Genomic DNA, 144,179 nt, shown 5'->3' on the forward strand with positions numbered 1-144,179 from the left:
GGCTTACTCAAAAAGGTGCAATATATGCAAACAACCCTCACTTTTGGACATTGGAAGGAGACTTAAAAAACACATAAAAAATGATCATGGGAGGATGAAAACAGACATATGGCATCTCTGAAAGGTGCATAACAATCTTCCAAGATGATTTTTCATGACAATTTATGGGTGCAAAATTACAAGCTCTCAAACTAAGCTACTTGGGCTCATTCAGTAGGGTGCATTCTGAGTGCAAAAACCAAATTTTCAAACTTGGGCCTTCAAAATTTGACAAAATTTTTGAAGTCCCAATAGTGGCTCTTGCTCGGGCATGCATTCCCCTTGCGGGCATGGCAAGATCTCAGATCTCTGGGAGCAAACCGAATGCCTACTCCATTGGGTGCATAGTCAAAAAAGGTCTTCTCTGCTGCAAACTATTGTGGCTTGAACATACAACCACATGTGATGTCCCAAGGCCATCAAAAAGGAAAGACCAATACTTTCCTTTGTCATAAATCTGATTTTCACTTGAGTTCACCGTGGCCAATCTGAAGATGTAGCTAGAAGGTACCTGATCAAGCATGTTATCCTTCTTCATCCAACCACCATACTGGATACCATAAGTGCACTCATCATTGTAAAACCTTTGAAACTCATACACAAACTAAAAATTCAAATCATCATGCGACATATATGTGTTATGCTCATCAAATAGCATACTTTGATGTTGCTCATAACACTCTTTATGATGAAGATCACTGCCACACCTCATGAGAACATTACTCAATTGAAAAAGAAAAAAACTCACTATCGAGAATGCAGCTGACAGCATAGGCATTATTTAACTCAATAGTTTTCTCACCCAAAAGGAAGTTCTTGAAATAACATCCTCAAAATTTTCACATCAAGCAAACCTTTGTCAAGAAAATAAAGAGGATCATTCACAATATTTTCATGTAACTGTAGTCTAGAATGCTGATAAGAATGATCATCTTGAAACAGAGTCCCATTTAATGCTCTTCAAATTAGAAAGTTGTATACATGGTGGATCATCATTATCATCCTCATAAGGTTGCACACAAGCATCCAACTCTAACTGATCATTGAAATCCGACTTTATGTCCACATCTAACCTCTCATCCATATATAGATTTTCAATATAATGCCCCTCATCATCAAAAGATGAATACACATGCAAGTCCACATCTAAAAATCCTACATTGATATTGTTAGGATAATTGGTGAACAACTAAGAGGGGGGGTGAATCAACTGTTAACAAATTATGTGAATTATTCCACTTAAATTTTTTTATCAAAATAATTGATAAAGAATTAAAGAATAATTTTAAACTAGAGAATCAATACCATACAGCCATAGCACATAACACCATGTTTTATACGTGGAAAAACCAATAAAGGGAAAAACACGGTGGGAAACCCTACCCACAATCAAATGATACTTCTATAGAAAGTATATGATTGCAATAGGGGCCTGCACATGTAGGAAGGAACACTGCCTAGAGTGCACTTCTCATCACAATGGAGTCTCACTGACTACAGAAGAGGCCAACCACCTCAAACATGCTAGATTGCAATTCTAGTTAAGCTCAATACCAAAGGTCTAAAACCTCTTACATAAACCCAACTCGATCACCTATTATCGAACAAATCCTCTACATAGATGATTATTACATTATTCGCTCCTTACTCATGATCTACAATGAGATCTTACATATATTTATACCAACTCGGGACCTAACCAATTAGGTCGGCCATACAAATGATAATTCAATAGATCCATTAGATAACCCTGAAATAAAATCATAAAACATGTCGGCCTAAGTCCAAACAAACATCATCCAATCAATAAAGCATCTTAAAAGTGCATCGGAGGATCCACCAACATGTTACATCAAAACCAATCCATAACCTAGATAGCATTGGACCTAAATTAGATCCACACACGCCAAAACAATGACACCAATTAGTCGAGGCATGAACACAATCACCATCAGCATCCTGAATCCCTTCTAGAAGATTAACCAACACCACTTATGCATTACATCAAAGAAATCTCTTCAATAAATCCCTTCAATAAATCTTTGTCGATGAAACCCTTACCGGACCTATAAAGCAAGCTTACTAGAACATGAGATAGTATCCGATCATTAAGTCAATACCAACTGACTAAAACATACTTCAGAAGCATATGAACCATCCATATCATACCAGTGACAATCAATTGATAATCTTCCCAATCCAATCCTTCTACCGAAAGTTGGTAAACAACCATAATAGCTAGTGTTGACATCAATGACAAAACATCAATGCAACACGTAATCAATTCCTTCATATTGCCAACAATCTCCCCCTTTGACATTGATGGTAACACTAGATGTGAAAAACATCAAAGTGCCAAGAAATGCCAAACAAGTCTCCCCCTATGGAAGATAGCCAACAATCTCCCATAAAATGATATAGAAATGAAGCTCTGAACCAAATCTGAATCAAAAGACCAAATACTGCCAAACTCCCCCTAAGGAGTGCAATCAATCTGAAAAATAGATAGAAATGGTTTTTCACATATATTCCTCCCGCTTTGACAACAATGCCAAAGATATGACATAGATATCAAATAGAATATGAAAACTCTAAATCTCAAGGCTGACTACTCCCCCTGAGTAGTAGCATTATTTCATCAATCCAAAACAAAAGATATCTCTGAAAATGCATACCGGACTGATGCACATCTGCATCATTTAAGTCTCTACCCAAGGGGTAGAAACCCCCAATCTGTCTCTCAAATACTCAAATGATTCCTGAGACAAAGGTTTAGTGAAGATGTCTTCTATTTGTTCTTTAGTGTTCATAAACCAATCTGACTTCTTTTGCTTCCACCTTTTCCTTCAAAAATCTATACTTGATTGATATGCGCTTAGTCTTGGAGTCAAATACTAGATTCTTGGATATATCAATAGCTGCAGAGTTATCACAATTAATAACAACTGGATCATTACAACTCACTTGTATATCCTTCAACATCTGCTTCAACCATAGAACTTGAGTGCAATTAGTTGTGGCTGCAACATATTCAACTTCAGCAGTAGATAAAGAAATGCATGTTTGCTTCTTGTTGATCCATGAAACCAACTTCTTCCTAAGAAAGAATGCTTCACCAGATGTGCTCTTTCGGTCATCAACATCACCTACCCAATCTGCATCTGCATATGCACATAAAGTAAAGTCATCATCTTTAGGGTACCATAAACCATATTTAGGTGTTCCTTGCGAATACAAGAATATCCTTTTTATTGCACTTTCATGATTTTCTCTTGGATTACTTTGAAATCTTGATACAATACTGATTACATTCATTATATCTGGTCTAGTCTAAGTTAAATATAACAAACCACCAACCATGGATTTATATCTTGTAGAATTTACTAGAGCAGATACATCCTTAATTGATAATTCTTCACTTGTAACCATAGGAGTACTAACCGGTTTGGAATTTTCCATACCAAATTTCTTCAACAATTCCCTTAGATACTTAGTTTGATAGATAAAGATTCCTTTGTCAGTCTAAGTAATCTGCAAACCTAGAAAAAATCTTATTTCTCTAGTCATAGACATTTCAAATTCCTTCAACATATTATCAGAGAATTCCATGCATAATTTATCTTCACCTCCAAAAATAATATCATCAAAAAATACTTCAATAATCAGAATATCATCATTAGTGATCTTATAATATAGGTTACTGTCAGCTTTACCTTTTATAAAATCAAGTTTCAAAAGACACTTATCCAACCTTGCATACCAAGCTCTAGGAGCCTGTTTTAATTCTTATAGGGCTTTCCTTAATCTACAAACCATATTTTTGTCATCTGTCAGTAAAAGTCCATCAAGGTTCTCAATAAAGACTTTCTCTTTTATCCATTAAAAAGTGCACACTTAACATCCATTTGATAGACCTTGTAGTTTTTATAGGCTGCATAAGCAAGAAATAGTCTAACAGTTTCAATTCTAGCTACCGGTGCAAAATTTTCACCATAATCAATTCCTTCCTTCTAAGAATATCCTTTGCAGACCAATCTAGCCTTGTTTCTTACAACTTGTCTATCCTCATTCAGTTTGTTTCTAAAAACCCATTTAGTTCCAATAACATTCTTATTTTTAGGTTGGGGAACCAAAGTCCAAGGATTTTTCTTTTCAATATGATCTAATTCATCTTCCATAGCTTTCATCCAACATTCATCTCGACAAGATTCAATTACTAATGCCGGTTCAATATGAGAAATGAAACATACCTCTTGATTTTCAAATCTTCTCCTTGTCATAACTCCCTTGTTTTTGTCTCCAATGATATGATTTTTAGAATGATTTAGCATTACATACCTTGGTGTTTTCTGATTTTTATGTTCTCTATGTTGCTCTTCAATTATAGATGAGTTTTCTGATGATGTCGGGGTAACTGGTTCAATATTCTATTCTAGTATAGGCATTACCAGATAAGTTATGGTCATTTCTACTACTGGTTCTTTGTCATAAGATTTAGCTTGGTCTTTATGTTGTTAGACACTTCAAGTAACCGAAAAACAACCGAGAGGGGGGTGAATCAGTTGTCACAGATTATCAAAATATTTAGCAATTAAAAATTTAATACCGGAACCCACAACACTAATACTTGAATGCTTAAACAAAATACTAGAATAGCAGTTAAACCAGTTAAGCATAAAAATTAATCACAAAATAAATACCATCCACATGACAACAAGATTTATACATGGAAAACCTAGTAAAGGGAAAAACCATGGTGGGAAGCCTACCCACAGTCAGATAATACTTTTGTAGTAAGTATGTGAATTACAATTGAGGGGCCTGTACTTGCAGGAAGGCCAACAACCTAGAGCGTACTGCTCATCACAAAGGAGTCTCACTAACTACATAGAAATCCAAACTACAATCCGAAAGAAGGAATGAACTACAAGGATAGCATCTCCTATGCCTGAGTATAGTTCTGGTTAAGCTCAATGCTAGAGGAATAAATCCTCTTACATAAACCCAATTCAATCTCCAATGATCAACCAAATCCTCTACTTGGATGATATTACATTATTCGCACATTACATATCCATATCCCATTCCTTGATCTTATACCTATTATGATCTACAATGAGATCTTGCATCATATATATACAAACCCTCGACCATAAACAATCAGGTCGACCACCAGATAATAAAAAAATTACATAATTACAAAATATGTCAGCCTTAGACCAAACAAATAATATCCAACACATAAGACATCCAGGAAACACATCAAGAGGTCCAATCCACAAGTTACATTAAGCCGGTCCATAACCTAGATAAACCAAGACCCAATATAGGTCCACACGCTAAGGAAATGATCTCCATCCACCAAGTCTCAGACATGATCACTGACAACATCTTGAATCTCCACCAGAAGCTACACCAACACCACTTATGCATATCATCAAAGATCTTCATCAAAAGCTCTCCTGATGAAACTCTCGCTGGAACCACAAGCCAAGCTTCCAAGCAAACAGGATAGCATCTGATCACCAAACCAAAACAAACTTACTAAATATGAACATGAGTATCATGAATAAGCCAATTCCATAACCAAACCATACCGGAGCATACCGAACCATATTGGATCCAAACTAACTAGAAACTAAACAACCTATCGAGACCAGAAGGGTGTCGATAAAGCATCCAAAATAGCTACTGTTGACATCAATGACAAAATATCAATGCAACACATAATCAATTCCTCCAAATTGCCAACAATCTCCCCCTTTGGCATTGATGGCAACACTAGATGTGAAAAACATCTAAGTATTAAGAAATGCCAAATAAGTCTCCCCCAATGGAAGACAACCAACAATTTTCCCACATAAAGATATAGCAATGAAGTTCTAAAACAAATACCAAAATCTCCCTATGAATGATATATTTGTAAAGCTCTGAATTACATATATATATCTCCCCCTAATGTATACAACTCCTTAAGTTTTTCTTTTTCACATCAATATCTCTCCCCCTTCGACATCAATGTCAAAAATCTGACAAAAATATCAAAGCAAAAACAAAACCATTGAATCACAAAGCTAACTACTCCCCTTGAGAAGTAGCATCCCCACATCAGTGCTGAAATCAATAATATCTTTGATAATGCATACCGGACTGATGCCAAAAAGCATCAATCAGTTCTTTGTCGGAGGGGCATAAACCCCTAACCTATCTCTCAAGTACTCAAATGGTTCTTTAGGAAAAGGTTAGTGAAAATATCTACAATCTTCTCATTAGTGTTCACATAAACCAATCTAACTTCATTTTCTAACACCTTCTCCTTCAAAAAGTTATACTTGATAGATATGTGCTTTGTATTAGAGTGAAATATTGGATTCCTTGATATGTCAATAGCAACAGAGTTATCATAGTGAGTAACTACTAGTTCAATGCAATGAAATTTGATATCCTTCAACATTTTCTTCATCCATAAAACCTGTGTACAGTTAGTAGCAGCAACAACATACTCAGCTTCAGTAGTAGATAAAGAAGTGCATGATTGTTTCTTGCTAATCCATAAAACCAACTTCTTTCCAAGAAATAAATCTCCACTGGAAGTACTTTTTCAGTCATCAACATCTCTAACCCAATCAACATTTGTGTATGCACATAAAGTAAAGTCATCATCCTTAGGTTACCACAAACCATATTCTGATGTACCTTGAAAGTATCTAAAAATCCTTTTCACCACACTCTCATGATTTTCTCTAGGGTCACTCTGAAATCTAGATGCAATACAAATAACATTCATTATGTCAGGCCTAGTGTGAGTCAAATAAAGCAGACCACCAATCATAGATTTGTATCTTGTAGGATTTACCGGTGCAGAAACGTCATTTCCTGTCAATTTCTCACTTGTAATCATAAGAGTTCTTGTCGGTTTAGAATCTCCCATACCAAATTTCTTCAACAATTCCCTAGCATACTTAGTTTGACAGATGAAAATAACTTTGTTAGATTGAGTAATCTACAAACCTAAGAAAAATTTCATTTCCCCAATCATAGACATTTCAAATTCTTTCTCCATATTTTTAGAAAATTCCATGCACAACTTATCTTCACCTCCAAAAATAATGTCATCAACAAATACTTCAATAATCAGTATATCATCATCAGTGATCTTATAATATAAATTACTGTCAGCATTACCCTTAGTAAAACCAAACTTCAAAAGATATGTATCCAACCTTGCATACCAAGCTCTAGGTGCCTGTTTCAATCCATATAAAGCTTTCCTTAACCTACAAACCATGTTTGTATCATCTGATAGTGAAAAACCATCTGGTTGCTCAATATAAACTTCCTCATCAAGATCCCCATTCAAAAATGCACACTTAACATCCATTTGATAAACTTTTTAGTTTTTATGGGCAATATACGCAAGAAATAATCTTACAGCTTCAATCCTAGCCACAAGTGCAAAAGTCTCACCTTAATCAATTCCTTCCTTCTGAGAATATCCTTTACAAATCAATCTAGCCTTATTCCTTACAAATTGACCATCCTCATTCAATTTTTCCTAAAAACCCATTTAAAACCAATAACATTCTTATTTTTAGGCCGAGGAACCAAAGTCCATGTGTTATTTTTCTCAATCTGATCTAATTCTTCTTCCATAGATTTCAACCAATATTCATCTTTCCATGCCTCAATTACTGATACCAGTTCAACTTGTGAAATTAAACATACCTCATTAATTGCCAGTCTTCTTCTTGTCATCACTCCTTTGTTCTTATCCCCAATGATCTGATTTTATGAATGATTCAATCTCACATACCTAGGAGTCTTCTGACTCTCTGTTCCTCTTCTTGGTTCTTTAGTTGCTGTAGAATTTTCTGATACTGTCAAAGTAACTGGGTCAACACTTTTTTCTAGTAAAGGTGCTACCGGTTCAGATATAATCATTTCCACCACTGGTTCCTTCTCATAAACTCTTTTTTGACCTCTATTCAGCTCATTCACCTTGAAATTAGCTGATGCCGGAGCATCCAGGAGGGCAAATGAACAAAGGAGGACACCAAGGACTAAGGAGAGTGATATGACATCACTAGAGGTCAATTGGAATGTTTTGAAGCCTATAATGGCCTATTGTAATGTTGAATTCAATAAATTATGTAAAAATCCTAAAGGTCCTGATAAAGGCCTAAGGACCAAAATGCAATGTAATAGGATGATGGAGTCTAGATAGGTTGGATAGGAGTTTATTGTGATTTAATGATCTTATTATGTCAAAATAAGTTGAATGGGATAGGTTTTAGTTGATTAAAAGTATTAGAAATAAAGTTGAAAATTCAAATTTTGAATTTCAACAACTAGTTCCAGTTTTGGTGGGAAATAAGTTTTAGAGTTGTTTTGACATTTTAATCACTTGGATTAGTTGGAGATTTGTTGGAGTTGGTTGGGGAAGGTCTTATAAAGTCTCTAAAGTAATTTTTGTGTGGTTGGATGATGCTGGTACGGACTGTCTCAGAAAATTAATTAAAAAACTCTTTATTTGCTGTCAAATCCTTGTTTTTTCATGCTTTCTTTGCATTGAAAGGCTAAGGGATCATCATTTCTGTACATTGGGGGTTTATTGGTTATTCCTTTGATGTATTGAGTGCATTTTTGAAGTCTTGAAAGTATCATATTTTTATTTATTGCTGACTGTCCCAGAAAAGACAGTGATTTTTTCACTAATTTGTGAATTTCCAAGCATGTAAGGATCCATCCTATGAATGTACAGGTCTGATTCTCATAGGATGGATGCCAAATAACATGTACAATAGTTTACTAACCCATGATTGACAGGAAGGAGTGAAGAGTGCAGGTGTACACCATGAAAGTTGCATGAAAGTTGAAGAAAAGTGACTGGAAATGAGTGAAAATGAAGGCTAGAGTGTAGCAGCAGAGAATCTAATTGAACAAGGGGGGTATTTTATGCATTGAAGTGTCTATACACACCATTTTAAATGTGTTTGAACTTTGGTTGAGCCTTGGAAGTGATTGGAAGTGATATTTCTAGAAAGCCATAGGAAAAAGGGTGATTTAGTGAGGTTTTTGGTGTTTGGGTATCTAGGAGTGCAACAAAGACCTAAGACCTGAAAAATCCTTGGTTTGGGAACATAATAAGAGACTGTACAAAAGGGTTTAATCTGGTGTTAAGTTTTGTTGGTACTTCCTTTGTAAAGTGGGTGGTTTTTAAGGCTAAAAAGGGGCACATTTGAGGACAGCAAAGGGTCCGTCCGAAACAACCTATATTGGTTTTCTGATATGTTGTGTAACATCCAAATGGGTGTCTAAATATGTAATTTTTTTGTCAAGTGTTTTGGGATGATTTGGAGAAAAGTTGAAAATACCCGATTTGGAGGCTACAAGGAATAGAGCCTAGAAGAGCACGTTTGGTTTATGAGTTTGAGTTTGAGTTTGGGGGTGTGTAGAACCTTGTATTATGGTGTTTGGGATGTGTTAAGACCAATAGAGGTGTTGGAACAAACCATTTTGATGTTATCCTTGGTTGGGTGTGTTGAGTTGAGTTTGGTTTTGAATCACCTAGCATGTAGAGGATCCTTTGATGTGTCTCCTTGAGTTGATTTAATCCTTAGGGAGAGTTCCAGAGTTGATCTCTTTGCATCATTAGCACTCTTCACAATTCTCTGCAATCTCTTGTTATAACATCTATATGCCTTTCTTTCATTATAATAACCAAGAAATATGCCTTCATCACATCTAGGATCAAATTTTCCAATGATATCATCTCTCTTGATATAACATTTACTACCAAATATTCTGAAATATGTAATTGTAGGTGTATTACCAAACCATAATTTATAAGGTGTCTTGCTGATTTCTCCTTTGATATGTACTTTGTTGAATGTATAAACCATTGTGCTCACTGCTTCTCTCTAGTAGATATGAGGTAGACTAGCTTCCATCATCATTGTTCTAGAAACATCCAAGATAGTTATGTTCTTCCTTTCCACAACTCCATTTTGTTGAGGTGTCTGGGGAGTACAAAATTATCTTCTTATACCATGCTTCTCACAAAAGTTATTAAACTCACCAGATATGAATTCTCCACCATGATCTGACCTCAAACATTTAATCTTCAATCCTATCTCAGTTTCCACTTTATCTTAAAAGGTCTTAAACTTTTCAAATGCCTCAAATTTCTCCCTTAGAAAAGTAACCCACATCATTCTAGAATAATCATCAATGATTAGCATAAAATATCTATCACCTTGAAAACTTTTAACTCTAGCAGGGCCACACAAATTAGTATGAATAAGATCAAGAACATCATTAGATTTATCTTGTATACTCCTAAAAGAGGTTCTGACCTGTTTTCCCATTTGACATTCTTTACATACCGGATTAAAGGGCTTGACAATCTTAGGTATATCTCTAAATGCCTTAGTTGAAATAATCTTCACAATGCAATCAAAATTCACATGACATGGCCTTTTATTCCATAGCCAACTCTCATCAATTTGTGCAATAAAACATGTATTCTCACCGGAATTCAAATGAAATATATTACCTTTTATCTGTGTACTGGTTGTAATCTCAAAATCAGATCTGTTAATGATTTTGCATTTACCATCCTTGAACTATAATTGAAATCCCTTATCCACCAATTGTCCTACACTCAAAAGATTATTCCTTAAACCTTCAACATAATAAACATTGTCAGTATTGTAATTACCATCCAATGATATAGTTCATTTTCCTTTGATCATATATGATTTTTCATCTCCAAATCTAACCAGACCACCATCAAATTCTTGCAAAGACAGAAACTTCCATTTATCTCCAGTCATATGATGTGAACAACCACTATCAATTACCCATTCATCCTTGTCTTCAATTTTAGCAGCAAGTGCCTTCTCTTCAGGTACATTCTCTTCCAGTGTCAGAACATCTTCCTTGATAGCCTAGAATGCCCATTCCTTCCTATTTCCAGAACCACTAGCAAAATCTTTTGTCAGTTCATCATCAGAATCAGTAATGCCTTCCTCATCTACTATGTAGCATGATTTGTCTCTTTTTTTCTTGTACTTGTTCTTATATACAGGGTTAGGCTTAAATGATCTTCTAACTCTTTCTTCAAATCTTGAATTCCTTTCAAGACATCTAGATGCAAAATGACCAATCTTATTACATGCAAAACATTTAAAAGGTGCTTTTCCTTCGTACTTAATTCATATCAGTCCTTTAGGTACTCTTCTATCAAATAGTGCTTCAAGTTGCTCAAATTCATCATCTTCTCTCTCCATATCATCCAATTCCTTTACATATAAAGCTTTCCAGTATTGCTTACCAGTTGCTGATGCAGATGCATGAAAAGAAGGTTCAATCTTCACTATTGCAAAAGGTCCAAATTCTTCAAGCTCAAAAGAAGACAATTTCACAACCAAGGTATCTATGTTGAAAGATGTATTAGCCATTGTTCTCAACTCATTAATATAAGTAGCCTTCATCTTGTAAGCTAGTGGTAAGGCTATCAGAACTTTAGAAAGAATTTAATCCTCACTCAGAGTTCCACCACAATATTGAATTCCCATAACAATCTCATTTACCCTTTCCATGAATGCATTAATCCTTTCATCTTCTTCCATTTTCAGGTTTTCATTTCTCACCTAGCAACCATCAAGTTTAGCAATCTTCATTGTAGGGTTACCTTCATTAAGAGTCTCCAACTTATCCCATATATCCTTTCCAGATGATTTTTTAGTCAATCCCATTATTTGTTGATCAGAAAGTGCACACAAGAGAGCTTCTCTTTCTCTACAATCATTCTCAAGCTCCTTATCTAGGTTTGTTGGAGGAGGATTGCCAAATGTCAGATTATGATGTGTAACACCATTCGGTGTGATCTCCCAAATCTCCTTGCCAAGACATCTCAGATGAGTCTCCATCCAAATCTTCCATACTATGTAATTTGTTCCATCAAGCCTAGGAATATCTCTCGAAAAGATAGCTCCATATGAACTAGATGAACTTGAACTGTTAGTTGCCATAGGATCTTCCTCAAGCAGTTAAGCTTTCTACAGAGAGGACCAAAGCTTTGATACCAATTGTTAGACAGTTCAAATAACCGAAAGACAACTGAGAGGGGGAAGAATCAATTGTCACAAATTATCAGAACATTTAGCAATTAAAACTTTAATACTGGAACCCAAAACATTAATATCGGAATTCTTAAACCAAATACTGGAATAGAAGTTAAACCAATTAAGCATAAACAATAATCATAGAATAAGTACTATCCACATGACAATAAGATTTATACATGGAAAACCTGGTAAAGGGAAAAACCACGTTGGGAAGCCTACCCACAATAAGATAATATTTTTGCAGTAAGTATGTGAATTACAATTGAGGTCCCTCCACTTGCAGGAAGGCCAACAACCTAGAGCGCACTGCTCATCACAAAAGGAGTCTCACTGACTACATAGAAATCCAAACTACAATTTGGAAGAAGGAATGAACTACAAGGATAACATCTCTTATGCCTAAGTATAGTTCCAGTTAAGCTCAATACCAGAGGACTAAATCCTCTTACATAAACCCAATTTGATCTCCAATGATCAACCAAATCCTCTACCTGAATGATATTACATTATTTGTACATTACATATCCATATCCCATTCCTGACCTTATACCAATGATGATCTACAATGAGATCTTACATCATATATATACAAACCCTCGACCATAAACAATCAGGTTGACCACCAGACAATAAACCAATTAAATAATTACAAAACATGTTGGCCTTAGACCAAACAAATAATATCTAGCACATAGGACATCCTGGAAACACATCAAGAGGTCCAATCCACATGTTACATTAAGTCGATCCATAACCTAGATAAATTGGGACCCAATATAGGTCCACATGCTAAGGCAATGATCTCCATCCACCAAGTCTCGAACATGATCACCAACAACATCCTGAATCTCCACCAAAATTTACACCAACACCACTTATGGATATCATCAAACATATTCATCACAAGCTCTGCAGGTGAAACCCTCACTGAAACTGCAAGCTAAGCTTCCAAGAAAATAAGATAGCATCCGATCACCACACCAAAACCAGCTTACTAAATATAAACATGAGTATCATGAATAAGACAATTCCATAACCAAACAATACCGAAGCATACCAGATCATGTCGGATCCAAACCAACCAAAAACTACTCAACCTACTAGGACTAGAAGGGTTCTGGTAAAGCATCCAAAACAACTAGTGTTGACATCAATGACAGAACATCATGCAACACATAATCAATTCCTCCAAATGGCCAACATGTGTTGCTCATCCACTTTCACATTAGATCTCTCCATAATTATCTGCAATCTTTTGTTATAACATCTATATGCTTTTCTCTTAGTTGAATAACCAATAAATACTCCTTCATCACATCTAGGGTCAAACTCTCCATTAGAATCATCTCTTTTGATATAAAACTTACTTCCAAAGATTTTGAAATACTTAAGAGTAGGGGATTGACCAAACCATAATTCATAAGGTGTCTTATCGGTATCATCATGGTTCTGGCTACATCCAAAATGTTTTTGCTCTTTCTTTCCACAATGCCATTCTGCTGAGGTGTCGGGGGTGCTGATAACTATCTCCTAATGCCATTTTTCTCACAATAGCCATTGAATTCACCACCTTGAGCTGATCTCACACATTTGATTTTCATTCTTGTCTCTGTCTCAACCATAGCTTTAAAGATCTTGAATTTCTCAAACGCTTCAGATTTCTCCCTTAGAAAAGCAACCCACATAATTCTAGAATAGTCAATAATGAAATATCTATCTCCTTGAAAGCTTCTTGTATTAGCAGGACCACATAGGTCTGTATGAATCAAATCAAGAATATCATTATATTTATCAAGTATTCTCTTAAAATAGGTTATGATTTGCTTACCCATTTGACATTCCTTACATACCAGATTATGAGGCTTCACAATCTTAGGTAAATCTCTAACTACCTTAGTTGAACTAATCTTTACAATGCAATCAAAATTTACATGACACAACTTCTAATGCCATAGCCAAATTCCATCAATATGTGTAATCAAACATGTCTTTTCACTAGAGTTCAAATGAAAGATGTTACCTTTTGTTTATGTACTGGTTGCAATCTCCAATCCTGATTTGATAATTATTTTGCACTTTCCATCCTTGAATTGTAATTAAAATCCTCTGTCTACCAACTCTCCTACACTCAAAATATTATGCTTTAGACCTTCAACATAATAGACATTATCAGTGTTATTCTTACCATCCAATGAAATGGTTCCTCTTCCTTTGATCATGCATTCTTTTTTATTACCGAATCTGACTTGACCACCATCAAATTCTTGCAAGGTTAGAAAATTTCTTGTCTCCTGTCATATGATGAGAAAATCCACTTTCTATTACCCATTCAACTTTGTCTTCAACTTTTGTTGCAAGGGCCTTTTCCTCATTTCTGATAACTGGTTTCAGATCATCTTCCTTCATAGCATAAAATACCCAATCTTTTCAATTGCCAGATCCACTAGCTCAAGCTCTTGTCGGTTCTTCACCTAAGTCATCAGTTACCCCTTCCTCATCAACATAGTAGCATGATTTGTTTTTGTTTCTCCTATACTTATGTTTGATCTAATATTCAGGGTTAGGCTTAAAAGATCTTCTTTCTCTTTCTTCCAATTTTGAATTCCTTTTTGGACATCTAGATGCAAAATGACCTATCTTATTACATGCAAAACATTTGAAAGGAGATTTTCCTTCATACTTACTTCCAATCAGACTTTTAGGTATCCTTCTAGCAAATAGGGCTTTAAGTTGCTCAATCTTTTCATCTTCTTTCCTAATATCTTCCAATTCTTTGCATACAAAACTTTCTAATCTTTCTTATCTGTTGATGATGCAGATGCCTTAAATGCAGTATCAATCTTTGTAGCTCTTGGAGGACCAAATTCTTCAAGCTCAAAAGAAGATATCTTCTAAACAAGATTATCTCTATTGACAAAAGAATTAGGCATGGTTCTTAGCTCATTAATTGTAGTTACCTTCATATTATATGCTTGTGGAAAAACACTAAATAATTTTGAAACAATCTGTTCCTTGCTCAGATATCCACCACAACACTTAATTCCTAATACAATTTCATTTACCCTTTCCATGAATGCAGAAATTCTTTCATCTTCCTCCATCTTCAATCTTTCATATCTTACTCGATAACATTCAAGTTTTGCAATTGTAATAGTGGGATCACCTTCATTCAGAGTCTCCAACTTTTCCCATATAGATTTTGCCGATGATTTATCTGATAGTCTCATGATTTACTAATCCGATAAGGCTCTTCAGAGGGATTCTCTAGCTCTGCAGTCATTTTCAATGTTCTTTTCCAAGTCTGTCAATGCAAGATTGTTAGATGTTGGATCACAAGGAGTGTAACCTTTTTGAGTTATTTCCAAAATTTCCTCTCCAATGCATCTTAAATGAGTCTCCATCCAAATTTTCCATACTCCATAGTTTGTTCCATCAAGCCTAGGGTTGTCCTTCCAATAAATAGTAGTTGAACTATTAGTTGCCATAGGATCTTCCTCAAGTGGTTAAGCTTCTGCAAAAAGAGGACCATGCTCTGATACCAATTGCCAGAATAACCGGTGAATAACTAAGAGGGGGGTGAATCATTTGTGTATACACCTAAAAATGGTCTGAAGATAGTTAATTAAATAAACAATTATTTAATTAATCCCCCTCCCCAATTTAATTGAATTCATTAAGCAATTTGGTTAAATTCTTCCTCTCATCTACCTACTAATAAATCTAAGGATTTATTTAATAGGTTCATTTCAATAATCCCCTTTGATTGATTAATTCAAATTAATTAATCACTCCCCATTTAAATTCATTTCTTCTAATCTTCTAATTAATTAAAACAAATCAATTTATGATTTGTTGAAAGTTAATTAGTCTTTTCCTATTATTTGAATTTTTAAATTCAAATTACCCACATGCCTCCTAACTTCTAACCATCTAACCTAACCACTTCTAAACCTAGCCCATTCCATCTAACCCTAGGTTTAATTAAACCTATCTTAGCTTGCACATCCTAACCTCCTATGGTATGGATACTCTCCCCTTGAGACACATGGCATGATGAAGAAGAGCGTTCCTCTAAAGGAATTGTGATGTTACCCATTAGAGTGGAACATTTATAGAAAGACACAGCATGTCAAGTTCTAGACTTGGACTTATCATATAACATACTCTTGGGAAGACCCTAGATACTGTTGGCATATGCACACTCCAATGAGACATTGTAGGTGATTGAAGGTTTTGTCATTGATGGCAACCTTACAATCCTATGGCACCGGCAAGGCATTACACTGGCATCAGTAGATCAGACTCTACACTGACACTCAAGACATCGGCACCTACACAAAGAAAGGATGGTTACCGGCACAGAGGCCGACAGGATTTTGTTAGATTATATTTTGTTTATTATCGTAAAAAAATTTGTAAGCCGACCTAGCATGTTGTAAAATGACTTATATATAAAAGAGATCATTGTAGACATTTGTAAGAATGTAAGTAATGAAGTAAGTGAAGAAAGTGATGTATGCGAAATATTAAGGCAGACCTATTATGTGAATATAGGTTAAGGGTTTATGTAAGAAGCAGAGCAGCAACTGGTACTGAATCAAGCATTATAGATGCTATTGTAAAGCAGTACAAGATATTGGATTTGTATAATCCACATTGTAAATCAGTGAGACTTCCCATTGAGCAGTGAGCTCTAGGAAGTTGGCCTTCCTGCATGTGCAAGCCCCTATTGTAAGTAATATTCTCTTATTGGCCAGTGAGTGAATATTGTGGGTCACAAATCCCACCGAGGTTTTTCCCACACCGGGTTTCCTCATTAAATCCTTGTGTTATGGTGTGCTCTTCATGTGGATGTTCTTAATTCTATTTATTACATTATTTCTTGCATACCGGTACACTGTTATAATGCATGTTTTAAGTTAAGAAATTCTAATTATTGGTTAGATACTGATTCATCCCACCCTCTCACTATTAGTGGGATTCCTAACAATTGTTATCAGAGCCAAGTTCTCTATTTTCAGAAGCCTAACAGCTTGAGGAAGATCTTGACACCGGTAAAGATGGAAAATTTGATGAAGCAACTCGAAGGAGCTCTCTCAGACTATGATGCAAAAAAATTGAAAAATATCAAACTAGAAGATGATTTAAGGGCAGCTCAGGATATCATTCAGGAACTTCAAGAGAATCGTACTGTTGCAAGAAATAAGAGAAGAGAACTTTGTGAAAAGATGCAAAATGAGAATGATGAAAAGGAATCACTTAATGATCAGATAAGCAAGCTGAAACAAGAGAACATGACAACAAAGAATGAGATACAGGATATGACTATGAGATTTTGTGAAGATATTGAGGATAGGAAGAAGAATGAAGAAGAACTGACCAGAAGACTAAATGATGCAGCAAATGAGAACACAAGACTTAGCTATGAAAATGACATGTTGAAGATAGATCTGATGCACACTCAGAATGACTCCAATGAACTAATGAGACAGAAAGAGGTCTTAGAAAGAGAACTAGAAACTGAAAATCAACATAAAGAAAAATTCAAGAAAATCTCAGAGGAACTTGGTACCTTACTGAAGAATCAAAAACCTAAAGGTGACACTTCTGGAATTGGCTTTGAAGTTGTTGAAAACTCCGGTACTGCAAATACTTAGGATCACAGCAAACCGATCAGACAACCTAATGCTTATAAATTCAATGGAAAATGCTTTAACTATAATAAGTATGGTCATAGAGAAAATGAATGTAGATCTAGAAATTATCAGAATATCAACACACCCACTGGTCAATGTTTAAAATGCAACAAATTTGGTCACAACTCTGAAAATTGCAGAATGAATGTGAGATATTATGTTTGTGGAAGATTTGCACATTTATCTAATCAATGCAGAACACAAACCGGCAAAGGTTATGGAAAAGCTATTCAGAAGAATATTGTGACTTGTTATGCATGTAACAAGATTGGGCATATTGCAAAATTTTGTAGAAGTAAAGGATCACCGGTAGACAACAAAAGTTCTAGCTTGAAAAGTAAAGAAAAAGTTGAAGAGGTTAAGCAAGAATTCTCAAAACAATGGATTAGAAAAGCTGATCTAAATATTGGGAATACTCCTCCACCGATAGAACCAATCAATGCTTCACCGGTAGGACAGAGTGATGCTTCACCGATAGGATAGAGCAGTGCTCCACTGGTAGGATGTTCTTCATCGAATTGAAGAAAAATTCCTTGAGGGTTTGCCAATCTAATGACACATGTGCTATTATTCCCTCAGTTAGAGATGAGAAGTTGGAAATTACTTATTACCAGCTGAAAATGTTAAGTGAATACTTAACTGGCAGGCATTTAATGTGGTATATGGTGAAAACACACTACAAATTTGAGGTTTTGGCTCCATTACATTTCACCAATATTTCAAACCTACGAAGAGCACGAAGATTCCGAGCTAAGGCATTTCGAGCAAGAGGCAAGAACACTTCAAGAAATCATCCATCCTAAGGCAGTAAAAGGTATTTCATCTTGGCATCCACCTCTGCAATTGAATATATAGCAAACCCTACTATTGTTGAAGTTATAAAAAGACCTAAGCCCATATTTCAATTAGTTCCCAAGGTAGCAAAGAAAGATGATACTTTAGGTGCTTTTTCTCAAAATCCTAAGGGAGTTGTTTATGCTGAAGACCCCAGAATTTACATTCACTGTAACATTGAGGAACTAGGAGATGAAGAGATTAAAACCATGTTTAAAACTGTCATATGTAATAAATCCGGCAATGTAAAAGATGAACACAAGATCATTGAAACCCTAGGATTTACAGAGATCCTTAGCATTCCTGAATTCCCCAAGGATGTGGTTAGGATAGTCTTAAGCAGGGTACATGGTGAATTTTTCTGGTTATATGCAATTCACAAAATCACCAAGGAAGCAGTGAAAGTTGTCACAGGGTTACCGACCACCAGTAAAAGGCTAGACAAAACTAAGAAAGTATCCAATGACCTAGTTACTCAGTTAACCAGTGCCACATCCGACAAAAGGTCCTTAAGAGTAAATGATGTAACAGATACTAATGTGAGATTTATCAACATGATATTAGGATATAAAGCTACTCATGCAAATAGACTCAATTCAGTTTCAATTTTATGCATTAAGAGTGCTTATGATATGGTTACGGGTAATGCAAAGATTGATGTATGTGACTGGTTGAAGGACAAATTAATTGATAACTTAGGCAAGATTAAGAAGGAAAAGAAAGGAACTTTCAAGTTTGAAAATCTTCTAGTATGTCTGATGGTACATATAACCAAACAGGTTCCTGGCATAGGCTACAAAGAACTTGGATATGATATACCGGTAGGTAAATAGTTAACAAAACTATTCAATAATATGGGAGAAGATAAGGAAAACAATATCTATGATTTCTTTCAAGCACTTAAGGCCAAAATGAAGAAAAGAATCCAACTATCACAAAAGATTGTTGACAAATATAAGGATGAAATATGCTTTGTAATCAAGAAGGATGAGATCTGGATGGAAGTTGTCATCCCTAGGACTATTTGGGTAACAGAGATGGGTTATGAAACAGATGATCATATAATTGAAACATATGCTAAAGCACTTCTGGAAGCCCCTAAAGAACCTAAGGAAGAAATATTTGGTAGTGCAGAAATAATTGAAAGCCAAATAAAATCTAAGAAAAGAGTGAAAAAAGTTGAGGGAGTTGTAAGAAAAGGTTCTAGGCAAGCAAAGGAGATCAAGGATAAAGTTATGGAACAAACCGGTATAACAGAGGATGAGTTAGCAGCTCCACAACCTAAAACTCACCTATCACCGGTAGGTACATCTTCAGAGAATGGCATGCCTACAACTTTCAAGAGAGTTGTAAGGAAAAGAGATCCCTCACCGGCAACCACACCCTCACCTAGGAGGACAAGACAAAAACAAGAAGCAGTGAGATCTTCGGTAAGAAAGGCTACCCCAAAGAAGAAGAAGAGGACAAACAAGGACTTGGCCCCTCTTGATATACTGTTAAATGAAATTACAGAGGAAGGAAAATTGAAGAATATAGAGAAAATATATGACACTCTAACAGTTGATGAAAAAGAATAAGTAGAAAATAGTGTTATATTGCATATGGATATGTATAAGAAATTTTTGATGGAAGTAGTAAATGAAGTTCCAGATGAACTATTTAAGAGACTGGAAGCAAGGAGACAAATAGTAGTAGAACTTGACAAGAAAATAAAGATAGAAAAGCTACTTGTTGTATATCCAATGAATCCACCCAAAGAAATTGATGACTTAATTGCTCAAACCAACCGGTCAGTATTTTCTACTACACACTGGCACATTGCTTTAATGGTTGGAAGAGTTAATGAGGTGACTGAGGAGACAGAAAATGCATGGGACATTTTCCTAGTGGAAAAAGAAAAACAAGAAGAATACATGAGTCACAAACCTATAAAGGTATATCAAAAAGAAAGAGACAAGGGTAAAGGTAAAGTTGGTGGACCACCTAGTATCAAGGTTAAAGACAACTTACCCCCACCTCCTTTGATTACTCCATTGGTAAAAATAATAGCTACAAAAGATCAACCGGTAGTTGAAAATATGGATGTAGAGGATGTTAAATCTAATCCTGAAGTCTTATATACCATGGATGTTGATACTCAAAAGATCAACATTGTGGTAGATAAAGATATAGCTGATAAGACTGACATGGCTAGTGAGAATCCGGTAGCTGAGAAAACTGATAACACATAGAAGAAACCGGCAGATGACAAAGAGAAAAAGGTAGAGACTCAGACTCAGACTGAGACAATGCAACAAACAAAGAAACCAATAGAGAAAAAGGCTCCTGAACAGGAACAACAACTGAAACAGGAATAGGTTCATAAGGAAACAGTGCCACCAGTAACTGGAGAAGTAGAAAAACCATTGCTTAGGGAAATGCAAACACAAACAAACCTACTAGAGGTCAATACAGGCTTGGTTACTTCCACTAGCGGTACTCAGAATGTAGGCTCATCATCAAGCTACAAATCAACTAATGTGACTGAGGTACTATTGTGTAATTTATTAAAAGATTATGAAACTTTGTACAAAGACACCTGTAAGACAAACTTTTTGACTGTAGATATAGATAAGAAGATGAGCAAGGTACAGGATGAAATCAATGAACTTGCTGATAATTTTGTTAACTCACCTAATACATTATTAGTTTTTGAGGAAAAGATAACAAATTTTGAAGAAGAATTACTTAAATTGGAAAGAGAAAAGGAGAGAATAGTGAATAAGGCAAAGCATCTAAGATTAAAACTGAGTCCAAGATTAGACTATCTAGCATCATTACGAAAGGAAATATCAGAGGCACTGAAACAGGGATAGAAAACACCAACAGAACATTTGCAACATCTCACCGATACATTTAAGAGAACAGAGACGACAATAAGAGATAGTAAAAAGTTTATGGAGAGTATAAACTTGATTTTGGTGGATCTATTTCAAATTGTAACTACCCATTTACAAGGTTTAAACTACAAATTCTACTGACATCTTCACAACCTTTGTCATTGATGTCAAAGGGGGAGTAGTGGGATGAGAAAATTCAAATATCACAGGAATCATATGCTCAAGGGGAGCACACATTTTTGGTAACATTTTTGGACTACACATTTTTGGATACACTTTTGAAATTTCTCATGAGTGTTGCCATCAATACCAAAGGGGGAGATTGTTGGCATATGCACACTCCAATGAGACATTGTAGGTGATTGAAGGTTTTGTCATTGATGGCAACCTTACAATCCTATGGCACCGGCAAGGCATTACACCAGCAAGCTAGTGAACCGGCATTAGCAGATCAGACTCTACACCAGCACTCAGGACACCGACACTGGCACAAAGAAAGGAAGGTTACCGACACAGAGGCCGACAAGATTTTGTTATATTATATTTTGTTTATTATTGTAAAAAAATTTGTAAGCCGACTTGGCATGTTGTAAAATGACTCTTATATATAAAAGAGATCATTGTAGACATTTAGTAAGAATGTAAGTAAGGAAGTAAGTGAAGAAAGTGATGTATGCGAAATATTAAGGCAAACCTATTATGTGAAATATAGGTTAAGGGTTTATGTAAGAAGGAGAGCAGAAACCAGTACTGAATCAGGCATTATAGATGCTATTGTAAAGCAATACAAGATATTGGATTTGTATAATCCACATTGTAAGTCAGTGAGACTTCCCATTGAGCAGTGAGCTCTAGGCAGTTGGCCTTCCTGCATGTACAGGCCCCTATTGTAAGTAATATTCTCTTATTGGCCAGTGAGTGAATATTGTGGGTTACAAATCCCACTGAGGTTTTTCCCACATCAGGTTTCCTCATTAAATCCTTGTGTTATGGTGCGCTTTTCATGTGGATGTTCTTAATTTTGTTTATTACATTATTTCTTGCATACCGATACACTGTTATAATATGTTCTGCATGTTTTAAGTTAAGAAACTCTAATTATCGGTTAGATATTGATTCACCCCCCCTCTCAGTATCAGTGGGATTCCTAACAGATACATGACATACAATTTGTTCCATCAACATACCATCAGTGCTTAAAGTTTCCCTACAGTGGGTAGGAAATGACGATCTTAGCAGATTCAAATCCATTTTAGTATTGTAGTAATCTTAAACCAGTTCAAGAAGTCATTGTTCCTCATAATAGGGAGGCATCATCTTCGAACACACAATCCAAGGAATAATCATTTGCCTCTATTTTGTCAAGTATGGAAAAAAAAATGCAGCTAAGAGATCGAGGGAATGGAGAATATTCAGTATCACAAATACCGCTTTCTCCTAAATCCTTTGGAAAACCATCAATCTCTAAACAACAACCAATTGTGAAACATCTTCCGATGTTTGATGCAGAATTTGTTAGTGCTAGGACCTTATCAGAGGAAACAGAAGACAAAGATATACTACAGTGGCTATACAAGGACAAAGAATTTCAACAAAAGATCAACAACGTCCGCATACCTACAAAAAAGTATGGAAAAGGATTTAACATTCCCAGAAAAATGGGATACACTAGAACAAGTCCTATAGGAAAAAGAAAAGAAGGTATCTCAAAACCTATTCAACCTCATATTAAGTAGGCTACTGACAAAACAGGCTTAGGGTATGGACAAGTCACTCTACCAGAAGACACATCTTTTTGCAAACAACAAGAGGAATATGAAAACAGATAAGAAAAATTGATAATTGGAAAAGAAGAAACAAACACAAGCAAACATGAAATGGGAAAAGAAGCAAGCTTCAAATCAATAGGAAGAAAAAACTAAAAGCACCTCCCAAGTAGCCTTAAATCTCAATCAAAACAAAGAAGAAACTAATACTAATCAAGGAGAGCTCATAGCAAGGTTGACAGAACTCAATCTCAGTCCTCAGGAGGTTGAATATGAAAGAAGAAAATGATGCCCTCCTAAATGGCACAAGGTTAGTAAATGATCAACAACACAAAAGGACACAAAACCGTTAGATTGTTAGTGTTAGTCAATCAAAAACTAATCTAAAAAGGCATATCAAGAGAGATACTAAAAACATGCTAATATATCTAACTAAAGAAGCAAAGATAATGAGACATCTCCAAATGCCTCTTAGCATGGTCTTAGTTCCTTTCTCCCTTGTTCCTCTCCTCTCCAAGTTCCAAAATAGTGTAGCTCTCAGTAGTTTTTTGCACTATGGATGCTTATGGAGGATTGAGATTGTAGTATTGAGCTCTAAATGTGAAATAAAAAGCTAATGCTATGCTATTGATGCTAAAATGATATATTTTAACCAAAATAACAAGATATCAGATTGTCTATGCTAAAATGCTCTCTTAAAATGTCTATAGCTTAAATGCATACAAGTTTTTAGGATCTGGATTATGAAGAAATGAGCTCTATTTATAGGGAAAATGGAGCAATGAATGGTTGAGATTGAGCAATCTCAACAAGGGTCAGGATTGAATGATTTCAAATCCATGTGAGGGCTTTCAACCCAATCCCAGGATGACAAGCGTCAATGTGAGATAGGTTGAGAGGAGAGGGAATAAACATTAAATGCCTGATATGACTTTGAGATTTAGAGTCAAGGTTGGTTGAATGAATAAACTCTTTATTCAAAGAATAAAGTTTTTTATCCAATGGATAAACTCTTGTGCAAATGTGAAATGGATGAATATGGTCAAAACAATAAATGTTTGGGGGGACAAGTTTGAAATAACCATAAATGGCTATGTAAGAGCCATAAATGGTCATGTAAGAGCCATTAGTGGTCTTGACAGACTTTGGGGGTTAATTTGTTGAACACACAAAGCATTAAATGCTTTTCAAAGACTTTGGAGTCTTTGAGAAGTGACTCCATTTTGCTTAGGAATGTGACAACAATTAGGAGATGGATTAGGCTAATTAGGAAGGGGTTAGAAGAATCTGGAAGGGGATTAGATTTTTGCAAGTGGCTTTGGTGGGTGAGAGAAAATAGGATTTTATTAAAATAAAAACTCATTTATTTCAATAAATGTGTGCAAGTTACATTTGTAGGAAAATGCAAGTGGGGGGGGATAATGATTTAAATAAATGTTTTATTTAATTTATTTAAAAGAGGAAAAGGGGATTTAATTAAATAAATAGATTTTATTTATTTAATTGATTATGAATTTTGATTTAATGAATTAATTAAAATAAATTGAATAATTTATTTAATTAATAGAAGAATGTTTGGGGATTAATTAATTAAATATTGATTTAATTAATTGGTGGCTAGTGGATTTTTAATCAAATAAATAGCGAATATTTATTTAATTAAGTTGGACAGATTTGTGTGACTACATTTGCCCCTCTTTGAGATGGTGCGGTTTATCGCATCGTTTCAAAGAAAGAAAAATAGGTGTGAAGAAAATGCCCCATAAAATGTTAATTTAATGGGTGGTATGCCCCCTTGAGAGATGGACCGAATTTTTTTGAAAAATCGGGCGATCTCTCGAAAAAGAATGAAAATTGGCAAGGTGGTAGAAGAGAAGAAATTAGCCATACGGGTGAAAAATAGAAGAAAACGGGGGAAACATGGAGAAATGGGGGGCGCGGGAAGTTCACGGGGACCATGGCGATGAGCAGGGGGGAAGTTACGGTGACCACGAAGGGTATAAATGGGGTGAAAGGGGTGAAAACAGGATCATTTGTGACCGCGACCAGTTGAAAATGAGAGCTCTGATAGTGACATTTGGAGGAGCGAGCAAGAGCTACGATGTTGATTTCGATCACCGAGCATAGATTCGAGCGAGTCCGACGGTTCCAGTGCCTAGATGACTACGGACTAGCGGTACGCAAATTCAAAAACTCAAGTTTTGTGCATTTTTGCTAGGTTTTTAGCTGAGTCCAAGTCAAGTCAGAGCAAGAGCACTGGAACTTTGGTTTTGGTGCTTTTACTCCATAAACTAGCGCTATTATGCCGCAATGGCGCTATTATGCCATTGTTTGAGCGCTTTTGGATTGATATAGCGCTATTGGATGCAAGTTTGAGCGCTTTTGCACTGCTAGCACTATTGAGGGCTTAATTGAGCACTATTGTTTTGAAGAGTGCTATTGTGCAGTTGTTTTAGCGCTTTTGTAGTGGTAGCGCTTTTGTATAGTTTATTGAGCGCTGTTGTTAGGGTTGTAGCGCTATTGTTGAAAAACTAGTGCTGTTGTTTTGATACTAGCGCTTTTGTTTTAGGATAAAAAGATGCCCCAGTTTGAATAAAGAAAAATCTCCTGATGCCAATGAGTGATGGATGGCAAGGTGAAGTGGGAGTTGTTTCGAACCATAGCAGCCTGATGAGACTTAGGTCATTTGTTTAGGATAAATGCCTGTTGAATTCTAGGTGGCCATGATTGCTTACCTTTTGAGACTTGAAGATACTTGATCAAAGTATCTGATGATAGTCTAGGTTTAAACTTAAGAAAGTTTGAAAACAAAACAACTGATGGTGATTGATGAATGTCCATGTGTAGGAGGATCTACACGTGTTGCAGTTACGTGAGCGCCATCTTGCGACACAGGGGTTGCGGGACCAATTAACCCAGGCAGAGATTGATTATATTGCAGCGACGGGTCTGTATGAGGTGATGCATATGCCCGTGATTCGTATGAATCACGGATTGATCACAGCACTGGTGGAGCGGTGGCACAGCGAGACGTGCACCTTTCATTTGGCTCAGGGGGAGATGACTGTGACCTTAGAGGATGTGTGGCGCATCCTACAGATTCTGATTTGAGGAGAGCTGGTCACGTACGATAGATCCTGGGGGACTATGGCAGTGTAGAGGATATTTGATGAGGATGTATTTATTGATGATGGCTCCATTGCTTGGGAGGATATAGCGGCACTATATGAGCCTCTTCCAGTAGTTTTGTCAGGGATTGTGGGAGGAATGTTGTGTCCAGACAGGCGGTCACATGGGTTGGTGGTGGGATGGGGACAGGTTATCGAGATGATGATGACTGAGGGGACCTGATTTGCATGGGGGTCGTGCGTGCTGGCGCACATATATCAGGAGCTCCATGAGGTAGTGTACCAAGGGAGAGGTTCCTTAGCAGTGGGCATGACACTACTACACATTTGGGCTTGGGAGCACCTACCAGTGACTCGACTGGTGAGTCTGAGATTCCGTGTGGTGGATCAGCCATACATGTTTATGTACAGTGGTATGATGAGTCAGCCCCACTTGGGGAAGTTAGAGTGGTGGCGGCGAGCATTGGATGATCTAGATGCAGTGATATGGCGGCCATACTTGGAGTGTGAGCCATGGGAGGATGACGCAGAGGCACTACCTTATGTGTTCATGACTCGATTCCTCATTGGGAGGACTGCATATCATGTGGAGAGACAGGTGCCTGGGAGAGTGATGAGGCAATTTGGACGGCAGTAGGGACTACCTAGTGGATCCGGAGAGTATGCACGGGTGATTTAGGAGAGGTATGCATGGGGTCCAGTGCTACGTTATGATCAGGCACTAGCAGAGTTTTAGACACTGCAGGCGAGGCCATGGGACCTACGACCGAGGGTCGGTGATGCAGGGGTTACAGATGATTATACGCAGTACCGAGCAGCGCACCCAATCCTATGGATATCGGATCCTGCAGAGCCGATCCCAGCGTTTGAGGATGAGAGGGGATGGAGATGAAGGAGGGCAGGGGGTTGAGGAGAGGGAGGAGGTGGTGGAGGAGGTGGTGGAGGTGGAGGAGGAGGAGATGGAGGAGGAGATGGAGGAGGTGCAGGAGGATTGGGGATGCGGAGTTAGCGAAGAGGAAGAGGTGGACTGCCTTTACAGATCTCACAGGGACCATTGATTCCAAGAGGAGTGTAGTTGAGTGGGAGGGGGATGGAGAGGGAGATCCCAATGGACAGAGGGGAGGGGACTTCTGGAGAGGGAGGTGTAGGGGAGGCAGCTATGGACACAAGGGAGGGAGCCACTGGAGATCTGCGGGACCATATTATAGTGCGCTTGCAGACGCGGATAGAGGATTTGGAGGTAGAGGTGGCAGCTAGGGATGTGCAGCTATTTGCACGGGAGTCAAAGTTGACGGTGGTGTTGCGGGAGAGAGATACTGCAGTGGAGAGATTGGCGGAGCTGCAGGAGAGAGTCCGGGCTAGAGTAGGAGCACAGGGGCCTACAGGGGAGGTTATGAGGCAGTTTGGGTGAGCACAGGCTGAGATAGAGTACTGGCGAGGTTTGTATGAGCAGGTGGTGCCAGTGAGTCAATGAGCTCTTAGTTATACGCAGATGCAGCAGACTCGATCAGAGCGATCGCAGAGGATGCAGAGCAGTGGGGGTGTGATGGGTCCTTTGAGGCGGGAGAGATCAGGGGATGCAGGAGGGAGTGGTGGTTCAATGAGGCCTCCACGGAGAGATGGATCAGGGGGTGCAGGCACCAGTGGTGGAGCAGGGGGAGGTGTTGGGACAGCATCAGGCCAGAGTGGCATTTGAGAGAGCATTCATGCATATATGTATTTGTATCATTATTTTGTGGACTGTATCTTGGATGGCTCTTGGTAGCCGATTTTTATAGACTTCATTGTACTCTGATATATGAGATGATATATGAGGAGATCCCATATTTTGATGATATGCATTTGATTATGTATGGATGTTTATGCAGGATGATGAGTTTATTGCTTAGATGGATATGTGTATATGTATGCATGTGATGAGATGTTCCTTATATGCAGGTTTATATATGTATGATTTGTTTGATTTTTAATGTAATGCTTTTATGTATGTAATGTCATGATGATGATGTATGCTTATGATGATTTATGAACAAGATTTCTTTTTGGTGTCTCCTATTGCAATATAATGATGAGATGATTTATGTGATGGTGTTAATGCAATGGTTGAATGAATAATGTTATGTATGAATATGCATCTAGATGTTTGTTTTAAATGAATGATTATGGATAAACAAAATGTAAAGTACAAATGTTTATATGATAATGTGTTAAATGAATGCATTTGGAAAATGGATATATAAAACGGTATGGTACTAATGTTTATAGGAATGCAATATGGATAAATAAAATGTAAAGTACAAATGTTTATATGATAATGTGTTAAATGAATGCGTATGTAAAGTGAATATATATATATATATATATATATATATATATATATATATATATATATATATATATATATATATATATATATATATATATATATATATATATATGGTATGAACCAATGTTTAATAAACAAATGGATTTATGATTCTAAATGCTTAAATATGATTTAAGTACAAATGATAATGTGATGATACTATAACTAATGTTTTAATAATTGCACCTTAATGCAATTAAAAAAAGAGGATAAATGAATGCAATGCGAATGAATCCTAAAATGAGCATAATAAGATACTTATTAACGAAGGAATGAATGCACTTTTTAACTATAAATGAATGTGTGCAATAATAAATGATACAAGTTGATAAGATGATAATGGATAATTGACACTAAATGAATGCCTAATAAAATGATCTAAAACAATCAAAGACAATTTGATCCCATGAATGAATCGAATTATTGATGATTGATGTAATGATGCAAATGATTTAATGAAAACTAAATGTCAAGAAAATGAACTATATGGTAAGTTAAAAAAAATGACATGAATTTTTAATGCAAAATGCAACTAAATGTTTAATGCAAGATGCAACTAAATGTGAGGATGATATGATCATGAAGAATGCAAGGTTCGTAAGACTTTGCATGATGCATTGATGATGTATCAGAGTACTCGATCGTGATTGTATCCAAGACCAGCTTAATTTTCATATTTTGCATATAAAGCCTACATATGAATGAGTGAACGGATGGGTGTTATGCAACGGAATGCAATATATAAACAGATGAGATGAAATGACGATCCACAGTGCTCTATTTTCATCATTAAGCTTTAAAATGTTGGAAGAGAATACAAGCATCTTGACATAATGATTCAAGATGACCTGAGTATTCCTTTCATGGATTTTATGTAGCAAGTTAATACAAACGACCTGATATAAGGGTCAAGTCGACCAGAGTATTGCTTGTGGAACAGACAAGGATTATTTCCTTTCATGCATGACTTGGATCGTCCTCCTTGATCTTAGGCTAATCATATCCTGAGACAAGTGCATACCGTACTAAGAGATAAAACCTTTATCCAGTTTGGATGAGGTAGGAGGAACCAAAGGAAGAGCATTGTACCTGCAAACAAATAGTTTATACATAAAGAATAAAGAATATGGATCCTTGGTAATGGTTCATGCCCATATGGTCGAGGTATACGCTATAGTCAGCAAGCCATAATGATCTATGACTGCATTTGGCATAAGATCACATAGCTTAGTGAACTTCCTACGTAGACACCATTAGTACATGCCCCAGAACTTCATCGGAAATAATGCACAAACAAAACAAAACAATGCTGAAAAGATCCCAATACAGATAAATAAATGATTGTACTCACAAATCAACCAAGTATTTTGATAGCTTAACATAATTTTCTTGTCAAAGAAAACGTCATCTTGTCTTTGTTTTGGTAAGGAAGGATGCATCCTTGTTGAAGACAATTTTGAGTGTTGATGTTGATTGTGTGGTCGATTGATAAACGGTCATTTGTGTGAGTATTTTGTCAATGTTTGTCTTGGTATCCGCACAGAGGAGTATGTACAAGGTGTTTCCATGTTTTTGTGTGATTTTTCAATGGTTTTGTCGATGTTTTTGGATTTTGTATTGTTTTGAATGTTTTTGGATTTTGTGTTGTTTTGAATGTTTTTGGATTTTGAATTGTTTTGAATGTTTTTGAATTTTGTTGAGACATTTTCCAATGTTTTTGGTATTTTGATGATTGTTTGAATGAAGAACTTAATGAATCATAAGACAATGTAGAATTCACTTCCATCAATAGGTTAAGGGCATTGCCCCCAGTTTAGACATGACTTATGAAAAAGTGGGACGCAAGATGCATGCAGTACTTTCACAATTGTAGATAAATAACAAGCCATGGTTATGGATGGATGGATGTGTGTATGAATGTGATCACAATAGCCTGAAAGACAATGGAGTTAGAGCCTTTATGAGTGGTACCTATTTGCCAGGTTTTCACCACCGTACTTACCCAAGGTGCCACCAGAGTGGTTGTTCACCGTTTGGATGCATGATTTTTCTTTACTTTTTTTAATGTTTTTGTATTTCTTGAGGACATTTTTCTGAATGTTTTTGGTATTTTCTAGTATGCAGGGGAGCCTGATGCTCTGTACACCTTAGGTATAAAACCGTTTGAGGTGCATACTATTGATTGGATCTGCAAGCGGTTCTCCTTCTGATGTAGCCAACTGATATGCCCCGGACCTGAATACAGCAGTGACAACATATGGACCCAGCCAGTTTGATTCAAACTTGCCCTGATGTTCCCTGTTGGGTTGATTGCGAGGATTCTCTCATAGAACAAGATCACCTACCTCAAATGTACGAGGTCTAACTTGGTGATTGTGGCTTCTGCTCATGCGCTGCTGATAGGCTTTGAGATGGTTGTATGCAGCTTGTCGCTTTTCATCAAGTAACTCTAAGTCCTGAAGACGGGACACTCTATATGCTTCGTCATCTATCAGATTATGCGAGGAAACCTGTAATGATGGTATCTCAACCTCAATAGGTAAGATAGCTTCTACACCATAGACCAATGAATAAGGAGTTGCACCTGTAGGGGTTCGAATGCTAGTTCGATATGCCCATAGCGCTGGATTTAGTTAAACATGCCAATCACGGCTGGCATCATTGACTGTCTTCTTGAGGATTCTTAATATGTTCTTATTTGATGCTTCAGCCTGACCATTGCCTTGTGGGTAATAGGGGGTGGAAAAGTGGTGTTGGATATGAAATTTCTCACAAAGTTCACGGACATCCTGATTTTTGAAAGGAAGACCGTTATCTGTGATGATGGACATGGGTACACCATACCGGCAGATGATGTAGTTGAGGATGAATGAGGCGATCTGCTTGCCGGTGACTTGGGTAAGTGGAACAGCCTCGATCCACTTTGTGAAATATTCAGTGGCGGTAATAATGAATTTATGGCCATTGGATGAAGATGGATGGATTTTACCCACAAGGTCAAGGCCCCATTGACAGAAAGGCCATGGTGTTGTGATTGGTTGCAGTTCCTGAGCTGGTGCATGTATCAGGTCGCCATGAACTTGACATTTCTTGCACTTCCTGACAAAGTAGTAGGAATCTTTTTCCATAGATGGCCAATAGTATCCATTGCGCAGGAGTTTCTTGGCTAGTGACAGACCACTTGAGTGAGTCCCACAAATTCCTTCATGGACCTCTTCCAAAGCCTTTGTTATCTCATCTTGTTCTAGACATCGAAGGAGACTACCATCAAGACCATGTCGGTATAGGGTTTCAGCAATAATGGTATAGCGAGTAGTTTGGCGAATGAAGGTTTTACGTTGGTTATTTGATTGGTTGGGAGGAAGGGTGTGATCACGGAGATAGGTGTAGAACTCACCATACCATGGGGATTCGGAACCGACAAGGCAACATATCATCTCGGTTTCAGGGATATCATAAGCGGGGATCCAAAGCTGTTCTACCAAGAACTCGTAGCGTGTTGAATGTTGTGGAAGATCTAGGAGAGATGCGATGGTAGCCATAGCATCAGCAGCGCAATTCTGATCTCTTGGTATCTGCTCAAAAGTGATAGTAGTAAATAATGTCTTTAGATTGTTCACCATTTTCTTATATGGCATGAGTTTATCATCTTTAGTCTGATATTAATCGGTTGCTTGTCGAATGACCAGTTGTGAGTCGCCATATACTTGCAGTTCTTGTAATTGCCATTGTACAGCTACCCTGAGTCCTATGATCAAGGCCTCATATTCTACTATGTTGTTTGTGCATGGGAATGTGAGCCTGTAAGACTTCAGGATGCTATCACCTTGGGGTGTGATAAACAAAATGCCTGCCCCCGAGCCATGCCTAGTGTATGACCCATCAAAATATAGTTTCCATGGATGTGCTGTTGTGATCATGAATATCTCTTCATCTGGAAAATTGGAAATAAGAGGATGATCACCTGTGAGGGGTGCATTGGCCAACTGATCTGCAATAACTTGACCTTTGATAGCCTTTCGGTCTACATATTCAATGTCAAATTCACTTAGAATCATCACCCATTTGGCCAAGCGACCTGTCAATGCTGCTTTGCTGAGTAAATACTTGAGTGGATCAATCTTTGCAATGAGTTGTACCTTATGTGTCGATAAATAGTGCCTCAATTTAGTAGCTGCTAGGATTACTGCTAGGCAAGCTCGCTCAATAGGTGTGTAATTGAGTTCATAGCCCACCAGTGTGCGAGAGATGTAGTATACAACACACTCTTTGCCTTCTGCATTATGTTGTGCCAGTAGTACACCCAATGCTGTACTTGTTGCTGAGATATAAAGTAACAACGGTCTACTTGGATCTTGGTGGCATTAGCAATGGTGGATTCATGAGATAGTCTTTAAGCATCTGAAATGCTTGCTGGCATCGGGCATCCCACTGAAAGCGGATGTTCTTGTGTAGCAGGTGTGTGAATGGGTGACACTTATCAGCCAACTGTGCAATGAATCTTCGGATGGATTGAAGTCGTCCTTGTAGGGTCCTTAGCTAACTGATATTCTTTGGAGGTGGCATGTCCATGATTGCCTTAACCTTTGCTAGATCGACCTCAATGCCTTTGCTTGAGACAATGTATCCTAGAAGTTTCCCGGAGGTTACTCCAAAGACATATTTCTTTGGGTTGAGTCGAACATGGTATTGTTCCAATCTATCAAAGATTTTATCTAAGATGTGGAGATGTCCTTCTCTGGTGAGTGATTTTGCTAGTAAGTCATCCACATAATCTTCCATCATGGTATGCATCATGTCATGGAAGATGGTAGTCATTGCTCTCTGATAGGTTGCTCCTGCATTCTTGAGACCGAAAGGCATTACATTCCAGCAATATGTGCCCCATGGACAGGTGAAGGCTATCTTATGTTGATCTTCTGGTGCAATCTTTATCTAATTGTATCCTGAAAAGCCATCCATGAGTGAAAGCATGGCATGTCCTGCTATCAGATCCACTATGATGTCGATATTTGGAAGGGGGAAGTCATCCTTAGGACATGCCTTATTCAGATCTCTGAAGTCAGTACAAATGTGGATGCCCCCTTTTAGTTTGCCAATAGGCACAATATTGGAGATCCGCTCCGCGTAATCAATTGGTCTAATGAAACCAACGTCTAGGAGTTTCTTGAGTTTTGTTTTGACTAGCACTGTAATCTGAGGATGCATCTTACGAAGCTTCTACTTGACAGGTTTGGCTCCTTCTACTATGGTGAGGTGATGCATGACTAAATCAGGATCAAGCCCAGGCATGTCTACATATGACCATGCGAAGTTGATCTGACGCTTCTGGAAGAACTCTATAAATTTAGGTTGTTCCTCTCGAGTGAGACGAGATGCCAGATGTATGATATGAGGATTTTCAGGAGTCCCCACATTGTACTCTTTGGTTTCCTTGATGAGAATTGTTGATCGTTCCTATTGTGTACTATCAGGGAGAATGTCAAACCCTTCATCCTCAAGCACCTCAGAGAGGTTTTCACCGTTGGATGCGCTCTTTCTTTTTACTTTTGTCGGATCAAACAGTGCCACAGTGTGGTTTTCACTGGAAGATCCATGTTTTATTGTTATATTTTTGCAGCTGAAAGGTTTGGCATCCGCCCCGAAGTATGCTGCGCTATTAAGTTCAATGGCGAATCCAGCTTTGTGATCCCCACTTGGTAGGTTATCCCTTAATTCCAAAAAGTCAATGATAGCCTCATCATTTTGGAAGAAGTCAAGACATGGGGGATTTGGTTGGTTCCATTCGATGAGTTCAGGGTGGACAATGGGCATTACTTCATCGACTAGGTTAAGTTTGTTAGAGGTATCAGTGAGGTTTAAGACGTTATGGTGAAGGTCATTGATGGTACTCTCCCTGTCAGAATCAGGCATAGGATGAGACGTAGGGTCTGTGGAAGACGTTTCCAGTTTGGGAACCCAAGTGGTCTTTATTTGTGCTTCTCTGTAAACAGGGATGTCTTTGCGTGGTGGAGATGGTGATGTGTCTTCCTCATCTGACGTATTAAGTTGTACCAAATCAAATTCCCATTCATGTGAGTCAATCTTTGAATCACTTTCCAGCATCCGATTGCTATACCATACTGGGATGTCTTTTGAGTTAAATACTGCAGGTGTGATTGGTTGATGTACCTTTGTAATGATTAGTGCTGCAGGGCGGTTGATGGAGATTAAAGAATTTGATACGGGAAGTATTGGTAGTATTGATCTAGTAATTTCTGCTGGAACTGCTGGTGCCATAGATGCTACTGCGGGTTCTTATACAGTTGTTGCTACTAATGGTGCGGCTGATGGGATGATGAGTTCATTTGATGGGATGAGTGGCATTGGAGATAGTTGTGTTGGGGTTGTGAGCCTCAGTGGGGCAGTCGGGATAGTGCTTGATGCCGCTTTGATAATGAAAGGTGGCCTTTTGGCAGTACGCTGACAAAAGGGTTTGTTGGGTTTCCCTTTGAATTTTAATTTAGGGAAGATCTCTTTTTCAAAGCTAAGGCCTGTATTTCCTTTGGGCTTGAATTCCGGCAGCAGAGGTTCATGTCATCCTTGTTTGCAATATCCCAAAGCACTCTGACCATCATACCCCATTCTTTGCATAATGAGGAGGCCTTTGCCATACTGGTCCATAGGAAGTGTAACTCGCAGTATGTCAATGGTGATGGGATCCTTATAGATCCATTCTGCCAGGTCCTCATCTTGTGTTTCTTCCTCTTGACTCTTTCCAAGAATGAAAGGTGTCAAAGCACATGCTGGTATGTTTAGTGGTTGCTGGAGTACCTGCTATGGTTTACCATGCGTTCTAGGAGAAGTGGGCATTTGTCCCACACAAAAGAGTTGACTCAAGTTGTATTCCCCAGGACCTTCCTCTGCGATCTTCATCTTAAGCTTTTCTTGCTTCGGTATAGTGGTGTTTGAACGGGCAAGAGAGGCGGGACTTATATACGATGTGGAAGAAATGACTTCTCTATTATTAGGAACAGTAATCTCTGGTTGATGGTTGATATTATGGCAATATGTACACCATTATGTGGGAACTTGATACATTGATGGTAGGTAGATGGAACGGCTTGCATGGCATGTATCCAAGGTCTTCCTAACAATAGATTGTATGGCAGAGGAAGGTCCAGAACCTAAAAAATGATGTGCTTTACCATGGGGCCCACTCAGATTGGTAGTACCACGGCTCCTTTGGATGAACACTCCGCATTGTCATAGGCTTTGATTGTGATCTTTTGACGAGGATCCACTGATTCTACTGCATATCCCAATGCTGTGACCAACTGCAGTGTACAAATATTTAGGCCTGCTCCATTATCGATCAAGACTCGCTTGATCCTATGCTGGTTAATAAATCCTTCAATGTGGAGTGAGGCGTTATGCGGTTGTTGGAAGGAAGAGTTGTCACTTTCGGAAAAAGTGAGACAAGGTGATGATTTGAGACTTCCAACCATGGCTTGAAATTGGTCTGTATTCAGATTTGCAGGGACTGACGCCTCTTGGAGTGCTTGATCCAAGATAGTTTTATGAGAGGGTGATAGGTGCAAAAGCTCTAGAATGGATATAAGTGCAGGGGTTTTGTCTAATTGCTCCACAAGATTGTACTGCTTTGGGATGGAGGTGGTGCCTTATGGAGCTGCCTTGATGGTAACTTTGTCACGACGCGTAACAACATTGCAATTTGAGTTGGGATTTTTGAAGGTTATGGTTGCAACTTGTTCATTGGCATCATATAGATGATTTACATTGTAATTATACGTAGCCTGCGTATAATCAGTGGTATCAGTGCCTCGCCTGGAAGTGGAAGGATCCCTTTGATCTTGTGAGGGAAGTGGATTTTTGAACATCAAATGATCATTATTGGTTTTTTTAGGGTTATGTCCTTCAATTTCAATTTCTCCTCGATCAATAAGATCCTGAATGAGATCTTTCAATCGATGACAATTACTTGTCTTGTGCCCTCTTCCTTGATGGAATTCATAGTGTTCAGTATCTCTCCACCATGCTGGTTTGACTTGAGGCTCATAGTTTGATAGCTTAGGTAGAGTGACCAAATTTTGAGAGAGGAGTTGTCACAATACTGTTTCAATGGGTTCCCCTAAGGGAGTGTATGTGTGTTTTTGTTTTTGCTAACGAGGTCTCGGTTCATCATGAGATGTGATGCGACCTTGATTGGAAGGAACATTTGTGTTATTCTGAGGTGGAGGATTTTGTCCTACAAACCGAACCACAGGTTTTGCATTTTGGATAGTCCGGGCATCCACAACCCCATCATTGACAATATTCTTGTTTTTATTCTAGAAGTTTGGTTTATCGCTGTTGAAGCGTGGGCGAGGAGCATTTTTTGGTTCATTAAAGATTTTGATGAGTCCTTTCTTAATGAGTTCCCGTTCACATTTTAAACCCTTGGTGATCATATCATTAAAAGAGTTCGTGTCTTTGACATCCAGGTGAAATTCCATTTCTTCATTTAAGTTGGAAATGAATATTTCCACTAGTTCTCATTCAAGTAACTGAAGAGAACGTCTGCTAGACATTTGACGCCATCATTGTAGGAATACTGAGAATTGTTCACCTAGTTTTTGTTTGGTGTTGCACAGATCAGCCATGGTGATGTCGCATTCAATGTTATGAGAGTAATGAGCTAGGAACTTCTGGATGAGTTCCTCAAATGTTCTAATGCCACCTGGTAGTCGAGAAAACCATGATGTGGTTGTTCCTCCCAAGCATTGGGGAAAAAGGCGCATTAGGTATGTGTCTTCATATGCTACTTCGAGACAAGCGGAATGAAATTCTCGGACATGATCGTGTGGATCCCCCTTTCCTCTATATTTTTCAAATTTGGGTGTTTCGAATCCTCGTGGAAATGGTGGCATGTAAAGATTCCTATCAAAAGGATAGGGACAGATGTCATTGAGTGAGAATTGGTTAGTCTTAACACCACTATGAAGCTATTGGGCGAGATTCTTGACTTATTGCCGCAACATCTCAATTTCATTTGGAGGAGGAGGTGGTGGGTTACCTCGAGGAATGTTATATCTGATGGGATCTCTACCTCTTTCCTCTTCATGGCGACTTTGTCTTTCTGATGCTTGTCTTAATTGGGCAAGATCAAAGTTAGAGGGGAGTTTTGCTCCTTCTTGAGCGATTCTTAAGAAGTGAGCATCCACATTACTCCTGAGTATTTCGTCAAACAATCTGTTAAAGAGAGGGTTATGCTGAGCCCTTTCTATCGTTGCAGGAGTGGGAGTACTTGGGTTTTTGTCATCTGCATTTCCTCCAAGTGCTTCTTGAAATTCATTAAGATTTTCCTCTTCTTTTTCTTCTCTTTCTATTTCTCGTTGCCTCGACTGTGATCGGGTCTGAGCCATTTTTGCTTTATGAGTCTTTGTTGAAGTTGTGTGAAAATGATGATGAGTTTGAAATGAGAAATTGATGGTTGGTGAATTGTGTTGCGCATGGATCTCTAGCACTTTTAAGGTGGATGTAACCGAAATTCCTTTTTTTTTTGAATTGCTTGTTTGTTTGAGAAGATTTGATGTGATAAGGTGTAGAGAAATCTGAGATGTGTTACAGATTTAACTACCTAGTAATGAGAGGATTCACTCATGAACTAGTTTTAACCTGCGTAGATGTGTTTCTTAGGATGAGCGTATCCTAGATGTAGAAACAATCTAAAAAGTGATGTGAAGTGTTTGATTTCAAGCAATATCTAAAAAGAGAACTTGGGACAAGAACCTCTTAATGTTTTGAGAGTTGGGACGGATTGATGATGAAGTGATTATGTATGAGTGAGATGATGGATGAAAAATGTTTTCAACTTCAATAAAAACTTTGTGTCACAAATGGGACGAACTCTACCTCTTCTCTTTCAGGTGTTGGAGGTATTTCTCGAGCTGTGTTGTAGGTGATGCAGATGTTGGGGAAAAAGTTGGGATTAATCTTTCCTCCTTGATTTTTGTGATAACTCAGAGCTCTATATTGCATAAAAGCTCTGCGGTTCAATGATTCTGAATCAAATTCGTTTGTTTTACCTTGAAGGTATAGACGCATGCGATGTAGAAAGACTCTATGGGAGACAAAGATTTGTCGATTGATATAGAAGAATTTCCTCTTTTTGATCAAAGCCTTTGAGCTCAATGGTCTTCTTTTCAAGTTGATATTCTGATGACACTTCTTCTTTCGCAAGATGTGAAGAATGGTCATAAAATTTTGACTCTTTGTTGTTTGTACCTTGTTTTTGATGTTTTGGGGTTGTTTTGACAGATGTTTGGTTGGATGAATACTTTGTTTTTGGGATTTTGACTTTCTGATTTTTCTTTGACAAGAAAACAAAGCAAGCACACAAACACAAGAATGTTGCCTAAAAGGCACAAATGAGTATGGGTCTAGATCAACCCAATCCTTGGACTTTTATATGACCCTTCCTTTAGATGTATTTTAAGGTGTATTTTCAAAGCCTGAAGTCGGCTCAATTTGCACTTGGTCTTTAAAATGAACACACTTCAAAGACTTTTTATCCCTAAGGTCAAATGGCCAGTTGTGATAAATTTAGCCCACATCTTGATATTTCTTCGACTTTGGTACTACATACCTTATGAATCCCGCCGTGGCAGGTAAGGATGTGATATACTAAGTCTTGCACGAGCATAACAAATAGATGATCCCTATGATGGGGAAGTCACCACTTTTATCAAGCCACAAGTGACTTTTCAAAAAGCTATGTTTCTACTCAAGGAAATATGTATAGTGAGTATCTTGGGAGCAAAACCATCTATGCTCTTGCACTAAATTATATCGCAAATATTCTCAATCAATAGAATGGGTGGGCTACTACTTAAAGGTGTTTAGTCATGTTCAATATTTTTGGACATAAGTTCATTCTGCAGTGACTCACTTAAGAGCCTTGTAACTGGTGGTGGGGGCCCATTTGTCCTTTCGGCCAGTTACACTGTAGGAACAGCTATACCCAAGGCTACAGCTTTCGCTCTCACCTGATTTCTATAGTGGCTCGAAGGATTTACCACGCAAGGTCGTTCCCAAGAGTGATGTGTCTCTTGACAGGCCTCTCTTAAAAAGATAAAAATTTTGAGCGTTACTAACACTTTTCTCTTGCACCTAGGACCACGAGAGCCAAGGGAAAGGATAGTGTGTGTTAGAGGTAGGACCACTTGACTGACTTTTTGCACAAGCGTGCCAAACACGTAAAACACTTGTTCTTTTTAATCCAGCATTTGCAAATGTGATCTAACTATTTGGAGATGTTGCTCCAATAGCCATGGTGTCCTATTTTTCTTCAAAGGCAATATGTTGTAATCTAGAAATGGGAAGTCCTGGTCAACTTAACAAAAAGTACGTTTTGCTTGAAGTAAATCACTTGCAAGAATTAGAACAAGTGGATTGTAAGTTTTTAATTGCACCAAAATTTGAAGTGTGGCTTGTAAATTCTTTAGTTTGATGTAAGAAAAGAAACTTTGTGTGTTGATTTTAAGCACCAAAATAAAGATGAATCCTAACTAGCAATGGAAGTAAATGTTTGTTTTAAAGTGTTTTAAGAGCACCAAAGGAAAATTTGTGATTTTAGTGATGAGTTTTTAACCTGCACAAACAAAAACATGTTAGTAAAATCATTGTTCAAGGGGGGCTTCTACAAGCCTAATAATTTCCATTTTTGTGGTTACAATGCGATTTGGATGACACTCTGTTGCAATAGCGCTAGTCTGCGTTTTAAACAGAAGCGCTATTTCACATAGAAGCGTTGAAAGAAGGTGTGAGACAAAGAGGCAAAAGTGCTAGAAGTTTTCCAATAGTGCTAGAAGAACTACCAAAGCGCTAAAATAGGTGCAAAAGCACTGAAACTTTTCCAATAGCGCTATTTCATGAGCAATAGCGCTAAAAGAAAAAGTGTCGATAGCGCTAAAACGTGTTCAATAGCGCTAAAGCGCAACCTGTGTGGCACTTTCAACAATCAAACATGTTAGTAAAAAAAAAATGATATGTTTGGTGTTCGATTCACGTCGGGTTCACCAAATGATGCCCTCCTAAATGGCACAAGGTTAGTAAATGATCAACAACACAAAAGGACACAAAACCGTTAGATTGTTAGTGTTAGTCAATCAAAAACTAATCTAAAAAGGCATATCAAGAGAGATACTAAAAACATGCTAATATATCTAACTAAAGAAGTAAAGATAATGAGACATCTCCAAATGCCTCTTAGCATGGTCTTAGTTCCTTTCTCCCTTGTTCCTCTCCTCTCCAAGTTCCAAAATAGTGTAGCTCTCAGCATCTTTTTGCACTATGGATGCTTATGGAGGATTGAGATTGTAGTATTGAGCTCTAAATGTGAAATAAAAAGCTAATGCTATGCTATTGATGCTAAAATGATATATTTTAACCAAAATAACAAGATACCAGATTGTCTATGCTAAAATGCTCTCTTAAAATGTCTATAGCTTAAATGCATACAAGTTTTGAGGATCTAGATTATGAAGAAATGAGCTCTATTTATGGGGAAAATGGAGCAATGAATGGTTGAGATTGAGCAATCTCAACAAGGGTCAGGATTGAATGATTTTAAATCCATGTGAGGGCTTTCAACCCAATCCCAGGATGACAAGTGTCAATGTGAGATAGGTTGAGAGGAGAGGGAATAAACATTAAATGCCTGATATGACTTTGAGATTTAGAGTCAAGGTTGGTTGAATGAATAAACTCTTTATTCAAAGAATAAAGTTTTTTATCCAATGGATAAACTCTTGTGCAAATGTGAAATGGATGAATATGGTCAAAACAATAAATGTTTGGGGGGACAAGTTTGAAATAACCATAAATGGTTATGTAAGAGCCATAAATGGTCATGTAAGAGCCATAAATGGTCATGTAAGAGCCATTAGTGGTCTTGGAAGACTTTGGGGGTTAATTTGTTGAACACACAAAGCATTAAATGCTTTTCAAAGACTTTGGAGTCTTTGAGAAGTGACTCCATTTTGCTTAGGAATGTGACAATAATTAGGGGATGGATTAGGCTAATTAGGAAGGGGTTAGAAGAATCTGGAAGGGGATTAGATTTTTGCAAGTGGCTTTGGTGGGTGAGGGAAAATAGGATTTTATTAAAATAAAAACTCATTTATTTCAATAACTGTGTGCAAGTTGCATTTGTAGGAAAATGCAAGTGGGGGGGGATAATGATTTAAATAAATGTTTTATTTAATTTATTTAAAAGAGGAAAAGGGGATTTAATTAAATAAATAGATTTTATTTATTTAATTGATTGTGAATTTTGATTTAATTAATTAATTAAAATAAATTGAATAATTTATTTAATTAATAGAAGAATGTTTGGAGATTAATTAATTAAATATTGATTTAATTAATTGGTGGCTAGTGGATTTTTAATCAAATAAATAGTGAATATTTATTTAATTAAGCTGGATAGATTTGTGTGACTACAGAAAAGATATAGCAACAAAAGTTGACGAAACAAATCAAATAATATATGAAAAAATTCATAGATTGCAAGTTGTAAGTGATACAGATTCTAATGAATGGGAATGTGATTCCTATCACTCTGAAGAATCAGCTGAAGAAAATTGTTTTGAATAAGATGTAGGAGTCGATGTAGTTCACACGTATGTAGGACAAACGTTAGGAACTAGCCCACTTGAATTAGAATCACATTCGGCTGACTTGGATTTAACCGAGGATGATCAGGAGCTTCTTATGCGAGGTCATTCTGATGAGAGTAGTGTTCTAAACATCGACATATATATTGAAAACTTTGATACATATATCATGACCCTTGAGACCCTCGAAACATCCCAACCTGAAGACCCCTTACCTCTAATCCACCCCAAACTTATTGATTAGGAAAATGAAGGACATGCCACCATTAATACCTTTCCGAATGACCATGCCATATCTGTATATCTTAACGCAACTGAAACTGTAACAACTCTCACCAGGAATTTCAATGATGCATCTTCCAGTCAGGTGGGTGCCAAATCTTCTAGTCGTAAAAGTGAAAATGACAAAAAGAATATCAAGTCTAATGCTGAAAACCATTTCTTGGCAACATTAGATTACTGGAAAAAGTAAAAATAAAGGATGCATCTAATAGTGAAAACTTTCTTGAGGCGCTAGAAGATGGGAGATTTGACACTTTACCTACGCACTATTAAGAAAGGTCATCCATTTTGATCAAACCAATAAAGGCAATTAACATTGGCACAACAGAGAAACCAAAGATTCTTCGTCTAGCAACTTCTCTGCCTGAGCAAGAAATGCAATAATATATGGAATTCTTCAAACAATGACAAATCAATTTTGCCTAGTCATATGCAGACATTCCAAGATTGGATCCAGATCTTATCATGCATCACTTAAATGTTAGTCCAAGAGACAAACCCGTCAAACAGAAATTAAGGAAGATGCATCCACATATTGCTCTCCTGGTCAAAGCATAACTAAATAAATTATTGGATGTTGGATTCATCAAACCTATTTCCTATACTCAATGGGTATCAAACATTGTTCCTATGTCCAAACTAGATAAAAGTATCAAAATATGAATAGACTTCAGAGATCTTAATAACACGTGTCCAAAGGATGATTTTTACTTTGCCTAACATCGATATCATTGTAGATTTAACTGCTGGACACTCCATGTTTTCTTTAATGGATGGTTTCTTCGGATACAATCAGATCAAAATAGCACCTGAAGATCAAGAAAATAAAGCTTTCACATGTCCATGAGGTACTTTCTGTTGGAACATCATGCCTTTTGGATTAAAGAATGCAGGTGCTACATATCAAAGAGCTATGACAACTATATTTCATGACATGATGCATACATTCATGGAAGACTATGTGGATGACATATTGGCTAAATCATACAACAGAGAAGAACATATAGGGATACTGAAAAAGATCTTTGACCAATTAGAACAATACAAGCTACGGCTAAATCCTAAGAAATGTGTCTTTGGTGTCACTTCAAGCAGGCTATTGGGATACATTATTTCAGCTAGAGGTATCAAAGTAGATCCAGATAAGGTCAAAGAAATCATGGAAATGGCATCTCCTCAGAATATCAGTCAACTCAAATCACTCCAAGGAAGACTCCAGTCAATTAGAAGATTTGTTGCTCAACTAGTAGATAAATGTCAACCATTTACTCATCTATTGCATAAAAATGTTCATTTCAAGTGGGACCACCCATGTGAGGATGCATTCAACAAGATCAAGGCCTATATCATGTAACCACCCATCCTAATGTCACCAATTCCAAGAAAACCATTGTTACTTTATGTATCAACTATTGAAGCATCATTAGGAGTTCTACTTGCACAACAGGACAATGAAGGAAAAGAATGAGCTATCTACTACATCAACATAACACTAGTAGGATACGAGATCAACTATTCACCAATAAAAAAAGAATGCTTGGCAGTAGTTTTTGCTTCTCAAAAATTACAATACTATCTACTATCTCACTCCATCAAGTTGATTGCTAAAATTGATCCATTGAAGTATTTTCTCAGCAAGGCAACATTGATAGGACAACTAGCCAAATGGATCATGATTCTAAGCAAGTTTGATATTGAGTATGTTGATAGAAAAGATATAAAAGGGAAAGTCATTGCAGACCAACTAGCAGAGGCACCACTTCAAGATGATGATCATCCTTTATAGATTGATTTTCCTGATGCTGATATCCTAACGGTCACCACAAAAACATGGAAATTATACTTTGATGGTTCATATACACAACATGGATCAAGAGCAAACATTCTATTCATCACACCACAAGGTCATAAAATTCCAAAAGCATACAAATTAAGCTTTCCATGCACCAACAATAAAATAGAGTATGAAGCTTTGGTAACAGGTATCAAAATGGCTATAGAATGGAACATTACACAACTTCAAGTCTTTGGAGACTCTCAGCTCATCATCAATCAAATTAATGATGACTATCAAACAAAGGACGAAAAATTAATGCCTTATAAAAATATGGTTGATGATATCAAGAAATAATCTGTAGAAATAACCTTTTAGCAAATTCCAAGGAATGACAACAAAGCAACAGATGCCATGGCTACACTTGCTTCTCTCCTTCAGACACAGGAAAATCAATAGTGTTATCAATTCTTGGTGGAAGAGTTGTTTTACCCTGCTCATAATTGTCCTGATTCCCAAACTATCTATCAACTTGCTGGACATGATTCCTCCCATTATGGCCAAACTTACATATACCTAAAAAATAACACCTTACCTCCCAACTTATTGAAAAATTAAAAGAGAAACTTTATTCACCAATCCTCCCGTTTTACTCTTGTCGCGGATACCCTATTTAAATGAGGTCTAGACGGTACCCTTTTAAGATGTCTTGAACAAGAAGAATCTAAGAAGGCCTTACATGAAGTCCATAATGGCATTTGTGGCACTCATTCAAGTGGTCTTACCCTTTCGAAAAAACTCATACGCTTGGGCTATTATTGGCCGACTATGGAATGAGATTCTTTTCAGATAGCTAGAACATGCAAACAATGTCAAATCCATGGGAATTTGATTCATGCACCAGCACAAGAACTTCATGCTTTAGCAACATCTTGGCCTTTCTTCCAATGGGGTCTTGATCTAGTAGGAGAGATAAATCCTTCTTCATCTAATGGTCACAAATTCATCCTTGTAGCTATAGAATATTTCACAAAATGGATTGAGGTAGTACCTCTCACAAATATCATAGGAAAACAAATTATTGCATTTATCTTGAATTACATCATCTGTTGCTATGGAATACCAATGACTATTATCACTGATAATGGGAGATCGTTCAAGAATTAGGATGTACAAGAAGGGTGAACTCACAAAGTTGGTTCCCTCTTTTTGGTACGTCCTGAATTTTGCTAAAATCATACATTTTTTAGAAAATATAATTATTTAAGCTTTAAGAGGTCCCATTTGAAGTAATTAATTGAAGAGAGTTAAATCAAAGGCTCTTAGATCAAAATTTCATGGATAGAACCTCTCTACTTCTAAATCATACTTGCAATGGAGTCTCCTTTGCCTCTATCAAATGTTGATAAAAAACCAATTTTACATTAGCTTTGGGGGGGTCAAATTAATTCATTTAAATTTAAATTTTTTCTAAGTATTTAGTCCTTATTATAAGCTTTCCAAATAGTATAACTTTTAATATATTTAATTTCATTAATATATTTTTATTTTATTTATTATGAATGTAGGTTTTTTACTAAACATGAACTTCTTTGTTCAATGCATTAGGAAAAATAGTAAACTAATTCAAAAAAAATTTGAAAAATATCTATGCACTAGGTATTGATGTTTTCTTTCTAACAAAAAAAGGAAAATTGAATTTTGATATATATAGAACAAGTTATGTGTTCAAACGCACATCTATATCTAAATTATAATGAGTCGAACTTCAAAACTTAATAAAATGAAAAATATTAAACATATCACTATAAAACCAAGTGCATGCCCTGGGTATTGATGTTACAAACCAAAATTCAAAAGAATTAAGTGTTTATCATTTATAGAAAAAAAATTATGCGTTTCGGGATACACATCACTCTTAAAAAATGTTGTTTGTTGTAAACAACTACATTTTGAGGGAGATCGAAAAATCAATAAAATTTTATTCAAATAAATTTGAAAAAAATATATTTAGAATCTACAAACAAGATGTTAAAAATCACTAGTTTATATCATCTTCAAATTCTTAACGGTTTAAAAGTTATAGGTGTCGGAAAGTTTTTTTTTTTTTTTAAATATTCATCTAAGTGTCAAAGTTGGTAAAAAAGTGGGAACTAGTATTGTGAGTTCACCCAGAACTATGTGAGAAATTCAAGATCCAACACAGATTCTCCACACCCTACTATCCACAAGGAAATGGGCAAGCAGAAGCATCAAACAAAACTATTTTGAAAATCCTCAAAAAGACAATGAATGATGCTAGAAGAGATTGGCATATTCAATTGAACCCTACTCTATGGACCTACTGTACTAGTATCCACACACCAACAGGTGCCACACCTTTCTCTCTTGTTTATGGATCAGAAGCAATACTGCTGATAGAAGTAGAGATACCTTCTCTATGAGTATCATTAAAAGGTATCATCCCATAAGAAGAACAATGAGTATCTAGACTACAAGAGTTAGAATTGATCCATGAACGAAGACAAAATGCCTTTGATCATTTAAAGGTATATCAACAAATAATGTGTTAGAGTTATAATCACAAGGTCAAACCACAAGTCTTTCAAGTTGGGGAACTAGTACTAAAGGAAAATCCATGCAACTAGGTAGATCGAGAAAAGAAAGGAAAGTTTGAACCAAACTGGTTAGGTCTGTTTTTGGTCACAACAATATTTGGATCAAGAGAATATCAACTATCAACACAGGACAGAGATCATCTCGACGAACCCATCAATAGCATGCATCTTAAGAAATTTTATGTCTGAAAAAGTGAAAAAAAATAAAAAACAGTGAAAAAGCAAAAAAATAAAAAACAGTGAAAAAGCAGAAAAATAAAAAAAGAAGTGAAAAAGCAGAAAAATCAAAAACATTGAAAAAGTAGAAAAATAAAAAAAATAAAAAGTGAAAAAGCTAAAAATCCAAAAAAATAAAAATCAAATATGAGAAAAAGTGCAATAAAAACAGATGGTGATAACCTGGCAAATAGGCGCCATCTGTCTGCTAGTTCATGCATCTTTCTGCTTGCATTCATTTTCCATCAGCGTTGTCCATATCCATCATGAAGCCTTTGTACATACGTAGGCATCCTAGCTAATCTCTCGCCATGGTTTGGATCATTGAGTATATCATAACGACTTTGTTTCTAGGCTTGGGGCTAAATCCTCCACCTAGCTGGGGGCAAAATTCTTGATCATTTTGAGGTTAATCAAACAGGTAGAACAACAGTTAAACAATCCTTATCAAAAGAAAACTGAGACACCTCCAACGTTGAACATGAGATCAATTTATCAACCATCAACCTATCACAAAGTTAGTATAAGCACATTTCCACACTTTTCAATGGATGATATCTTTTGGGTAATGATTTTAGCATGCTTGTTCAACTTTTCTATATTGATTTTTGCTATCATGATTTCTGAGTGACTCCAGGATGTCTTGACTAGAGGAACAAGGAACATGATATTTTTCTTGTCTGTTGTCTATAAATTAATCAATAATATGTGCAAATTCATCTTGAAACATGATCATTAGAGTATCATTCAAGACATTTCCGATTTGTGTATTAAAATGGTTAATATTGCCTGTTTTACGCAAGCAACACTCAGGTCATCTCGGTTCAATTATACCTCGATGCTTGTGCTATCTTGCCATATCAAAATTCAGGAAAATAGTGCTCACGTCATCATGGTTTAATTATACCATCGATGTTTTCACTCACTTCCCACATTTCAAAATCTCAATGATGATAAAATGCACTAATCCAATGACTGGTCCAATCGAAGCTTTGCATTTCATTTGCATTGGCATTTGCATTTAGCTTGTATTTTATTCTTGCATGGGATCCTGCATGCCCATTTTATCCAAGGATAAATCGCAAGAATCATCAAGGTATCATCACAAGTGTATATGCAATCAGAATGATGACTCATATCTCTCTAGATATTGTCGACCCAGCAAAAATATTATGCTACCCTCTCAACAGAACCAACATCAGCATATCCAAATCTTCCGGCAACTTGATATCAACAAAATGTTTGTTCTTTATCTAATCAACCTTATCAATTCGATCAATAAATCAAATTTAATCGATTCTATCATGTCTTATACAGGATGTATCTTTCCTAAAACTAGACGTTCTGATCATGTCTTATATAGGATATACCGGTCCTGAAACCAAACGCTTTGATCATCTTTGTCTTATATAGGAGGTGTCATTCCTAAAACCAGAATGAATCTCGATCTTATCAATCTAACTAATCAAGATTTATCAATAATCAAGAACCACATGACCATAATTGTAGAACTCACATTTGCATACAACACAGTTGCAGAAATCAATCATTTCTAATCAGGATTGTTGTTCACCAAATCTGATTAACCCAAGTTCGCATGCAATCCTTATATGAAATTGCCAATTTCAATCTATAGAACACATCAAGACTTGGACAACATAACATAGGACCCTAATTGATCCTCCTACACTTCAGGTTCTGCTAGACCTAGGGGGGGGGGACACCCTTTTGATGCATTAAATACAACAGTTACAGACATATAGCAGCATCAAACATTAAGCAAATAGATCATTCCACAAACCCAACCAATTAGAAACACACTATAGATTAGCTAAATTTGTATAAATAATAGATGAAACTATTGGCATATGCACACTCCAATGAGACATTGTATGTGATTGAAGGTTTTGTCATTGATGGCAACCTTGCAATCCTATGGCACTAGCAAGGCATTATACCAGCAAGGCATTACACCGGCAATTAGTGCACCGGCATCAGCAGATCACACTCTACATTGGCACTCAGGACATCGGTACCAGCACAAAGAAAGGAAGTTACCGACATAGAGGCTGATAGGATTTTGTTATATTATATTTTGTTTATTGTTGTATAAACATTGTAAGCCGACTTGGCATGTTGTAAAATGACCTTTATATATAAAAGAGATCATTGTAGACATTTTGTAAGTAAGGAAGTAAGTGAAGAAAGTGATGTATGCAAAATATTAAGGCAGACCTATTATGTGAAATATAGGTTGAAGGGTTTATGTAAGAAGTAGAGCAGCAACCGGTACTGAATCAGGCATTATAGATGCTATTGTAAAGTAGTACAAGATATTGGATTTGTATAATCCACATTGTAAGTCAGTGAGACTTCCCATTGAGTAGTGAGCTCTAGGCAGTTGGCCTTCTTGCATGTGCAGGCCCCTATTGTAAGTAATATTCTCTTATTGGCCAGTGAGTGAATATTGTGGGTCACAAATCCCACCGAGGTTTTTCCCACACTGGTTTTCCTTGTTAAATCCATGTGTTATAGTGTTCTTTCCATGTGGATGTTCTTAATTCTATTTATTACATTATTTCTTGCATACCGGTACACTGTTATAATATGTTCTGCATATTTTAAGTTAAGAAATTCTAATTACTAGTTAGATACTGATTCACACCCCCATCTCAGTATCAGTGGGATTCCTAACAATTGGTATCAGAGCCAAGTTCTCTATTTTTAGAAGCCTAATAGCTTGAGGAAGATCTTGACACCGGTAAAGATGGAAAATCTGATGAAGCTCAGGATATCATTCAGGCACTTCAAGAGAATCTTACTATTGCAAGAAATAAGAGAAGAGAACTTTGTGAAAAGTTGAAAAATGAGAATGATGAAAAGGAATCACTTAATGATCAGATAAGCAAGCTGAAACAAGAGAACATGACCACAAAGAATGAGATGTAGGATATGACTATGAGATTTTGTAAAGAGATTGACGATAGGAAGAAGAATGAAGAAGAATTGACCAGAAGACTAAGTGATGCAGCAAATGAAAACACAAGACTTAGCTATAAAAATGACATGTTGAAGACAAATCTGATGCACACTCAGAATGACTCCAATGAACTGATGAGATAGAAAGAAGTCTTAGAAAGAGAACTAGAAACTACAAATCAACATAGAGAAAAATTCAAAAAAAGCTCAAAGGAACTTGGCACCTTGCTGAAGAATCAAAAACCTAAAGATGACAATTCTGGAATTAGCTTTGAAGTTGGTGAAAGCTTTGGTACTGCAAATACTTAGGATCACAACAAACCGGTAAGACAACCTAATGCTAATAAATTCAATGGAAAATGCTTTAACTGTAATAAGTATGGTCATAGAGAAAATTAATGTAGACCTAGAAATTATCAGAATATCAACACACCCATTGGTCAATGTCCAAAATGCAACAAAGTTGGTCACAACTCTGAAAATTGCAGAATGAATGTGAGATGTTATGTTTGTGGAAGATTTGGACATTTATCTAATCAATGCAGAACACAAACCGGCATAGGTTATGGGAAAGCTATTTAGAAGAATAATGTGACTTGTTATGCATGTAACAAGATTGGGCATATTGCAAAATTCTATAGAAGTAAAGGATCACCGGTAGACAACAAAAGTTCTAGCTTGAAGGCTAAAGAAAAAGTTGAAGAGGTTAAGCAAGAATTCTCAAAACAATGGATTAGAAAAGCTGATCTAAATAATGGGAATACTCCTCCACCAATAGAGCCAGTCAATGCTTCACCGGTAGGATAGAGTGATGCTTCACCAACAGGACAGAGTAGTGCTCCACTGACAGGAAGTTCTTCATCTAATTGAAGAAATTTTCCTTGAGGGTTTGGTAATCTAATGACACGTGCTATTATTCCCTTGGTTAGAGATAAGAATTTGGAAATTACTTGTTACCGATAGACAATGTTAAGTGAATACTTAACCGACATGAATTTAATGTGGTAGATGGCAAAAAGACACTATAAATTTGAGGTTTTGGCTACATTCTATTTCACCAAGATTTCAAACCTACGAAGAGCGCGAAGATTCCGAGCTAAGGCATTTCGAGCAAGAGGCAAGAACACTTCAAGCAATCATCCATCCTAAAGGTAGTAAAAGGTATTTTATCATGGCATCCACCTCTGCAATTGAATATATAGCAAACCCTACTATTGTTGAAGTTATAAAAAGACCTAGGCCCATATTTCAATTAGTTCTTGAGGTAGCAAAGAAAGATGATACCTTAGGTGCTTTTTCTCAAATTCCTAAGGGAGTTATTTATGCTGAGGACCCCAGAATTTACATTCACTATAACATTGAGGACCTAGGAGATGAAGAGATTAAAACCATGTTTAAAATTGTCATATGTGATGAATCTGGCAATGTAAAAGATGAACATAAGATGATTGAAACCCTAGGATTCTCAAAGATCCTTAGCATTCCTAAATTCCCCAAGGATGTGATTAGGATAGTCTTAAGCAGGGTACATAGTGAATTTTTCTGGCTAGGTGCAATTCACAAAATCACCAAGGAAGCTATAAAAGTTGTCACAGGGTTACCAACCACCGGTAAAAGGCCAGACAAAACTAAGAAGGTATCCAGTGACCTAGTTACTCAGTTAACTGGTGCCACATCTGATAAAAGGTCCTTAAGAGTAAATGATGTAACAGACATTAATGTGAGATTTATCAACATGGTATTAGGGTATAAAGCTACTCATGCAAATATACTTAATTTAGTTTCAAGTTTATGCATTAAGAGTGCTTATGATATGGTCATAGATAATGCAAAGATTGATGTAGGTGAATGGTTAAAGGATGAATTAATTGACAACTTAGGCAAGATTAAGAAGGACAAGAAAGGAACTTTCAAGTTTGGAAATCTACTAGTATGTCTGATGCTACATATAACCAAATAGGTTCCCAATTTTTCCTTAATACCTTGTGTAAATATATCACAGAAAACATTGAGAAAATAAAGGAAGAGACATTGAAGGATAAAGTAGAAATTGAAAAGCAGAAATTTTTTGATGAGCAAATAAAAAAGTGTAACAGAGATTTTGACACACTTCTACCAGAATTGTGTAATTTATTAAAAAAGTACAAACCTCTGTACAAAGACACTTGTAAGACAAAATTTTTGACTGTAGATATAGATAAGAAGATGACCAAGGTACAGGATGAAATCAATACTTGCAAATAATTTTGTCAACTCACCTGATACACTATCAGTTTTTAAACAGAAGATAACAAATTTTGAGGAAGATTTACTTAAATTGGAAAGAGAAAAGGAGAGAATAGTGAATAAGGCAAAGTATCTGAGATTAAAATTGAGTCCAAGATTGGACTATCTAGCATCACTGTGGAAGGAAGTATCTGAGGCACTAATACAGGGACAGAAAACATTGGCAAATCATTTGCAGCATCTCACCGGTACAGTTAAGAGAACAGAGACAACAATAAGAGATAGTAAAAAGTTTACAGAGAGTATAAACTTGATTTTGGCGGATCTATTTCAAATTGTAACTACCCAGTTACAAGGTTGAAACTACAAACTCTACTGAAATCTTGACAACCTTTGTCATTGATGCCAAAGGGGGAGTAGTGGGATGAGAAAATTCAACATCATAGGAATCATATGCTCAGGGGGAGCACACACATTTTTGGTAACATTTTTGGAATTCACATTTTTGGATAATTTTTGGACGCACTTTTGAAATTTCTCATGAGTGTTGGCGTATGCACACTCCAATGAGACATTGTATGTGATTGAAGGTTTTGTCATTGATGGCAACCTTGCAATCCTATGGCACCGACAAGGCATTATATCGGCAATGCATTACACTGGCAGTTAGTGCACCGGCATCGGCAAATCACACTCTACACTAGCACTCAGGACACCGGCACCGACACAAAGAAAGGAAGTTACCGGCACAGAGGCCGACAGGATTTTGTTATATTATATTTTGTTTATTGTTGTAAAAACTTTGTAAGCTAACTTGGCATGTTGTAAAATGACTCTTATATATAAAAGAGATCATTGTAGACATTTTGTAAGTAAGGAAGTAAGTGAAGAAAGTGATGTATGCAAAATATTAAGGCAAAACTATTATGTGAAATATAGGTTGAAGGGTTTATGTAAGAAGCAGAGCAGCAACCGGTACTGAATCAGGTATTATAGATGCTATTGTAAAGTAGTTCAAGATATTGGATTTGTATAATCCACATTGTAAGTCAGTGAGACTTCCCATTAAGCAGTGAGCTCTAGGCAGTTGGCCTTCCTACATGTGCAGGCCCCTATTGTAAGTAATATTCTCTTATTAGCCAGTGAGTGAATATTGTGGGTCACAAATCCCACTGAGGTTTTTCCCACACCGGGTTTCCTCATTAAATCCTTGTGTTATGGTGTGCTTTTCATGTGGATGTTCTTAATTATGTTTATTACATTATTTCTTGCATACCGGTACACTGTTATAATATGTTCTGCATGTTTTAAGTTAAGAAATACTAATTACTGGTTAGATACTGATTCACCCCCCCTCTCAATATCTGTGGGATTCCTAATAGAAACAAGGCTTTGAATGAAAAGAACACAACCCCTAAACACAAAGGGAAATAGATTTTCTTAAAATGTGTATGAATCTAAAAGTATCCCCAATCCTTCAAAGACCAGTGCCTTGTTCATTGGGCATGGAGTCACACATAGTTATGCAAATGCAAATCTTAGTTGCAAACTTGTCTTCCTTATAGAATATTCCTACATCAATACCTTATACCAATGCATTACTTGATTCATTCACAAAATTATCAGATCTGGGATACATATTCCATTATTTATGATTGATTACAGTATTTTAAACCTTCATTGAAGGATACCTAGAAACAATCATAACAATCTCTTAGAGATGACAAATTCTAGCTTCCTTGAGGACTTAATTTGTAATAATGAAATATAGGCCTAGAGTTAATCTTGTGTGAAATTTACTCATGCCTAACATAAGTAAAACCTACAACTAGAAAACAATTTTACTGCAATGTAACCTCTATATCCTGAAGAGATCCATAGAATTTTACAAACTTGGGTCAAGAAATTTAGAACTGGGACCATGAAATTTGGAGCACTTCTCTCAGAATTCTCGAACCCTTACAAATGAGAAGAAATGGGAATATGAAGGAAGGGGGGAAAGACCAAAATGCATCAAAACATGCCAAGTGTCCCTTTTCCCTAGCTGCAAAAATATCTCCTTTCCTTCCCATGGAAACTGCTCTCAACATATCTAATATTTGTTGAAACAAACTACATGACTGAATTGCTTGTCTTGAGGGCTTTCCGATGATATATAGTACTTGCCATTTCGGGTAAAAAATACCCTTTGAGAGAATTAATCTTGAATGCAAATCCCTCATTTAAATTTTTTGAATTTTCTTCAATAGTCTTGACTTTACATTTAACTTTGATTTTTCTCCATTTTTCCCCTGACGCCCTACCATGTGGCAGCTTGTGATTCATCAAAAGGGTCCACTGTTCACCACCTGGGATGACACCTCATCCATCTACCACTTGTTGGCCACATCATCACCACCTATCCACCACATCATTGCCACCTATCCGCCACTTGTCGGCCATATCAGTGCCATCTCACTGGGACCCGCCGGCTGGACCACCACCAGACCTACCACATCATCAGTCGTTAGGTCGTGATAGTTAATCGGCAAGCACCTTTGCTTCACGACATGGTGACCACCATTGATCTTCTGTGAACTTGCTCGATCTTTACCGCATCCTTTTTCGCACATGCTTGGTCACTGGGTTGCGATGCTTAACCGGTGAGCGTCTTCGCCTTGTGACATAGCGATCACCGGTCGTTGGGTCACGATTCTTAACCGATGAGCATCTTCACCTTGCAACATAGTGACTGCCATCCGATCACCTCAAACCTTCTCACTAGTTAACTCGTCCATTCACTACAAAAATTTGCCTCAGGAATCGTGCACACGTGGGGTCCACCTAGTCGCCAGCCATCCTCCTTGCCTCAAGATTCGCACACACATGTGTGGGGTCCACTAGGTGTCAACTAGCACCTTGCGTCAAAATCCTTCAAGGCTTTGACACTATGGTTATGTGGGGTAATACTTTTAAATACAAAAATTATCCATTCCCCAACCAATGTGGGACTAAAGCTTATGCCTAGGACTACAATTTTGATGCAATTTCTAAGTGTTTTCATGGCGTCTCGTTTGCATTTGCTTGAACATTTTCACCTCCTCCATCCATATTTTAACTCATGGCAGGGAGGGCTACTGGAAAATACACCTGCTAATGCATATTTCTTTGAAGTTTCTAAGCCCTTTTCATTTTTCACGCCAAATGGGATTTGTAAGAGATTCTGGCATTTGTTTTAAGTTTTTAATGTTGCCCCTTTCCAGTCACGGTAGAGAACTTTGGCATTTGCATTAAAATTTGAAGTTTTAACTTTTACACATTCCACTCCAAGTCCAGCAAGGGGAGATGGGAAAAGGACATGGAATTTGGGCTTTCAGCTGCTCCAGCCAAAAACAACGCAAAAGGGAGAAGGCAGCTACCATTCTAATAGCATTTTCTTTGACTTTTAAATGCCCACCTTTCCAAGAGCATTCTGCGTAGACTTGAGTGTTCTTGGCAAAAGTTGTGGAATTTGGCTTACATCAGCCAATGCATTTGGTAGAAGTTTATATGTTTATACCCCCACTTCCACACAAAGGAGGGATGCTAGCAGTACATTTTCTTAATGGTATTTGCTGAAACTCTTAAAATCTTTTCAATTGCCTACATCCGCCATGCACATTTACCAGCCACTACAAAGTTTTCACGCAACTGACCATTCAAAATGCCTCAGGAACCTTAAACATGCCTCTGGAATCGATCGGCATAGTTTTCTGATCATTAAACGGAGTTTTGCAACTTTCAGGCGCTTGCGTCACATTTTCGCATTTAATCTCAAAGACATAATTTTCAAACTAGTCAAAACACATTTTTGGACTTCGCAAACTGACAGGCATGTACTCTGATATACAAAAATTAACTCTACCAATCCATTTCTCAAGATGAATCCCGAGTGAAGAAATAGTAATGGTCAAAGATAACCAATTGGCTTTGTTAGCTCTATGAACTTGATAAAGTCATGCACAGGGAACTCATGACGCCTTTCTTAAAAATATCAAACGATCTTCATAGACCCTCAAATATGAGACATAGGTACCTTCAAGTATAGATCAAAACTTAGAATTCTCAGTTCGACTGAGAAGCTGATAGGGTACAAATAGTGTGCTCATAAAAATAGCCACTTTAACTGATGTAGCAATGAAAATACGGAACACTGAATAAGGTGGCTCAAGAAACCCTTTTGAAAACTGATCAAATGGATTGGCAGGAGCTTGAAATTTGAAACATAGCTTGTCTTTTATACCAAAAATAGCCTGGAAAAACATTCTAACATGACATTCACTAGGGCAACTTTTACACATGTGCAAAGCGAGGCTCTGACTAGCTGTCGAAACAGGGACTTGTGCAAACCATAAACTACAAACGGATTGAGCTTACCAAACTGAGCAAATGGATTCATAGGGACTTGAAATTTATCATGTGGACTCACTTTTATGCATAGAATTTAGTGCACTTTGAATTTGACCATGATGATCAACAGGACAAAAGTTATAGGAGCTCAAAGTAGGCTACTTAATCAAATCTGCATTTGTACCTAACATGGACTTTCAACTCACCCCTTGAAAAGGGTACCTGATAAATTGATCCAAACTGAATTCTGAGAGTTGCAAAACACTTCATAGGACAAATGAAAGGTGTACAACAAGTTTCAAAGATTTACCTCTTGATGATTAACTGGCTCCATTTTACATGCCCTCAAAGTAGGCCTATTAGGTTGATTCATTAGGTGGTCATTTGAAAGTGCAGATGCAAAATTTTGAAATGGGCCTCAAAACTTGACTCAAATTTAATGGGTCCCAACAATGGCTCTGACTAGGGATGGTTGATTGCAAGATCAACACAAGAACCTAGAATCTATGGTAGAGAAAACCACCCAAAAACAGAAAATTTCTCTTCTCTTCTCAAAAACAAAAGATTCCTTATTCTACCCAAACAATAGGGCACTTTATTGAAAACCACACAACTGAAAGGAAAGCAACTACACAAGACGTACAAACATTCTTATGACTGATTATAAACTGCCCCAAACAATCTTAGCATTTACCTCTATCAAAAATTTGATTCTCATCACTTGATGTCATGATCCAAACAAAGGCACCTTTTAACAGCAACTGAGCATAATCCTTATAATCAACCTCTTTCATCTCATTACTACAACAACTGGTATGCACACCTTTTGCCTGATTTTGAACTTTGTAATCACACACTATTTCGACAAAGGTAAAATCACAAGACAAATCACTATAAAGGCCTTCCCACAAGTTGGCATACATTTCACTATCCCACTCAACTCTACCATTTGCAAGGGCATCATCATGCTGAATTTCAAAAATAAAACATTCATTCTCACCACTATAGTTCTCATCAGCACATGCCTTGTTATCATTGAAATTCATAGAATGAGGGACATTAATAACTAATTGATAAAAACAAGGAACATAAACATTTTGGTCCAGACGTGGTACTTCACTATGTAGATCACACTTTATATTATCCTTGTTTATCAAACTGAATACATCCACATTCTCAATATCCCATTCAAGGAAAAGAATGCATACCTCTAGCTGAAGCAAATCCTCAACTAAGTCTTTCTCATTCAGATATACATCCACCTGAAAAACTTCCATTTGTGGTCTGAAGTAATCATCACACAACCCATGCCTCTTATCTCCATCATAAAGTAAATTTTTACAATACATGCTACTATTGTTTGGAACTTCATTGGCATAACAAACTTGTTCAACACAAGGGGAAACTTCAACATTTTCATCGATGAGGTTAGCACTATGAACATTTGTATGAAAGGCAAAGAACTCCATATCTACTTCCAACATACTATCAACATTCACATCCTCTTCATGGTATGTCAAACCTTGAAAGCATTCAAATATAGGTTCATTTAAAAATGGAAATGAAACATTATCTGCACTTTCACATATGTTTCTATCTTCAAAAATACTTTCATTTTCAGATTCATGACTGAGATATATAACTTGATCTCCTCTTATATCATCTTCACAAGATGAATAATAAGAAATCTCATAGGTATCCTCAGTTGCATGATTGGCATTCATTTTCTGATCATAAGAAAATGAATAACTTGTGCCAAAATCACTCTTATTCTAAAATTGATCTTCATTGTTCATTTGTATACTTTCATGGTGTTGAAAATTGAACTCAGTGTCCTCATAATCAGCATCACCACTCCATTCTGAAACACATTCATCACTGGGTATACTTGTATTGAGAACACCATTAACATCATTAATAATTTCATTTTCAGCTTTATCAGACTTAATCAAATCTTGATTTACATCATATTGCACATCCTTGTGTGACAAAATCATGGGCTGAATAGTAACTTCTTTGTTTGAACACATTGTATCATTATCATCATTCACATAATCAGCAACACTTAGTGATCCCTCAGTATTTGGTACTTCAACATCAAATACATTAGCAACATGTAAAGATTGATGGTCATCAGCATCATTAATTTCAATATTATTAACCTTTGGAGATGCATGATTAACCTCATAATTTGCAGCCACATAATCAGCATAACCACATACAAATCAAATGGTGCATATCCTTGATATATATCTATCTCTGTAATAGCATTATCACAAAATTTCCCACCGATTATTCCATCAATACTATAAGAGACAACTAATGTTGACAACAGAGTTTCCTGACCGTCATTTAACTTTGAATCACATATATTAGCAAAACCATTTAGAACAACAAAGCTTGACAAGAAACAACAGCAGACGAAAATCTCTTTGATATCCCAAATTTTAAATTGTTTTCAATGTCCCTAGCTGTGTTAAAAGCTTCGTGCAAAGTTTTGGGTTCCTTGTCTCTTAATAGGAAACCCATCTTCTTGTCAAAAGAACTCATATAAATTTCCAAACATACTTTATCATCAAAATTATACTTGCTGGAAATTTTAGACAATGTTTGTGAAAACCTGATATTAAATGTCGGGACCAATTCATCCTCTTTGATTTGCATGTCCATGAATCCTCTCAGCATATCATAATCATTCACCTTTTCAGCAAATTGGTCCATAAAGTTAGTTGTTAATTCATTCCATGAGGAAATACAATTTGCTAACAAGAAAGAGAACCAATCCCTTGCATCCTCTTTCAATGACTGGACAAATAATTTCATGCACACATCTTCTTGACAAACTTCAAATTCACCCATCAAGTCTAAAAAATCTTTTCAAATGTTGACATGCTGATTTTGATTTCTTCCCATTGAATATTGGCAAATATTTTCTAATTTATGTGGGTATATGATTTGGGTAACCCGAAATAACTTCAAAATTTAGAGCAGCATAATAAGTCATACTAAAACTTTTCCTATTACATGGTTGTGACATTTCACTAGGCATGGCTATATGTGAATAAAATTGGGGCTGAAATAATTGACTGCACATTGTGACTTCTCAAACTTCATATAATTTCACAACCTTGGATAGAACAATGAAACACTTCAAGCACATATCATCATTCAAATCTATCCATAACATTGCTTGACACAAAGCTTTCTTCAAATTTGCATACTACAGCGGAACATACATGCTGGAAATTGTTGGCATTATGAGAACCGGCATGAGCTACCGACCTATATGTTCCCTACAAGGTCGATGTTAGGTTTTTGTCTAAAGTTGTTGGCAAAAAGTAGTGAGTGTGTATCCAACGAAAGTGATACAAGTTTCTTTCCAGACCATAGGAGAAAAGAGATACCTGCAAAGTGTATGTGCAGAAGGAGAAGAGGAGCCTAAATGGATCTGTATTAGTATTAAGTACTGTTAACAGATCATTGTAATTGTTTAGGCCAAAAATAATCAATCGGAATGCTAGAAGTTCTTTCAGCTGGTTTAAAGAGACTATGATTGACAGTAACAACTTCACCATTATGGGGAAATTTCAAACACTTGTGAATAGGAGAAGCAATAGCTTTCATGGAAGATAGCCAAGGATAACCTAGCTTCACACGAAATTGTTCGGATGATGGAATAATAGCAAAGTCCACATCAAGGGATTTGTTATGGACCTCAATAGGTAATGTAATAGAACCAATTGCAGGAGAAGAAAATGCATCAAACAATTTCACAGCCACATTTGTTTCGTCATAGATCACTTGATTCAATTGCAAAGTAAAAAGAAATTCTTCAGTAATGATATTAACCATACAAGAAGGATCAATAAGCACTCCACGGCAAGGTGTATTCTTGACTTTTGCAACTATATATAAAGGACCATCAGGTGCCCTAATAGTTTCACTGGAATCAAATGTGATGGAAGGTTCTTTAGGGATTTTCTGCTGCTCCACAAAGTTAATCACATTCGGAGTCATAGACACAAGACTATCAGGTGAGAAAGAGGAATCATTAGTCTCAATCACATTAGAGGTATGAGAAGGTAATGGATCAGTAAAAATTTTAAGATTTTGGTTAGGAGGAGCTACAGATGTGTTGCCTTTATCATTCACACCTGAAACAGAGATAGTATTATTATCAATCAAATCTTGAATTTTACCCTTTAAAGCAAAACATTTTTTGGTATCATGCCTAGGTTGACGATGAAATTGACAAAAAGATTTGTTATCAGAATAGGGTGAATTAATCTTTGCAGGATCTATTTGCTTTATAGGAGGGAGAGTAAGCACATTTTGTTCCAATAACTTATTCATAATACTATGGAATGATTCATTCAAAGGAGTAAACTTTCTTTCTTTCTTGAAAAACTTAGAAATAGGAGGCACACCTGATGCTGCATTCACATTGTTGTTGATGATGTTTTCATTGAATTTAATGACCTCTCTATTCATTTTAAACTTCCCAAATGGTTGTTGACTACTATCACCCTTATCACTCGGAGCCATAGGATTTTCTTGTTCCATTTGACTCACAGTCAGTTGATAATTGTGAAGAGTTGCGCACAACTGTTGGAAAGAAGTAAACTCAGAAAACATAAGTTTTTCTCTAATATCTTTTTGTAAATTAGAAATAAAGATTCTTTGAATATCATTGTTAGGTACTGGAAAAGAAATTTGAGCATACAAATGCTTATATCTACCAATGAAATCAGTCACTTTTTCTTTAACACCTTGTTTACAATGCATTAAATCAATCAAAGTAACTTTAGGACTTATATTGTTTTGAAATTGTTGAATAAAAGCATTTGCAAGTTGTTCGAAAGAAGAAATAGAATAGGAAGGCAACGAGCAATACCATTGTAGGGCTTTATCTCTTAATGTTCTAGTAAACAGTTTTGCAAGCAACCTTTGGTCATAAGCAAAATCGGTACATATTGTTTGAAAGGTCTTAACATGTGTTAGAGGATCACCCTTACCATTATAAATCTCCAATTGCAGGATTTCAACATGTTTAGGGGGAATAGCTTGAACAATGTCAAGAGAAAGTGGGCTCGCAACATCAAATGTGGGTACACTAGACTTAGATTGATTCATAGAGGCAATTTGTTGCTGTAAAGAAGAGACAGTCTGTGCAAGATTGTTAATGGTCACTTCAGTCGAAGAGTTCATATTGGACATGTTAGATTGTAATGGAGGTATTATGTTATTGAAAGAAGGTATTGATTGAGAGTAAGGTGGTGGGACACTATGATAGTTAGTCATAGGAGATGATTGGAAAGGAGGAACACTACAAGGAGGAATAGAATGGTTAAATGAATTGCCCCCTTGCGTCATGTTCATTTGTGGAGATGTAATAGGAACACTCATTGAAGGAATGAATGAAGAAGTTGGATTGAATGAAGGAAGAGGGTTGATTGAAGAAGAAGGATTGCCCCCATGACTGGTGATCATAGGTGGAATATCTTGAATTGAAGTAGTCATTATGTTTGATGTAAAAGTAGGTATACTAGCAATAGGAGTTGTCAAATGGGTAGAATGATTGACTTGAGTAGGAGGTTGTGTATAACCTAAAGTTTCGGCACAACTCTTCATAGGCATCACATTCGAATCCACAATGTGTGCAATACTACACAAAATATCAATTCCATTCTTATCATTTTGAACCATACGTTTTAGACCCTTAATCAATGAAAGAGCTTCACTATCGGGGTATTCTTGAGACATCCATTGCTGAAAATCATCAAATTGGTTATCCAATTTTGAAATTTGTTCTACAGAAACCTCATGGAGGGCTTCTTCATCATTAAGAGGATTAGAGGAATTACCCATGTCCTCGTTAAAAAGGCCATTCAAATTAGGTTCCATCTCCTCGGTAATTAAACGTTGGAAAGACTTAATTCTAAGGCTTCGTCTAATGGGAATAGTGTAAGTAGGGCTTATTGTTGTAAAACTCATGCACTAAAGAGAGAGAGAAGATTTTGAATTTATTTTCGAATTTAGAGGTAGCAAATTTCAATAAAATCAGCCAATCTCCTAGATTTAAGCTGTTAAATGCAATCAGGACAGTCTCCCGAAATTTCAGAAAAAATGTCGGGGACCGTGGCCAACGGAGTGCACACGGTCCTCGCAACTTTTTTCGAAATTTTCAGAGATGAAAGTTATGGTGATTTTAAAGCTAATCTGAAAAAATTGAGTGATTTTACGATCTATAGATAGGCCAAATTAAAGTTGCGATCTCAAAATTGAACCCTACCAAGATTGTTGAAAAATGCAAAATTTGAATTTTGAAAAAGAGAGGGAAACTGAAATTTTGAATTTTATGATTTTAAAAGGGATACTTAAAGCAATGCAAGCTTTGAAATTTAAAAGTTGACTCGATTTCATGCAAAATTCAATTTTGAAAGTGGAAATTAAGGTTGTTGCAATTAAACATTTAATTTTAAAAGTCACAAACTGCAAAAATTTGAATAAAGCACTGAAATTTCGAATGAATGCTAACACACTTTTCAGATTTAGGACAGTAAGAAACACAATTTTGACACAAATTTCAATTTCAACAATTTTTGAATGATTATAAGCCTTAATCCAAGCAATCACTAGACCAACTTTGACTTTAATTTTGAAAGTGTTAGAATTGATAAAATCAGCCAAGATTCTGGATTCTAGCAGAAAAATACAGTAAGATCTAGCTCCCGAAATTTTGGAAAAAATGTCGGGGACAATGGCGCTCGGGGTGTACACAGTCCTCGCAACTTTTTTCAAAATTTTTAGGGATGAGAGATATTGTGATTTTGTTGCGGAATCCAAAGTTACAGCCGATTTGGAGGTGTTTAGATTAGTGAAATCATCGGTCAAAGGTTGAATCAAGAGGGTTTTAAAAATTAGGGTTTTGACACTTAACCACTTAATTTTCAAAATTAAAGCACAAATATGAATTGACAATTTGCAATAGAAGGGTAGATCTGAAACAAGCATTAACAATTAAACATTTCACAAGCTCAATTACTAAAATGAAAATTTAGGGTTTTTATTTAACCTCTAAAATTTGCAAAAGATCAAACATGGAAATGTAATTAAAGAAGGAAAAAAATTTTCAGATCTAACCATGAATAATCAGAATTAGGATGTTCACGTCAGGTTCACCAAAATGTAAAGCAGAAAATCGAACCCTAGATGTTCCCCCACTCCATGGAGAGAGAAAGGAGGTCACTATCACTAGGATTGACGGTTTTCACTTAGTAGAGACTTTACATTCAAAAGAGGGGTTGAAACTCACAAGATCCAATCCCACACAATGCAAGATTGAATTCTAAATGAGTTTCAATGGTTAAGACATCAAGGATACCCTCTTTTGTAAAGAATGTAGATAGAATGATTGAACTAGGAATGCATGTAAAGTAAGAAAGATTCACTTGTAGACGGAGATAGGGACACGGGATGAAGTTGCGGACCTGAAATTAGCAGTAAAATGTTGAGACGATGTTGTTCTACAAATTTGAGCGAAAGTTGATAGGACGATGGCGCCCGGAGTGCACACGGTCCTCTGAAAAATCCACGAAACGAAGGGGGATCTGTTTGTCTTTGCACAAGGATTCCAGATCTTCAATTATAGCCATGTACCTGCAACCTACACATAGAAAAGAGAGGACGATTGGGGGGTTAGGGATTAGGGGTTTTCCTTTAGGTCAAACCCCAGTTTTGGAATTAACCAAGAAATGAGAATGTTGTAAATGTAAATGTTTGTAATGTAAACAAGTACTGATACCTTGTTGTAAGAATGTTTGTATTCTTACATGCGAAGGTGTAATGATGTTGTATGTTGTATGTTGTAAGTGATCTCCTCTTCAATGGTTGAATCCTTGTCTTTGAATGCAACACCTAGCCTTGAATGGAGACTTAGAATACTCAATTGCTTGAATGCTTGAATGCTTGAATGTTTGAATGTTTGAATATCGCTTCCGTGTCTTGCTCTTGCTTATTTTCTTCCTCCCCTTTCTAGGAGAGGAAAAGTAGTTTATATACTTGTCAATTAGGGTTAGGAGACTGATTTTTCTGACCTTAGGCCGACCTAGGAACATTATTTTCTGAATTGCAAACTTAAAGACCCGATGCCCAACAAGAGACCGGGCCCAAAATAGGGCCAGGGACCAGGGCGCTGGGCGCCATGGTCCTGGGGGACTAGGGCGCTAGGCACCATGGTCCTAAAGAACCAAGGCACTGGGCGCCATGGTCCCACCTCCCGGGAGAGCAGGGTGCAAGGAAGGATCAGGCCAAGGTGCAGAAATATGCAATTTTTGATGTCATAAGCAGGTTTCGGGGTCTCCATTCAGGTTCAACGTTGCACCGCCATCGTGAAGACCCAAATGCAGTCGAAATTGTGAGTGTCACAATTTTAGGATGCTACAAGTTCTTAAAATCCTCTAACAAGGTGACCCTACCGGGTTTAACCCTTAACCGGGTATCTCTTAACTGGGTGATCCCTAACAGGATCGATTCCTACTAGAACATATTGTAATGTTCTTAATCAGACAAGGCTCCTAACAGAGTGAACTTCTAAAGAGTTCAAAAAGCAGCTTGTGGGTATTCATCCCCATTGTGGTTTTTCCTAGTTGGGTTTCCATGTGAAAAATATGTGTGTCATGTGAAATTCTTTTGTCTTGTGATGCTTTGTTTTATCTGCTATGCACATGAAGTTTCTATGTTTTATGCCTGTCTATAAAACATATTGAACTCACTGTTGTGAAGATTTGATGGTTAGGTCTACTAGTTCATGCATGAGAATATTATGATAATGTGGTATTGAGCTAAGAGAAAATCTTAGCAAGTAACCAGTTCATGACTGATTGAGTTATTCTAGATGCTACCGGTTGCACTCTATTTTACCGGTATCTCTATTTATCAATCATTGAGAGTGGTTGCTGTCAAACCAGTTTTGAACTATATTTGTGCCTGTACTTATTCACCCCCCCCTCTCAGTACCTGTTTGGTACTAGTGGTTCATCATTGAGTTATCAATTGGTATCAGAGCACTCCAGGTCCTCTGTGTTGTAAGCTTAACCGCTTGAGGAAAAGATCCTAGCCAAATGATGAAGAGGGAAGGTCCAAAGTTCAATAGGGAAAACTTTGGTATATGGAAAGACAAGATGAAGATATTCATAAAAAGTATGGGTGTTCAAAACTGGAGTTATGTTGAAAATGTATATGTTGTTCCTACCAGTACTCTCACTGATGACCAAAAGAGAGAGATGCAAGAAAACGGGCAAGTCATGGAAGCCCTCATCAGTAGTCTATCTGACATTGAGTTTATTGATGTTCAGGACAAGGCAAATCCCAAAGAAGTATGGGATGCTCTTGAAAATATCTATGGTGGTGATGAGCATGTAAAACAGGCTAAGGAAGAGAGCTTGAGAGGAAAGTTTGAAGACATGAGAATGGTTGAAGGAGAGACCATTCAGTAGTATGGAATAAGAATCAAAATAGTTGTTGGAGAAATAAAGAGTGCAGGTGGCAAAATAGAAGATTCCACTGTGGTAAGTAAAGTCCTGAGATCCCTGGTGCCGATCTATGCAATAAGGGTTGCTACTATTCAAGAGCTGAGATCAATAGACAAGTCTAAGGCATCCTTGGACTCCATCATAGCCAAGTTGACAGCCTATGAGCTAAATAGCTTTGATGGTAGTGTTCAAAAGTCAGAATCAGCTTTTAAAGCTTCTGCTATACCATCCAGAAAAGGAAAAGAGGCTAGCACTAATGGGGAACCTAGTCAGAATAGAGAGATGAAGGATGAAGAGTTTTTAATGGAATTTGAAGCTCTTCTAGCCAGAAGATTCCCAAAAGGAATTGGTAAATACAAAGGTAAACTACCTTTGAAATGTTTCTCCTACAACCAGATAGGACATATTGCTATGAACTGTCCTAATAGTGACAACAAGGACAAACCAAAAAGGTTCAAGAAATTCAAAGGAGGAAACCAGAGAAATTGTTTTGTGGCAGTTGATGAAGGTGTCACAGATGAGCAATCTAAAGATGAAGAAAATGAAGACATTGTGTTCATTACTGTAAAGGAAGATGTGATAGATAAGAAGGCTCTTGTCTCCCGGTTTGATGATTCCAATGAGTGGATCATTGACAGTGGCTGCTCTCACCATATGACTGGTGACCGGAGCAAGTTTCTATCATTAGAAGAGTATGATGGTGGTGTGGTTTGCTTTGGCAATGATGCACCATGCATGGTCAAAGGCAGAGGGTCCATCTCCTTGAATGGAAAGAGTAGTGTTGACAATGTGTATTGGGTTGATGGTCTCAGACACAACCTTCTAAGTGTTGCCCAGTTAAATGACAGTGGACTCACTCTACAATTCAAGAATGGAGTTTGCAAAATCAAAGGTACAGATGGTAAATTGGTAGCCATCGGCATGAAAACTAAAGGTAACCTATTTCATCTAAATGCTAATATAAGTACATGTCTTATGGCTAAGCTTGATGATAGCTGGATATGGCATAGGAGATTTTGCCATGTGAACTTTGACAACATTGTGAAGGCTAGTAAGATCAAGGTAGTTAGAGGGTTGTCGGTGCTGAGCAAACTGGATAATACCTTGTGTAGAGAATGTCAATTGGGGAAAATGTCTTCCTCAACTTTTAAAGGTAAATCTTTCACTACTAACAACTTACTTGATCTTGTGCATACTAATTTATGTGGTCCTATGAAAACTAGAAGTGTGTAGGGTGATAGGTACTTCATGATTCTCACTGATGACTACTCAAGAATGATGTGGGTCACATTCTTGAAAGACAAGTCTGAAGCTTTTGGGAAATTCAAAGCTTTCAGAGCATTAGTGGAAAAGGAAAGTGGTAAAAGGATCAAGTGTCTCAGAACTGATCAAGGAGGGGAATTCACTTCCAGTGAATTCAACAAGTACTATGAAGAATTTGGCATCAAGAGATAGCTATCTGCCCCCCGGACTCCATAGCAAAATGGCCTAGCAAAAAGGAATAACTGGATTGTGGTTGAAGCAGCTAGAACTATGTTGATCCAAGGAAAGGTTGCTCACACCTTTTGGATAGAAGCGATGAGCACTGCAGTTTACACTATGAACTGGGTACTCATCAAAAAGGGCAAGGACAAAACTCCTTATGAGTATTGGACTGGTAAGACCCCTATGGTAAATTATTTTAAGGTCTTTGGTAGAAAATATTACATCAAGAGGAGTGAACATCATGGAAAATTTGAAGCTAAATGTGATGAAGGAATATTTCTAGGATATTCCACCAAGAGTAAAGATTTCAAGTGCTACAACAATAGGACTCAGAGAATTATGGAAAGCATCAATGTAAGATTTCATGAATCCTCTGAGAAGACTGAGAAAACCGGTAGTGAGCAAGTTGTAAATTAACTGGTTGCAACCTTCTGGGAACTGGTTGTCAATCAAGCGAGCACCAGTAACAGTGTTCCTGAACCAATGAATGTTGATACTGATGAAGATAAGGATGAAGAAGAAAAGAAAGAAGAACCAATTAAGACAATTCCTCAGTATGTCAAGTTGAATCATGATCCCAAGCAGATCATAGGTGATAAGGATGCAGGAATCCCTACTAGAAGACAGATCAGAGAAAACTTATGCATGATCTCTGAATTTGAGCCTAAATCATTCAAAGAGGCTCATAGTGATAAAGACTGGATCAAGGCAATGGAAGAAGAACTTGACCAGATAGAGAAAAATGGTACATGGTCCTTGGTACCCAGGCCAGAGCATAAGAATGTCATTGGCACCAAGTGGGTGTTTAGAAATAAGTTGAATGAGGATGGCACAGTGATTAGGAATAAAGCCAGACTGGTATGCAAAGGATATGCTCAAGAAGAAGGTGAAGACTATGGGGAAACCTTTGCTCCTATAGCTAGATTAGAAGGAGTTCATATGCTTCTTGCATATGCAGCTTTTAAGAGATTCAAGGTGTATCAAATGGATGTAAAATCTACATTCCTAAATGGTGTACTTGAAGAGGAGGTATATATTGAGCAACCTGATGGGTTTACCCTATCTGAAGATAGTGACATGGTATGTAGGCTACACAAAGCATTATATGGTCTAAAGCAAGCACCTAGGGCATGGTATGAGTGCCTACATTCCCATCTTGTGAAGATTGGATTTGAGAGAACAAGGGAAGATAGTAATATCTACTTGAAGTCTAAAGAAGATCAGATCCTGATCTGTGAAGTCTTTGTTGATGAAATCATCTTTGGTGGAGATGATAAGATGAGTCATGAGTTTGTTGATGAGATGAAGAAAGAGTTTGAAATGTCACTCATAGGGGAGATTAAGTTTTTCATTGGACTACAGATCTAGCAGATGAAAGATGGAATCTTCATCACTCAGTCCAAATATGTCAAAGAGGTGTTGAAGACTTTTGGCATGGAAGATAGCAAACTGGTTGGTACACCGATGGTGACTGGTTGCAAATTGACAAAGGAAGATGATTCCACACTGGTTGATGAGAAGGAATATCGATCAATGATTGGTAAGTTGCACTATGTAGTGCATAGCAGACCGGATATTGCACATGCAGTTGGCATCATTGCAAGGTTCCAGAAGAGTCCAAGAGAATCTCACTTGAGTGCAGTCAAGCAGATTCTTAGGTATCTGAAGGGAACAATTGACTATGGATTGTGGTACCCATACAACAATAATTTCAATCTGAAAGTATTCACAAATGCTGATTGGGCCGGTAATGTGGATGACTGGAAGAGCACAACCGGTGGTGCATTCTTTCTCAGTGGTAGACTAGTCTCATGGATGAGTAAAAAGCAGAGTTGCATCTCTCAGTCTACACCAAAAGCGGAGTATGTTGCAGCTTTCATGAACTGTACTCAGGCAATCTAGATGAAGCATGTACTAGAAGGCTTCAAGATCCTTGTACCTGAACCGATAAGTATATTCTGTGATAACACAAGTGCTATCAATATATCAAAGAATCCAATTTTACATTCTAGAACCAAGCATTTTGAACTTAAGTATCATTTCTTGAGGGAAAAGGTTCAGAATAAAGAGATTGCACTGGAGCATGTGTCCAGTAAGGAGCAGTTAGCAGACATATTCGCCAAGCCTCTCCCAAAGACAAAATTTGTGCATTTGAGAGGTGAATTAGGGGTATTGCCCCTTCAGGAGGTGAACTAAAAGTGGTAGTTCCACATCAATCAGGTACTGGATAGACAAATCTTTGGTTGATTGGTGTGTTTAAGGATGCTCCTCCTTAGGGGGAGTAGCATAAGGAAATAGTGGTGATTGTACCTCCACTTTGGCATTGTTGTCAAAGGGGGAGAAGAAGTGAAACAAAAAGACATCTGCAGCAACTGGGGAGAAGATGTGAAGCAGAGAAGATATCTTTTGTATATTGCCATCAATGCCAAAGGGGGATATTGTTGGCATTATGAGAACTGGTATGAGCCTTATGTAAACTGGCATGAAGACATAATGTTATTGTATGTTGTCATTGATGTCAATATGAGACATAGTGTGAACCGGCACATGAGATAAGAGAAGAAAGAGATACCAGCATATGTGTGAACCGGTATATGCCTAAGTGAAGCGGCACATTTGTTCAAAGTGAACCGGCATGCAGTTATGGGAACTAGCACATGGAAGCACTATATGACTACCGGTTGGTAAGGTAGCTTCCACTTCAGGGTTTTCAGTTGGAGTATCTCAAGTCTATGTGACTCAATCGGTGATCTTTGTGTGATGAGTCAGTAGTATGATGGAGGGCAGATCGTGTTGCCACGTAAGCTCTGTGCACATGAAGGATCTTGCATGAAGAAGACTATTCCTATCTACCTTGGGAATGTGCGAAGTCTGTCAAATAGTGATAACGTGTGATGGGTTATCGGTTGCCATGAAAACAGTGGATAATGGACGATGGAGATTGTCTTGAGATCGACTCAAGACTAGTGCATTCAATGCAGTATGTTTCAATGGTCAGGATCGAACCGTTTGAATTTCTCAACCTAACAGGTTTAGGGTTTAGGGTTTTTGCTACCGACCTGTATGTTCCCTATAAGGTCGATGTTAGGTTTCTGTCTAAAGTTGTTGGCAAAAAGTAGTGAGTGCGTATCCAACGAAAGTGATACAAGTTTCTTGCCAGACCATAGGAGAAAAGAGATACTTGCAAAGTGTATGTGCAGAAGGAGAAGAGGAGCCTAAACGGATCTATATTAGTATTAAGTACTATTAAAAAATCATTGTAATACCTGTTGATGTCTAACCACTTCAACTGTTGCAAAATCCCCTAATAGGGTAGCCTTAACTGGCTTGATTCAAAATCCCTTAAATCGAGTGGTCTTAATCGGCTTGTTGTAAATCCCTTAACCAGGTAACTCGAAGCTAATGAGTTCTGAGAAGCTAGAAAAGCTTAGGAGATCCTTTCAGCTATTGAGTTCTTAAAATCCTCTAACAAGGTGACCCTACTGGGTTTAACCCCTAACCGGGTATCCCTTAACCGGGTGATCCCTAACAGGATCGGTTCCTACCAGAACCTATTGTAATGTTCTTAGCCAGACAAGGCTCCTAATAGAGTGGACTTCTAAAGAGTTCAAAAAGCAGCTTGTGGGTATTCATCCCCACCGTGGTTTTTCCCAGTTAGGTTTCCACGTGAAAAATATGTGTGTCATGTGAAATGCTTTTGTCTTGTGATGCTTTGTTTTATCTGCTATGCACATGAAGTTTCTATGTTTTATGCCTGTCTATAAAACATATTGAACTCACTGTTGTGAAGTTTTGATGGTTAGGTCTACTAGTTCATGCATGAGAATATTATGATAATGTGGTATTGAGCTAAGAGAAAAGCTTAGCAAGTAACCGGTTCATGACTGATTGAGTTATTCTGGATGCTACCGGTTGCACTCTGTTTTACCGGTATCTCTGTTTATCAGTCATTGAGAGTGGTTGTTGTCAAACTGGTTTTGAATTGTATTTGTGCCTATACTGATTCACCCTCCCCCCCTCCTCGTACCGGTTTGGTACTAGTGGTTCATCATTCAGTTATCAAAAATTACAACAAAATAGATATGCAAATAGACTTGTAATTCCTCTTTTTCCCTCCTTACTAGTGTTGTTCACTTAAAGAAAAAACTACATTACTCATTCAAATTTTTAGAAGAAATGTCTTGCATTGAAACTTCTGAAAATACCTGGATATTTGTAGCTATAAAACTTGTAGATCTGAACATTTATTCACACTTTGGCTTGGTCTTTTGCCTCAGAGTCACCACCTCTTGCACAGAGGAACAATTTTGAACAGCAGAATGCCATTCAACACATATTTAATTCTTTATTTCTCCTTCAATCTTGCTACAACAAATTCACTCCAGGCTATTCAACACAAATCTGGAAAATTCATCAGACTTATGTGTGAAATAAATTTTTTTACTGCACTTTTCTACTACAAGCTTTTATGACGAAGGCACCATGTCTAAGAATACAACTAATTTAATCATCTACATCTTAATATGATTCATCAGATCATCTACTAATCTTGTGAAAATCTTGGAATACAAACTTCCTGCAAGCACCAGTACAGAGACTAGAGTAGCCACCCAATTATGACATTGGGAAGAATTCACAAACAGCTGCAAGGACTTCTTACAACTCTCAACAATCAATATTTTTCAATTATTCACAAGAAACTTTCTTTGATAGCAGACAACACCATTACAACATCAAAACATAATACTAAATCCCTCAACCATAAAAGACATTTTCAACTCTGTGCAATCTCAATGGACTGACTAACTGGATGAAATTATGAAATTTCTATTTAGCTTCCCCAACAGAGTCGCCATTTTTGTTGTTCACCAAATCTGGTTAACCCAAATTCACCTACAATCCTTCTATGAAATGGCCAATTTCAATCTATAGAACACATCAGAACTTGGACAACATAACATAGGACCCTAATTGATCCTCTTGCACTTCAGGTTCTGCTAGATCTAGGGGGGACACCCTTTTCATGCATTAAATACAATAGTTATAGACATATGGCAGCATCAAACAATAAGCAGATAGATCATTCCACAAATCCAACCAATTAGAAACACAATACACATTGGATAAATCTGTATAAACAATAGATGAAACAAGACTTGGAATGAAAAAAACACAACCCCTAAACACAAAGGGAAATAGATTTTTTTTTAAATGTGTATGAATCTAAAAGTATCCCCAAATCCTTCAAAGACCAATGCCTTGTTCATTGGGTATGGAGTCACACACAGGATCGCAAATGCAAATCTTAGCTGCAAACTTGTCTTCCTTATAGAATATTCCTACATCAATACCTTATACCAATGCATTACTTGATTCATTCACAAAATTATCAGATCTGGGATACATATTCCATTATTTATGACTGATTACAAAATTTATAACCTTCATTGAAGGATACCTACAAACAATCATAAAAATCTCCTAGAGATGACAAATTCTAGCCTCCTTGAGGACTTAATTTGTAATAATGAAATAAAGGCCTAGAGACAATCTTGTGTGAAATTTACTCATGCCTAACATAAGTAAAACCTGCAACTAGAAAACAATTTGCCATACTGCAATGTAACCTCTATACCCTAAAGAGATCCATAGAATTTTACAAACTTGGGTCAAGAAATTCAGAACTAGGAACCATGAAATCTAGAGCACTTCTCTCAGAATTCTAGAACCCTTACAAATGAGAAGAAATAGGAATATGAAGGAAGGGGGAAAAGACCATAATGCATCAAAACATGCCAAGTGTCCCTTTTTCCCTAACTGCAAAAATATCTCCTTTCCTTCTCGTGGAAACTTCTCTCAAAATATCTCATATTTTTGAAATAAACTACATGACTGAATTCCTTGTCTTGAGAGCTTTTCGATGATATTAAATACTTGCCATTTCGGGTAAAAAATACCCTTTGAGCGATTTAATCTTGAATGCAAACCCATCATTTAAATCTTTTGAATTTTCTTCAATAGTCTTGACTTTACATTTAACTTTGATTTTTCTCCATTTTTCACCTGACGCCCTGCCACGTGGCAGCTTGTGATTCGTCAGTAGGGTCCATTGTTCGCCACCTAGGATGACACCTCATCCATCCACCACTTGTCGGCCATGTCATCACCACCTATCAGCCATGTTATCGCCACTTGTCGGCCACATCAGCACCATCTCACCAGGACCCATCAGCTAGACCACCACCGGACCTGCCACATCATTAGTTGCTGGGTCACAATGGTTAACTGAAGAGCACCTTCTCTTCACGACATGGCGACCACCGTTAATCTTCTGCGAACTTGCTCGATCTTTACCACGTCCTTTTCCACACATGCTTGGTCGTTGGGTCACGATGCTTAACCAACGAGCATCTTCGCCTTGCGACATACCAACCATGGTCTGATCGCCTCAAACCTTCTCACCAATGAACTTGTCCATTCTCTGCAAGATTTTCCTTGGGAATCATGCACATGTGGGGTCCACCTAGTCACCAGCTAGCCTTGAGATTTGCACACACGCACGTGGGGTCCACTGGGTGTCAACCAGCACCTTGCGTCAAAATCCTTCAAGGCTTTGACACTATGGTTATGTGGGGTATTATTTTTAAATACAAAAATTATCCATTCCTCAGCCAATGTGGGACTAAAGCTTATGCCTGGGACTGATATTTTGAAGCAATTTTTTAGTGTTTTCATGGTGCCTAGTTTGCATTTGCTTGAACATTTTCACCTCCTCCATCCATATTCTAACTCACGACAGGGACGACTGCTGGCAAATACACCTACTAATGCATATTGCTTGGAAGTTTCTAATTGCTTTTCATTTTTCATGCCAAATGGGATTTGTTGGAGATTTTGGTATTTGTTTTAAGTTTTGAATGTTGCCCCTTTCTAGCCATGGCAGAGAAATTTGGCATTTCCATTAAAATTTGAAGTTTTAACTTTTACACATTCCACTCCAAGTACAGCAAGGAGAGATGGGCAAAGGTCATGGAATTTGGGCTTTCAACTACTCCAGCCAAAAACAACACAAAAGGGAGAAGGCAACTACCATTCTAATAGCATTTGCTTTGACTTTTAAATGCCCACCTTTCCAACAACATTCTACGTAGACTTGAGGGTGCTTGGCAAAATTTGTGGAATTTGGCTTACAACAGCCAATGCATTTGGTAAAAGTTTATATGTTTATACCCCCACTTCCACACAAAGGAGGGATGATGGCAGTACATTTGCTTAATGGTATATGTTTAAACTCTTAAAATATTTTCAATTGCCTACATTTGCCATTTACATTTGCATTTTAATTCATTTGAAAGTTTTTGCACCTTTACCAGCCACTGCATAGGAGAAGAAAATGTCTTGTTGGGCTTTATGCCTGCCAGATGCGATCTGATTTGAAGCTTCTAATACACAGCCTTTTCAATGCTGCCCCCAGGAGGAAAATGCTTTGAAAACCAACCAATTGCTATTTACTTGAAAGTTATATTGCTTTTCTGTTCCATGGTGCGCCACAGGAGGAAGACTAACAATCTACATCTGCGAGTTTGCATTTGTTTGAAACTTTTTTTTTTGTAGTCACGGTCAATATGGAAAGTTGCATTGTCGGTTTCTGCTTCAATTAGTTATTGACCCTGAACTTGATATGTCTCCATCATTTCAACATCTTCTTAATACTTAAATCATATAACATATGATTTAAAATAACAATTTAAACTTTGCGTGAAAAAATGCATGAAGTGGCAAGTCAGGTCGGGCCCCAAAGTGGGTCCAGCTAAAAAAAATTTGTTTTCATGCAACTAACCATTTGAAATGCCTCAGGAACCTTAAACATGCCTCTGGAATCGATCGGCATAGTTTTATGATCATTAAACGAAGTTTTGCAACTTTCAGGCGCTTGCGCCACATTTTCTCATTTAATCCCAAAGACGTAATTTTCAAACTGGTCAAAACACCTTTTTGGACTTCGCAAACTGACAAGCGTGTACTCTGATATATAAACATTAACTCTACCAAGCCATTTCTCAAGATGAATCCCGAGTGAAGAAATATTAATGGTCAAAGATGACCAACTGGCTTTGTCAGCACTGCGAACCTGATAAAGTCAATGCGCAGGGAAATCATGATGCCTTTTTCTAAAATATCAAACGATCTCTGTAGACCCTCAAATTTGAGGCATAGGTACCTTGAAGTATAGATCAAAAATTAGAATTATCAGTTCGACTTGGAAGCTGATAGGGTACTAATAGTGTGCTCATAAAAATAGCCACTTTAACTGATGTAGCAATGAAAATACGGAACACTGAATAAGGTGGCTCAAGAAACCCTTTTGAAAACTGATCAAATAGATTGGCAGGAGCTTGAAATTTGAAACATAACTTGTCTTTTATACCAGTAATAGCCTAGAAAAAACATTTTGACATAACATTCATCGGGGCAACTTTTACACATGCAAAGCGAGGCTTTGACTAGCTGTCGAAACAGGGACTTGTGCAAACCATAAACTGCAAATGGATTGAGCTTACCAAACTGAGAAAATGAATTCATGGGGACTTGAAATTTTGCATGTGGACTCACTTTTATGCATAGAATTTAGTGCACTTTTAATTTCACCATGACGTTCAACAAGGCAAAAGTTATAGGAGCTCAAAGTAGGCCACTTAATAAAATCTGCATTTGTACCTAACATGGAGTTTCAGCTCACCCCTTGAAAAAGGTACCTGATAAATTGATCCAAACTAAATTCTGAGAGTTGCAAAATACTTCATAGGCCAAATGAAAGGTGTACAACAAGTTTCAAATCTTTACCTCTTGATGATTAACTGGCTCCATTTTACATGCCCTCAAAGTAGGCCTATTAGGTTGATTCATTAGGTGGTCATTTGAAAGTGCAGATGCAAAATTTTGAAATGGGCCTCAAAACTTGACTCAAATTTAATGAGTCCCAACAAAGATATCAATTTCATAAAAAAATGCAAAACTCCAAAGGTCAATTATCTCAATTGATCGCCTGAGGGGGCATCATCATACCGCAATCTATCAATCAATAGTTGAGGCATTCTATCGAACCAATATCATCATCAAAATGAAATTATTGTTTGAATCAATGCATCATCACACCTCTCTTCAAAGAAGGGCAAAATGTAGACACCTAGAAATGGTCTGAAGATAGTTAATTAAATAAGAAAATATTTAATTAATCCCCCTCCCTAATTTAATTGAATTCATTAAGCAATTTGATTAAATTCTTCCACTCATCTACTTATTAATAAATCTAAGGATTTATTTAATAGGTTCATTTCAATAATCCCCTTCGATTAATTAATTAAAATTAATTAATCCCTTCCCATTTAAATTCATTTCTTCTAATCTTCTAATTAATTAAAACAAATCAATTTATGAGTTGTTGAAAGTTAATTAGTCTTTTCCTATTATTTGAATTTTTAAATTCAAATTACCCACATGCCTTCTAACTTCTAACCACCTAACCTAACCACTTCTAAACCTAACCCATTCCATCTAGCCCTGGGTTGAATTAAACCTATCTTAGCTTGCACATCCTAACCTCCTTATCCTAACCTCCTATGGTGTGGATACTCTCCCTTTGAGACACATGGAATTCTTGGGCCACATGTCCCCTCTCTTGGAAGCCCCTTGACACTTGTCACCATAGAGATGAAAAATGTCCCCTTTCCTCCAACCTCCTCCAATTTCACCATTGATATCTTCAAACTCAATCTTGACCGTTGATTCCTTCCACCTCACCCTTGGCCTTGGAAATCCTATAAATATCCCCCATTTTGGAGCAATAATCATCCCATCTCATTTTCATTTTAGGCATTGTTACTATAGGCATAATATCTCTTAGCATATCATTTGAGCATTGTCATTATAGGCAATTGCATCTTAGATCTAGCTTAATTTGATCATTTTCTAGCATAATTATTGAATCATGTATCTTAATCATTCTCTTTTCTAGCTTAATTGCATCATTATCATTTCAAATCCTCCATCTAGGTGTAGTCAAGTCACTAGAATTTGCTTATCCAGATATGAGAGCAAATCCACACTCGCATCTCTTAGGAGGTGATAGATCATTTTGTCATGGTTTTATCTTTCTTTGTTTTAAATTTGCTAACCATGCTTGTAATGATCTATTGATTATTTGTGTTGCAGCTACAGGTATCACACTTCACAGATATGACAATTTGTTAACAGATTATATGAATTAATGCACTTAAAACCTTTTGTCAGAATAACTGATAAAGCATTAAAGAATAATTGAAAACTAGAGAATCAATACCATGCAACAATAGCACATAACACCATGATTTATACGTGGAAAATCCAATAAATGGAAAAACCACAATGGGAAGCCCTACCCATAGTCAGATGATACTTCTGCAGAAAGTATATTATTACAATAGGAGTCTGCACATGCAGGAAGACACACTACTGAGAGCGCACTGCTCATCACAGTGGAGTCTCACTGAATATAGAAGAGGCCAACCACCTCAAAATATTTGGACAACAATCCAAAAAGAAGAACTGCCTATGATAGCATCTAACATGCTAGATTATAGTTCCAATTAAGCTCAATATCAGAGGTCTAAAACCTCTTACATAAACCCGACTCGATCACCTATGATCGACCAAATCCTCTGCACAAATGATTATTATATTATTTCCTCCTTACTCATAATCTACAATGAGATCTTACATGTATTTATACCAACCTGAGACCTAACCAATTAGGTCGTCCACACAAATGATAATTCAATAGATCCATTGCATAACCCTAAAATAAAATCATAAAACATGTTATCCTAAGGCCAAACAAACATCATCCAATCAATAAAATATCCTAGAAACACATTGGAGGATCCACCAACATGTTACATGAAAACCAATCCATAACCTAGATAGCACCATACCTAAATTAGATTCACACATGCCAAAGCAATGACACCAATAAGTCAAGGCATGGACACAATCACCATTAGCATCCTGAATCCCTTCTAGAAGTTGCACCAACACCACTTATGCATTACATCAAAGATCTTCAATAAATCTCTACCAGTGAAACCCTTACCGGACCTATAAAGTAGGCTTACTTGAACATGAGATAGTGTCCGATCATTAAGTCGATACCAACTGACTGAAACATACTTCAGAAGCATATGAACCATCCATACAAACTTATTCCATCATCTAGATCATACCAGTGACTATCAACTAATAATCTTCCCAATCCAATCCTTCTACTAGAAGCTGGTAAACAACCATAATAGCTAGTGTTGACATCAATGACAAAACATCAATGCAACACATAATCAATTCCTTCATATTGCCAACAGATATCACTCTTACAAGGCATATCATTGCCATCAACAATGCATATGTTATCCAAATAAAATTCTGAATTTTTATCAGCACGCACATATTTAAGCTTATTCACTTCTTTATCCTCTATGCATGATGTATCAATGTTGTCCAAATTCTTCATACACTCATAATCAAGCTTTGCCTCAAACTCAAGATCAGCCCCCATGTCTATGTGAATATTTTCGCAACAAGGTTCCAACCCATAGGAGAGTTCATCACCATGGGATTGGGTTGTGGTTTCGCACATATTTGATAAATTGGATTCACCATCACTCTCCCCCAACCCATCAACACTTTGATCATGGCAATCAAACACTATCTCTCCTTTATGTGCATCACCACTTTGCATGTTGACCAAACCACTGGTAGAAGAGAAATCAGAGATGTTTGTGTCATATATGGCTTCAAAAAAAGTGTTATCCTTGGCATGAGAAAAACACAAGGATTCAAAACAACTTTTTTCTACATATCTTTGATACTCAACTAACAACAAATCTAAAATTTCTTCACTGTCGATTGAACATGTGTCCTCTTCATCGTGCATAGGTCCCCTATCTTCCTCCTCTATATCTCTATCAAGGCTTCAAGCATCATCCTCTTGCAATTCACTTTCCTTTATAGTTTCAATGTCTTCCTTGTATCCTAAAAACTTAGTGGATTCACATGAAAATGTGTGTCCTCATATGGGAGAGTGAATCTCCAACAACCTTCTCAAAATCATAGTCACACTCTGGAAGAAAGTGTTGACCCTCTAGATGTTCATTTTCACTTTCATTTACGTTGTTATGACAATCATGTTCAGGTGTGCATTCATCATCGATTTTTTATTCACAGCTATCATCCATCTCATGCTGACAATGCATCTCATCCTCAATAATACATAAGGTATCATTGCCAATCTGCACATCTTCATCACATTCTTGTTTAGTCCTTTCATTATCAGCAACTAGATGCTCAACATTAAGTGCAATTTTGGATTTGAAACCCTCAACCATGTTAATCCATTCAATGATCTTTTCTAAGCCTATTGGTTTCAATTCTTTTGACCAATGAACAACACTAGGTTCATAAATTCGCAAAAATAAATATATCCATTCAGAGTCTTCAAGTGTGAAGCTTACGGGAATAACTCATAATGCTTTCAATAACCTTGATAGTAGTGCATGTGCGGACTCACCTTCTAATATTTTCATGTTCAACTATGCACTTACATATGCCATTGGATTAGCAAGATTTGGACTACGCTCATACTTGACTTGAGGCTGATAGAAATGCTCATAATATTGAGGAGTACATATTGGGACAAAAGGGACATTCACACTCTGAAAAGCACTTTCAACACTTAACACATGTTGCTCTTGTGCATACATTACATCCCTATGTGATGGTAAATTCTGAGAACCAAAGGACTACCCATAACATTCAATGTCTTCACCATATCTACTTAAGAATAACCCTTTAAAACATTCCCAAGATGGTATACTTTGTGTGGGAAAACTTTGATACCAATCTTTTGCATCATCTTTCAATGATCTCACAAAGAATTTCATGACAATGTCTTCATTGTAAAATTGAAAATCCTTAATAAATCTGTAGAATGACTAAACATGATGGACTGTTGATTCAGATTCTTGTGCATGGAATAAAGGAACTTGATCCTTAAACTCAATGGGAAATGGATTCGGGCATCCCTCAATGTTACTAAAATTTAGAGGCCTATATCTCTCAGGGATAAAGATTTATCTTATTGGACTTAGACTAGGTTGTTGATTATTCATTATGTCTGGGACAACATTACAATGATACATTTTGATTTGACTTTACAAACTCTTAAAAAAACACTACAGTTACATACTTCATGATGACTTTCTTTTTACAACAAGGCCTCAAGCAAAGACAATACCATAATGATTCAAAATTAGACTTAAGGTCTCTTGAATGAGCCTACTAACAACATAACACATTTTTCAGCATAACATGCTTTTGCATAACACACTTCTTTGACACAAAGCAATGAACAAGACTTACAAAAAAGAAGCATGAAGCTGATAACAACTATTTTTCCCTTCTTACTAGTGCTTCAACACTAAATAAGGATTCATTTCAGAACTAAAACTTTATGGTTTTCACAAAACTTTAAAGGGAAATACCTAGAAAAAATTTTAGCAACAAGTAACTTTCCTTCTTTGATTGAAATCTTCAAATGTGAGCTCTCTTTCTTTCTTTATCAAGTTCTCAAATATTAGAGTTACCACCTCTTTGCTGAGGAATGATCCTTTGAACAACTGAAAGTTATTCAAGGTCTTCTTTCATTCTGGGTCTTCATTTTTTCAACAAACTCACCTAAATTTTCTTCAAACATGCTTCTACAAAATTCTTTCAGTCTGAAAACCATATAATATATGAAACAAAAGTTTAGATTTCTCACTTCACTGACTCTTTGAAATGAATTTATGGATTTTGTCCCCAGCAGAGTCGCCAATCTATTAGTTCCCCAATCAACAGATTCTTGAGCCCTAAAGATTTAACCCTTCTTATCCATAGGCTCAAGACTGAATTTGGCCAACAAACGAGATTCAATTATAAAACTAAAATCTCCTACACTTTTGGCTCTGCAAGACCAAGGTGGGTATACCTAAGCAATACCTAAACAACTTTTAGCTTCCAACACTCAATGAATTATAAGTTGAAGCAGATATCCCAATGTGTATGTGCTAAGAAAAGTGTATGAAACTCAGATTTGGCTACAATCCTGACTTGTCAACTATCATTCAACACTTGGGATGAGTTTTCTACTCTACACCTACTTTTATGTACTGAAAATAAAAGAGATTTTGAAAATGAAATAATTTTGGAAACTAAGTATAAACACATTAACCAGTGCCTTTATTTGGGCAACAGAGTCCACTTTTAGTATGCAACCTTACACCCAAATAGTTTAAACTGTAACCATTTAAATCTAAGCATTAACACATTACATCAATACTCATTAGTTTTGTTTCTCTTGAAACAATACTTTAAGATCTTGCATGCACAAGACATTATTCTTCATCCCACAAAAATAATTTAATCTCTTCCTTGAAGAGAGGCAAAAATGGGAAGAACACCAAACATGTTGGGAAAAAATAAACAACCCTGGATCATTCATTTCATAAATAATGCTATTACATGATGGAGACAACAACAAGAAAAACAAATATTCATTGCTTGTACTTTTGTTTACAACTATTTCAAGGCATGAGGCATATACAAACTAAAAATAAAACCCTCACTATCGTTAAGTCTTGCATTGTACATAGCTCTTCTAGAACTCAAATTCTGGAGAAGTTTTGGGAGCTCCTTTCAAAATAAAACTTACTCCTCTAACTTACTACTAAAAACTTCTAACTAGCTTCTTTTGAACTCTCTAACTACTAAACTAACTTCTAAAAAATTGAAAATGAGAAAAGAACGATAAGATGCACAACAAAACCCTAGGGGAACCCTAGAATGCATATCATTGGTCTACACATTTTTTAGGAATTTTAAATTCCTTGTCCTTGAAATTTGCATCTTCTCTTAGATTTAGCAAATTTAAAAAATCTACACTTTTCTCTATTCCATGTCCTCTCATTTCCTTGAGCCTATTGAAGGTCCTTCGAAAATCTACAAAAATCACCTTCTAGTAGCTTGTCAAATCACCCTTTTTCTCATTTGACCAAAGTTTGCAATTTTCAACCTACTACCATTTCTATGTTAGGAGCTCACTTCTCTATTCAGGCCCAAAAATGGCAAAAAACCCCTCTTTTCTACAGCTCCCTGTCACTTGCAGATTTGATAAAAAAATCCTTTTACCTATTGCATTTACCCCCTTTGACTCTTGAAATCAATTTACTTCCTCTCTTGTGAATAGCCACTTTAAATGTGATTGCAATATTTCACAATAATGTGAAGGGTAATTTTCAGTTTTAATGAAATCATTTCATTTCTGCAATTTCTCCACTTAAAGCATCCATTTGAAATCAATATCCCTTTACACATCATTACTCACATAAATGAAGAATATACTTGCACATATTTTTTCTTCTTAAACTAACCTTGTCCACACATTAATTTGACTTTCACCAAAATGAAACATGTGCACATATTGGAAATTGCATTATCTGAGATTGCATTTCTTTAAAACATATGATAAATACACAACCATCCATTTTTCCTATACTCACATATTTTGTATACTTGTCATGGTGAATTTCAGCATTAAACAAAAAATTGTAATCCTGTATACTTTTGCAATAGTCCATACCCCTTTTCCAAAGCTTTCATTATGTTACAAATAACAAGGATGTTGCAATTTATATTTCTGAGTTAAACATAGGTTGAGTAGAAATAGGTATCCTAAGATAACTCTTGTTTTTACCAAACCAATAATTGAGATTATATTTCAATAAAGTATCACATTTCACATGCTTCCTGTGATCTCGTTACCCAATAACTTTTGTAAAATTATTTTACTTCTCGATAAAGATATTTTCCTCAAAATTTTGTTTTTATGACACCCAATATCCTTTGTCACGCTATCTACCCCTTTACTATGATAGATAACTCATCCTTATATGCATCTCTTTTCAAAACATGGGTATTTGAGGAACACTATGTACTTATCTAGGAGTGCTTTATCAATACAATTTTCTCCACATGAAAGATAACCACCTGTGGGTGAGAATAATTTGGCCCTTTCTCTAGAAATATCATGTGCATCTTTATAGCAATTATTTTTTCATTCCAGATGTATAATGTGTTGTATCATATGGTTGCCCAAATTTTTTAACATTATGGCCATGTGTATGTAATCTGGTGCATTACCTTTTGCCTTAATATGTGAATCAGCCCTAATGGATCTCATTTTTAAATGATTTAGGCTCATCAATCCTTGAATTTGTTATTGGATGTATCAATCCATACTTCCCCTCAAAGTTCGCTGCCTGCTATCACTACCACCTACTCTCTCTTCCTGGTTTTACTTTGGGCATACCTCCCTACACTTAAACATTTCATAGTTTCTCTTTTTTCTCAGAATAATCTCCTTATGTCCTATGAGCATATCTACATATACGAACTTATGTTCATGGCAGTGGTGTAGAAATCTCATGCTTCAAAGTTTCCATTCTAACATTGACATGGAGGGTTTTAGCTGAGGGTTGTGGAGTTTGACACCACGCTCTTTGCATCTGCACCACCATTGAATGAGATCACACAATTTACAATGCCTTCCTCTCATGTGCAATTTCCCCTAATTCATCTCTCCCTTCTCAAACAATATTCCATTTATGCATGGAGTCACCAGAATGCAAAAAAACTCTCCTCAAATCCATTATGTGCAGCATTCACAACCATCCTATTTGATTGAGACCACATTTCCCTGGTGTATTCGGTGAAACAATTTGCCTGTCTAGTCTTCAATTCCACATTTTCCATTAACGTTTGCCATAAAAAAATTATTTGTGACATTCGGTAAAAGCCTCCTAAAGCCACATCAACATGTCCAATTCATATAAATTATGCATTCATGGCATCTGTTTAACCACGTCTATGTGAGGTTTAAAGTTTCATTACAGAGAAAAATTTGAGCTTGCCACACATTCCTTTCTTTGCATCTATGTTTACTCGGCAATCCACAAACTAGTGTCTAAAGCCAATGGTTCTAGGCTAAAACCCTCTACATTTTCCATGTGCATACTTGATACCTTATTTCAGCAAGTCTAGATCTCTGCATTTCCCTAAATCTTTATTTGCATTTATTTTGGGTGCCTTTAATCCGTTTGCCTTCGCTTTGCATTTTCCTTCATGTGGGATTTTCCCTTTTCTGGATGCTTGGGATTCTTATCCCACATTACTTCTCTCCCCTCCCCTATTTCTAAATGGGATAAGGGGCACCTTTTCTTCATTTTTTCCTATTTTGTACCCCACATTAACTTTGATTCACACTTGGGCCTCATGTGGGGTATTGGATTGCTCCTCCCCTTGCCTCATTACTTACCCCACACAATATATTCACCTTCACCCTTTGTTGTGTGGGATAAGAGATTGTTTCTTCTCTGTATGCTTCCTTAGCCCATGCAGCCCGCACGTGGCCCTTCAATCTTGCATGAGGTAAATAAGTGAAGACCTTCCCCATCAAGCCCCCTTATCATGTACTACTTTCATTTTAAATATCATCGGCTTGTGGGATAGGATAGAGATATTTCTCCCCAAATCATATTTTTGCCCTGCACTATTATTAAAAATGCTTGCGAACTGGAGTGGGCAATTTACAAGGTTTCTTACAAAGAGTTTCTATCTCTTATTTATACAAACCCTAAGGCCTTAACCAATTAGGTTGGCCACCTAAATATATTAGAATATAAATCAATATTACAATGATATTCCATGTCATCTTAAGACCAAAACAACAATAATAAATCCATAGATCATCTCAAAACATCTAGTAACATGTAGAGTACATGCTAACATGATACCAATCCATAACCTAGATAGGTACTGGACCTATTCTAGGTCCACTATGCCAAAGAAAGTTCTTCAAGCAGTTGAAGCATGATCAAAGAACATCTTCAGCATCCTAAAATCCATGTAGAAATTGCACCAACACCAACTATGCATCCTGTCATGATTCCTCAATGAAAGCTCTATCGGTTAAACCTTAAACTAGTGTCGGTAAGGGTTTACAAGAATGTATGATAACATCCCATTACCAAGTCAATACCAACTGGCCAAAACATCCTCCAGAAGCATGTACCACATGTAACCAACCACATTCCATAGATCCAAACATGTTGGAAGTGTCCAACAGTTAGTCTCTTCTGCCGGTAACCAAAACCATATCAACTAGTGTTGATATCAATGACAAAACATCAATGCAACACATAATCAATTCATCCAATAATGCCAACAACCATAATTAAAGCATCGTCATAGGGTGATGTTGAAAATGAATGACCTTAGGATCCCAAAGACTTCATGTTTGAATATCTAAGAAAGGAGATGACCCTTGTTTCTCTTTAATGCAAACAAATGATAAACTTGGACAACTACCTTGTTTTATTGATGTTGCTATATGAATGTAGAAAATTTGCAAATGTGATGAATTTGAAAAAGAAACTATATGCGATGCAGTGTTTTGAAGAAAAATGATATACAATGCAGAAAGTAAAACCTAAACTAACCCAACCCTTAGATATAATATCGTTTAAGGTGCATGTTGTTCATAGGGTCAGGGAGTTTTGTGTAGGTAGTTCATTGGTCTTTGTTTGAAGAGTTGGATAAAGATGTCTTTTTCAATAGGATATAAGGACTTAGCTGGGTGTATCCCATGTATAGTTTTTGCTATAGCCTCTTTATTTTCAAACCAATCCAGTTGCGGTAGATCTTCATTCCCCCAGTCTTTCAAGTGTGGGTGTATGAGGCAAATAGATTCTGGTTCCCAAGTTGTGACATAAGCAGGTGCTATGCCTCTTTCTATTGATGCACTTGAAGAGTATGATGAAGCCAACTAGGTGTTAATCTCATTAGCTGGTGTTATGCTTGTGCATGAAGAAGATGATGAAACAATTTGGGTGTTGATTTCATTAGTTGGTGCCATGCTTTTTTCTTTCACCACATTGGCATGTGAAAATGGTAAATACACAATCATTGATAAAGTGTTCTTTGCAGTATGATCAGGATTGGTGATTTCAGTGATAAGGAGTTCGTGAAAAACTTGTGTAGAGGGATTGGGATCATGAGGGCAACTAGGATACATGGTAAGTTCATTTGAGAGGGAATCTTGTGAGGAACATGGAGGATTATGACATGGAGATGAAGGGATGGAGGGATCTTGATCAGGATCTGGAGAAATAATGGGATCTTTCTTAGGACATGAAGGTGAAGGAATATGTTGATCTTGACTTGGAAAGGGATTATTAGGAAGGATGGAAGGGATGTCATGATCTTGATTAGGAGGTGGGTGTTGGATGGAACTTGAAAGGACACTTTTTTCTTGAGATAAAAGGGTATCATTATGAATGGAATAGAAAAGAGCTAGGGGATCATTATAAGATTCTTGGTCGGTGGGATCTTGATCAAAAATTGGGTAGAATGTTCTTGATGTTGATTTGTTTTAGGACTCGTTTCTTTTGATTTTGGATTATCCTCTTGACACGAGGAAGAAGTTTGGATATGCATGGGAGATTCTTGGAAATTTTCAACATATTGGCCTGATGAGGAAGGATTTTGAATGAGATCCTTTGAATCATGGCTTGAGTTAGATTGGATTTTTACAATGGATAGCCCTTGGGAGGTTGTTTTATTAGATAGAGATAATATGGATTGGTCTTGTGTGACTTCAGGGGATGATGAAATGGTGGATAGATATGGTTGATTTGGGATTTGGTTGAAAGGGATTTGATTTTGGTTGAAAGGGATTTGATTTTGGCTGAAAGGAGTATGATTTTGGGTGAAAGAGGTTTTATTTTAGTTGAATGAATTTTGATTTGGACTTTGGTTGAAAGGGGTTTGATTTTGGTTGAATTAATTTTGAATGTTGGGTTGGTGTGAATTTTTATTTGGATTTTGGTTGAATGGGGTTTGATTTTGGTTGAAAGGGGTTTGATTTTGGTTGAAAGAGGTACTTTTAATGTTGGGCTGATATGATTGGTATGATTGATATAGTGGGTTGAAAGAAAAAGAAGGTTTACATGACACTAATGTTGGTTGAACCGAGGTAGGAATGATTTTGTTGAAGAATGAAGGTTGACATGTTTGAATGGTCTCACAAGAAGAAGAAGGTTGGCCTGATACTGATTCGCTCATGGTCATCACTTCTCTCATTATTTTTTCTAACCTGCCCCTATGGTTGTTAGGACTAGTAATGTCTATCATTTGTTGTTGCAAAGTCTTGATTTGTTGAGCTAAGGTTTCTATGGATGGTGATGGAATAGGAAAGGAAGGGATGAATTATATACTTTACCTAAGAAATGTATAATGCCAATCCATGATGTTTTCTTGATTGGTTTGGACCTAGGATAACAACATGTAAGATGTTTTCTTCATTTCTCTGAATGTGACAATGTTTGATTTGTTGAACTTGACAAACTTGTTTGAGTTGAGTTTGAGTTTTATTGATCCTCTAATTATGATTTGGATGTTTGGGGTATGACTTTCTAGGATGATTATGCAGATGATGACGAACTAAGATAGACGTATATGAAATATAATAAGGACCCAATTTAAGGACTATATGAGAACGTAAATGAGGACTATGCAACTTCTAAGGATGATAATAAAGACGTAAATGGGGACTATGCAAGGACTATGCAGTTCTAAGGATAGAAAATAAGGACATAAATGAGGACTATGCAAGGACTATGCAAGTTCTAAGGACATAAATGAGGACTATGCAAGGACTATACAAGTTCTAAGGACGATAATAAGGACATAAATGAGGACTATGCAAGGACTATGCAAGGGCTGCCTATGGTCACAAGTATGTAATATTTTGGACTTGTAGGATTGTGTGACGTTTAAAGATGGACTTTGTTTCTAGTAATTTTTTATGTAGGACAAGTTTGTTGTTTTCAAAATCTAAGAATAGTTGTTTGAAGATAAGTATAGCTGACTGAATTGTGTTCTAACCAACTCTGAGAATTTAGAGATACATAAGATAGGGCCTAGAATAGCCCAAATACTGACTCAATACCGAAACAAAATACTAAAAAAGACAAACAGATGGAGAGTCTGGTAGCACTGGCTCTACTCCATGGCACACACATATCAGGAATGTCAGTCTCTCTTACCCCAAAGATCCAAATATCTTATCACTAAGGGATTTCTATCTTATAATGCAAGGTACATGAGGGGTATCTATGGGGTATGATCTGCACTCCCGAAATCACTAAATGTGGGATTTGGGCCACTAAGTTGGTTCTTATTGTGAAATTTTGAGGGGTCCTGATCCGACGACAAATTCTCAGAGAAAGCCACTTAAGATTTTAGTTGAGCTTATCAGTGCAGGGAAGGCCCCCACATACATCGAATTCACTCAACACTCTAGCCGCCTGACCAGTATATTTATATAGCGGCTCGAAAAACCCACTTAAGAGTACGCTGGGAGAGATGATATCCCCAATGCATCCCAATTCAAAGTACCTCTGTGGGGTGATGAAATCCCTAGTCAAAGATACCCCTCACTACTAAAATGAAAAATTTGGGCATTGTTATCACCTTCTCCCTTTCTCCCAAGACCCCAAAGGCAGGTGGAAAGGTAGTTGATGCAACAATAGGTCCACCCCAAACATAATAAAAATTTCTTTCCCTTAAGAAAAATGAAACGTGAGTTAATCTATTGAGCAGCCTAATTCACATTCATTTTAAAACCCAAATTTAAGTGTGAGATACACATGTGCATGTCAATTTTAAAACACCAAACTGAAATGTGAATGCATGCATGTCAATTTTAACCATTATTTACCTTTAAGCCCAAAATTGAAGTGTCATAACAAGCATGTCCATTTTAACAATTATTTATTTTAAGCCCAAAACTGAAGTGTGAGAGCATGAGTGTTTATTATTCAGTATTGAGGCATAGGATCTTGAAGATCTTGAGGGCTTGTACTCAGTTCTTTTTGCATATTCTTTCTGAAAATCTTGATTGTGTGTAACATGTGTGTTCACACCTTGCTTTCACCTTCTTGATGTTGGCGCTTTTGAGTGATTATTTGTACTTTGTTTTCTTATTAGATATCTTGGTCTATGATTACTCTTATTGCAGAGAGAGTCATATGTACATCCCTTATTGATTGTTGTACTCTTTAGACTAACCCATTGAGTTGGATAGTGCTTGTCTTGAATCTGGTATTATGATATGTGATTGTATTATGATTATGATATAACTTAGTGTTGTGAACTTGAAGGACTTGTATGGTAGATTTTGAGTGCCTATGATGTAGTGAATTGAATGTATATCATCCTCTCTACTCTTTCTCTCTAGAAATTAAATGTTTTTTATATGTGTATTTATCACATGTCTAAGTTTTATAATTGCGAGAGAATGGTTGTGACTTCTTGAACCTTTGTGTGAGACTAATGATTCTACTGTGCATTTAGATAATAAGAGGGCTATGGGTTAAAAATATAATGATAGGTATTGGGAGGAAATTGTATGTTTTTCATAAAGGAATTCAACATGTGTATTGTAGGAGTAACATAATGGAATTTCTATCTAGGTAATGTGTGATAATGTACGAATAGCTGATACATGGAACTATTTTGTTTATAATAAGATGTGTAAAAGGGATCATGTTATAGTGGCTAGGAGTGTATTGATATGTTCCATGAAATATTTCATTGTGCTTCATAATACCGACTCAATTGAGGACTTATTTGAACAATGTTATATTGAACTTGCTTTTGGATATATATATAATTGACTTAGTATGAATAGAAGGTGCAAATGAAAATCATGTCTGATGTGCATGCAAAAATATGTATTATTTAGTTGATAGCTCCTCTTTCACCTTCTTCTCGCACTTAGATTTTCGATGAAAGGTTGTTGATAATGATGTATTTCGTATTATTTAAGAGTAGTGAGTGTTTCACAAAAGGTCTTGCATAAAGGAAAACATTGTCTATCTTGATTTCACTTTTGGAAAATTAGGACATTCAGTTGCAACCATAGTAAATGTCATGTTAGGCCAATTGGCATTCTTCTAAAATGGTAGTGAAATGAATTCCATACAATAAATATGATAGTCATATAGTGAGAAATTTAAGCATGTTTGTCCGATCTTGTTGATTTTGTGCATATGTATGAAATGGGTTGACTATCAAGCTCTCTTTCCCTTCTCCCTACCTAGTTATAAGATTTTTTTTAGAAATTCTACTAAAGAATGCATTGATTTAAGTAGAATGTATATAAAGTATATGAAATTGTATTTTTGTATTTTGGCTTCATGTTGAAAGATGGAAGTCTTAAGCTTTAGAAAGAAAATTTGCATGGTTAGTAATTTGAATATGAATGCTGAGCAGAATTAGTGAAAGATATAGGAATGGCGTTACTTCCATATTTAATTTGAATTGTAAAGAATTACAATACTATTGGCAAATGCACACTCCAATGAGAAATTGTAGGTGATTGAAGGTATTGCAATTGATGGCAACCTTACAATCCTATGGCACCAACACAGACATCGACACTGGTAGATAGTTTACCGACAGTGGCAAAGATGAATAACGGCACCCTGGGCGACAAGATTTTATTTTGTATTTAATTGTAAAATCTTTTTGTAAGCCAACAAGGAGAATTGTAATAGGACTCATATAAGTATGAGATCTTGTAGGATCATTTGTGTAAGTAAGTATGTAATGTAATAGGTAGATGCAAACATTAAGGTAGATTTTGGAATAAGGTTTATGGAAGTTGTATGAGCTTAAACCGGTACTGAACCTGGCATAGCAGATGCTGAACTGAAACAATACATGGTATTGGATTTGCATGATCCATTTTTGTAAGTCAGTGAGACTTCCCTTTTGTAATTAAGCAGTGAGCTTTAGGCAGTTGGCCTTCTTGCATGTGTAGGCCCCTATTGTAAGTAATATTCATTTATTGGCCAGTGAGTGAATATTGTGGCTCACAAATCCCACCGAGGTTTTTCCCACACTGGGTTTCCTCGTTAAAAATATTGTGTTATGGTGTGCTTTCTATGTTGTGGTTATTGATCTTATTTGCTGCATTATTTCTCGTTTACCGATACACTATTTTGGAGTGCAATTTGTTTAAAAAGATTAGAAAATCTGTTAACTGGCAAGATACTGATTCACCCCCCCCTCTTAGTATCTTTGGGAATCCTAACAATTGGTATCAGAGCCTAAAAAGAACTACACTGAATTGACATTAATTGATAGCCTTTGTCATTGATGCCAAAGGGGGAGTAGTAGAATGAGAAAAATGATTGGCAAAAGACATCATCTACTCAAGGGGAGCACACAGTTTTGACAGATTTTTGGACAACACATTTTTGGATGCAATTTTGACTTTTTCTCATGAGTGTTGCCATCATTGCCAAAGGGGGATATTGTTGGCAAATGAACACTCCAATGAGAAATTGTAGGTGATTGAAGGTATTGTCATTGATGGCAACCTTACAATCCTATGGCATCGGCATAGACACCGGCACTGACATATAGTTTACTGACAACGGCAAAGATGAATATCGACACCCTAGCCGACAAGATTTTATTTGTATTTAATTAAGCTGTGAGCTTTAGGTAGTTGGCCTTCCTGCATGTGTAGGCCCCTATTGTAAGTAATATTCATTTATTGACCAATGAGTGAATCTTGTGGGTCATAAATCCCACCAAGGTTTTTCCCACACCGGGTTTCCTCGTTAAAAATATTGTGTTATGGTGTTCTTTCCATGTTGTGGTTATTGATCATATTTACTACATTATTTCTGGTTTACCGGTACACTATTTTGGAATGCAATTTGTTTAATAAGATTAGAAAATCTATTAACCAGAAAGATACTGATTCAACCCCCCCCCCCCCCCTCTCAGTATTTTTGGGAATCCTAACAAATACTTGTATCTAGAAATAAATTCTATTTAGTTATTCATGTGGGAAGCATAATTAAGATCTTCCTTGAGTAGATGATAGTGTTACTAAAAGTACTCCCCGTAGAAGTGAATAAACCAATACTGGTGCTTTCATGGTGTATTGTGAGAAACTAGTGCTTGCTATGTGTGCCCATGGGATAGTGAAGTAATCAACCATGGAGGATATGTTTACTTATGAGTATGTGGAAACTATACTATTTATTTGATGTTGTGTATTTGTTACCCTATTGAGTGCCAACCCACAGGTTGTTGGTAATTCAGTATGTGAAGGGGTAGTATTGGAAGTCATCATTCCTTGAATAGTATGGATCAGCATACGAGTAATGTCAGCACGAAGGGACTTTAGCTTCTCTAATTCAAGGAAAAATATAGTTATATAACGAAACTATATTAAAGGTGTACTTAATACTTTCCCTTTTTGATGAACCAACTTATATGGTTTATGTGTGCCAACCTATTTTCCTCTTTTATTGAGCATTTTGATGGCAGTGCTTGAGCATACTGATGGTGTATCTTGGAGGATCTTTTACCTTGTCTTCAAGAAAGGTATGTTATTTCCACATGAGCTTCTAGTTGGCAAGAGTTGGAAGACATGTGGGTGGACCCTAGCCATGTATACCTCTAGCTTACAGTGAGTATCTTGAGAGGTACGTAGCTATGCAGGGTGTGACCTATGTGTGCCTTTTTCCATTAGGTACACTGTCATACGGGATAGGTCCATTGTGTACCTTCTCCGCTTAGAGTATTTACATGTCGTGTTGAGACATGATGCAGGATGTAGTAGATATTACCATGCGGCCTACCAACTTGTTTAGGATAGATCCATGTCGCATGACGACGTGATGCGGGGTGATGTCGAGGTACACACTTCCATGTCATGTGGATGTATGACTAGGCCACACCACATGATGAGCTATTATGATAGCTAGATGATTGTTCTCTTCTTCCTCTTTGGTGGCTAGATTCTAGTCACATAGTGATGTTATGTGCAATTATGATATTCTTATTTATTTCATATATGGACCAGCAATTTATTCTATTTTGACTTTGAAGGTTTAGCCATAATCTTGTGATATTTTTCCTACTTGATTTAGTGTTGCAATTCTGGATTTTTCTTTCCTTATTATTGGACTTGATGATTTATTATCTTTATTCATCTGTATTTTGGAGGCTAAATTGGTTTATCCTTATTGTTTTCATATGCTGGTCTTATGTTGTAATGTGAATTCCTCTTCAAGGATGTATGAGATGGTCTTGGTTGAGAGTATACGAGGAAGTAGATGTAGGGAACCTTGAGGATGGGGGTATGTGAAGCTGTGATGTAGCTATGTTGGTGTAAATAATTATTCATCTTAGATAATATTACATTTTACTTAAGTTTACTTAGGTACATGCATTTAATAGTAGTTTGGGTATGAGACACTTGGGTGTTTGTACCACATTGGGATAGTGTGTGTAGGATAATTTCTGCATTTTAAGGTGTTGATCTTGTTACTACTTTATCATATCCACTTATTATGGAGTGATAATTCCACCTTCACTGGGTGATCCACCTCATGTGAAATATTTTATTGCTTCTCCTACCTATCCACACCTATTTCCTACCTACCCTTGTTTCTTATTGAGCCACATGTCATGTTTATGTGCTCACATATCCATAAGCCTTACCTTTATAAGTAGGCTCATTTACATTGTTTGTACGGGCAATCATTGAACATCTTGTAATGATCCAGTTGATCATATTTTGTATCTTGATAGAATACAGTTTATTCCTATCATCTATTTTGTTTTGTCTTATTTATGTTTTCCATTGTCTCTAGATCTTGTAAAATTCTCACATGGTACCAAAGCCATTAGAGTGTCATTGGTTTGCCAATTGAGAGAAATTTGATGTTATTTGGGGTTTGCATTTTGGAGCTTTCTATTGTAGGTTATTATTAAAGCTTGATGGGTCAAAAATGAGGTCACCATTGGATTGAGGAGGTCCAAGAAAGTCGGTTTTTCTTTTTGTTTCATCCAAATCGGACTTCGGAGGCCAAATCTAGAGGCATTTGAAGTTTGAAGCTACGACAGAAATTTTCTAGAAATTATAATTTTGCAGACAATTTTCAAATAGTGATATCTCACTCATCCAAACTCCTTTTTTCAAGCAATTTTTTTTTTTGGGGGGTAGAACTTTGTGATTTATATAGTGGGTCAGGATTTTTCTGATTTTCGGATACATGTTTTTTGAAAATTGTGAAATCCCAATTTTTACAATTTTGGAGGCTTCATTTGGGCTCATATGGACTCCTTTTCAGGTGCCGTTTTTTTTTAGAGTGCATATTTTTTTGTCTAATTTCATAATCTACCATTAGTTTGTAGTGATTGTGAGTAGAAATTGTACTTTCACTATTTGGTCATTTTTTGGCCTATTTGGTACTTGTATTTTGCTTAGATCTCAATTTAGATCACTAGCAGTATTTGTTAAAGTCTCTTATATCTCATTTTGAGAAGTTGTAAAGTTGAAATCAGAAGTCCACTTTTCCATTATTTGCAAGTGCCAACATGATCTTTTTATGGGGGGTCAGTTGTTTATTTATATCTCTTGGTGAAATTCCATTCAAAGGCATCTTCATCTACAATATTCTACAGGGCTTCTTTGTTGGTGGCATTATTTTCATGTTTCCACATTTGAATATTTTATCATGATGTATGCTCTTGCTTGAGCAATGTTGTACTCACACTATCATAAAGAACCACACCTTTTTGTATCTTGTCATTGTTGACATATTTGATGTAATCTTCTTGTACACGTAGATTAGGAATATCTTGTGAGACTTGGTGCATGGCTCCAATTGAGACTTAGATTGTACACAATTGTGCATGGCTCCCATGAGACTTAGATTGTACCAGTATTTCTGTCATTTACGAGTATCCAGATGATGCTCAAAGAAGGTTGTCTCCATGTCTGATCTTTATTTTGTTACAGTGAGTGATTCATTGTCATCGATATTGGTACCTGGTTTTGTCACACTTTGACATTATTGGTGCAACATTGGCTCTCTTTCTTCCTTATGGGGAGGTATTTTGGTCAATATCATTGGACCATCCTTGCAGGAGATTCGACATTGAGAGGGGGCTTCATGGTCTCTTCTTTTCATCATTGAGAGCATTGTTTGCTTTCATCATCTCTCTTTTGGGGGAGGGCTTTTTCCCATTGGGTTTTTCTCTCTTTCTCCATTTATGGGAGATTGCATTTGCATTTGTACATGGGTACCTAACATGGCCTAGTAGTCGAGACCCATCTTGCATTTCTTAGTTGCATTGTAGACTTTAGTGCATTCCCCTAAGTTGCACTTAAGGGGGGGTGTTGGTGTAAATAATTATTCATCTTGGATAATATTACACTTTACTTAAGTTTACTTAGGTACATGCATTTAATAGTAGTTTGGGTATGAGGCACTTGGGGGTTTGTGCCACATTGGGATAGTGTGTGTAGGATAATTTCCACCTTTTATGGTGTTGATCTTGTTACTACTTTATCATATCCACTTATTGTGGAGTGATAATTCCACCTTCAGTGGGTGATCCACCTTATGTGAAATATTTTATTGTTTCTCCTACCTACCCACACCTATTTCCTACCTACCCTTGTTTCTTATTGAGCCACATGTCATGTTTGTGTGCTCACATATCCATAAGTCTTGCTTATATAAGCAGGCTAATCTACATTGTTTGTATGAGAAATCATTGAACATCTTGTAATGATCCAGTTGATCATATTTTGCATCTTGATAGAATACAGATTATTTCTATCATCTATTTTGTTCTCTCTTATTTGTGCTTTCCATTGTCTCTAGATCTTGGCAAAATCTCACAAGCTAGGATCCACTACCTACCTATGTGTGGTTACTATCTCTTGGAGGCTAACCACCTTGCTCAACAAGGGATGGTCACGAGGGTCTTGTATGGAAGGTATCACCACTATGTGTGTTCCCTAGCACCATCAAGCCCTTGAGTGAGATGTTGGATATTTGATTATGTATTTTTTTTCTGAGATCAGACATAGAGATGTTGATTGTGCATGTTATATATGACCGAGCATTAGACATGCTCACATGTGGTCTTATGAGTTGTAGGTTCCATTAATGTGGATGGTTATTTATGTGTTAAACATGGAGTAAAATGGGTTATTTTGTCACTCTGTTATGGGACATGGTCATTGGAAAGGTTTTTATATGTTTGGCAAGTATAAGCATTTGTGTTATTTATGTTACTCTTATTTCATCAAAGTTAACTTGGTTATAGAATTTGAAATTGGAAGCTATTTCTATGCGATAATATATTAGGAAGAGGATGGAATGGTAAAAGAAATTGACCACGATGGCATGTTTTCTTGTCGTATTTGGTAGATGAGTGTTGTAATTGTTGTTTACCTCAATTAATGCATTAATTTGGTGTGATTAAAGGAAGAAAATTCTTGTTTCACTGCTATGATTATAGATAGTTCCTAGAATGTTATAAATGTATGAATTTGGATGTATCTTACCAATGGATAGTTGCATTCGTAAAGGATTTAGCAATAATGTTTCAATTATTTGAGAAAAGATGCATATGTGCAATTTGATATTTGTTAAATAAGTTTTAGGGCTAATGTGTGCTGCATGTTTTCCTTCTAGCCTTACGACTTCCAGGAGTAAGTCGGAACTTGGGGGGGGGGATGTAGTACCCCTGCCATAATAAGACTTTTTAAACCCGATTTTACCTTGGTTGACTTTTTAAGTGGCTTTATTGGATGGTTGATTTACCATGTTGTGATGTTATAGTCAGGTATTATGCTTGAGGTGTGTACCAGTAAATGTTGATTACGCATTGATTCTTATAGATGAATAGTTGTTCTTTTGATTCATGTTATTAACCCTAGGATAACACTTTCATTGATATATATATATATGTGTGTGTGTGTGTGTGTGTGTGTGTGTGTGTGGTTCATTATTGCAGGAGAGTGCAGATACAAGTACCGTGTAGGTATAGGGTATCGTCTCCACCTGGCTTCCCAAGTCAGAGTGTGCCTTATTGGTCCAATGGAAGTGGATTAGGTAGTCGTAAGACCCTACATTTTACCTGAGTCATTCTCTAGTGGGTGTCGTCAGTCATTCATCAGTTATTCCCCTTTGTTGAGTATGCGGGTCGTGAATTTATTTGGTGTTCTTGAGTTACCCATTGTGCGTTTGGTAAAATTAATTTTATTAAATATTAAGCATTTAATTAGATTAAATTTGTTTTTACGCATTCATAAATTAAAGGGACTAAATTAAATAGGACCCCTTTGTGTGATTAATCAATAAATCATATTGCTTAATTCATATTTGTAGCAAGTTTGGTTAAATGGTCAATTTTAAATGATGAATTAATTAAGTATATGCATTTTGAAAGAAAAGGTTAAATAGAATTGGAAAATTAATATCCATGACCCTCTTTGGCATTTTGAAATAGAAATGTTAGTTTTAATTTATTTGAGAAAATCAATTTTGGGAAGAAAAATAATTTTTGGATATTAAATTGTTTGAAAATAATTTTTATTTGGTTGAAAATAATTTTAACCTAAAAAATAGATTTTTGGTCAAAATATTTTCCTTTTTAACCTAGGTTTTCAAAATAATTTTGGAGAGTTGTTTTTGGAATGGAAAATTGTTGGGCATTCTTGGTTGGAAGAAATTCTTGAGCTTGCAGGTTGGGCTCTTCATCAAATCACTTCTAGGATTGCATATGGAGGTAGGATTCTGGTTAATTTCCTTTGTTTTAAAGAAATTACTGATTTGTTTTGGAAGAAATCTATGTTTGTTTGTTGAAAAATCTCTTAGATTTGTGAAATAAGGAAGAGTAGCAATGAGATTTTGAATTTATCCCTCCTTGAATTCATTCCTCATTTCCAAATTAGTTTTTGGTTTGCTCAAATTGATTTCAAGATTGAAATTGGGCATGGGTTTTAAACTGAGAAATTTTTTTGTATTTGGTATAATGGGAGTGAAAAATGTTTGAAATTTGCTGGTAAAACTTTGCCAATTTGAGTATTTTGGCATGCTAGTAATTTGCAAAACAAAACAAAAAATGCATTCCCTGGCTTTTTCTGAGTTTATTTTGTTGGTTGGGGGTTTGTTTTCTTATTGGATAAAAAAATAATAAATGAAAATCATTATGGATTTTCTAGAAAATCTTGTGACTATGTGTGCAGAAAAATGGGGGTTTTCATTTTTGTTAGAAATATTATATAAAAAAAAATGTGTGCATATGGTTGGGCATGGGGAGCCATGGCTCAACCCACGGCCCACTATGGATACCATAGCCTATGGCTCCATGGTTGTGGAAACCACAGATTGTGGTTCTCCACGGCTGTGGAAGCCATAGCCCGTGGAAACCATGGCTATGAAAACCATAGTCTATGGTTCTCCACGGCTGTGGAGGCCACAGTTTGTGGTTCTCCATGACAGTGGAAACCATGGTTGTGGAAACCATAGTCCATGGTGACCACGGATTGTGGAGACCACCTCCACGTTATTTTTTTTAATATATTTAATGTTATTTAAAATATATTTAAATAAATATAAAGTTTGTATATTTTTAAATATAAGCTCATTGAAAATGTAATAATATATGTTATTTGGAAAATCTTAGAAAAAGAAATAATATATATTATTTGGAAAATATTAGAAATGAAATAATATATGTTATTTGGAAAATTTTAGAAATGAAATGATATATGTTAATTGGAAATTTTAGAAAGGAAATAATGTAGTATTTGAGAAATTGGAAAATGAAATATTATATTATTTGTTAATTTTTGGAAATTAAACAATATATTATTTGGAAATGTTTGAAATTAAATGATTTATTATTTGGGGAAATTTGAAAATGGATAGATATAGTTAGAAACTTAATTACATTTTCTCTTAATGAAATATGGATATTAGATGAGAAAATACATTTATTAATGTTTTTTTTTATGTATTGGAAAATAGGCAAGATCATATAATTGCCATTTTGGTATTGAAATTATTATGTAATGGTGATTTTGTTCAATTATTGTATTTTAAAATTTAGATCAAGTAGAAAACTTTGATCATTTTATGTTTTCAGCGATATGAAAAAAAAAAACATGATTGTCATGATAAATTTATGTTAATGCATGTTTAATTTTTTGTATTTGCATTTGATTTAAAAAAAGAATGGCAAGTCCTTGATTGCGAGTGTTGGATATTGTCATGTAGTTACTTTGTAACCGGTTATGTCCTTGATCCCGAGTATTGACTATTTTCATGTGATTGATTTGAAACTGGTCATGTCCTTAATGCGAGTGTTGGATGTTGTTATGTGGTTGACTGTAGCTGAGCATGTCTCTAGTTAGAGAATCCTTAGTTAGTACACCTCGTGTGAGGACTTGTTTGGCCAAGTGGGTCTTCTTACTGTATTGAACTCTATATACTAGTCCTTGTGTATACCTTGGGTTTAGGACTTCATTTCAATTAATTTCATTTCTTTCAAATTCACACTTCACCAAATCTAAATTTCAATTAATTTCATGTGCATTTCAGCATTTGAATGACCAAATTCAAATCTAAATTGAAAATGAAAATTAAATTCAATTTCAAAATCCTACAACACATGCTAAAATCAGAACTGGTTGATCAAATCAGTTGTCTAATCAGTTAACTCATCAATCTGCTTTTTTAACTCAAAATCAACTTTTTATGACTAATTCATCAATTCAGTCATCTCCCTAGTCTATTCAGTTTACTGATCAATCAAATAAGTTTACTAGCTAATCTATTGAGTTCACTCTCCAATCAATGTTTTTAATAGATCAATCTATTGAGTTAACAAATCAATCATGACTAGTTCACTGATAAATCAATTTTAGTTATCTATCAATCAACACTTGAGTTCTATTTCTTGCCCCCTTTGTGTTGAAAATCTATAAATTCAACATCATTTCTCAATTCAAGCTAGAATCACAGAATCAGAGTCTTCAAAATATTTGTATGCGGGAAATTGGTGCAATACCTGAGAGCCACCAACCACTCAAATTGGAGAAGCACAATTGAAGCAACGATGCAGAATGGGGGAGTTTTTATTTGAATTCATTTCTCATTTCTTGTATTGATTTTCACTGATTATGTTTGATGTTTGTTAATTAGTATGAATTGGTGATTCATTCTTATTTGCTAATTAGCTTAATAACACATGACATTCAGGCGTAGGAACACTAAGTACTTTATTTTTCTTCCAAACTAGTACTAAGTTAGCTACCCACATTAAATGCCTACTAGGAAAGATGATTCTCACTAATTGGAGTTTTTGAGCTTCTTTTAAGATCAATGGTTATAAAGTGTATTAACTAATCTCTATTTATGTCAAAATAGATTAAATCTAGGTGTTGATGTAAATAAGATGTCGTTAGACACAATGTACCACTGAGAGGGGGGTGAATCAGTGGTTCTCATTTTTTCTCCCTTTAACTCTCCTTTGTGTGTATACCAGTTATCAACCTATTACTTGGAGGGTTTACTGATAAGATAAATCAAGACAATGCAATGCAAGCATGCACAAGGGCACATCCCATAACATTGGTATATACGAGGAAAACCCAAGATGAGAAAAACCTCAGTTAGAAATGTTGTTGGAGTCTACTGCTCCAATCTAGCCTCACAATGAAACACTATAGTTACAACATTTAGGGCACCAACCCAAGGAGTACCACTCCTGCAGTTTATGGGCACCAACCCAAAGGAGCCACAACCGCTGCACCGAACACCAACCCAGTGATCTTCAAAGAATCATTATCAAATACAAAAGTAATAACCTGATACAAGTGAATCTTGCAATGACTGCATATAATCTCTCTACCAGTATCACCCCTTCTCTACCTTACCGGTTCTCTACTCTTTCTATCACTCTGTCTCTCTTCAACTTTCTACTAGATCATTATCTTCTTCTCTCTGCTACACTCTTCTATTGTTGCCTTACCGGTTTTCCTCTACTAGTTTTTCTCTACCAGTTACCCCTACTCTATTTCTGCTCTGTCGGTTCGCCTTTACCTCATCCACTTCTCTCTTCCATGGCCAGATCTCTACCTTTTCTTCTTCACCATTCAGTTGGTGTTCATGATGAAATACTTCTTTGCTTGTGGCCTTCACCTTACCGGTAAACACCCTCTCACCAATTGCATCTCCAACACACAATATATATGATCTACGATGGAGTCACTGAATGGTTGGCCCTTTGTTGCTCTTTCACACTCCACACTTCAACATTTGGCATGTAACATCATCATCGCCTAGTCTTTGGTCTGCATACATATATCCAGGTTTTCCCACCAAAACACAAATTCAAACACTGACATGATTAAGGTTTCTTCTTTGACCAATGAGCCATACCATATCCAATCAAATCTCCTCAAATCATGTCCCAGAGATCACTGCCTATACATCACTATCAGCATTGTGCCTTCCAGTGTATGCCTTCCATCTTTAGCAATCTGTATTCAATCTGTCGACTCATTGTTTGGTTAATTGCCATAAATGGTTAGATGATTTGCTTCACCTACTTTGATCTGTATCCAGACATTTCTCATATATTAGTGCACTCCATAGATCCGATCAGATACATCTTGCCTCGAGCCGTAACCCCTTAGCAACTCCACCCATAATAGTCACAGTCAACATTAAATGTCGACCAACTCTGCAACAACCTAACTGTCATGACACTTCATCAACTTCTGCAAGATTTCCACTTCAACTCCATGTGGCATCTCTATTGGTATCCATCTTAGCTTAGACCTTTGTGTTAGTTCAAATAGGCTCACCGACCAAACACTCAACTGGTGCGCACCTACCAGACATCTAACCCTATTGGTTCTCTAGTAACCCTGCTAGTATGTCTTCTCTTAGAACCTTTATTGGCATCCACCTTAGCTCACTATGTTGAACCAAAATGGTCACCGACCAATATCACACAACCGGTGTATGCTTCATATTACCGGTCCCTCTTTGCCTACTGGTTAATCTTCTTTACTTTTTCTTTCTTGTGTTGATGGATCTTATCAGCCCCGTAATCAATCATGTTGGACTACAACAACAAACTCGGATGACACATCATGTGCATCATCAAAAAACTAAGAGAACTTCACCTTTGTCTCTCATTCCACTTGGTTGTATGATGATATTCTTCTTGTTTACCAATTTGCATGTTTCTGCCTTCATATCGGTAGTGTGCATGATATCTTCATGCCAACTATCTCCATCTATTATGTATCTATGGCAACACCACTTTTCATCTGCATACTGGTAACTCCATGTGTGCAACTGCAGAGCCTCATTTTCATTTGACTGGTTCTCTTCTCAACTGATTTGCCAAGAAGGAAAACTTGCCATCTTAACTCTTCCTTCTCTACCCTGGTAGCACATCATGTCTTCTCATGCTGAACCAATACATATCTCTAAACATATTCTATGGAGGCTTCCTCATCTTCTACATTAGTCATCTGGTTTATGCATCCAATCACCTACCTCTTCTAACTGAAGTAGCACATACTCTGTCAATCTTCTCTTCATCCGGTGGGAGTCCTGCTATATAATATCCAACTCTTACCGATGGACTGCAAATGCTTCACCTCAGGTATTGATGTGATTCTTATAACATTTTGGTTAGTAGCCTATTCAATGCCAACACATAATTTATCAGTCATCATACCATATTGGTCTCTGGTGCATGTGTACAACACATTCCAACATTGACTTGTGTATTGGTGACCAGCAATACTTGGTTGACATCAATGTCACCAATACACTTCAATCTCCCACACCGGTAGCGCTAGACCTATTAACATCAATGACAACACAATGCCAATAATCTCCCCCTTTGGAATTGATGTCAATACATGTAGTATCGAGCATACTACATAGTCTCTCTCCCCCTTTGTGTGATCCATCTCTCCCCCTTTGTATAATCAATGGATTCTCACACATGTAGTATGCAGTATACTATAGAAACTCTCTCCCCTTTGACAACAATGGCACAGAGAACCGTCAAGTTTTCACTCCTCCTTATGTCTTCAAGGTACTGACAGCTTGGTCTAGCCCCTTTTTCTCTTCTAGATGCTCCTCCTCCTTCATCTATCATTTGTTACATTTTCTCAAGTAACAACACTTGAGATGGAGGGCACAACCACCATCTAACACCAATTGCCTAGTAACCAAGTGTATATGCAAACTAGATACTAGATATATGCATATACAATACTAAAGCCAATTGAAGACCCATGCAACAGTGAATACACCATACTTGTCAGTCAAATTGCATCATCTCCCCTTGATATGCATAAACCATTCTAACCCCATCATGTTGATACCAAGTGTTGAAGCTAACACTGATACCAATTGTATCATTTCCAATATCAAATGTATGTTCTCATGTGCAGGTAACTTACATATCCTTGTATACCAGTCCACGGTGCAGCAACAATGACACTTGATTTCCTCCTATGTCAAGTGTATCAGTCACAAATCATAAGATATGACTCTAAACTCCCCCTGAATCACAGCCCTCTGGTCTTCATTTTTTGTTATGTCCTAATCCAATACCCCAAACTATACATTGTATCGATGGAAGTGAGCATCTAGATATGCTGATGGTCTTTTCACTTCCATGACATCCATCCATCTTTGTGACATAAACATACCTGACCACAATGCTAGATCACATTGATCCATGTCAATACTCACACCAGTTGACATCCTGATGTCTTCACACACATGGGATTGGCTACTAGCCCGACACGTTGTCATTCAGGACAACTTCTAATATCATCAGAGACATAAACTCATTTGACCAGGCCACCAAAGACACTACAACACAACTGGAACATATTTACTCACATATTCTTCAATACCAGTAACTGTCCCTACTGATAATTTAGTATCTCTACTAGTATACTTTGTCCACCAGCTCTCCTTCTAGTGTCACATCCCACTTTGACACTTGTAGCGGTGATGCATCTCACCCATGTGAATGTGTAGCCAAGATATCAATTGCACACATTCTTTTATCTCAGCATTTTCATCATGTCAGTGACTACCCATCGTTTCCTTTGTCCTTCTCAACATATGGGGGTGAATGATTTGATACAACATTAAGCTCCCCCTAAGGATTTGCATTTCCTTTAAACTTTAGGAGATATCATATATTCATTGAGTGCACAGTGTCTGTCTATGGTCATGTTCTCTTCCTTCTTCCTTCATACCTTCTTGGAATCACTCCTCTTCTAATTTGTAGCCTTTGGAGCAGGTCTCATCTTCTTTTGCTGATAGGTCTTTGCATTTCCAAATTCTGCAATGTGACAGGTTACATTGCCATAGAAACATATTGCACTCATCCCAACTGGATGATTGGAAGACCTTCTATCAGACCGGTTTGATCTTCTTCTTAGGGTCATGCCATTGTAGCCTACTACCAGTTTCAACTAACTTCTTGATCTTGCAGGAAAATCTCTTCTTTGGGCATAGTTGTTATGCCAACTACCATGTGCATGAAACATCTTCTTCCTACACACATTAATTCTATGGCCAGATTCATTGCAGTTATAACATATATGATTTATATTTGTTGAGGAAGCAAATGAACTCTGGTTAGCATAACCAAGAGTGGGCTTATGCATATTTCTACATTCTGATGTTCTATGCCCAAATGCATTACATCTTCTACAGACTGAAAGGCTATTCCTAGGAAGAACACCTTTTCTATTTAGACATCTTTTTGCATTCCTCTGTCGTATGGCCATATCCTTTACAAGAAAAACAGTAACTAGAGGATGGAGACATATTACTTACAAATTCATTTTGCCAAACACGAGGTGATCTAACTGGTTTGGCTTCTCCACTTCTACTTCTCCAGGGTGTTGCATCTATTTGCCTTCTACTGGTGGGGAATCTCTTAGGCTTCTTTCTTGCATTCTTTTTTTTGGTGAGCCCATCTTCTCTCAGCTTTCCCTTTCCTTTAGGATCTACATTGTTTCTTCTTATTGCACCGATCATTATTTTTAGCCTCAAGTCCTTACCGGTTGTAGCAAGGTCAACCTTTTTTCTTAGTTCACTTCGTACTGTGAAGGTATAGCCCAAGTTATCTCCATTATAGGAGATAAACTGAATGTCCTTGTGAGAGACATCCTCACTTATGAAGCATTCACCAGCAACATACCCTAATCCTTCGGTATCCTTGGTGTGTCTTTGTTTACTCAACATTTTTTCCAAGGCCTCAGTGTTGCCATCATAGTGGATCCTTACCTTGAGCTCATTTTGACACTTCTTAAGGTCTTTCCTAATGCTCTCCATTTCTCCTTTTAGGTCCTGACATTCTTTGTCCTTTGTCTCCACTTCTAGCTGGAGATCCTCACATCTTCTCTCCTCAGCATCAAAGATTGATCTCAATTCACTAGTCAATCCTTTTGCCTCTTCTAGTTGAGATGTCAATATACATATTATTATTCGATTCTTCAAGTCATATTCTCAATCGGTTGCATTCTTCATGAACTAAATCTTTATACTTTTTAAATTCCTTTCTAACATTTTGCAGCTCTTCTAGTGCACTTACCAGTTCACATTAGATCTACTTTGACTTCATCTTCAACATCACTCCCAACCACATCCTACCGATGGGATCTATCTACCTTTTCACACTCAGATGTGTGCACTTCACTTTTTGTCTCTTGTGCCATGAAGAGATGAGTTTCCTCTTCATAAAAACTGCAACAGCTGATTGATCTGCTATCAACACCTCCACATGTGTCTACTTTTTTGTTCTTAATGCTTCCACAATTTGATTCAGTAGTGCATGGCTCATTTACATAAATCTTCTTCACTCTATCCCATATACTTTTTGCAGATCTGCACTTATCCACCTGTGAGGAAACATCACTAGTAAATCCACTGAATATAGCCTTCATGGCTTCAACATTGCACTTAAATCTTGTTTTTGCTTCAGGACCGTTGGGAGGACTAACTTTGCTAGGACATCCATTTACAACAGACATCCACACATCAAACCCTAGAGAGGATAGATAGACTTCCATTCTACAACTCCAAATAGAATAGTTTGAACCATCAAAAATTGGACCAGGGATTGACACTAAACAAACCATTGTGTGCTTAAGCTAGAATCTACCCAAGCTGGAAAAAGCTCATCTGACTGGGAACCTAGGCTCTGATACCAATCGTTAGACATGATGTACCACTGAGAGGGGGGTGAATTAGTGGTTCTCAATCTTTTTCCCTTTAACTATCCTATCTGTGTATACCAATTATCAACCTATTACCTAGAGGGTTTACTGATAAGATAATTCAAGACAATGCAATGCAAGCATGCACAAGGGCACATCTCATAACACCAGTATATACGAGGAAAACCCCAAGTGGGAAAAACCTCGATGAGAAATGTTGTTGGAGTGTACTGCTCCAATCCAACCTCACAATGAAACACTCTGGTTACAACATTTAGGGCACCAACCCAAGGAGTACCACTCATGCAGTTTATGGGCACCAATCCAAAGGAGCCACAACCCCTACACTGAGCACCAACCTAGTGATCTTCAAAGAATCATTATCAAATACAAAAGTAATAACCTGTTACAAGTGAATCTTGCAACCACTACATATAATCTCTCTACTGGTATCACCCCTTCTCTGCCTTACCGGTTCTCTACTCTTTATGTCACTCTATCTCTCTTCAGCTTTCTGTTGGATCACTATCTTCTACTCTCTGCTACACTCTTCTATTATTGCCTTACCAGTTCTACTCTACTAATGACCCCTACTTTGTTTATGCTCTATTGGTTCACCTTTATCACGTCCACTTCTCTCTTCCACTATCAGTTCTCTTCTTTTTCTTCTTCACTATTCAACTGGCATTCATGCTTAAATACTTCTTTACTTGTGGCCTTCACCTTGCTGGTAAATACCCTCTCACCGATTGCATTTCCAACACACAGTTTATATGATCTTTGATGGAGTCACTGAATGGTTGGCCCTTTGCTACTATTTCACACTCCACACTTCAACATTTGCATGCATCATCATCATCACCTAGTCTTTGGTTTGCATACATATATCCAGGTTTTCCCACCAAAACACAAATTCAAACACTAGCGCGATTAGGGTTTCTTCTTCGACCAACGAGCCATACCATATCCAATCAAATCTCCTCAAATCATGTCCCATAGATGATTTCCTGTACATCACTGCCACCATCGTGCCTTCCAGTGCACGCCTTCCATCTTTAGCAATCTGTATTCAATTTTTCAGCTCATCATTTGGTTAATCTCCATAAATGGTTTGATAATTTTATTCACCTACTTTGATCTATATTCAGACATTCTGCATAGATCAATGCACTCCATGGATCTGATGAGATACATCCTGCCTCGAGCCGCAACCCCTCTGCAACTCAATGTCATGAACCGTATTTTTGATAATGTGTTATTATGAGATATAATGTAGGTTTTTATTTATGAATTGAAATTGAAATAGATAGGATCATTCATTTTGATGATAATGCAGTTGTATACCAATAATAGGAAATGATGTATGCATTTTACTCATGCAATATGTAATTCGATATCTAGTATTATCTTAATTGGGGATCGTCAATGCTGATGAATTATTGAGTGCAAGTGATGCAGGGACAGGTGAATGAAGATGAAGATGAGAACATGACTTAGGTAGAGTTGTTTTTAGCTTATGACTTCGGTAGACAAGGGGAACCTCACACACCACAATAGAAAAATTGTTTGTGCAAATATGACTTCGTCAATGCATAATTGTTTGAATTGTGACTTCATCGATGCTTATTTTTAAATTGAAATGATTTGAGTAAAAATTAGTTGTTAGGTTGATTGCATATTTGAAAATGTCCAATAGTTAAAAAATTAGGGTTAATTAATTAGCGACTTAACATTTTTATTAAATCTGATTTAGAATGTAAACTTTACGTTGACATGATTTCAATGGTAGGAAGTTGATTATTGTTTTGTTCATTGGAAAATGAGTATTATGGTCTCGTCGATTAAGTAATTGTATGGAGTTCATATGCATAAAATTCGATGATTGTTTATAGGTTATGTTATATTTGAAAGTGAATGAAATGCTCATGTTAATTCGAAGTAATAGCTTAGAAGTATATATTAGCATATTTATTTGAAACCTTTTTATAAATGAAATCGAACGTTATATATATATATATATATATATATATATATATATATATATCTATATATATATATATATAATTAATTTATTAAATATATTAAAAGTTTTAATTAGGTTTTCTTTTTTATTTAATATTTAATAATTAAATGCAATGTTTATATTGTCAAATATAATAACTTGTTTAGGCATTATATATTAAAGTTTATGCAAAAAGGTGGTGGGTTGGTTATCGACTATTAGAAGTCGATAGTCAATCTGCAGTCAACTCCTCCACACGGTGGCTCATGACCTTTGGGGGACGAAGGCAACTTGGCATGTAGTGCCATGGAAAATTAATCCTACAGATTACTTCCCTATCTTGCGGTGGCAGTAGTCGATTTGGCACGTAGTGTTCTCTGTAAGAAAAGATTGCAGTTAACTCCTTGTTTCCAAGGTGATAGTTGTGAAGTCGTTCCATGATCTATTATGAGAGGAGATCGACTCAGCTCACCACGACTACAGAGAACAACAGTCAGGATCCAAGAACCATAGACGTGTCGACAAGGCAGTTAGATAAGAGGTAGGTAGATTGGTGAGTTAAACCGAACTCTTGGAAATGAGTAGATGTGGAAAAGAGGAGTGAGAGACCTGTCAACAATATAGCTAAGGTGTCAAACTCATGGCTAGGTCTAAGCCAAAGATGTAGCAGATAATGTAGAGGAAAATAGTATAAATAGAAGCAAGGGCTTGAGAGAATGGGGGGAGAGAAAGATAGGAAAAAAGAGAAAAGATAGAAAATAGAAAGTGGAGCAGATAGAAAGATATTAAGTTAGAAGAGAGATTAGAGACAGAGCATTTTTTTTTAGAGCACAGATCAAAGGAGAATAGAAGATCTATGAGAGAAATTTTGAGCCATCAAGGAAGAAGTAGACCAATTTAGAGGAGGCATGAAAGAGCTCATTACAAGACAGTCTCAAGCGTAAGGAGGTAGGAACTTTATATCATTTTGGTTATTTTGCAATAAGGAAGGTTAGTCAAATAAAGCTATGGTTGTAGCATAAGATTTCATTTATGATATTCCTTGTGTTTTTTATTGAATTTGTTTTATTATTTGTTGAATATACATAGAATAAAATCATTAGGTGAAATAGTTAAGATATGCAATTATATTGTTTAAGAACAATGAATAATGTCAATGGGTTAGGATATATTTTCAATTAAAGAATGTATACTCAAAATTTAACTCATTTATATGACAAAATCATACTTGTGTTACACCTTCTTCTTACTTTGTACTTATTCAAATATTTTTGATGAAAATATATTTGTTTATCAAATTTTGAAATATTGTTTTCAATTAGGTGAAAGTAATGAAATAGTGTTTAATTTATGAAAGTGATAGGAAAGATGTTAGATCAATTAGTCAAAAGATTGTATTCTTTAAATGTATTCTTATTTGTGAGAACCAAGCTAGATAGGCTTGTGTATGGAAAGTTACCTTTTGAGACAGGTGCCGAATATGGAATCTTGGAGAGAATAATTGCTTTTTCTAAACTATTTATTTTTGCTATGCATGGCATTATACTCGGCCGAGTAATGAATTGAATTATTCATTGAAATAGATGGAATTATTTATTTTATGCTCTCTACCATATCCTTGAATGATAATACTTGTTTCTTAAAAGAATTAGAAAAATGAAAATGCATGTATCATCTAGGCATGCACTAGATTCCCTCTTGTCTTTCGAATCCTTTGGTTAAAACAATTCGTGCAGGGTTAGGTATTCTTGATTGACCAAGAATTTCGGGGAAGCGTAAGCTTCAAGGTTGGGCGGAAAAAGCACCCGAATCTTGTTCTCATCTTCATTTGATGGACTGAAAGAAAGCAACTCAGATTGGAGATCGATGGATGTATCTCACTTTCTTTATGTTTGTATAATACTTAAGGCAATTAGAAAGCCTAAGTATGGTATAATTATATGTAATGGGAAATTTGTACCTTCCATTGTTTATGAAAATTTTATTTAACTTTTTGATATCTATGATTGTTTTATCAATTTAATAAACTTGTTTTATATTATATATGAAATAGACTTCTTAATTGACCTATGAGTTTATTTATGATTAAAGAGTAGATTATGTCTTATAGATTAATTTACATCTTTACAGTTTGGTATCATAGTCATAGGTTGTATAACACTAGGACCTATGAGTCACTTCGCAAGTTGAGTTTGGAGAATAATATTTTGTGTTGAAACTTACAGAGATGGTGCGAACAAAATAGATGGCTCGTATGTCAGTAGCTGGGTATGCTCACTATCTAAGGGTCAAGAAGGATCTTATATCTCATGTCATGGCTATTATGGATAACCATCCAAGTGGGGATGGATCACTGAGGAGGAAAATGTTCCTCCCGTAGTGAAACCAGTTTCTGAAGAGAAAGAAAGTGTTGAGATAAGAGTAGGCCCTACAGTTTCTGCATCAGGGAAATGTTAATATTTCTTAGCGAAAAAGAGAATATTTGCAAAGTTATGATTTTCATAACTTCTATTTAATCCATGCTTCCTAAAATCTACCCTTACAATATAACCATAAAGATTAATATCCATATTTACTACTAGAAGGAAACAATATAAAACTATAATAAGACATAGTTAGATAATTTGCAAAACTATTTCATCCAAGTTTATAATATAAACTAAGGTCCAAAGTACATATTTATCATCATAGGAATCATACAAAAACATAACATCTTCTCAAATTTATTATTGAAAGAAAGACATCTTTATTTATTGATAATAAAAGTGTTATTACATAATACATCACTTTTCTGGCGGAGTCGTGGGAGTATAGCCTTCGCACTCACTAGAACTTAGGGGGTATAACCTTCAGATTCATCATCACTGAGTGGGGAATATCCCTCAGATTCATTATAACTTAGTGGAGAGTATTCCTCTAACTCATCAAAGCTAATCAGCAAGGAGCCTCTCAACACCAGATTCACGCTGCAATTGACAACCGTCAAGCTGATTTCCAAGCCTACCTATTCAGATGATGGGTAAGCTTTTTGGGGAATCAGTTTCTATTTTAATAGATACAGGAGCTACTGATTCCTTTATTGATCCTAAAGTAGTTTCTAGAATATATGTTAGACGTAGTTATATTTCAAATGCATGGATGGTCCAATATGGAAATCAAGCAGAACGGAGGGTAGATAATTGTCTATTTTGTACTGAACTAGAACTTTTCAGTTTTCAAACCTAGGTTAACCTTTATGTGGTACCATTAGGATCATATGATGTGATCTTAGGTATCAACTGGTTAACTGAGCATAAAGCCATAGTAAATTGTGAGGATAAGGTCATCAGTTGTATTGATGATTTTGGGAGTTCAGTTGAAATTCTTGGGTCTCAAAAGCCTCTTGAATTGAGACACATTTCCGCAATGCAACTCAAGAAGGCCCAAAGGAAAGGATGTTCCATAATTGTTGTTAAGGTAAATGATTTGGATAGTGTTGAGAAAAATCCTAAGGGTTATCTTGTCCTTATAGAGTTCCTGGATGTCTTTCCAGAAGACCTTACCAAGTTGCCACCTAAGAGAGAGTTTGATTTTTCTATAGAACTCTTACCGAGAACGGAGCCGCAATCTAAGGCTCCATGTAGAATGACAACAACAGAATTGTATGAGCTTAAGGCTCAATTGCAAGAATTGCTTAGGCAAGGATTTATTAGACCAAGTGTATCCCCGTGGCATGCATTGGTGATCTTTGTAAAGAAGAAAGATGGCACTTTAAGGTTATGCATTGATTATAGGATGTTGAATAAAGTGACTATCAAAAATAGATATCCTTTACCAAGAATAGATGAATCATTTGACCAAATGAAAGGTGTAATGGTATTCTCCAAGATTTATCTTCAATCAGGATATCACCAATTAAGGATTAAAGATAAGGATATTCCTAAGACTGCATTCTAAACATGGTATGGGCACTATGAATTCACAATCATACCATTTGGTTTAACCAATGCCCCAGCAGCATTCATGTACCTCATGAACAGTATTTTTAGAGAATACTTGGATGATTTTGTTCTAATCTTAATTGATGACATGTTGGTCTATTCTAAGAATGAAGAACATAAGAAGCACCTAAGGATAGTTTTGCAACAGTTGAGAGATCGTAAGCTTTATGGGAAATTTTCTAAGTGTGCTTTCTTTCAAGAAAAGGTGGATTACTTAGGTCATGTCATATCTGCTGAAGGAATTTCAGTTGATCCTACAAAGATAGAAGCAATAGTAGATTGGCCAACACCTCAGAATGTTTCAAAAGTTTGGAGTTTTATGGGACTTGCAAGATATTATAAAAAGTATGTGGAAGGATTTTCTAGGATAGAAGCACCTATTACTTCAATTCATAAAAAGGAAAAAAGGTTTGAATGGACTGAGAAGTGTGAGGAGTCATTTCAACTTTTGAAGTAGAAATTAACAACACTAGTCTTAACTATACTAGATCCCAATGGACATTTTATAGTAATTATAGATGCCTTAGGTGAAGGTGTGGGAGCAGTGTTGATGCAGGAAGGAAAGGTGGTTGCATTTGAATCAAGAAAGATGAAGCAATATGAGATGAATTATGCACCACATGACTTAGAACTTCTAGCTATTGTGCATGCATTACAAATGTGGAGGCATTACATTTTAGGGAAGCCTTTTGAGTTAAAAATTGATCTTTTAGGATTGAAGTATATCTTTACACAAACTAACCTTAATGCAAGACAGATAAGGTGGCTTGAATTCCTAAGTGAGTATGATTTTGGTATTGAATATATCAAAGGGAAGGAAAATAGAGTAGCTGATGCTCTCAGCAGAAGAAGACACCTATCTGCTATGGTGACAACTAGAACAAACTTGAAACAATAAGTGTTGCAGAACCTTCCGGAAGATGAGCATTACCTAAGGGTTAAACAAGCCTTGGAAAAAGATTCTTCAAATCATCGTTATGATGGATATGAAATAGAACCTGAGGGTATTTTAAGGTACCAAGGAAGGATGTACATACCTGAAGGGGGAGAGTTGAGGAAGTTAATACTGAATGAGATTCACAATACACCTTATTCAGGACACCTTGGAATAACAAAGATGGTAGTTGATCTTATATCTTTGTATTTCTGGCCTAAACTAAGAAAGGAAGTGATTGAGTATGTGGCACAATGTTTGGAATGTCAGCTAGTGAAAGATGAACATGTTCATCTAGCAGGACTTTTATTCCAACATGTTAAACCAGAATACAAGTGGCAGGTAATCAGTATGGATTTTATCCAAGGATTACCGATGAACAAAAATAAACATGACACTATCTTAGTAGTAGTGGATAAGTTGACATTTCATACCTGGGAATCTCAAGGATGGATCATTTGTTCTTGCCAATAAATTTTTGCAAGAAATTTTTCGATTACATGGTGTTCTAGAAACAATAATATCAGATAGGGATACCAAGATGACTTCCAAATTCTGGACAACATTAAATGCAACATTGGGAACAAGACTAAATTTTAGCTCAACATATCATCCTCATACTGACAGCCAAACAGAAACGGTTAATCAGATAGTGGAAGATCTTTTATGGATGTATTGCATGGATTAGTAGTACAAATGGGAGGAGTACTTGCCTTTGGTTGAATTTTCTTATAACAACTCCTTTCATGCATCCTTAGGGATGGCACCTTTTGAATCACTCTATGGGCGAAAGTGTCACACACCTATCAGTTGGGATAGACTGAAGGAAGGATAATCATTGGTCTTGATTTACTTAAGGAAATGGATGAGCAAATGGTGCTGATAAAGAGTAGGTTGAAGGAAGCGGCTGACTGATAGAAGAGTTATACAGACCGAAATAGGACTTACCGACAATTTGTTGTAGGAGATAAAGTCTTTTTTTAGAGTCAAACCTCATAAGAGCTCCATCTTGTTTGGAAAATCATCAAAGTTGGCACCAAGATATGTGGGACCCTTTGATGTACTAGAGGTTATTAATCTAGTTGCTTATAGATTAGCTTTACCCCCTGCTCTATTAGGTCCCGGAGACAACTGAGAGGGGGGGTGAATTAGTTGTCCAATAAATTCAACCAAAATTAACAACTAAAACTTAATGCTTAATACTAGTAAACCAAACTTTATGCTGGTAGATAGTTTTATCAGTTAATTGCAGTACCGGTAAAGATTAATGCATGAAACAAAAAGACAATAACATCCACAACACATAACACAAATATTTGTATGTGGAAACCCTGTAAGGGGGAAAACCACAGTGGGAAGCCTTACCCACAATTAGATGATACTACTACAGATAGTATGTGTGTACAATATGGATTCTACACATGCAGAAAGGCCAGTTGCCTAGAGCTCACTGCTCAATCACACAATGAGAGTCACATTGACTACAAGTGGATGGTTAAATCCAATGATAATGTACTACTTAAAATAGCATCTTCATATGTTGGATTCAGTACTGGTTAAGTTTTGATTGCCTTCACAAAAACCTTCCTTCAACCTTCAAATGATGTCTGCATGTATAGCTCTGCTTATTTTTGCATATACCCTATTACAATCTCTAACCATGCATATATCAATCTCACAAATAAGATCTTACATTTATACCATAACCTAAGACCAATTGAGTAGGTTGGCTCACTAAAAGATATTACAATAAAATCAATTACAAATAAATTGATATCTGATGCATGATGTTGGCTCAATGCATTTACAATAATAACAAATCATCTCCATAATGTGACGTGCTGATCTGGAATAGATATGCCTGTCGGTGCATAACTTGGACTATTTGTTGGTAACAACAAATATACGAATCCGAATAGACCAATAACCAAATTGCCAAAACCAAGTGATTAAATGATGTCTTCAACATAACCAAGTAGTCTCCAAGTCATTCCAAGTGTCGGTGAACAATATAATCTACCGGTGAACCAAATACCGGTGACTATGCATAAGTCTCTGACTTGTCGATGAACATAACCAAAGATCTCCAAGTGTTGACAAGTGATGATAGGTGTTGACATTAATGACAAAACCATATCAACATATCCAAAATACCAACAATATCCCCCTTTGGCATTGATGGCAACACAAGATGAAAAAACCATCAAAGTGCCAAAACAAAAATGCCAAAAACCAAAAACCAGCAATCTCCCAAAGAGATCGTTAACCAGAAATCAAAATACATAATTTCTCTCCCCTAGGAATATTTTTTCCCAAAAGATATCTCTCCCCAAAATGTTTTTTAAATGTTTTTCCATAATATCTCTCTCCCTTTGACATCAAATGCCAAAGCATTACAAAAACATGTTTCAAATACAAAATACCAACTTATTATACCAACTACTCCCCCTGAGAAGCAGCTCTCCTCATCAAAGCTGGAATAAAATATTTCTGTGTTAATTCTGTCGGTTGATGACAAACATCAACTATCCAAGTCTCTACCAGTGGGGGCAGGACTCCAAGTTGCTCTCTGAGATATTCAAAAGTTTCCTTAGGCAAAGGCTTCGTAAAAATATCTGCAATCTGTTCTTTAGTATTCACATAAACCAATTACACTTCTTTTGCTTCAACATTTTCTTTTAGAAAATTGAATTTGAAAGAAACATGTTTAGTCTTAGAGTGAAATACCAGGTTCTTTGTTATATCAATTTCTGCCATATTATCATAGTAAATAGTTATAGGTTCCTTGCATTTTACCTTTATGTCCTTCTGTAGACACTTAATTATTTTTAATGCCTCACATAATTAATTAATTAATTATGTTAATTAAAATTCTCCTCAATATTAATTAAATATAATTAATATTGTCACTATAGCATGTGATTGATTTATTTAATAAATCAATCCCTTTCTTTATTCTTCTAAAAAATCAAATCCTCACAAATCTTCCTCTTAGCTAATTAATTTCAATTAATTAGTTAACCTACATGATTCATACAAATCATCTTCTTAATTCATCATTAACCTAAGAAATTCTTCTAAAAACTCCCTAAACTCACTTAACATTATTCTTCTAATTTTTTAATCCCTCCACGCATTCTCTCTCCTAGTCAAATTATCCTAATCCCACCTAACATTTCCTCTAATCCCCCTCTTAATGAATCGTTAATGGCTAATCAGCATGGTTAGCCACAAAGTCAACTCCTTGCTTTTAAATACTCTTCCTAGGTGAATGCAAGATTTTCGAAATCTCACATTCCTCCAGGCATCCCCTCTCCCAAGGAATTTTTAATTCCTTTTTATTCCTCCAATCCCCATGATATCCTTTTTTGGAGAATTTTTAATTCCTCCAATGCATCTTGTGGAGTGTGGAGATACGAAATGCCTTTAAGGCATATTTCTTGGTCTCCACACCCTCTCTTGGACCTTGTGTGAGCTCACAAGTAAATCTTAGCCCTTCATCTCGAATTCATCCTAGCCATCCATTTTCCTCTCCTCTTCCTATAAAATAGGGCTCCATCCCTTCATTCTAAACATCTTGAAATCCAGTAAGTTTATGCTACCCTTTTAAGCCCAAGAAATCATCTTGGCAACTTGATCATCTCATCCTTATCATTTTTCAAATCTATTCCATTTGTACACAACATTGGAGAGCCATCCACATCCAGCAATCAAAGGAGCACATCAAGTTGAGCATTATCTAGGGGCGCCTTCACTTCATCAAGTTCAATCTGAAGGAGAAGGTAAAATAGCAAGGTGAAATGGTCTTTTAATGATATTTTAGCATTCTACATGTTTATTTCGTTATGTTTTGATCATTTGACCTTCAAATCTATTTTCCCCTCATCACCTTCAACATTTGTTTGATCCATAATATCTATGTACAGTTTGTTGCTCTTGTAACATATTCTGATTCTGATGTTGATAGACTTGTACAACTCTGTTTCTTTCTCAACCATGAAATTAGTCTGCTACCAAGAAAAAATGCTCTGTCGGTGGTTCTTTTTCTGTCATGCACATCTCCTACCCAATTAGCATCTGTGTATGCACATAAATCAAAATTTTCATCTCTAGATACCATAAACAAAGATTTGTAGTGCCTTGTAGGTACTGGAAAATCCTTTTTACTGTTGATTCATGATTTTCTTTAGGATTTCTCTAAAATATTGAAATAATACATACTGCATTCATAATATCAAGTCTTGTTTGTGTCATATACAATAAACCTCCTATCATAGACTTGTATATGGTCGGATTAACAAGTGTTGATTCATCCTTCAAAGATAATTTATCAGTTTTAGTCATAGGTGTGCTTACCGGTTTACAGTTTTCCATGCCAAATTTCTTTAGTAATTCCTTCAAGTACTTAGATTGATATAGGAATATACTTTTATCAATCTGTGAAATTGGCAATCCTAAAAAGAATTTTATCTCTCCAATCATAGACATTTTAAATTCTTGTTGCATTTTGTTAGAAAAGTCTTTACATAATTCATCTTCTCCTCCAAAGATTATATCATCAACAAAAACTTCAATAACTAAGATGCCATCATTAGTCACTTTGTAGTATAGATTGATGTCAGCATTACGTTTAGTGTATCCAAGCTTTAAAAGATATTTGTCCAATCTAGCATACCAAGCTCTAGGAGCTTGTTTTAGACCATATAAAGCTTTCATTAACCTGCAAACCATATCTTTGTTATCTGTCAAAGAAAATCCATCAGTTTGTTCAATATAAAATTCTTCTTCAAGATCTCCATTCAAAAATGCACATTTAACATCCATTTGATATACTTTATAGTTCTTGTGTGCTGCAAAAGCCAATAAAAGTCTGACTACCTCAATTTTGGCTACTGGTGCAAAGGTTTCATTGTAATCAATTCCTTCTTTCTGTGAATATCCCTTACACACTAATCTTGCTTTGTTTCTTATTACCTTACCATCTTCATTAAGTTTATTTCTGAAACCCCATTTAATTCCAATTACATTTTTGTCTTTAGGTCGGGGAACTAATGACCAAGTGTTATTCCTTTCAATTTGTTCCAATTCATCTTCCATAGCTTTAATCCAATATTTATCTTCACATGCCTCATTAATTGATGTAGGTTCAATTTGAGAAATAAGACATACCTCTTCATTTGCCAGTCTTCCTCTAGTCATAACTCCTTGAAATTTGTTTCCAATTATCTGATCTTCAGAATGATTCAATCTTACATACCAGAGTGTTTTTACTTGCTGCTATTCTTCAGTGATTGTTGAATCCTCAGATGATGCCAGTGTAACTGGATCACCATTTTGTACTGGTGTATTCATAGTAGGTTTATTTGTGATTATCTCTAATGCCATTTTAGAGTCTATGTACCTTGAATTTCCTCTAAACTGTTCATCAATCTTCATATTTGCACTCTCAACAATTTTCTGCAATCTCTTGTTAAATTATCTATACGCCTTTCTCTTAGATGAATAACCAAGAAATATTCCTTCATCACTTCTAGGATCAAATTTTCCAATATACTCATCTCTTCTAATATAGCATTTACTTCCAAATATTCTGAAATATTTAAGAGTAGGAGTATTACCAAACCATAGTTCATGAGGGGTCTTACCAGTTTCACCTCTGATGTGAACTATGTTGAATGTATAAACTCTTGTATTGACCGCTTCTCTCTAGTATATATGAGGTAGATTTTCTTCTGATATCATACTTCTGGCTACATCCAAGATAGTTCTATTTTTCCTTTCCACAACTCCATTCTGCTGGGGTTTCTAGGGTGCTGATAACTGTCTTCTGATCCCATTCACTTCACAAAATGTATTAAATTCCTTAGATGTGAATTCACCTCCTTGATGTGATCTCAAACATTTGATTTTCTTGTCGGTTTCATTTTCTACCATCACCTTGAATAGTTTGAATTTCCCAAATGCTTCATATTTTTCCCTGAGAAAAGTAACCCAGCACATTCTAGAATAGTCATCAATGATTAGTATAAAATACCTATCTCCTTGTATACTTCTAGTTCTTGCTGGTCCACATAAATCAGTATGAATTAAATCAAGAACATTGTTAGACTTCTTTGGAATACTTTTGAAAGTCACTCTAACTTGCTTTCCAAATTGACATTTCTTACATACTGGATTGTGAGGTTTAACAGTCTTAGGTAAATCTCTTACTGCCTTAGTTGTACTAATTTTCACAATGCAATCAAAATTTACATGAAAACATCTCTTATGCCATAACCAACTCTCATCAATATGTGCAATCAAACATGCTTTCTCATTATTTTTCACATGAAATATATTACCTCTAGCCTGATTATAGGTTGCAATTTCCAAATCAGTTATGTTTAAGATTTTGCATTTACCATTCTTGAATTGTAATTGAAATCCTTTCTCAACTAATTGACCAACACTCAAAAGATTATGCTTCAAACCTTCAACATAGTAAACATTATCAGTATTGTGCTTACCATCAAAGGATATAGTGCCTTTTCCTTTGATCAAACAAGCTTTATCATCTCCAAATCTTACTATACCTCCATTGTAATCCTGAAAGGTTAAGAATTTACTCTTATCACCAGTCATGTGATGTGAACATCCTGAATCAATAATCCATTCATCCTTATCTTCAACTTTAGCTACCAGGGCCTGCTCTATCGGTTGAACAGTAGGTGCCAGTTGATCTTCTATTATAGCAACAAAAGCCCATCCATTGTCTGTCAGATCCTCATCAAAATCATCAGTAACTCCTTCATCAGCATAATAACAAGATTTGTCTCTATTCTTCTTAAACTTGTATTTCTGATAATCAAGGTTAGGCTTATATGTTCTTTTAGCTTCTTCTCTTAATATTGCATGTCTATCAAGACATATAGAAGCCATATGACCTATCTTATTATAGTTAAAACATTTAAAGGGTGCTTCACCTTCATACTAACTTCCAATTGGACCTTTAGGCATTTTCCTTGCAAATTGTGCTTCAAGTTCTTCATTTTCTCTCCTGCTTTCTTCAAGTTCTTTCCAATCAGATTTCTCAGATGATGATGATGCCTTGAAAGCTAGATCTATCTTAATAGTAGTAACAGGACCAAATTTCTCAAGTTCAAAAGCTGAAAGTTTTCCAACCAAGGTGTCTCTAGATATTGATGCATTAGGCATTGTTCTCAATTCATTTATAGAAGTAACTTTCATTTTATATGCCGATGGAAAGGCTCTTAAAACTTTAGAAACAATCTCATCTTCACTTAAGGTTCCTCTACAACATTGTATACCCAAAACAATTTCATTTACTCTTTCCATAAAAGCAGAAATTTTTTCATCTTCTTCCATTTTCAGACTTTCATACCTGACTCGGAAGAATTCAAGTTTTGCAATTTTGACTGTGGAATCTCCTTCATTCAATGTTTCCAGTTTGTCCCAAATAGCTTTAGCAATAGATCTATCTAACAATCCCATGACTTGCCAATCTGATAATGCGCTCAAAAGTGCTTCTCTTGCTTTGCAATCATTTTCCTCATCTTTAGCCAAGTTAGGTGGATTAGGTTGAGCTTGAGTAGGAGTAGTATATCCATTCTTTGTAACATCCCATATGTCCTTTCCAATGCAATTCAAATGTGTCTCCATCCCGATCTTCCATATGCCATAGTTAGTTCCATCAAGTTTCAGACTGTCCTTCCTGAAATAGTTAGAAGACATTGGATCTCCTCAAGTTGTTAAACTTATGCAAAAAGAGGACTAAGCTTTGATACCAATTGTTAGGTCCCAGAGACAACTGAGTGGGGGGGGGGGTGAGTCAGTTGTCCAATAAATTCAACCAAAATTAACTTAACCAAAACTTAATGCTTAATATCAGTAAACCAAACTTTATGCTGGTAGATAGTTTTATCAGTTAATTGCAGTATCGGTAAAGATTAATGCATGAAACAGAAAGATAATAACATCCACAACACATAACACAAATATTTGTACGTGGAAACCCTATAAGGGGAAAAACCATGGTGGGAAGCCTTACCCACAATTAGATGATACTATTGTAGATAGTATGTGTGTACAATATGGATTCTGCACATGCAGAAAGGCCAGCTGCCTAGAGCTCACTACTCAATCACAAAATGAGAGTCACACTAACTACAATTGGATAGTTAAATCCAATGATAATGTACTGCTTAAAATAGCATCTTCGTATGTTGGATTCAGTACTGGTTAAGTTTCAATTGCCTTCACAAAAACCTTCCTTCAACCTTCAAATGGTGTCTATGTGTATAGCTCTGCTTATTTTCACATATACCCTATTACAATCTCTAACCTTGCATATATTAATCTCACAAATGATATCTTACATTTATACCATAACCTAAGACCGATTGAGTAGGTCAGCTCACTAAAAGATATTACAATAAAATCAATTACAAATAAATTGATATCTGATGCATGATGTCGGCTCAATGCATTTACAATAATAACAAATCATCTCCATAACGTGTCATGCTGATCTGGAATAGATATGTCAATCGGTGCATAACCTGGACCTATTTGCCGGTAACAGCAAATATGCAAACCTGAATAGACCAATAACCAAATCGCCAAAACCAAGTGATTAAATGACGTCTTCGACATAACCAAGTAGTCTCCAAGTCATTCCAAGTGTCGGTGAACCAAATACCAGTGACTGTGCATAAGTCTCTGACTTGTCAGTGAACATAACCAAATATCTCCAAGTGTTGACAAGTGATGACAGGTGTTGACATCAATTACAAAACCATATCAACATATCCAAAATACCAACAATAGCTTATAGATCTCTAAGTGATGACAGGTGTTGCTTATAGACTAGCTTTACCCCCTGCTCTAGCTTGAATTGTTTCATGTTTCTTTATTGAAACCTTATCATGTTGATGCATCTCATATTCTCGAATGGCAATCTTTACAAGTACAGGATCTAGGGATGGTGCTAGTGGCGCCCATCCAAATCCTAGATCAGCGTAGCGTAAAGCTACATAGCAGAGATTTCACTCAGTATAAGGTTCAGTGGGACCAATATTCTAAGGATAGTGCTACATGGGAGGATGTTGAGATGTTTGACCGCAATTTTCCTCATTTTCTTTCTTAGGAAATAGTTGCTTATCATTTGAGATATCTTTGAAACAATGATTTTAATCTTATGATGTGAACCGGGATAGCATTTATACTATTGTTATTATTTATAATTGAAACTTGATGTATAATTGACATTTTATGAGATATAATTGCTATATGAATATTAATGAGTAATAAGACATCGAGACAATGTCTCTTCCAAGAGGGGAAGGATGCCACGAACCGTATTTTTGATAATGTGTTATTATGAGATATAATGTAGGTTTTTATTTATGAATTGAAATTGAAACAGATAGGAGCATTCATTTTGATGATAACGCAGTTGTATACAAATAATAGGAAATGATGTATGCATTTTACTCATGCAATATGTAATTCAATATCTAGTATTATCTTAATTGGGGGATCGTCAATGCTGATGAATTATTGAGTGCAAGTGATGCAAGGATAGGTGAATGAAGATGAAGGTGAGAACATGACTCAGGTAGAGTTGTTTTTAGCTTATAACTTCGGTAGACTAGGGGAATCTCACACACCACAATAGAAAAATTATTTGTGCAAATATGACTTCGTCAATGCATCATTGTTTGAATTGTGACTTTGTTGACGCTTATTTTTAAATTGAAATGATTTGAGTAAAAATTAATCGTTACATTGATTGCATATTTGAAAATGTCCAATAGTTGAAAAATTAGAGTTAATTAATTAGCAACTTAACATTTTTATTAAATCTGATTTAGAATGTAAACTTTATGTTGACATGATTTCAATGGTAGGAAGTTGATTATTGTTTTGTTCGTTGGAAAATGAGTATTATGGTCTCGTCGATTAAGTAATTGTATGGAGTTCGTATGCATAAAATTCGATGATTGTTTATAAGTTATGTTATATTTGAAAGTGAATGAAATGATCATGTTAATTCAAAGTAAAAGTTTATAAGTATATATTAGCATATTTATTTTAAACCTTTTTATAAATGAAATCGAACATTATATATATATATATATATATTATTAATTTATTAAATATCTTAAAAGTTTTAATTAGGTTTTCTTTTTATTTAACATTTAATAATTAAATGCAGTGTTTATAATGCTAAATATAATAACTTGTTTAGGCGTTATATATTAAAATTTATGCAAAAAGGTGGTGGGTTGGTTATCGACTATTAGAAGTCGATAGTCAATCTGCAGTCAACTCCTCCACGCGGTGGCTTGCGACCTTTGGTGGAGGAAGGCAACTTGGCACGTAGTGCCATGCTAAATTAAACTTGCAAATTACTTCCCTATCTCACGGTAGCAGTAGTCGATTTGGCACGTAGTGTTCTTTGCAAGAATAGATTGTAGTTAACTCCTTGTTTCCATAGTGATAGTTTTGAAGTCGTTCCATGATCTATGGCAAGAGGAGATCGACTCAGCTCACCATGACTGTAGAGAATAACAGTCAGGATCCAAGAACCATAGACATGTCGACAAGGCAGTTAGATCAGAGGTAGGTAGATTGGTGAGTTAAACCAAACTCTTGGAAATGAGTAGATGTGGAGAAGAGGAGTGAGACACCTGTCAACAATATAGCTAAGGTGTCAAACTCATGGCTAGGTCTAAGCCAAAGATGTAGCAGATAATGTATTCTTGTTTGTGAGAACCAAGCTAGATAGGCTTGTGTATGGAAAGTTACTTTCCGGGACGGGTACCAAATATGAAATCTTAGAGAGAATAGTTGCTTTTTCCAAACTATTTATTTTTGCTATGCATGGCATTATACTTGGCCGAGTAATGAATTGAATTATCCATTGAAATAGATGGAATTATTTATTTTATGCTCTCTACCATATCCTTGAATGATAATGCTTGTTTCTTAAAAGAATTAGAAAAATGAAAATGCATGTATCATCTAGGCACACACCATATTCCCTCTCATCTTTTGAATTATTTGGTTAAAACAATTCGTACAGGGTTGGGTATTCTTGATTGACCAAGAATTTTGAGGAAGCGTAAGCTTCAAGGTTGGGCAGAAAAAAGCGCCTGAATCTTGTTCTCATCTTCATTCAATGGACTGAAAGGAAGCGACTCAGATTGGAATCGACAAATGTATCTCACTTTCTTTATGTTTGTATAATACTTAAGGCAATTAGAAAGCTTAAGTATGGTATAATGATATGTAATGATAAATTTGTACCTTCCATTGTATATTAAAATTTTATTTTAGTCTTTGATATCTATGATTGTTTTATCAATTTAATAAACTTGTTTTATATTATGTATGAAATAGACTTCTTAATTGACTTATGAGTTTATTTATGATTAAAGAGTAGATTATGTCTTATAGATTAATTTATGTCTTTACACTCAACCCATAACAGTCACAACAAACATTAAATGTCGACCAACTTTGCAACAACCTCATCGTCACGATACTTCACCGACTTCTGCAAGCTTGCCACTTCAACTCCACATGGCATCCATGTCGGTATCCATCTCAGCTTAGACCTTTGTGTCGATTCAGATAGGGTTAGCACCCAAACACTCAACTGGTGCACACCTACCAGATATCTCACCCTATCAATTCTCTAGTAACCCTACTAGTATGTCTTCTCTTGGCACCTTTATCAACATCCACCTTAACTCACTATGTCGAACCAACATGGTCATCAACCAATATCACACAACTGGTGTATGTTTCATACTACCAGTCCCTCTTTGTCTACCAGTTAACCTTATTGCCTTTTTCTTCCTTGTGTCAATGGATCTTGTCAGCTCGGTCATCAATCATGTCGGTCTACAGCAACAAAAATTTGGATGACACATCATGTGCATCATCAACAAACTAAGAGAACTTCACCTTTGTCTCTCTATCCACTTGGTTGTATGCCGATATTCTCCTTGTTTACCAATTTGCATGTTTTTGCCTTCATACCGGTAGTGTGCATGATATCTTCATGCCAACTATCTTCATCCGTTATGCATCTGTGGCAACACCAATTTCCATCTGCATACCAATAAGTCCATGTGTGCAACTACAGAGCCTCATTTTCATTTGACTGGTTCTCTTCTCAAATAGTTTGTGAAGAAGGAAAACTCACCATCTTAACTCTTCCTTCTCTACCCCAATAGCACATCATGTCTTCTCATGCTGAACCAATACACATCTCTTAACATATATCCTATGGAGGCTTCCTCATCTTCTATGTTAGTCATCTAGTTTATGCATCCAATCACCTGCCTCTGCTAATTGAAGCAACACATACTATGTCACTCTTCTCTTCATCCGGTGGGAGTCCTGTTGTATAATATTCAACTCTTATTGATGGACTACACATGCTTCACCTTCGGTGTTGATGACATTCTTGTAACATTTTGATTGGTAGCCTATTCAATGCCAACACATAACTTACTGGTCATCATACCATACCGGTCTCCAGTGCATGTCTACAACACATTCCAACACTAACTTGTGTACCAGTGACCAGTAATACTTGGCTGACATCAATGTCACCAATACACTTCAATCTCCCACACCGGTAGTGCTATACCAGTTGACATCAATGACAACACAATATCAAGAGTTGTACCTTGTTATTCCTTCACCTAGGTTCTATTTACACCTTTCACTTAAGTTTACTTAGGGGCCACAAAGGACACTTCCACCTTTAGTGGACTTATCCTATTATCACATTCCACCTCATGTGGAACTTCCAACTTTATTGGTTTATCACATTATCACTTTTCCATCTTAGGTGGTTGATTCACCTATAGTGGACATATCACACTATCACTTTTCCATCTTAGGTGGGTGATAACTTATCAATTTCTATATAATGTCATAAGATTAAGACACTTGTCATAATATTATGCTTTCCTGTGTTTCACCTACACCTATTTAACCAATGGATATCCTATGTACTTACATACATTATATTGCATTCTTGATGAGAATACAATCTATTCCTATCACTTTGATCTTCTCTTTTTATTGTTCTTTCTATTAGGCCTCTATATCTTGGGTGGCTACTTTCATAGCCAAATCTTACACTAGGTTTCAAGGGAATTGTATGGGTAATTATAGATGTATCATATGTCTTGATATCTTTATAGCTCCATGATATTACACAATGATAGTCCATAAGAGATTTGATTATGTTATTTATTTCTTTTGATGTACATACTTTACCAATATAAAATAGAAGAAATATAATTATAGATCTAGAGCTTCACCACCATGTTGGAGTTGATGATTGAGCCCCTGCAACTACCCAAAGATCATCTATAGTTAAAACAACCTATTCATAGAAGAGAGAATCAAATAATTTGTTATGAAGCTTGAGATTTTATTAATGTACAAATAAATAATGATTGAATATTATAATACATGATGAGAAAACCTTGTTATAGAGAAAGATGAAATGTTAGATGGAATCCTAGGATGATATTGTTGGCATATGTGCAGAGTATGATGACATGATGATATTGTATGTTGTCATTGATGTCAATATCTTGAAGAGTGAACTGGTATATTGAAGTAAGCAACTTGCAAGAGAACTGGTATGATGTTATGAACCAGTATAAGTGAAAAAGTGAAGCGGTATGTCTGTCCAAGTGAACCGAAATGTTGGAATGTGAACTGGTATATGGAATGTTTTGTATCAAGGTTTCATATGGTATGACTACCGGTTGGTAGTCTTAGCTTCAGGGTTTCTGGTTGAAGTGTTCCAAGCCTGTGTGATTCAACCAATGACATCGTGTGATGAGTTAGCATTGCAATGAAGAATAGATTATGTTGCCATGTTAGCCTTGTGCATGTGAAGGATCTTGCATGAAGGAGATAGATCCTATCTACCTTGGGAATGTGTGAAGTCTTTGTAAATGGTGGAGAATGCGTGATGGATTATCAACCTCCAAGAAGTGGTGAAGAACGAACGTTGGAGAACATCTTGAGATCTGTTCAATACTGTTGTAATTAATGCAATATGTTCAACAGTTACGATTGAACCGACTGAATTGCTTAGCCTAAATGTTTAGGGTTTAGGGTTTATGCTACCAACCTATCTTTCCTATAAGGTCGATGTTGTTTTTCATGTTGAGGTTGTTGGCAAATGTTGTGTGTGTATCTAAGTGCAGAGATACATGATTCTTGCCAAACCAGATAAGAGAATAGATACCTGTAGAGTGTGATTGTAGAAGGAAGGAACTAAAGTGGATCTGCATTGGCATTGAATGTTGTTACCAGATCATTGTAATACTTGTTGACCTCTAACCAATTCAACAATTGGAAAATCCCTTAACAAGGTAGCTTTAACCGGCTTGCTGTAAATCCTTTAACAGGGTGACTCAAAATATTTGAGTTCTTAAAATCCTCTAACAAGGTAACCTTTAACAGGGTTTAACCCTTAACCGGGTATTTTAGCCATCCCTTAACCGAGTGATCCCTAGCAAGATCGGTTCCTAATATAACCTATTGTAAAGTCTTTAACCGGACTAGGCTCCTAACAAAGTGGACTTCAAAAGGGTTCAAAGAACAGCTTGTGGGTATTCATCCCCACTGTGGTTTTTCTCAGTTGGGTTTCCATGTGAAAAAATATGTGTGTTATGTGTGATGCTTTTCATGTGATGCTTTGTTATTTTCTGTCAAGCAGTAAAGCATGTTGAACCAGTAAGTCTTTACATTTATGTTGATGTATTAATAGTGTATGCATATGGGTGAAGTGGAAATAAGATGTCAGATTGTGTGGAAAGCTAAGAGTTACTGGTTTATGTCTTTCACATTCTTACTGTGTAACTGGCAGTAATCTAGTTTAGACTGGTGTTATTGCTTGCCAGTCAAGTGCAGTATTTTTAGTCAAACCAGTTCAAGGAAAAGTGTTTTTGTCTGTACTGATTCACCCCCCCCTCTCAGTGCCGGTTTGGTACTAACTGTTCATCATTGATTCATTAATTGGTATCAAAGAATCTTCCAGGTCCTCTGTGTTGTAAGCTTAACCGCTTGAGGTAAAGATCCTACTCTAATGATGAAGAGGGAAGGTCCAAATTTCAACAGAGACAACTTTAAAATATGGAAGGATAGAATGAAGATATACATCATAAGCATGGGTGCTCAACACTATAGCTATGTTGAGAATGCTTATGTTATCCCTACCGGTACTCTCACTGATGATCAAAAGAGAGAGATTTAGGAGAATGGGCAAGTCATGGAATCCCTAATCAGTAGTTTATCTGACATTGAGTTTATTGATGTTCAAGATAAAGAGAATCCCAAAGAAGTATGGGATGCTCTTGAGAATATCTATGGTGGTGATGAGCATGTGAAACAAGCTAAGGAAGAAAGCCTTAAGGGAAAGTTTGAAGACATGTGGATGGTTGAAGGAGAGACCATTCAACAATATGGAATAAGAATCAAAATTGTTGTTGGAGATATCAAGAGTGCAAGTGATAAAATGGAAGATTCCACTATTGTTAGCAAAGTTTTGAGATCCTTATTACTGGTCTATGCAATAAGGGTTGTTGCTATTCAGGAGTTGAGGTCTATAGACAAGACAAAGGTATCCCTAGACTCCATCATTACAAAATTAATAGCTTATGAGCTAAATAATTATGATGGCAATATTCAGAAGACTGAATCAGCCTTCAGAGCATTTGTTGCACCATCTAGAAAAGGCAAAGAAGCTAGTACTAGTGGTGAACCAAGACAAAGTAGAGAAATGGATGATGAGGAGATCCTGATGGAATTTGAAGCTCTTCTTGCCAAGAGACTTCCCAAGGGAATCGGTAAATACAGAGGTAAGCTTCCTTTGAAATGCTTTTCTTGCAATAGGATAGGACACATTGCTGTAAACTGTCCTAATGGTGATAATAAGGACAAACCAGAAAAGTTCAAGAAGTTTAAAGGAGGAAACTAGAGAAACCGTTTTGTAGCACTTGATGAAGGTGTCACTGATGAGGAGTCAGAAAATGAAGAAAGTGAAGACATTGTGTTTGTAGCAGTTAAGGAAGATGTGTCAAACAAGAAGGCTCTTGTCTCCCGCTTTGATAATTCCAATGAGTGGATTATTGATAGTGGTTGTTCTCACCATATGATTGGTGACTAGAGTAAGTTTCTATCTCTGGAAGAGTATGATGGTGGTGTGGTTTGTTTTGGTAATGATGCACCATGTATGGTAAAAGGCAGAGGGTCCATCTCTCTGAATGGAAGAAGCAGTGCTGACAATGTGTATTGGGTAGAAGGTCTCAGACACAACCTTTTGAGTGTTGCTCAACTGAATGATAATGGACTCACTCTAGAATTCAAAAATGGAGTGTGCAAAATCAAAGGAAAGAATGGTGAATTGATGGCTACCGGTATGCAGACCAAAGGTAACCTATTTCAACTAAATGCTAATGTCAGTACATGTCTAATGACTAAGTTTGAGGATATCTGGATATGGCATAGGAGACTCTACCATGTGAACTTTGATAATATTGTGAAGGCCAGTAAGATCAAGGTAGTTAGAGGATTGCCTATGCTGAGCAAACTGGAGAATCCTTTGTGCAGAGAGTGTCAACTAGGAAAAATGTCTTCCTCAACCTTCAAAGGTAAACCTTTCACTGCAGATAATTTACTTGATCTTGTGCATACTGATTTGTGTTGTCCTATGAAAACTAGGAGTGTGCAGGGAGATAGGTATTTTATGATTCTTACTGATGATTTCTCAAGAATGATGTGGGTCATATTCTTGAAGGATGAGTCTGAAGCCTTTGGAAAGTTCAAATCCTTCAAAGCACTGGTTGAAAAAGAAAGCGGTAAGAGGATTAAGTGCCTAAGAACCGATCAAGGAGGAGAATTCACTTCTAGTGAATTCAACAAGTACTGTGAAGAGAACGGCATCAAGAGGCAACTGTCTACCCCTCAGACTCCACAACATAATGGCCTAGCAGAGAGAAACAACCAGACTATAGTTGAAGCAGCCAAAACAATGCTAATCCAAGGAAAAGTTGCTCACACTTTGGAGAGAAGCGGTGAGCACTGCAGTCTACACAATGAACTGGGTACTCATCAAAAAGGGTAAGGATAAAACACCTTATGAGTATTAGATAGGTAAGACACCAGTGGTAAGCTACTTTAGAGTGTTTGGTAGCAAATGTTATATCAAGAGGAGTAAACATCAAAGCAAGTTTGATGCTAAATGTGATGAGGGAATATTCCTAGGGTATTCCACAAAGAGAAAAGCTCTCAAATGTTTCAACAATAGGACTCAGAGAATTGTTGAAAGCATCAATGTTAGAGTTGATGAAACCTCTGAGAAATCTAAGGAAATTGACAGTGAGCAAGTAGGAGATGAACCGGTAGTAACCTTCTGGGAACCGGTTGCAAAATAGCCTAGCACCAGGAACAGTGCTCCTACACCGGTAGATGTTGATGCGGATGAAGATGAGGATGAAGAAGAAAAGCAAGAGGAAACAACTAAGATCATTCCTAGGTATGTAAAGCTGAATCATGCTCCAAAGCAGATCATAGGAGACAAGGATGCAGGAATTCTTACAAGAAGAAAGGTCAGAGAAAACTCTTGCATGATCTCTGAATTTGAGCCTAAAACATTCAGAGAGGCACATAAAGATGAATACTAGATCAACGCAATGGAAGAGGAACTTGACCAGATAGAAAAGAATGGTACATGGTCTTTGGTACCCAGACCTGAGCATAAAAATGTCATAGGCACCAAATGGGTTTTTAGAAATGAGCTTAATGAAGATGGCATAGTGGTAAGAAACAAAGCCAGACTGGTGTGCAAAGGATATGCTCAAGAAGAAGGAGAAGACTATGGAGAAACCTTTGCTCCAGTAGCCAGATTGGAAGGAGTTTGTATGCTTCTTGCATATGCAGTATTCAAGGGATTCAAAGTATATCAAATGGATGTAAAATATGCATGAATCCTGAATGGAATACAAGAAGAGGAGGTGTATATAGAGCAACCAAATGGGTTTACCCTATCAGAAGATAGTGACATGGTGTGTAGGCTACATAAATCCTTGTATGAGGCACCTAGAGCATGGTATGAACGCTTGCACTCCCATCTTGTGAAGATTGGATTTGAGAGAACAAGTGAGGATAGTAATATCTACCTGAAGTCAGAAGGAGATCAGATTCTAATCTGTGAGGTATTTGTTGATGACATAATTTTTGGAGGAGATGACAAGATGAGTCATGATTTTGCAGATGAGATGAAAAAGGAATTTGAGATGTCACTTATAGGGGAGATTAAGTTCTTCATTAGACTACAGATTCAACAAATGAAAGATGGAATCTTTATCACTCAATCCAAGTATGTCAAAGAGGTGTTGAAGACTTTTGGCATGGAAGACAGCAAACCGGTTGGTACACTGATGGTGACCAGTTGTAAATTATCAAAATAGGATGACTCGGGGTTGGTAAATGAGAAGGTTTACCGATCAATGATTGGTAAATTGCACTATGTAGTACATAGCAGACCAGACATTGCACATGCAGTGGGCATTACTGCACGGTTCTAGAAAAGCCCAAGAGAATCCCACTTGGTAGTAGTCAAGCGGATTTTGAGATATCTAACGGGAACTATTGACTATGGATTATGGTATCCATACAGTAATGATTTCAACCTGAAAGTATTTACAGATGCTGACTAGGCTGGTAATGTGGATGACCGGAAGAGCACAATCGATGGTGCATTCTTTCTTGGTGGTAGACTAGTCTCATGGATGAGTAAAAAGTAGAGTTGTATCTCTCAATCTACATCAAAAGCAGAGTATGTTGCAACATTTATGAACTGCACCTAGACAATCTAGATGAAGCATGTTTAAATGGCTTCAAAGTTCCTATATCTGAACCGGTAAGTATATTTTGTGACAACACAAGTGCGATTAACAGCTCCAAGAATCTGGTTTTACATGCTAGAACCAAGCACTTTGAGTTCAAGTATCATTTCTTGAGGGAAAAGGTTCAGAACAAAATAGTTGTACTAGAACATGTTTCCAGTAAGGAGCAGTTAGCAGACATATTCACCAAGCCTCTACCGAAGGCTACCTTTACCTATTTGAGAGGTGAATTAGGGGTGCTGCCCCTTCAAGAGGTGAACTAAAGGTGTGTGCTCCACATCAGTCAGGACTTACATTGATATATCTTTTTCAGGATTGGTGTGTTGAAGGATGCTACTCCTTAGGGGGACGAACATAGTGGGACATAGATGTATATGCCTCCACTTTGGCATTGTTGTCAAAGGGGGAGAAGATGTGAAGCGGAGAAGATATCTGCAGTGTTGGGGGAGAAGATGTGAAGCGAAGAGATATCTTTGTATATTGCCATCAATGCCAAAGGGGGAGATTGTTGGCATATGTGCAGAGTATGATGACATGATGATATTGTATGTTGTCATTGATGTCAATATGCTGAAGAGTGAACCAGTATATTGAAGTAAGTAACTTGCAAGAGAACCGGTATGATGTTGTGAACCGGTATATGTGAAAAAGTGAAGTGGTATGTTTGTCCAAGTGAACCGGTATGTTGGAATATGAACCGGTATATGAAATGTTTTGTATCAAGGTTTCATATGGTATGACTACCAGTTGGTAGACTTAGCTTCAGGGTTTCTAGTTGAAGTGTTCCAAGCCTGTGTGATTCAACCGATGACATCGTGTGATGAGTTAGCATTGCAATGAAGAACATATTGTGTTGCCACGTCAGCCTTGTGCATGTGAAGGATCTTGCATGAAGGAGATAGATCCTATCTACCTCAGGAATGTACGAAGTCTCTGTAAATGGTGGAGAACACGTGATGGATTATTAGCCTCCAAGAAGCGGTGAAGAACGAACGTTGGAGAACGTCTTGAGATTTGTTCAAGACTGTTGTAATCAATGTAATATGTTCAACGGTTAGGATTGAACCGACTGAATTGCTTAACCTAAATGTTTAGGGTTTAGGGTTTATGCTACCGACCTATCTTTCCTATAAGGTCGATGTTGTTTTTCATGTTGAGGTTGTTGGCAAATATTGTGTGTGTATCTAAGTGTAGAGATACGTGATTCTTGCTAGACCAGATAAGAGAATAGATACCTGCAGAGTGTGATTGCAGAAGGAAGGAACTAGAGCGGATCTGCATTGACATTGAGTTTTATTACCAAATCATTGTAATACCTGTTGACCTCTAACCACTTCAACAGTTGGAAAATCCCTTAACAGGGTAGCTTTAATCAGCTTGCTGTAAATCCTTTAACAGGGTGACTCAAAATCTTTGAGTTCTTAAAATCCTCTAACAAGGTAACCTTTAATAGGGTTTAACCCTTAATCGGGTATTTTAGCCATCCCTTAACCGGGTGATCCCTAGCATGATCGGTTCCTAACAGAACCTATTGTAAAGTCTTTAACCGGACTGGGCTCCTAACAGAGCAGACTTCAAAAGGGTTCAAAGAACAACTAGTGGGTATTCATCCCCACTATGGTTTTTCCCAGTTGGGTTTCCACGTGAAAAAATATGTGTGTTATGTGTGATGCTTTGTTATTTCCTATCAAGCAATAAAGTATGTTGAACCAGTAAGTCTTTACATTTATGTTGATGTATTACTAGTGTATGCATATGGGTGAAGTGGAAATAAGATGTTAGATTGTGTGGAAAGCTAAGAGTTGCCGGTTTATGTCTTTCACATTCTTACTATGTTTAACCAGCAGTAATCTGGTTTAGACCGGTGTTATTGCTTGCCAGTCAAGTGTAGTGTTTTCAGTCAAACCGGTTCAAGGAAAAGTGTTTTTGTCTATACTGATTCACCCCCCCCCTTCTTAGTACCGGTTTGGTACCAACTGTTCATCATTGATTCATCAAATATATAATTAGAACATGATATTGTCTTAAACCTATGACATGAGATAGAAAATCACAAGACCTAAGTAAGATTAAGTATGCTAGAGTGAATAGGACCTAATAAAAACTAATTAGGTGATATAAATATTTTTGCACCAACAATAACATATTATAGAATGATAAACCAAAGAAGCTCACAAATATAATTATTGATCAAACAACATGTATGCTTAAATGAAAGATATCACTCAAAGTACATAAACATGTAAACATCATGAACATAACTTGAATAAAATTTAAAAATGTATATGCACCAATAAAAGCATACATCTTTCAAGAAACCATATGCAAATGATCACATAGACATCCAACATAGAAAGATAATCATTTCATGTAACATCATCATGAGAGGAAAGAGAGTAGTTGTCAAAGCATATAAAGGAATCCATCATGATGTTCAAATCTAATATAAAGATAAAAAAAATATTTAAAATTTTAGATTTGAAACTATAAAATAAAAAAAGGAATAAAACCTTACAGAAAAAACTACTAGAGGGAATAAGAATGCCAAGTTTACCAAAAATCTAAGAAATAAAAACTTATATAAACATCCTTTGGTAAATCAACTAACATTGATAAACACATACTCATAGAACATTGATTAAGGCAAGGACTAGGGAATACACATGTAAAGTTTATAAAAAAATACAAGAAATAAATATTTATACAAATTTCTTATGATAAACCAACTAACATTGATAAATGTATATTCAAAGAACATGAGTTGAAGCAAGTACCATTTGGAGTAGTGTATTGAAGTACATTATGAAGGTTTAAATAAATAAACAAAGGTATGTAGCTCTTGGATCAATCTTGGTTTGACTCTACTATTTATTTGTAATTGATTTGCCCCTGCACCCAAAACTAAAACTTATTGATCAAATATTTTAGAATTGGTAAATTTTTTGTTTGATAGGAAAGGTCACTCCTGTAATTATGGAATTGATCATCTAATTATAGATCTAAATCTTTTGTGTAGATATGAAGTAGAATTGTAAATATGGTTTTTTTTTTAATCTTAGATCTAAGAACTATTTGCCTTGATTCTTATAGCTTGCATATTTTTGGTTTCTACAAAAGAGTGCAAATAATTGAAAATATTTCTCTCTTTTATCAACTCCTAAATATTAGTTTATTAATTAAATAAAAATATCGAAGACAACAATTAGTCATGCATTATGCGTAGGATGTCATATGCATATTTATGATCTAAAAATGATTCAATGAATAACAAAACTTTCTTTCTAAGTCCCGCATGGTAGGTGAATTGGCTTGGGCCGTGGGTTTGCTCCCCATTGGTCTCGGGTTCGATTCCCTGCTAGGTTATCCCGGCGGCTGGGGACTGCGGGCAGACTCATCTGCCTCCAGAGGACTAGTCTCGCCTCGTCTCGCCTCTCCTCTGACCCCAACTTGGCTCCCATAAGTCCAAGGTAAGGCGGGGTTGGTCGCTGGGATGAGACGCAGGGATACCTCTGGGTTACCAAAAAAAAAAAACTTTCTTTCTAGCTACTAGAACTGCACTAAAATATTCTTTAGATGTTACAAATGAATTGGGATTTGTTATTAAGTATTCTAGTGTGCATGTCAAATGATTTGTACTTCAATTCAAATTATAATGATCAAATGTAAGGAAATGTATACAAGTGAGACTTAACATTTGAAATTTAAAAAATAGAATTATTTTTACAAATTGGATCAATTTTATAATTTTATAATTTAAATTAAAATGACAAATAAATAAATTAAAGATCAAATATAAAGTATAGATATAAAACATATAAATTAAGATACAATAATTTATTTAACAATATTTATGCAAAATACAATTCCTTAATATACATATAACAACTAAATCAAAGCCCTTTCAAAACTAAATGAAAAAAGTACAAAAAAGTATATCAATTTTTACCATTACTCGATCACTCATCTTTATTAAGAAAAAAATCATTTATTATGCCTAGAGGCATCTACAATGACATCAAAATGTCCGTAAACAAAAATCCATTTTTGAAACAATTTGACATGCAAATGATGAGTAAATGCATGAAATTTGTCATGTTTTAGTTTTTGTGGAAGTGTTATTTTATTATTCCAAATAAAATAGAACCCTCGCCACTTGTCTCCAACTAGATTCACAATTTTTGATGTTTAGTATTGTAGAAAACATTTATTTTACAATGATTCTCTTCTATTATAAGATATCTCTATATTTTACATATATTTTTTTAATATAAATATACTAATTTATTTATTTTATTAGAAGGCTTCATATAAAATCGTAAAATCATTTAACTACTTCATATGAAAATATAAGCAAAGCTATCTCATCTCTTATCTATTATGATGACATAGCTTTATACTCAACAAAACTTGAATCTTTACTGTGAAACCTCTTATTTGAGGTAATTCTACCTCACAAAGATTTTTAACCCCTTCCCAACGAGAAAACATCAAATCCTCCATGAATGGATGAAGAGGAAATCATGAGCACGAACTTCTGTAAGCAGGCATCAGGCATCTTGTATTTGATGGACAATGCATATAAAACCTTTTCTCAACTAGACTTCAAGGCATATGGGTGCGCATTACAGGATTGCGCAAGTAGCAAAGCTCTTACTCGAGGCAAGCAATTTCATGCAAATTTAATAAAAAATGGATATGAGTCGGTGGCTTCATTTTTGAACACGAACCTTCTTAACATGTACGCCAAATGCCATGATACAGACCTTGCACGCAAAGTGTTTGACAAAATGGCCGAACGAAGTGTCGTATCGTGGACTGCTATGATTGCAGGGTATGTTCAAAACGGGGATTGTTGGGAATGTTTAAAACTTTTTTCTCGAATGCGAAGGCAAGAGCAATTTTATAAACCAAACGAATTCACGTTTCCTTGCGTGCTCAAGGCATGTGCGGGTCTAGGTAGAGATGGTCTGTCGCTCGGGAAACAGGTACATTCTTGCATTGTCCAAATTGGGTTTGATTCTGATGTTTTTACTGGCAGTGCCCTTCTGGATATGTATGCAAAATGTGGGGTAAGGAATGATGCGCTTCAAATGTTTGATGAAATGCCTGGGCGAAATATCGTCTCATGGAATGCCATGATTACAGGATGTGTTATCAATGGTTGTGGTGAGGAAGGTTTTAAGATCTTCCAGAAGTTGAGAGGAACCGATGTTAAACCAAATTATGTTACTTTTTGTAGCCTGCTTTATGCATGCGTCCAGGCATCCTCACTCGAACAGGGGAAGCAAGTACATGGGCACCTTGTGAAGAGTGGATTCGATTCGGAAGTGACTGTGGGTAATGGACTGGTAGATCTGTATGGGAAATTAAATCATGTTGAGGATGCACGCAAATTATTTGACAGCATGCCTGAACGAAATGTGGTTTCCTGGAGTACCATGATTGCAGGATATGTTCAAAATGGATACAGTGGAGAGGCACTAAGTATCTTCTCACAACTGCATCGAGAGGGAAGTGAGGCAACTGAGCATACAAGTTCAAGTGTTCTAAAGGCATGTGCAGTTTTAGCCAGTTTGGAGCAGGGGAAACAGGTTCATACGCACATTATCAAAATGAGAACAGTGTCGAATGTTTACATAGGAAGTGCACTCGTGGATATGTATGGGAAAAGTGGAAGCATAGATGATGCATGCCAAGTTTTTGACAGAATGCCCGAGAGAAATCTGGTATCATGGAATGCAATGATTTCAGCGTGTTCACAGCATGGTCATGCGGAGAAGGCGATCCAGCTCTTTGAACAGATGCAATGTGCTGGGTATCAACCAAACTACATCACATTGCTTTGTGTGCTATCTGCCTGCAGTCATGCAGGTTTAGTGGGAAAAGGTCTTTCTTATTTCAATGCCATGAGTACAGATTATGGCATAATGCCAGAACCAGAACACTATGCGTGCATAATTGACCTTCTTGGCCGAGCTGGCCTTCTGGATGAAGCTTTGGAATTTATGAAAGGAATTCCATTAGAACCTACTCCTTCTATGTGGGGTGCCTTGCTTGGTGCTTCTAGAGTTCATGGCAACATGGTTTTAGCAAAACAAGCAGCAGAACGCCTTTTTGAGTTGGATCCCGGAGACTCTGGAACACATGTGTTGCTGTCAAACATCTATGCTGCTAGTGGCAGGTGGGATGATGTAGCAAAAGTGAGGAATGCAATGAAGAATATAGGGATGAAAAAGGAGCCAGGATGTAGCTGGGTTGGGGATAAGAATAAAGTGCACGAATTTCATTCGAATGATAAAACACACCCATTGACAGAAGAGATCTATTCATTGCTGGAGAAATTGAGTGGTCAAATGAAGGAATCAGGGTATGTGCCAGATACAAATTTTGTGCTCCTTGATGTGGACGACCAGCAAAAGGAACAATTTCTTTCTTACCACTGTGAGAAACTAGCTCTTGCATTTGGGCTTATCTCCATACCATTTGGGTTACCTATCCGAATCACTAAAAACCTTCGTATATGCGGTGATTGCCATACTTTCATCAAATTTAGCTCTGGTATTGTTGGAAGAGAAATAGTCGTGAGAGACACTAACCGCTTCCATCGTTTCAAGGATAACCTTTGCTCTTGTGGGGATTACTGGTGATGTAAAAGAACAACGGATATCATATTGCGGTTGGTCCTGCCTGGATTATGCAGACATTTTCCTAGTATATTACCAGCAAGATTGGAAACTCACGGTGCCACTTATTATATTTTCCAAAGTTGAACATGCATCCATGTATCTATGTTCTCATTGATGCATGCTTATGTACCATATCATCATGAGGTACTCCGTTGTTCGAGGCTATCAGCAAATCCTGTAAAACCACGAAAGGCAACAGGAATTGTGCTCCTCATTGTGCAGGGTTTGTCCTTGGTTACTTTTCTCAGAATATAAGTCAAATAGGAGTCGCAACTTATATGCTGGATGCCTAGTGAAACAAGAGCCGCAAGGGAAATGCTAGTTGCTAATTTATTCTGTACTCAAAATCCCTAATTCTTGCCATCTGCAAAGCCTGATTCACTGTGTTGCCTGGCTAGGTTTGAACTTTGAACATGGTGAGGTTAGTGCTTGCTTTCTATTCAAGCCTATGATGATACATTTTTTTGCAAGGAGATTGATGTGTATGAAATACAGTTTGGAAATTGCATAGTTGTTTTTATAAACTTTTAGATTCTACATAGGGACTAGCACCCAGCACTGACAAGCAAGTCATCATAGAATCATATGACAATTACTTTTCTGTTGAGAATGTGAAGTCCAACAGTCATCTGTCTTTCCTTTCCTTCCTCTCTTCATTTGCTTGCTGTCTCTTCATATTGGAAGAGTTAAAAACACTTACGAAATGATGAGAAGAAATTGTGAATTATTTTAACAGTGAATAGAAGATATTGCCTTGCTTTCCCATGGATGCAGTCTTTAATGGTAAACCACATAATTCATTCTGTTATGTGTATCTTTTTTATTGTCTCTATTTTTGTTTCGCTGTTTCGTGTTGTTTAATCTGCTCTTTAAATTCAACGATTGATATCAAAGTTTTAAAAGCTTTAAAAATAGAAATTGTGGGGAAGCTGAAGAAAAATGGAAGAAGCATATAAATAGAGAATTGAAATTTTTTTAAGGCAAAACTTTGGATTGTCGAACCTACAGCTGGAAGCTTTTTCTGGCACAAAAAGACCTTACAGTAATGGTGGAAGGAAAGGCATAGAAGTCGATTGTGATGTCTGATGAGGAGTGGGAGAAATTGGACAAGAAGGCAGTGGCGACCATAATTCTTCCCCTCTCTAGCAATGTGTTGTTCAGTGTTGCAATGGAGAAGACAACGAAAGGTCTTTCAGATTGTCTATCCGACATGTATGAACTATGAAATGACTTCCACATCAAAATAAAGTTTTTCTAATGAAGAAGTTATACAATTTGAAGATGAAGGAATGTGGAATTGTGTCAAACCATTTAAATGAATTTTAACACGTTTATTAACAGTTTATTTTTGTGAGCATGAACTTGGATGATGAAATCAAGGCCATTTTGCAATTGTGCTCTCTACTTGATAGCTGGGAAGTACTCGTTATGGCTATCTGCAATTTGGTGTCCGACAAGAAGGGAAGTGTATTAAAATTTGATGATGTTGTAGGGACTCTTCTTAGTGAAGATATGACGAGGAAGAATCAAGGAACTTCATTAGGAGATGCTTTGATAAAATCTAAATCCAGTAAGAGATCAAAGTCAAGAGGCAAAGATAATGGTTTCTAGCATTGTGGCAAGCAAGGCCACATCAAAAGAAATTGTTGGTCATTCAAGAAGACTGAAAATGAGCCAAAAGAAAATGAAGCGAATGTAGCATATGAAGAAGATGCAGGTGCTCTATTTCTAACTACAAGAGAATCTATAGTAGATGTTTAGGTATTTGGTTCGGGAGCATCATTTCATGCCACTTTGCATAGGGAGTATTTAAAAAACTATCAATGTGGTAATTTTGGTAAGGTTTATCTTGGTGATAACAAATCTTGTGATATTGTTGGCAGAGGGGATATTTTGTCGAAACTAAAAAATGGAAATAATTGGCTGCTACGAGATGTTAGATATGTCCATCAACTCAAAAAAATCTTGATTTCAGTTGGGCAATTAGATTCTCAAGGCAAATCAAGTAGATGGAAAGTGACAAAAGGAGCTTTGATAATTGCTAGGGGCAGCAAACTAGGCACTTTGTATATGCTAGAGAGTCACACTGAAATGGGAGCTACGAAGGTAGTTGCGGAGCCGGAGCAAGCAAGGCCTTGGGATTAACTTCCAAGGCTGAAATTGATGGATTTGGGAATGTGTGAGCATTGTATATATGACAAACAAAAGAGGTTTAGCATCTCTACCAAGGAATGTGACAAGAACATGTAACCATTGGAGCTACATCAATTGATGGGTCAAATTATTTTGTTACTTTTTTTTTAGATGATAGCACTAGAAAAGTTTGAGATTATATGGTTAGAAAACGAAATCTTAAGTTTTTGATAGCATTTGTAGAAAATCAAACCAGCAGCAAAATTAATTTTTTTGAAAATTAACAAGAAGAATGAGTATTGTTTGAGAGAAGTTGATGAGTTTTGTGCAAAGAATGGTATTCAGATTTTTCCTTTTTTATCGCAAGAAAACAATGCAACTGAAAGGATGAACAAGACTATTTTGAAAAGAGCTCAGAGAATGCTCTAATATTCTCGTCTAGAAAATCAATTTTGGCTAGAGGCCATTGACATGACTATGTATTTAATTAATCGAGGTCCATCCTCTTGCTTAAATTTTAAAATTTTCGAGGAATGGCTAGGTAAGAGGATTTCATACTGTCATTCGAGGGTGTTTGGGTGTGAAGCTTTTGTTTACATTCTATAGGAAAAAAGAACAACGCTGGAAGTGAAATCGAAACAGTGTATCTTCGTTGAATACAGAGATGAGACATACGGCTACAGGTTGTGGGATCCCATTTTGAAATAGGGCACACGTAGCAAGGATGCAATTTCAATGAAAAAGTCATGCCTTGTCTAGCTCCAAAACTAGATACTCCATCAAGAGAGTATGTTCCATAAGATAATAATAGTGTTGGAACTATCAATATTAAAAGGATGCCTCAAATCTATGCTATAAAGATGTAGAGGAGTCAATGTTTAGCATCACACTTGGGAAATATTTCACAGAGTATTGTGCAACCTTTATTCCTTGTTGCGCCGCCTCCAGATACAATTCCATCCGCCGTGCAGGAATCTTCATTATTACCACGAGCTGTGGTGGGTTCTGTTTCAAATCCTGCACAACATACAAATTAGCTACTTCCCACTCAAAGTATGTCACCAAATCTTGGAGAGGAAGAAAAAGTTGATGATGCATAGGCATTAGTGACAAAGGTTGACACATTGAATGTTGAAAAAACAGTCTTCATACAAGTATCAAGTGAGAGAGGACTGATATTGTTACAGGAAAAATGGATGGCACTTTATGAAATTTGTGGCGCTTATGCAGTTCAATTCTGTTCTCAAATGAAGAGCATGCCCAATCACCGATAAGATCACTCGGTGCTCAATAATTTTTTTATTGAAGGCAGCTGGAGTTGAATGCTATTCTGTCTATATCTAGGAGGGCTCTGTGTTGGGAATATGAAGCCCAACAGTCACATGGTTGTTTGTCTTCGCCAGAAGACTCTTCATTTCATATTTGATATGTTTATATAAATGGTTGTGTGCAGCCCATATATGATGTACTGTGTAATTGGATATTGGTTAATAAGAATTATCCCTGTGTTTCTGGTGGACGTAGCCACTTAGTGGTGAACCACGTTAATCTTGTGTCTTGAGTTCTTTGTTATGTCTATTATTCTTCCTATTGTTTTCTGTTCATTATTATGTGTTTTCTTTGCTCGCTTTTAAACTAACAATTGGTATCAGAGCTATGGTGAAATGTTGAGCAGAGATGGGATCTGATTGGATAGTTGATCCTGGAGTTGGGTGCTTTTATGTTGTCAATAAACAGACTGAAGTTTCAGATGATGAGGCCGAATCAGATGATGAAGCCGAATCAGTCATCGAAAAATTTATTGGTAGTCTAGACTCGGTAGAGAGTGATGTCCAAGTGGAGGTTGAAACCAAATGTCATTGGTGGGATGGCTGGAAAAAGGAGGAGACTTTGGCTGAAGAAGAAGAGGGTTTGTTGTATTCGCTATTTGAAGAAGAGACTGGTTTGTTTCCCTTCCAAGATGAGGAGGATGCCTTCCGGGGTGAGGAGGATGTAGTCTCGAATCTAGCGAGTGACCCTGAAGAAGAACAGGCAGATTGCAGAAGTGATGATTTATTGTTGCAGATTGCAGCAGTGGAGGCAGAGTGGAATGCATTGATTGCAGGTACTGCACAAGTTTCTGCACAAAATACAACAAATTCATTTAGTGAGGCAACCGTGAGAATTGGGAGTGATGTTTGTAGGCTATTCACACCTGTACAAGAGTTTTATATTTG

The 144,179-nt window shown here is 36.5% G+C and overlaps 1 protein-coding gene across 1 annotated transcript; it reads left to right on the forward strand.

Annotated features, from left to right (window-relative positions):
• The first annotated feature begins 137,501 nt into the window (after nt 1–137,501).
• On the forward strand, nt 137,502–140,595 carry LOC131066161 (pentatricopeptide repeat-containing protein At4g14850). The gene has a single exon (XM_058000859.2). The coding sequence runs from the start codon at nt 137,647–137,649 to the stop codon at nt 139,789–139,791; it is 2,145 nt and encodes a 714-aa protein (XP_057856842.2). The 5' UTR covers nt 137,502–137,646; the 3' UTR covers nt 139,792–140,595.
• Nucleotides 140,596–144,179: the final 3,584 nt, after the last annotated feature.

This window comes from Cryptomeria japonica, chromosome 5, assembly GCF_030272615.1.
Source record: "Cryptomeria japonica chromosome 5, Sugi_1.0, whole genome shotgun sequence".
Taxonomy (NCBI): Eukaryota; Viridiplantae; Streptophyta; class Pinopsida; order Cupressales; family Cupressaceae; genus Cryptomeria; species Cryptomeria japonica.

Bases quoted from the DNA above. Each gene is read 5' to 3' on its own strand.
- LOC131066161 (XM_058000859.2), top strand. From the start codon at position 137,647: ATGGATGAAGAGGAAATCATGAGCACGAACTTCTGTAAGCAGGCATCA.